Below are 121,304 nucleotides of genomic sequence, written 5' to 3'. Positions count from 1 at the left end.
CTGAGGTCTAACTTGGTAAATATCCAGGCTGCTCCTACCTGATCCAGGAACTCTGGGATCGGGGTAGAGAGTATGAGTTCCACACGGTGATCTTGTTTAGAACACAATAGTCCACACAGAGTCTTAGGGAGCCATCTTTCTTTTTTACAGGGGATGTAGTCTCATGGATGTAGTCCTTAAGGGTGGCTCATTTGGGTTCTGATATGGAATATATTCCGCCAAACAGAATTGTTGCCCAGACTGTAAGTTGATCAGGCAGTCATATTCCCAGTGAGGGGACAGTGTGTCCATGTTTCACCTTTTGAATACATCTGAAAACTCTTGGTATTTTGTTGGGGGTGTGATAGCTGACCCTAGTAGCAAGGAGGCCTGCTCTTTTGCCCAGGCATTTCTCCCTATTTCCAAAGCCCGGGCAAGGCTACTGTAACTATATTTCCAAATTATACGCATAAAGCATATAAAATAGAAGAAAAGGGTAAAAGAGGAAGTGACTTCTAGAGTTGGAATTCCCGTTCTGTGGGAAATTCTAACATTTCAAAAATGATTTTGTTCCACTTCAAACTGATCTCCTCAAAACTGTGGTCTTTTTCCACTCCTGCCTCCGATGCTCGGGACCTCTCACCCTCAACACAGTGTGTACTAGCGTGTTTGTGCCACCACCTGTGGCACCATTTCCTTGGTCACGGAAAGTAAACAGCAGTCTGTTAGCCTTTTGGGGTCCTCAGATAGCAAGCATGAATTCTGAATAGCTTAAGAAAGATCTGCTCTTGAGTTTGTGGGAGCAGCGAGATTTCTCTGCTGCTGATCAGAGGTTGCACAAGTTTACCACTCAGTGAACTTGTAGGCCATGATACTGTAGTGTCACAATATATAATTAAAATTCCAATATTATTAATAAGATACCTATGTAAGATTCAGCTTTTCTGAAGCTTCAGATAGCTCTGACCTTATAACTGGGAAATTGTTTCCCATTCCAAAATGAAATGAAAGCAAACATTTCAAATTTCTAGTGGAAAAAAATTTAAAAAAAAAATCATTTCAGGTTGATTGAAACATTTTGCTTTGATAAAATCAAAATGTTTCATTCCAATTTCAACTTTTTCATTTTATATTACATACTATATTTTTTTTTTATAAATTGACACAAAAAGTTATTTTGAAATGGAAAATCAGAAAACATTCCATTACAAAAAGGTTGAAATGGAAAATTTGAAATGCTTTATTTCAGTTTTTCTTTCTAAATGAACTTTTGGCAAAATCAACATGTTTCCATTGAAACATTTTGCTTTCAACTAACTGGCATGTTCTGATGGAAAATTTCCTCTATCTCTTGCCATTATAACAATAAAACAAATAGCACTATCTGCTGTCCATAATTTCATGAACTACATGCTAGTAGCTCACCAACATAACAGCTGAATCCTCAATGTTTAAGTGGCTCACAGAATTTATAATTAACTTATAATTAATTATGGAATTGATTCTCTAATTATGAGCGAACAAATGGCAAAGAATAATCTCAGGGGCCTCATTACAACAGCCCTGAAACTCTTTGAATCTCACGGAGGCAACATGTCCTAGAGCAGGGGTTCTCAAAATGATGGTCGTGATCCTTTTTCGGTCATCAGCCTCCACCCCCAATCCCCACTTTGCCTCCAGCTTTTATAATAGTGTTAAAAATTTTAAAATGTGTTTTTAATTTATAAGGAGGGTTTACACTTAGAGGTTTGCTGTCTGAAAGAGGTCACCAATGCAAAAGTTTGACAACCACTGTCCTAGAGGAAAGCGGACAGGCTGGGAGTGAGGAATCCAAATCTGTATCCAGATCCACATTTGAGGTTGGAACCCAGCCAAAACCCTTGACCTTTGTAGTGTTCAAAATCCAGACCCAAGCATAGGTCTCCATTTTGTAGGTCAGACCCATCTCTAGTACAGACCTCACCTTAAATATAATTTAATCTGAAGCAATTTTTAATTTCCTTCATCTTCCAGAATCCTCACTGCCGGATGAGCCTGATGGCCTGTTTCAGTCAGTGGCAGTGCAACCTGGCATGCCGGTGGCACGCATGATATTTGAGCACTTGGGGTTTGCAATACTGCAGCTCTGGCATGCACCCATCTATCAAGAGGCAAGTTGGATGGAGAGTCCTGGAGGCCCTCCGTGTCACCAAGAGACAACCAAAGACCTCACAGAGCAGCCCGAGGCCACTGTGATGCCCTGAAGCAGACCCCAGAGCTCCACAGCAACCCCCACTCTCCCATCTGCCAGCACAGCCCGGATGCCCAAGGCGGTGCAGGGGCTGGGGGGACCCAGAGCGTGAGCTTGAGCCCAGTGGCCTGCAGGATGGAGCCGCTGCCTGGCACGCTGGGACCTGCCAGCGCTGGGGCCAGAGTGCAGCTGGAGACGGGCTATTACGGGATGGCACCTGTAACTGCCATGCGCTCCAGTATTTAAGGAGGACTAGTCCTTTGAAGGGGACAGGGCGCTGGTTAAGGTGGCCTGGTCCCCCTTAAGGGGGAGGGGCGGGGCTGAGCGCTGGTTAAGGTGGCCCAGGCTCCCCTTGAGGGGCCCAGGCTCTGTTGAGGCGGGCGGATCCGGCTCTCGTTAAGCGGGCCGGGCGCGGGCGGAGGTTTGTTTTTTAAGGTGGCCTGGTGGGGAAGCCGCGTGAGCTCGAGGCCCCGCCCGCCGGCGGGTCTCTGGGCTTGGCGCAGGCGCGCTCGCTGTAAGATGGCCGGGCGGGGCGCCGCCATCCCTGCGCAGCTAGCGGGGAGCGCCCGCCCCACGGGCTCCCCCATGGCGGCGGCCCCCGTGGGGGGGGAGGCGGGGGGTAGGGACGGGGCCCCGCGCCCCGTGCCCAGTGTCCAGAGAGAAGGTGAGTGAGTGAGTGAGGGGCCGGGCGGGCGCCCCTCCCCCGCTCCCCACAGGGCGGGGCCGGAGCCTGGCGGGGAGCAGCCGGGCTGGGCAGAGCGGGGACGGGGAGCCGGGCCCGGGGCTGAGGCGTGGTGGGGCCCGGACGTGAGAAAGGGAGAGGGGGCGGGGTGTGGGGTTCACGGGGGGGCTGCACTGGGGGGGGGAAGAGGAGACGGGGAGGGGGCTCACTGGGGAGAGGGTGAGGAGGAAAGAGGGGGTGGGGGGGCTGCAGGAGACCTGGGGGGGCTGCACTGGAGGGAGGAAGAGGAGACGGGGAGGGGGTTCACTGGGGAGGGGGTGGGGGGGCCGCAGGGGAGCTGGGGGGGCTGCACTGGGGGGAGGAAGAGGAGACGGGGAGGGGGCTCACTGGGGAGGGGGTGAGGAGGAAAAAGGGGGTGGGGGGGCTGCAGGAGACCTGGGGAGGCTGCACTGGGGGGAGGAAGAGGAGACGGGGAGGGGGCTCACTGGGGAGGGGGTGAGGAGGAAAAAGGGGGTGGGGGGGCTGCAGGAGACCTGGGGAGGCTGCACTGGGGGGAGGAAGAGGAGACGGGGAGGGGGCTCACTGGGGAGGGGGTGGGGGGGCCGCAGGGGAGCTGGGGGGGGCTACACTTGGGGCAGTCTATGGGGCTGACGCTCCTGGATCCTGCAGTAATACCAGGAATAAGAGGAGTAATAAGGAAGTGGTGGGGGTGCTGGGCTAGGGAAGGAGCCGGCAGAGGGCAGGGAAAGGAGGAGGGATTAACACCCCTGCCCCAGCCTCCCCTTGAACATAAGAACAGCCGGACAGGGTCCCACCAATGGTCTCTCTGGCCCTCTCCTATCTTCTGACAGCGGCTGGTTCCAGAGGCTTCAGAGGGAGTGAACCGAACAGGGCAGTGTACAGTGATCTGTCGTCCCATATTGTCCACCCAGAGGCTAGGGACACCCAGCGTATGGGGTTGTGTCCCTCGGACCATCTTAGCTAAAACCCACTCATGGACCCATCTTCCATCAACTTATCTCAATCTTTTTTTTTTTTTAATCCAGTTATAGTTCTGGCCTTCACAACATGCTGTGGTGATGAGTTCCACAGGTTCGCTGTGTGTTTTCTGAAGAAGTACTTCCTTATATTTGTTTTAAACGGGCTGCCTGTTAACTTCATTGGATGACCCGTGGTTCTTGTGTTATGTGAAGGGGTAAATGACACTTCCCTATTCACTTTCTCCACACCGGTCATGATTTTATAGAACGCTATCATGTCCTCCCTTTAGTAGTCTCTTTTCTAAGCTGAACAGTCCCAGTCTTTTTAACCTCTCATATGAATGCTGTTCCATACCCCTCATCATTTTTGTTGCCCTCCTCTGTACTTCTTCCAATTCTAATACATCTTTTTTGAGATGGGATGACCAGAACGGCATGCAGTATTCAAGGTGTGGGCATAGCATGCATTTTTGTAGTGGCATTATAATACATTGAACAGATGATTTCAGATGACTATCTACAGTGACTCCAAAATCTCTTTTGTGAGTGGTAACAGCTGATTTACACCCCGTCATTTTGTAAGGATAGTTGGGATTATGTTTTCTAACATGCATTACTTTGCATTCATCAACATTGATTTTCATCTGCCGTTTTGTTGTCCAGTCACCCAGTTTAGTGAGATCCTTTTGTAACTCTTCAGTCTGTTTTGGACTCACCATCTTGAATAATTTTGTATCATGTGCAGAGTTTGCGACATCACTGTTTACCCCTTTTGCTAGATCATTTATGGATACGTTCAAGAGCACTGGTCCCAATACAGATCCTTGGAGGACCCCACTATTTACTCTCTCCACTGTGAAAACTGACTATTCTTATCCTTTGTTTCCTATCTTTTAACCAGTTACTGATCCATGAGAGGAGCTTCCCTCTTATCCCATAACTATTTATTTTGCTTAAGAATCTTGTGAGCAGCCCTGTCAAAAGTTTTCTTAATGTCCAAGTATACTATATCCACTAGCTAACCCTTGTCCACTTGTTTGTTGACACCCTCAGAGAACTCTATAGATTAGAGAGGCATAATTTCCCTTTATAAAAGTTGTATTGACTCTTTCCCAACATACTGTGTTCATCTGTGTCTGATAATTCTGTTCTTTACTGTAGTTTCAACCAGTTTGCCTGGTATTGAAATTAGGCTTACTGGCCTGTAATTGCCAGGATCACCTCTGCAGTCTTTTTTTTAAATCAACATCACATTTGTATCCATTAAGTCATCTAATACAGAGGCTGATTTAAGCAATGTTACGTGCTGCAGTTAGTGGTTCTGCAGTTTCATATTTGAGTTCCTTCAGAACTCTTGAGTGAATCCCATCTGACTCTGGTGGCTTATTACTGTTTAATTTACCAGTTTGTTCCAACACCTACTCTGTTGACCTCTCAATCTGGGACAATTAATCAGATTTGTCACCTAAAATGAATGGCTCAGGTGTGGGAATCTCCCTCACATCCTCTGCAGTGAAGACCCATGCAAAGAATTAATTTGGCTTCTCCACAACAGCCTTGTCTTCCTGGAGGGCTCCTTCAGCTCCTTGATTGTCCAGTGACCCCACTGATTGGCAGGCTTCCTGCTTCTGATGTACTTTTAAAAAAAAAAGTTGCTGTTAGTTTTTGGGGTGGGAGAGGTGTGGGGTGGAAAGGGAGAGGGGAGGTAGGGAGTGTTGTGGGAAGGAAGAGGTGGCTGGGGGTGGGAGGTGTTGGGAGAGGCTGGTGGGCAGTGTTAAAGGGAAGGTGTAGGGAGGAAGAGGCTGGTTGGGGATGGGTGTTTGAGGGGACATAGGGGATAGCCATGGGAGTAGTAGCTGGAACTACTAAGCAGAGGCTGAAGGGCTGGGGGCTCTCAGACTCTCCTGTGGGGAGACAGTAACTACACCTAACAATGGTTTACCAGGCCTCTTGGGCTGCGAGAATTTAAATGAGGGAGATTTCAGAAAATAATGCGTGAGATTTTAAATCTCAGTGAAACATGCAGAGCAAAACCCTGTGTCACAGGAGAGAGAAATTTCAAACACCGCCTTGAAATCCATTCCTTTAACCTGGGTGTCTCCCTCCCTCCCACGTGCGCAAGTCTTGGCAACAGGTGTGCTTTTTGGCTCTGGAGCACAGCGAACCTGTAGTGCAGCTAGTGTGTATGTAAATATATACCCTGTCAGGCCTGCCAAGTCTCATTCATTGGGGTAAGGGTGACTCTCTTCTCTGTGATGCATTTTAAGCCAGAGTTTGAAGTCTCCCCTTTGAGGCTGGATTTTGCTGTATGTTTCAGTGAGACATTTAAAATCTCACTCATTCAAATTCTCACAGTTCGAGACTCATATCTATATTTTATATACTTTTTGGTGATGCCTAATCTGTCTTGCAGTGAGATCTACATACTGATCCTGATGCACCCTGTGCATTTGCCTCCCTGTAGACAATTTTCCCATACATGCTATGATATCCATTGCCACACATGGGGGTGAAAAATCTTACTAAGATTAAGAAAATGGCAGGAATGTGGCAGTGCAGTTCCCCCTGTGAAATAAAATGTTTCCCACCCTGACAGTGTCTAAAAGCAAGTAGCCTTAAAAACCTAAGGGAGAAACTAATAACAAACAAGATGTGAACAAGAGGCTGACTTGCATATGTTTTGCTGTAAGTGGAAAGATGCTGTCCTTTCTTGAAGCAGCACTGAAGAACAGGTATGCTATGGAAAGAGATCCAAATTACTTGACCTTGAGTTCTTAAAAATTACAGAAGGGAGACTACCTGCCAGGTGTAGAGAGTTCGTCAAGCAGTGCATGTCACTGTCCTAAAACGTCTGGAATTTTCTTTAAATCTCAACAACAAATATGAACCAAATTTTATACATCAGACCTGTGAAATAGAGTCCTGAACTTAATCTTGAGGTGGTGGCTCAGGGTGAAAACAGTAAAAAATCTTCACCACCTCTTATCATGTGATCGTGGAGAGAGTCTCCTGTAGAGAGCATCATGTGTGGTAAAATGTAGCTAATCACACAACTTACTACCTCATCTTGCCAGAAGTTCAGTAGCAGAAATAGTAAATAAGCCTGCCATCTTAGAATTCATTTATGTATTTATCTACAAAATACTTGGTAGGACACTGAGTACTACAAATTAAAATGGAATTAAGTTAGTGGTCTATAATTGTTTTATTGTTATTTCTGAAACTTGTATTCGTGATTAAATTAACAATGGATCACCCCATTGCTAGTGCAAATTAGTACAGGTCTGCTGCAATGATGAACAGAAATAATAGTGACAAAATGATTCCTTATGAGTAACAGAACTGCTTAAAGTGTGGGTGGTAAACTGACACTAAGCCTTTTTTAACAATCAAATTCTTGAAGATGAAGTAAGTTTGGGAAAAGTGGTACAAAGTCTTGTTTTCTCATGTTTTTAGATTTTTTTTTTTTTTTTTTTTTTTTTTTTTTTTTTTTTTTGGTAACCACACAACTTCAATTGAAACTTGGCATTTTATAAACTCATTAACACCAAAGCTCTCAGGGTGAAACTGTGTATTGAAGGTAGTCCTCATTTGCAGTAGCCTTCTGCACCAGCTATTATAAGAAGTATTTTTAAATTGCTAGCGGTTACTTCTCTGGTGAAAGAGGACTCATTCATATGAACTAGGGAGTAGAGTGTTTAAGGGCCCTCAATTCACTAATGTCCCTTTAAGATGTTAATTTTGCAAACAATACATTCTCACACCATTAAAATATCTGTTAGCTGGTAACAATAAGAACTAGATTCATGACGTACATAACTATCTGTTCTTGTCAGCATATATAGTAGGGGCTGCTAGTTATGTGTTTGGACATGAACTAGCCTGAAGGGAGAATGTTAATAGTAGAGCTGTGAAGCGATGAAAAAAATCATACAGCTAAACAATAATAGAATACCATTTATTTAAGTATTTTTGGATGTTTTCTACATGTTCAAATATATTTTAATTAACACAAAATACTTTGTATTTTGTATTACAGTGCTCACTTTATAGTTTTGATTACAAATATTTGCACTGTAAAAAAACAAAAGAAATAGTGTATTTCAGTTCACCTAATGCAAGTACTGTAGTGCAATCTCTTTATCATGGAAGTTGAACTTACAAATATAGAATTATATACAAAAAAACTGCATTCAAAAATAAAACAGTGTAAAATTTTAGAGCCTGCAAGTCCACTCTGTCCTACTTCTTCAGCCAATCACTCAGACAAACAAGTTTGTCTACTTTTGCAGGAGATAATGCTGCTTGCTTCTTGTTTACAATGTCCCCTGAAAATGAGAACAGGCGTTCGCATGGCGCTGTTGTAGCCGGCATCGCAAGAGATTTACATGCCACATGCACTAAAAGAGTCATATGTCCCTTCATGCTTCAACCACCATTCCAGGGGACATGTGTCCATGCTGATGACGGGATCTGCTCAATAACAATCGAAAGCAAGGTGGACCAGCACATGTTCATTTTAATTATCTGAGTCAGATGCCACCAGCAGAAGGTTGATTTTCTTTTTTGGTGGTTTGGGTTCTGTAGTTTCCGCATCAGAGTGTTGCTCTTTTAAGACTTCTGAAAGCATGCTCCACACCTTGTCCCTCTCAGATTTTGGAAGACACTTAGGATTCTTAAATCTTGGGTCGAAAGCTGTAGCTATCTTTAGAAATCTCACATTGGTACCTTCTTTGTGTTTTGTCAAATCTGCAGTGAAATTGTTCTTAAAATGAACAACATGTGCCAAGACTGCTATAACATAAAATATATGGCAGAATGCAAGTAGAGCAGAGCACATACAATTCTCCCCCAAGGAGTTCAATCACAAATTTAATAAACGCATTATTTTTTTAACAAGCATCATCAATATGGAAGCATGTCCTCTGGAATGGTGGCTGAAGCATGAAGGGGCATACAAATGTTTAGCATATCTGGTACATAAATACCTAAATACCTTGCAATGCCGGCTACAAAAGTGCCATGCAAATGCCTGTTCTCACTTTCTAGTGACATTGTAAATAAGAAGAGGGCAGCATTATCGCCTGTAAATGTAAACAAACTTGTTTCTTAGCAATTGGCTGAACAAGAAGTAGGACTGAGTGGACTTGTAGGCTCTGAAGTTTTACACTGTATTGGTTTTTTTGAGTGCAGTTTATGTAACAAAAATCTACATTTCTAAATTGCACTTTCACGGCAAAGAGATTGCACTACAGTACTTGTATGAGGTGAATTGAAAAATACTAATTTGTTTTCACAGTGCAAATATTTAGAATAAAAAATACTATACACTTTGATTTCAATTACAACACAATACATTATATATGAAAATGTAGAAAAATCCAAAATATTTAATAAATTTCAATTGGTATTCTATTGCTTATCCGTGCAGTTAAAACTGAGATTAATCGTGATTAATTTTTTTAATCACAATTAATTTTTTTGAGTTAATTGCATGAGTTAACTGTGATTAATCGACAGCCCTAATTAATAGCTACGTCAAAGTAAATGTATATAACTGTATGTATGAATGTCACTTGTGATGACACAATTTATTTGTATAGGAAAAGGGTTCTTCATATGTATTTTATTTTATTTATTTTTAAATTAACAGCAGTTGTTAGCTTTGGGGACCTATTCTGGCATCTGTCTTTGCACAGCCTAAGCCTGAGGTCTTTCATGGCATTTTAAGGTTCCAGACCATACTGTTAGTTGCTAATTAAACAAAACATAATGAACTCTAAACAGCTTACCTTTTCTGGGATCACAACCATGACCCCTGTACAGAGAGAGAATGTGTGACTTACGTCAGTATATTAATGTCTTTGCTCTGAACAATACATCTCCCCTCCTTCCACCAAAACATGTAATGGGCATAAAATGAGAGCTATTACACAGTGTTTTACAAGCCAGTCTTCAAGGAGCACTGAGTATAATGCTAGTGAATACAGTATCAATCATCTTACAGGAATTCTTACATGCCAGAAGAGCAGAAAACTATCTAACAACATGCACATTAACTTTCATCTTTGTTAAATGTTTGATATGAACAGGAGATACTCCATGTTTGTTTTTTCTAGTATTGTCATACCTTCTTAGGATATGAGAACCACAAAGCAAAATGGTTCTGCCATCCAAAGAAAATAAAGTGACACTTTCAGCAAGAGAAGTGACATGGTCTATTATCCTGCAATTTTTTAAACACTGATTTGTGCTGTTGATTCTTTAAACCTGTTTTGGACAGCCTCATGTGCAATGCTAGGATATAACATTTAGAGTTTATTGTTCCTTTAAGAAGCTAATTTTTGCTGGGACGAACCATGCTATATGTCCCATTTACTAGAAACTGCATAACTACTTGCTAGGCAGATGTCCAAGAGACTGTGTGATTCCTGAGCAGTGTGTTACAGTGGAAGTGGCTTGATGCTGACAAGACCTACAAATTTCATTGCTGTGCCAACTTTAAAAAAAAAAAAAAAAAAAAAAAAACTTGTTCATTTCAATTTGCTTCAGCTGTAATGCACTGATCAAGATGTCATTGGTTTGATAGAATATAATGAGCAGAGTTCACTGTGACTTGGAACAGTGTGCACAAGAGCCAGAGAAATGGAAACAAAAGAACATGGATTGAAATGATGAGACTAAGGAAAATAGAGGAAGAGAAATGGAAACTGCAGAGTCAATCAGAATAACTTCGTGGGTAAGAGTAGACTATTTCATTTGGTGGGCTTTCATCTTAATTTTCTTTAAAATCCAATATTGAACTTTTTGTGTCTAAGTTTTGCATCACTTACAAACATTTCAAACGGGGGTATGGAGGAGAAGAGGCTTATTGATGCACACCCTGTCTAGGACAAGTCTTGCCAAAAGCCTGTCCTTTATATGTTAAGTCAAGTATAATACCTTTTCACTGCTCTGTATATTAAGTGAACAGGTCTTAGGCCCACCTTCAGCCACGAGTTATAACAGGGTTTGTGCAGTCAAGACCAAACAATGTTATGATCTAGCTTGTCCAGCACCAATTCTAACAATCCCCACTGAACTCTTGTTTTATCAGTATATAGCAGATTTTAGGCCCTTAACCTGCAAATGCTTATACTTAACTTGTACATGTAGTCCCACTAAAGTCAACGAAACTATGCCTGGGAGTCAAGTTAAGCACATGCAAAAGTGTTTGCAGGATTGGGCCTAATTTTGTGCAGCATCCTATCGACACAACAGCCACAAAAGATTTCTCTGTGGTTCACTTTGAAAATATAGAATGGGATTTTTCAGAAGCACTCTGCATTGGCCTAAGTCTGCTCCTATTGAAGTCAACTGAATCTTTACCATTGACTTCAGTGGAAGCAGACAGGCCAGTGCTGAGGTCTGTTGAAACTCTCACCCAAATTATCTCATAGCTTCGAAAATGAAGGCAACTTACTGAAATTTCAAGTATAGCCACTTCAGTTTTATACTATGCTTTTCCAAGCAACAAAGTACAGTTGTAACATTCCACTTTTTTATAATCTCTTGGGTTTTGACAAACTTCCACTGACTACATTGTTTAAGAAAATTGAAATATATTAACAGTTTCAGATTTTTCCTCATGGGGGCACATCCTTTCAGCAGCTGGCTGATGAAGCCCACATCTGTCTAGTTCTGATTTGTCTTGTCTGTGAGGTACACAGTTTTCTCTTTGACTCCACACTTGAGCTTGCAGCCATCTTTCAAATTGGTCACCAGAATGAGACCTTAAAAATTGAGGTCCTCTCTGCTCTCCATGGTTTACAAATAAATAAAATAAACCTTTGGCATTTTTCACATGAATAGGGCATTTGTCCTGATGTGCCTTTAAGAGTTCCCTTTTAACCAGCTGTGCTGTGGCTTGTGTGTATGTTTGGCTGCTCCATTGCATCCCGGTGGTGGCGGTATTTCTGTAGTGTTGTATGCCTGTAGTTTGGAATGAAAGGTGTTAAGAAAACATCATTTGATTTTTCTAGCACTTCTAGTGAATGTGTTTTTATGTATGGCTGTGATTGCTTTCCCTTCTGCCTCCCCAAAAACAATTAGCAAGAAAGAGACTGCTTGCCAAAGAGTTTGTTTTCCAGTATTTTCTACAATAGCACCTCTGCCTTTCATTCTTGCAGTTACTATGAGGCTGCAAACAGAAAATCCTTTAAAAATGCTTGTGAAATAAGAAAATCACTTTTGGGGTCAACATCTGCTCTATATATTTGTTGAAGTCAATATGTATATATGTTAATGTTGTGTTCGTGACTTTTAATGCTGTACCTGTCTCTGTGGTATTTGAGGGCAGAATTTGATGGTATCATGTTTTATTGGTGCCTTCAAACTGAAACCCCATTGCCCCCTCCTGCCCAAGGGCTGTATTTGGCCCAGGATTTTTCTTTGCACTCTTCTAGATTTCTGTACTCTTGCAAGTTATCCTTGAGAATCAGGGAAGAAGAGCTGTTAGAAATAGTGAGGTTGAGCACACTTCCTTTTCCTTAAAAAGAAAAGGAGTACTTGTGGCACCTTAGAGACTAACAAATTTATTTGAGCATAAGCTTTCGTGAGCTACAGCTCACTTCATCGGATGCATGCAGTAGAAAATACAGTAGGGGGATTTTATATACACAGAGAACATGAAACAATGGGTGTTACCATACACACTGTAACGAGAGGGATCAGGTAAGGTGAGCTATTGTCAACAGGACAGAAAAAAAACCTTTTGTAGTGATAATCAAGGTGGGCCTTTTCCTTGACCCTCTTATCAAAAAGCATCTGCACAAAACTATAGCATGTCTACAATATTACTTTTCTAATGTTTTAACAACATACTCTCCTACCACCTTTAATCTTACACTTCTTAGAGGTTGAAGACTGAGGGCAGGTCTACACTACCGCGGGGATCAATGCTCAGATCGATCCACTGGCGGTTGATTTAGCGGGTCTAGTAAAGACCGCCAAATTGACCCCTGTATTCTACCCTTGACGAGAAGAGTAAGGTAAGTCGATGGGAGATTTTTCTCCCTTCGACCCCCCCCATGGTGTAGACCCCGTGGTAACTCGACCTAAGGTAAGACGACTCCCGCTACGTTATTCACATAGCTGGAGTTGTGTAGCGTAGGTCAGCTTACTGCAGTAGTGTAGACATAGCCTGAAGGGAGTGGAAATAGACTGCGTGCAAAGAGAAATTTTAAAATCATCTTGAAGATGCTTATTAAATGACACAATCAGAACTTTCATGGGGATCACCAAAAGTTTTCTTTAAATTTTAACCTCCAGTATCTGTCCCTACACTTTTGTAAGGACAAAGTTAAGAGAAAATGTCTGAGAACTTTTAGCATGTAGCAAAAATAAATTAGTACAGTAATATTTCATAAAGTGCTTTAATTGCTGTATCAAAGCACTGTGCCAAAGGAGGAACAGACAAATAGTTACAAGGCTAAAACAAATGCAGCAAAGCATGCTCCTACAGTGGGGTAGCTAAGAACAGAGTGTCAGGAATTGAATCCTTGTCTCTTAATTCTGCTGCAGACTCAGTGTGCAGCAATAGACTACTCAACTGGCCCAAGCTTTCAAAACTGTCCATTTGATTTTGGGGGGGGGGGGAAGTGGTGGAGATGCCCAATTTAAGCTTCCCTGGTCCTGATTTTAGGAGATGGTGAGGACCTCCAGCTTCCATTGTTTTGTAAAATGTCTAAATTTGGACAATGGAAAATGGAGGCACCTAAATTATTCTGCTCATGAAAATGTGGGCCTTAACATCTCCTCACCTCTTACCCTCCCTGTATGATAGGGGTGGTGATAAAGCGAAATCAAAAAGCATTGGGAGTTCTGTAGATGAAAAGCAGTATATAAATGCTGAGTCTATGAGTACATTAGTGTGAATTCCTCTTCTTTTGGATGTTGCATTCCCACCCTCATTGAGTGTCTCCATTCTGGTACTAATTGATGTTCTCCATTATGATTCCACGACGTCTCATCACTAATAGTCGTCAGATTAGTTTTTAATCCATTTCATATTAACCTTTAGAGTCTTCTGCACTGTTTCTAAATGCTCTCAAAGGGCTACAGTCAAGTGGCTTAAGCTGCCTTTAAATTGTTATAATTCACTAGGTTCTACACCAAAGCTGCTTTGTATTGCCAGTTTTGGCTGTTGAGCAGTTAACATACAGGACTCCTGCACTGCTCATGTTGAATCTACTGGGTGCAGTTTAAGAACATGAATAAAAATAGAACAAGGAAGTAAATTAAATGGTTATTTCAAGCAGTCATAACAGGATATTTGCTTAGTTGGACAAAGACGTTTATTTTAAAACTTAAGAATGCTATTTTCAGACAGTGGAAAAGTAAAAACAAATTTAAATGATAAAAATGTGGCGGTTATGGCCTTATAAAGAGGTACTGGTGATATTTGTACTTGGTATTACAATCAGAAAATTTCTTCTTTTTTTAACTGATCATTTTGAAAAATTAAGACACTTCTTATGGAGGTTCCCCCAAAAAGTGTTGTTTGCTCTGCTGGCTGACCGTCTGCCATTAACTAGTGTACCTCATTGATCGCTTTGGGCACAGTGCTGCTGGTGTACGTACAAGAGCTACTGCTCCCAAGAATGATTGGTTTATATGAGTATGTATCTGTTCAGGTACAATTGGGTCTCTCTTTTTCATCTGAATTTGTTTCTCACATGATGATTTGTTTGTGATACCACACTTAGCTGTGGTTAATAATTATACTACCGCAAACTAAGGATAATAGATTCAAGTGGTGAATAATAGATCGTTGCTTGCTGTGGAATGGGCTTTCTATAAAGATAAAATAAAGATTAGGAGATGAATGGTTATTTAAAGACTTTCATTGTGAATGTCTTTTAATAAAGAACAATGCTTAGAATTTTGGCATATAAATTAATTACATTTATGCTGGGTCTTTAATATGGTAAAGCATAAGGATAAGATAGCAATAAATATAGTAGAGCTTTCATATAGTCATATTTTTTAAATCCATGCTCATCTGGGATATGGTTGTGCAGTCACCTTTATAAGGATCAGAGAACAATCACTGATGTAAGCATAGGTAAAGTGTTTAGGAAGCCTGTTTTCGCTGTAAAAGGAATCTTCAAAAAGCTTCCAAAATGCTTTAGTAATTAAGTTAATAAATTTTCAGCAGCTCTGTAATGATTATCAAAGCATAAGATTTGGCTCAGAGTAAGTTTAGAATGTGAATACTTTGTGTCCCAGTCCTGGGTTCAGATTATTAGACTTCTCTCTCTGAGTTGGGCTCAGAAGGTAAGACCATAAATGCAAATAAAGGGAAACAGTAGAATCGAAGGTAATACAGACAGGTTCTGCACCAGAGAGCAGAAGAGCACTGAATTAGGTGGTGGTGTTTTGTTCAATAGATACAAAGAGAATGTATCTTGATATTCTTTTAAGATTACAGTTCTTGGGAAGTGGTATTAAGAAGAAGAGTGTGTGTTTTTATTTTTTCCACATTGCTCACTTCTTTTCTTTGCAAACTCCAGCCTTGTAAATTTGCTTAATGTTACCTCAGCTGCCATTCTTTATCAATTATCCCTAACTGTGCATCAAGTAAAAACTATATTGACTTTGTACCTTCTGTCCTGGGAATATCTCTTTGCTAGCGAAAACTCAGACTATTTTAATTGATTCTAAGGGATGTACTAAATAAGCAAATGTCCTTGCTAAGCATATGACCAGTGCTGGACATATTTCCCTGTTTTAGAGATGTGGCCCACTGAGTTTAAAAGTTCCAGCATAGGATACTGATGAGGTTCAACAAGGACAAGTGCAGAGTCCTGCACTTAGAACAGAAGAATCCCATGCACTGCTACACACTAGGGATCAAATGGCTAGGCAGCAGTCCTGCAGAAAAGTACCGAGAGGTTACAGTGGACAAGAAGCTGGATATGAGTCAACAGTGTGCCCTTGTTGCCAAGAAGGCTAACGGCATTTTGGGCTGTATCAGTAGGGGCATTGACAGTAGATCGAGGGACGTGTTTGTTCCCCCTCTGCTCAACATTGGTGAGGCCTCATCTGGACTACTGTGTCCAATTTTGGGCCCCACACTACAAGAAGGATGTGGAAAAATTGGAAAGTGTCCAGCAGAGGGCAACAAAAATGATTGGGGGACTGGAACACATGGCTTATGAGGAGAGGCTGAGGGAACTGGGATTGTTTAGTCTGCAGAAGAGAAGAATGAGGGGGGATTTGATAGTTGCTTTCAACTACTTGAAAGGGGGTTCCAAAGAGGATGGATCTAGACTGTTCTCAGTGGTAGCAGGTGACAGAACAAGGAGTAATGGTCTCAAGTTGCAGTGGGGGAGGTTTAGGTTGGATATTAGGAAAAACTTTTTCACTAGGAGGGTGGTGAAACACTAGAATGCGTTACCTAGGGAGGTGGTGGAATCTCCTTCCTTAGAAGTTTTTAAGATCGGGCTTGACAAAGCCCTGGCTGGGATGATTTAGTTGGGGATTGGTCCTGCTTTGAGCAGGGGGTTGGACTAGATGACCTCCTGAGATCCCTTCCAGCCCTGATATTCTGTGATACTCCTTGTTGATCCAAGTGGCCTTTGCTTGTGTCAAACTAGTGCATTGCATGATGGAACTTGTAGTCTCCACAGGCCACAGCCCATATTAAAGATGAGGATGGCTACAATCTGCTGTATTTCATGCCAATAAATCTGCCAGCGTGGTCATCATTTGTTCATGAGACACTTCATTGCCAATAGCACATCCAGCACATTTTTTAAAAATCCATCTGTAATTTAAAAAAAGCTGTTTTTTAAAAGTATAAAATATCTAAGGGCTCATGTGGATGCTCTCTGATCTTTCTGAAAAGTTTGGTTTTAGTCCATTTCCTAGCAGAGAAGTGTCCATCTTCTCACAACCATCAGGGAAGTCAAATAGGCATCTTTATGTGTAGGTCTCTAAACCAGCTGAGTTTCATCTCATGAGTTCTTAAGCTGGAAGAAATGGAGCTTTCAGTTCTTTCACTTATGTATTGACATTCTTGAGTAGTCGAGCAGTGCTAGTGTGCAACAACTGGTATGTATATTTGAATTTGGAAGAGATTACAGAACGCTTCTGATCTTCAAAACACTTACTCATTGGTTTTTAAGACAATAAAGGCATTTAATCAGTGAGAATGTTAAGATTTGGACTGAGAAGAATAATGCGAGGAATTTGAGTTACATTCACTCCGAAAACTAGGATAATTATTTTCTCTTAGCATTCATCTGGTTGAAGATCTCAAAGAAATCTTTCAAATTAATATGAATTAGTCTGATCTCACCCTCATGAGGTAGGTAACTATTTTCCTCATAGTACAGATGAGGAAACACATTTTTAAGCTTAAAGTGAGGCACCTAAATATAGTATGAATTTAGATAAAATTAGTTGCATTTGAAAAGCTTTGCCCAGATAAAGGTGACTCACCCAAGGTAACAAGTTTCAGAGTAGCAGCTGTGTTAGTCTGTATCCGCAAAAAGAAAAGGAGTACTTGTGGCACCTTAGAGACTAACAAATTTATTTGAGCATAAGCTTTTGTGAGCTACAGCTCACTTCATCGGATGCTCAAATAAATTTGTTAGTCTCTAAGGTGCCACAAGTCCTCCTTTTCTTTTTCCAAGGTAACAAGCGTATTGTGGAGCTTAGACTAGAACCAAGTTGTCCTGATGAAAGTCCTGTGGTTTAAGCACAAGACAATTGTTTCTCCTTTTTAAATACAACTTACTTAATTTACCCTGTTGTGTCCTCCTTTGCATATGTATTGTATAGTATATCACACTCAGGTGTGAAATGTCTTGCTTTTATCCTGTTGTCACTAATGTGCAGAACAGCATTAACACACTAAAATTTCTATTTAAACACTATCCACTAACATATACTGATGTTTATACACACGTTCAGTAATCCATTATTAATACAGTTAGTAGTCACTGTAGTAATTTGGATGGTGTGATTGGTAATGAAATCTGGAGCATTTCACCTCCAGATCATAGTTCAAAACATGGTCAGAATGGACAAAAATCTCTTCATTTGAGGACTGTTCAGAGGCCTGTGTGAAATGAGTTGTTTATGGTCCACAATTACTCTGGTCTCAGAATCAGGAGTTTACATTGTAACAGGCACTGTTTGTTAGCATTCTCAGCAGAGAGAAGTCACGCACTAAAGAGACCTAGTAGTGACTCACAGCCCACATGCCTAATGGTGGACCCTCTAACGTAGAATGGCAGGACTGTATAGCGAAATTATAGTGTCTGTGTATCTTCTGCTGATCAATAGAGGACTCTGCTTTCCTGAGTTGCCTCTTTGGTATCTATCACAAGTGCTTAAAAGTTTTCAAAATGTAAACTGCCCATAGAATATATGCTTCAAAGCAGCATACTTTACAGCTGGCCCCAGTAAGGTCCAGTTAAACTCGCTTCACTGCAAGCTTTGTCTTAGGAAGCACAGCAGGGTTTGGCCCAATGGGTTCTCCTTATTAATACAGAGTTGCATTTTTCAGAGTAATAAATAACTGTCTTGCATGCCAAAATTCTGAGCCTGGGACTATATATTAATTGAGCCATGGCAGCACTGTGTTTCTCTGGAATCATCACAGCACCACTGTGGCATGTCAGCCTTTTAAGAGCACTTTCTTGTGCTTAGCGTTAAGATGTTCATATCTACCATTATTACACTGTCAGTGCAAGTCTTTTCCCATAACTGGCCATAAGAGGGAAAGGTGGTGTGGCCAAATACAATGACCTGAATTGAGACCTGATTCACACGGATGCCTGGTAATCTTCAATAATAAGGGTGTAAAAAGGCAGTAAATATTTCTGGTGAATAGGCAATGTCTATAGTTATATGTACATTAGAAGCACAGCAATGTGTGTACTCAGGAACGTTGCTGTACATAAATGGCATGCAGGGCATGATGCCAAAGGCAGTGATCAATCAAGTAGTGCTGAGGTTCAGGATGTGATTAAATTGTCCTCATTCAGGAGTTCTAATACTTTTTCATAGCGTGGAGCACAGTCACATCTTAATAGGCTTTAGGAACACGAACGCTCCCATTCCCTGTCACCTAAACCACATCCTCTCCCATTTGCAATTGCACATCATCACTGTGGCAAGTACAGCAATTAATTATATGCATAAGTAGTGTTACAAAAATATTATATGTAACTTAGTTGCCTTTAATGTGATGTAGCACCTGGAAACTATGGAGGAAGGTTAGCAATGTGCAGTTAGCCAGTTCTCTGGGGCCCATTGCCAAGTGGTCACTGTTGGAGGACAGCTGTTCTGTTCCTTCCCTTCTCCTATGGTTCTGTTTCTCTGCTGGGCCCATTTTTAAAGGGCTTTATTAATGTATTTGGTCTGTGGATTATTCAGCAATAACAGGGAAATACAGAGCAGACTTCTAGTAATAATGAATTGTAACAAGCTGGCTCGATCCTGTGCTCCTGGATTGCTTGACTTCGCTGTCCCTACAGTTGGGGGGTGGGTGGGTTGGGTGCTTTTCCCCTGCTATTTCCACCTTCTGGAACAGCTTTCTCACTGCTCTGCCTCTTCTGAATCCATCTCTAGATTCATCTCTTCTCTCTGCTTTAGGGCCCCAGCCCTCTGTAATAACTTATTTGGAGGACTTGGGGTTTGAATTTATAACATTTGATTAGTTTCAGCTGTTCTACTGAAATGCACAAATATCCAACAATTAGTCTTTGCATAATTGAACCAATACTTGGATATTTTTTCTTCCTGCATGTGAATTTCAATTCTGTTGACACAGCTATATTCATTTTGATATATAAAATAATACCAGTAAGCACCCATCTAGTGCTTTAGATCTCCTGATGATAAATTCAAATGCATAACAGCAAAAGCAGTCACTAGGTAGGTTTGGGCAATCTATTTAAATCTATTTGCGTAAAGCAAGAGAATCAAAACTCTCAATTATTCCCTCATTTCTCCCACCAGCCACCACTTCCAGCAAAACGGGTGGATTCTGTAATTACTGCCCAATTGAAGTGTTCTATATCAACAGAACGGGTATGGCATGGCTAAGAGCAGGGAAGGCTTCTTTCCCCCTATTGCTCTGGGCTCTGAAACCCAGCAAAGTGGGTGGTCACAGAGCCTGGGCTCCAGTACAAGCCCAAATGTCTACAATGCTATTTTTAGCCCTGTAGCACAAGCCCAAGTCCGTTGACCCAGACTCTGAATCTCGCTGCCGATGGGAACGTAGACCCACAGTTACCTTATGCAATCTTGTGTTCTGTAACAGTCACCTTTGTCTTCATGCCCCTTCCATTGTGTTGTACACCCGTGAGGTGTGTTTTAAACAGGAGAAAGGACTATTTCTTATGTTTGTACAGTACCCTGCACAAAGAGGCTGTAATCCTGGTTGGTGTCACTAGGATTGCTGTAATACAAATCACACACTGGATTGTTAATTCTGCCTTCGTGTGGGAACATACATTGAGGCAGTCAAAACTTTTTCTCAGGCATTAGCCAAAGAGGCTCATCTAAACATCTTTTCTGAAGCCCCTAAATACTGTCATTCTAACGTGACGCTCCAGATCCTGTGACTTCTAGTGGCAATGGTGACTGATCTTACCAGCTGTAACTGCAGTGTCAGGAAATATTTGTTCAGCTACATATTCAGGAGTTACAGTGAAGTTATACAGATATACTTCTGATTCATTTGTGAAGGGACATTATTGGAGATAGGCTGAGTTCTGTAGTGATCAAATATAGTAAGCCCTGAAATCACAGGCAAGAATTATTGCTTTGTCTCCTCAGACTACTGCACAATATCACTAAGATCAGAACAAAATCAATGGTCTGTATTTCCCAAGGATACTGAGGATAAATTGGTTAATGACCATGAGAATCTCCAAATCTACTCATTAAATATCACATATAAACACAGGGAGTGAAATTCTAGCTCCATTGAAGTCAATGGCAAAACTCCCACTGATTTCAGCAGGGTCAGGATATCACCCTGGGTTAGGAAGATGGTGATTGGGAGAAACTTACCCTTCTTTATTTTGTTCCTTACTCCCAATATTTCTGATCATTAATATTTCCACTTCTATAGCACTTCCTTTGTGAGCATCTCAGTGGACTTTACAAAACACTGAGTCTCACAACCCCTGTTTGAGGGATAGATGAGTAAACATTACAATCTCCATTTTACAGATGGTGAAACCGAGGCAAAAACTTAAATGACCTATCCAAGGTCACATGACAAGTCAGTAACGGAGCAGATAGGAAGTGCTTTGCCAGATCAGGCCAACTGTCCAGCTAGCCCAGTGTCCTTCTTCTAACAATGGCGAGTGCTTCAGAGAAATGAGTAAGAAACTTTATAGTGGACCATTATGGAATAACCTATCCAGAGGGAAGTTTCTTTGTAACCCCAGTCACATACTGATTGACTTGTGTGCGAAAGCAGGAGGATTTATATCACTCCTTCACTTTATTTTCATCCTATCTAATGTAAGTCTGGATGTTCTCATTATCAATATAAATGTCCAATAAATGAGGACCAATCGCTTTGTAGGAAAAAATCATTTGTCTATTTTGTGAGGGTGAATCTTCTTTAAATGACAGAATGTTAGTTCAGAGTGATCTGAGCCCATGCCCTGGAATGCTTCACAAAGTTTTTTTGGTCATGGACAAAATACTGAGTTCAAAATGGCAATCATGCAAGGCTGCCACTTTGAATTCAGTATCTCTGTAATGTTTCTCCTTAACGGTGCTGTTGGATTCAAAGGTGGGCAGTTTGGGTTTTTTAAAGTATATTTAGTTGTCATAAAAGGTGCTGTCTTTGAGACAGAAGTCCTCTGTGTACTCTCAGGTTCATCATAGGCAGTGGCAAGGCATGGTTCCCCACTCTGCTGCCACAGTGCATCAGTAGCCTTCTTGAGGGATTGCTGAAAGGAGATGAGGGTAAATTCATTCTCCAGTTCTTGTCATTTGTGCTGGGAATGCCAAAACGAATGACAGTGCATTGGCTTTGTGATGTGCACACTTGCCCACTAAGAACTGGACTCAGATTGCATAGGCCACCCTGAAGAGCCTTCGTGATGTACTGGCTGGATTAGATTTCAATAGGAGCTGCATCCATGCCTGAATTTTGGTCTGTATGTTTCTACTGCGTGATCATGTTACACACTGGATAATGGGGTGTATTACTGGGTAAGTATTTTGCTTTAAAATCTGTGTTGACACAAAGGTAAGATATATTTCACATGCCTAAAGCCAAAACTTTCAGATTTAAGTTCCTAAAGTCAAGCACCAGGAAACGGCTCAATGTTTTTCCAGACGTGATGAGCATCTACAGCTCTGACTGGCTTCAGTAGGAGCTGCAGGTGCTCAGTACCTTTGAAAATCAGGCCACTTAAGGCCTTGCCTGGGTTAGGAAAAGTGGGTACGGTTATGTTGGGCTTAGCTATCACATTTCCTAATGCAGACACATGTTAATGCCTTCAGCTCAATTTCAGCAGGTCAGGTTACTAAGCTAAAAGTGTTTCTGTGTATGTACAGTGTGTATAAAAAGGGGGGGGGGCGGGCAGGCAGTTGAGTTTGTCAGACTTAGCAAGCTCATACCAGCTAAGTTGGACCTAAACTTAACCTTTCCTCTACAGACAAAGCTTATTTAGGAGCCAAACTTTAGGCAGCTAGGTTAAAAAAAAAAAAAATTGTTGGCCTAATTCTACTAAACAATCAAACTATTCAGCTCTCTGGCAACATGAGCATGACAATTTGCTAGCCTGATTTGCAAACCTACTCACCCAGATTTACCATATAGATAATATTTTTAATGGGATTTTTTTTAATATTACTTGCAACTTTGCATGCTATATAGTCCCCCTTTCCTCTTGTTTTTAAATTCCTGCCTTTTTGCCATGCTTCACATATCAGAAGCTTGTAGAGGGATGATGACTAGTGCTATTCAGTTTCTTTTTGTAACAGAATGCAAAATGCTGATCATGGGAATTTGACAAATGCAAGGTCATGCGCATGGGAAAGCATCATTTGAACTACCTATGTACATGGCTGGGTTCTAAATTAACTATGACTAGTCAAAAACAAGACCTGTTTGTCACTGTGGCAACTCAGTATAAATCTCTGCTCACTGTGCAGCAGCAGTCAAAAGAGTAAAGAGTAAACAAATGTTGCCAGTTCTTATGATTGTATCAGAAGACTCATAATATTAAGTGTCTCTCCAAAAGCCTTGGTTCCTTGTCATGTTATTAGTTGAAAATCTCAACTTCCACTGGGGGGGGAGTTTCTAGCCGTCATGGTGTGAAGAATGTGAACCCTAAAGGCTCCAAAAAACAACAATCCTGAATTTATTATTTTTTTAAAAACAATTTAATGATATTTACATCAGTCTCTTTGAGCTCAACTCTTTTTTTGGACTCTTGGGGTTGGCAATACTACAAATGTTAAGATGTGCAAATAACAGAATAGAAAATAATGCAGAGAACATTATGCCACTTCCTCAATGTATTCTCACCTGGATTCTGATTACCCTATTAGAGAAAAGATAGAGCTAAAATAGGAGAGGGAGGAGATGTCTGGAGAGCAAAGACAAAATTGATCAAAAGTATGGAAGCTTCTACGGAGAGATTGGAAAGATAGGAACTACTAAGAAAGGAGGGATCTAAGATGTGACATGATAGAGGTATAGAAAATAAAAAATGGTATTGTCTAGGTGTATCATGTCCTACTATTATCCTTTTGCATAATAAAAGAACAGGGGGACACTCATTGAAAATGAAAGGCAACATTTAAAACTAGTAAGATTTTTTCTTTTTTAATGCAAGGCAGTTAACCAGAGGAAGTCATTACCACGAGATGTCATTGAGGACAAGAGCATAGCAGGATTCAGAAAAGGATTATAAATGGTCTAAGAGAAAACATAGGAATTACAATACCAGATCAGACCAGTGGTTTCTCTAATCCAATATTTATTTCTGACAATGGCCGGTACTAGCTGCGTTAGAGGAAGATACAAGAAACTCTGCAATGAGCAGTTGTGGTATAACCTACCCGTATAGAAAGCTTCCTAATCTTCATTAGTTTATGGGATTTTTTTTGTCCTGAAACACACAAACCCTCAGGCTTCAGGGATAAACAAGTGACTGAGAGCTAGAAAAAAATCTTCTATTGTAGATTATTTTGTAATTGGCTATTACAGTGTTTCTTGCACCTTCCTCTGAGGTATCTGGTTTGGCCACTGTCAGAAACAGGGTACCAGAATAGATCGACCACTATTCTGATCTGGTATGGCAATTCCTGTGTCCTAGTCATTTTTTTCTTGAAACAATATCCGAGTTTAATGAAGAGGGGAAGCTGACTAGTCCTAGCCTGTGTCCTTTTGGAAGTTTGACACAGTTTGACATTGCTACAAAGAAAAACTGAGTAGGATTAGTCAGTTTCTCTTTGCAGCATTTTAATAGCAAAGTGAAATTAACAACACATTGCTTGTTGTGTGCATACAGCTGAGTGGTAGGGTGACTAGCAAGAAGCATCAGTAAATTGTATTGACCCCTCCCAACCCGCTCTTAAAGGGGAATGAACTAGATCAATTAATAGCCCTCCTCCACCTTTAATTTTTGTTATCTGTGAGATAAGGGCTGCAAATGGACCTGACTAAATGCTGACTTTGATTTGCAGCACTCCATTCATTCTCTGATAAATAAAAAGTACATGTGTTTAAGAATGCCATTTATAGTGCAACAGTTCTTGGCAATCACCAGAGGGAAATGTTCATCTTCTGTTCCCCAGAGTGCTTATAATGTAAAATTAAAGTTGCTTGACCCAGAGTAGCCAGCCAGCAGGTGTTAGCTGTTTGACAGCACAAGAAGTGGAAAGCATACAGTGTACCTGATATGCAGTTACTTTTCTCAGGTGACCCTTAGGTTATGTCTATGCTACAGCAACACAGCTATAGTCTTTCCATCGCTGTAGATAATCCACCCTTGTGAGAGAAAGTAGCTAAGCTGATGGAAGAATTTTTCTGTCAGCCTAGCTGTGTCTACACCATGGCTTAGGCTGACTTAACTATATTACGCGGGTATGAATTTTTCACACCCCTGAATGACGTAGCTAGGTCAACCTAAAGTTTAGGTGTAAACCTGGCTTCCGTGTGATTATTTTTAGGACTGAGAAGCTTAAAAATCATATGCTCACTTCTGTGTTTAGCTCGAAAGGGCAATCTAGGAATAAGCAGAGCCATAGAAATTATAAACGGAAAAATACCAATAGTTCAAACTCTAGTTTCTTGAAACATGACTACGATAGTCTTTTGCACATAAAAAAATCATACCTCACTGATCTCCAATCTTTATGATAAGGGTGGCTGTCATCTTACGCTCCCAGAGGAATGGAGAGAAAAAATCCATGTTAGTGTCATGTAATAATGTCCATTAATTTTGTGCAGCACTTAGATACCATGACTGTAGGCATACCATAAAAATCTAACAGATACATTGAGTTTGATGTACTGATACAGACTTTTACAAGACCATTGAATTGCTCATAAACTCTGGATTGAAGTTTAGAACTCAAGCAGAAGTCCTACATTTATATTTTGACTTTTTTATCCCACTGAAGTCAATTGAAGCTGCTGGGCACTCAGCGCTCTTGGAAAAAGAGGCCATTTATTCTTGAATGTGGATGTGGGAACTTCAGCATCCATTTTTTGAAAATTTTGGCTAGTCTTTTTTAGGTGTTCTTACTATACTAATGATGGCTCACAGTCAGACCTTATTATGTAGTCGGTATGCTTTGAAATGATAGGAAAAAATGAGACTCTAGAATAAGAAAAGCTATGGTAACAAAATTCTACTTTTACACAGACCCCACCCCGAATTGCATTGACAAGAAATAAAAAATGCCCACTGTAAACCAGCATCCGTTCGGTTCAGGTGATGCATAGTTTGAGTACTATGGTTAAGATTTTCAAAGCAGCCTGAGGGATTTAGACAAATTTTCCACTAAAAATTGTGGACGATTTGTGTCCCAATCCCTTGCACTGACTTGAGAATCTAAACACATATCTTTAAGAAGTGACTGCCTATTAATAGTGCAACTTCTTGTTGGACTGGAAGTTCAGGAGACCTGCTATTCCTTATAAAACCAAATATCAAATGGGTGTCTGTTTTCTGTAGGCATACAATGGTAAAACATAACTTTATGGCATCCAGTTAGTTGTTTCAACTCAGTTCCTTGAAACCACCAGATCCAATTCCCTGCTGCTAACGCTATAACTTCTTTTCGCTTTTGCATTCCATGTCAGGATTCTTAGGTGTGCTATAGAAATGTCTGACCGCACATACTTTTTCCTCTGCTAAGAAAGCTGTGCATTGTGGATCTACGGTCAGGAGACCATATTTACAATTAGTGTTCTTGAGTGGTACAGGAAGGATTGTCCGAGTTTCCCTGTTCAAAACAAGAAATATTGCAAACATTTTCCAATGGTAAATAAGGCAGCCATTTCCCATGGTAATATTATCACATGTATTCACTTACATTCCAATTCAGTTTTTTTAAAAAAAGAGATCTCCTTCATATATATTTCCCCAGTTTAGACATCCCCTTACTGTTCAGTGCTCTTGCTAATTATGCAGGATAAGGGGCCTTCCTTTAAGCAAACTGATCCAGTTTTGTAGAAAGTTCGTAACTTTTGGAGACTTAGGTAGGCTTGTACTAAAGCACAGAGCTGAGAATCATGAAATCTTGGCTCTCTTCCCAGCTCTGAGTTGGACTTCTTGTGTGGCTCGGAGCAAGTCATTTTACTCTCTCCATTTGACAGGGATGAGACTAAATACATCATGAATCTCCGATTGTTTTACAGTTATTGGATGGATAGTGCTAGAGAAATGAAAAGCATGATTAGAATTAAGCATCTGGCCAATGTAACTCATGAAAAGTGTTTGAAAATAAAGTTTGCATTTGGAAATAATATTTTTGAGCCAGTGACTGGCGGTGGACATCTTGCTGAAAAACAACATTTGTCACACAATCAATGTGGGAACCCAACACAGAAGACTGTAAGGACCACATTTTTAAATGTCTCTGCTTATGAATTGCAGTTATAGATTAACCAGTAGTTGTGTGCAAGTCAGGGCTGTACATATGCATAGATACAATAATAAAGATTTGTGCGTCTGCAAATCCCCACGTTGTGCAAATGCATCAAGACTTTGTGGTAGAAGCTTTTCTTTGGATTGTTAAACTGATATGAAAGCAACATACAAAGTGGTTTTATAGTCCCATGCGCTCAGGCTTCCATTCTGTAGGAGCCACAAATGGTGTCCCTTTTCAGTGAGATGATTGCAACTGTGTCAGTTCATTCCTAGGTTGTACTGCTTGTATTAAATGCATGCTTGATTGGTAGAAGTGTTTGAGTATGTCTAAAAACACTCCTTTATAACAGGGGTATTTTGACTTCACAGATAAGCTGATGACTGTGTTCTCCCTAGTGTTAGCAGAGGGAATATCATTCAGAGCAGGGGTGGGCAAACTTTTTGGCCTGAGGGCCACATTGGGGTTGCGAAACGATATGGAGGGCTGGGTAGGGAAGTCTGTGCCTCCCCAAACAGCCTGGCCCCCTCCCACTTCCCGCCCCCTGACTGCCCCCCTCAGAACTCCTGACCCATCCAACCCCTCCTGCTCCTTGTCCCCTGACCACCCCCTCCTGGGACCCCCATCCCTAACTGCACCCCCCCCCGGACCCCACCCCCTATCCAACCCACCCAGCTCCCTGTCTCCTGACTGCCCCCCAGGACCTCCTTCCCCTTATCCAACCCCCACCCCCTGCGCTTACCTTGCCACTCAGAGCGGCAGGATAGGCTTATTGGAAAGCCTGGGAGGTGGGTGGGTGCAAGCTGCACTGCCCATGCGGCAGCGTGGCTGCAGGGGAAGGGGAACAGCGGGAGAGGGGCTGGGGGCAAGCCTCCCCTGCCGGGAGCTCGGGCTGAGCAGGATGGTCCCGCGGGACAGATGTGGCCCATTGGCCGTAATTTGCCCACCTCTGATTCAGAGCAATAAAACATTGGTAGCCAGGGGGGTCCCAAACTTTTTCATAGTGTGGACCACCGCTTAACAGAGAGCATCTCATAGACCTGACACCTCCCCTATAATTTGTAGTCATACAGGCCATCTGGCTACCCACATGGTCCTTTTCATCCCCTGCGTTCCTGGACATATTACCTGGCGCATTCCTTTCTCATGCTCCCCTGGATGTTCCTTTCCTGTTCCTGAATGGGAGCTGCAGTTCCACTGGTGACTCCAATCGCCAAGGGCCGTTTCCTCCTCCAACCTTTATAAGAGCCCCCCTTAGTGGAGACATTAAAACTTGCTCTTCCTCTTTGCTTCAGTCTCCTCACCAGGATCTTCAAGGCCTTGCCAGTTCAGTGCCTGGCTGTGTTTCCTCTCGTTTCCTCCTCTCCTCTTCCCAAACATCTCTCCTAACTACACTTGTTATATCCACTTCCATGCTGCGCTTTAAGGGCTTGTTGACACAAGAAAGTTGCCTGGGTTTAAACTGAGGTGTGAATGTAAGCCCATTTAGTTAAACCAATGCATACCCCTATGTGGACGCTCTTCCTTTATTTTAAGAGTGGCCTTTTTGGGGTTAGTTTAAGAATTTATCTACACTTGAAAATTAATTCGGATTAAGCAAAAGTGTGAATTTAAAGCACAGTCAACCTTGGATTAAGCTAAATGGGAATAAAATGCTCTTATTCTGGGACAAGAGTGTCCACACATGGACCAGCTACTGTGCTTTAAATTCATACCATACCTTGATCCAAGTTTACTTTCAAGTGTAGGCCATCCTAAATCAACCAGGAGCAGAGTTAAACTAAACCAGAGCAAACCACTCTTAAACTGAAAAAAGCCTTCACGTAGGGGTTTGCCCCAGTTTAACTAAATCCGTTAAAAAACCAATTTAAGGTAAATGAGTGCAACTTTTTTTGACAAGACCGCAGTGCCTTCCTCTTAGTTGTATCTAGCAACTTTCTCATCTTCCTTCAAATCTGTCCTTTAAAACGCACTTCTTTTGCCAAGCTTTCCCACGCTCACGGTGAAATTCACTCCTGTGCAGAGGGCTAGCACAGGACCTGTGTACTACTTCAGTCCTATTTAAGGGCCTGTTCCCATCCCATTCCTTTCAAACAGTTTCCAATCCATCTGAACTGGACTCTAAGTCCTTGGGGCAGAATCTTTGCTGTCTCTTTATTTTTATAAGGGCCAGGTACACTTATGGTTTTCTATAACTAATACCTTGATGATCCACTAGAGCAGCAGTTTTGTGGGTGAGATGGTTTAGGTAGCTTTGCAATAGTCCTTTGAAAACATAACCAGGCTCTATGTGATTTCTTGCTTTAATATATCACAATTCAGTGAATGGACCTTTGTTTCATCATATTGCATTGGATGTAAATATGTGAACATCAACGGCGGCTGGTATGTCTCTTAAGTAAAGAAATGAAAATCTTTCTTGTCCTAGCTACTGACTGTTCCTCTCTTTAACCTTTGATTTTAGGTGGTACGTTGGACGAGGCGACGAGAAAAGATCTTTTCACGGACACCTTCTGTAAAGTGTGTGGGGCTGTGCTGCAGTTTGAGTCGCAAAGAATTTCACATTACGAGGTAAGCCATAAGGGTACGTCAGTATCCTCCTACATAATGCTACCTGTTTTTTTCCAGTGACAATTGCATTGCATATGGGTCACTTATGGCTTTTTGTAGTGACTTATCCAAGACTCCTCATCATGGTTGGATGGTGACCAGAGTTGCATACTATGACTACCAGGATCAGTTACAGTTACCGCAGCTGAAGGGTTGTACACATGTTCTAAGTCAGTGGTTCTCAAACTTTTGTACTGGTGACTCCTTTCACACAGCAAGGCTCTGAGTGTGACCCCCCCCCCTTATAAATTAAAAACACTTTTTCATATATTTAACACCATTATAAATGCTGGAGGCAAAGCGGGGTTTGGGGTGGAGGCTAACAGCTCACAACCCCCCATGTAATAACGTCACGACCCCCGAAGGGTCCCAACCCCCAGTTTGAGAACCCCTGTTCTAAGTAGATCACATAGGACACAGTGAACTATAAATCATGCTGAAGGCTTTTAGTCTTGGAACTAATAAATATCTTGGGTGAATACTTTTTTGTTATAAAGTGTACTTTGCCTTTACATGGGATCCTTTGTCTGTACAGAGGTTCCCAGGCACTAGTATTTCTTCCAGTTTCAGCCAAAGCAATATAATCTCTTCACTCTCAATCTTCACAAGTTAAAGAAGTTCAGAATGTCTACTACCTTGGGAGTTCATTATTGTTATCTACAGTAGAAACTGAGGACTTGCTCCAACAAGGTGCTGAGTGCCCTTAACTCTTGTTCACTTCAGCTGGAGTCAAAGACACTCAGCATCTCATAGGGATCAGGCTTCAGCATTAGTTTCTCTCTTTTGGGATATGTCTTCACTGGAAAAAAAAAAAAGGTGCGTTCTTAACTCAGGTTAGCTAACTTGGGTTAAAATAGCAATGAAGACATGGCAAGTCAGCTTTTCACCTGAGTTAGCAACTCAACTTAAAGCCTTTAGGGGAGCTTGAGGTTGAACTTGAGCTACTAACCTGAGTTAAAAACAGACTTGCTCTGTCTTCACTGTTGTTTTAACCCAGATAGTTAACCTGAGCTAAGAACACACCATTTTGTTTTTTGCGGTGCAGACATACCCTTTGTTGAATCTGACCTCAACTGAGGATGCAGATAATATCCTAATGACTTCACCATTACAGGGGGAAAGGCTATTTTCCATACTGATAGTGTTTTCTGAGTCAATGTTTTAGCCAGCATCAAACTCGTGTGTAGCAGGATCTCATTCTCTTTGGTGGCTTTGTATGGGCAGCCTGGGATTGCTCCTCTGAAGCCATGGCATCTGTTTGGATAGTATCCGCTCAGAGCAGGCAAATGACATGTTGGCCAACAGGTGACTACCATATCCTGGAACATATGTGCAGCTGTGTTTTACCAGGATATGGTGTGGTATGAGATGGCACTTCCAGAATTAAAAAGGAACTGAAAAATGTAGGATCCTTCCTACTGGGAGGCAGAATGGCCTTGTGGTCAAGGCACAAGAATGGGAAGCAGGAGAGCTGGGTTCTCGTCTTCATTCTGCAATAGACTTTCTCTGAGATCTTGTGTATGTTTCTTAGCCTGTCCAGGCTTCAGTGTCTCCATCTGTTAGAGAGAGATGGAAGGGATGCTTGTTTCACTAAGGTGAGGATTAATTCGTGACTGTAAAGACTGCTTTTAGATACCTTGAACAGAAACCCCTATAAAAGCACTACATATTAGCATTATCAATTAACTTACCTTCTGTACCCAGAAAGATAATGGAGCAAATAATTAAGCAATCCACTTGCAAGCATCTAGAAGAAAATAAGGTGATAAGTAACAGTTGGCATGGATTTGTAAAGAATAAATAGTGTCAAACCACCCTGATAGCTCTCTTTGACAGGGTAACAAGCCTTGTGGATGGGGGGGAGCGGTAGATGTGGTATATCTTGAGTTTAGTAAAGCTTTTGATACCGTCTCACATGACGTTCTCATAAACAAACTAGAGAAATGCAACCTAGATGGAGCTACTATAAGGTGGGTGCAAAACTGGTTGGAAAACTGCTCCCAGAGAGTAGTTATCAGTGGTTCACAGTCAAGCTGGAAGTGCATAACAAGTGGGGTCCTGCAGGGATCAGTTGTGGGTTTGGTTCTGTTCAATATCTTTATCAATTATTTAGATAATGGCATAGAGAGTACACTTATAAAGTTTGCGGATGATACCAAGCTGGGAGGGGTTGCAAGTGATTTGGAGGATAGGATTAAAATTCAGAATGATCTGGACAAACTGGAGACATGTTCTGAAATAAATAGGATGAAATTCAATAAGGACAAATGCAAAGTACTCCATTTAGGAAGAAACAATCAGTTGCACACATAGAAAATGGGAAGTGACTGCCTAGGAAAGAGTACTGCGGAAAGGGATCTGGGGATCATAGTGGACCATAAGCCAAATATGAGTCAACAGTGTTACTCTGTGGCAAAAAAAGAAAACATCATTAGGATGTATTAGCAAGAGTGTTGTAAGCAAGACACGAGAAGTAATTCTTCCACTCTACTCCGTGCTGATTAGGCCTCTGCTGGAGTTTTGTGTCCAGTTCTGGGCACCACATTTCAGGAAAGATGTGGACAAATTGGAGAAAGTCCAGAGAAGATCAACAGAAATTATTAAAGGTCTAGAAAACATGACCTATGAGGGAGGATTGAAAAAATTGGGTTTGTTTAGTCTGGAAAAGAGAAGACTGAGAAGGGACGTGATAACAGTTTTCAAGTACATAAAAGGTTGTTACAAGGAGGAGGGAGAAAAAATGTTCTTCTTAACCTCTGAGGATAAGACAAGAAGCAATGGGCTTTAAATTGCAACAAGGGAGGTTTAGGTTGGACATTAGGAAAAACTTCCTAACTGTCAGGGTGGTTAAGCACTGGAATAAATTGCCTAGGGAGGTTATGGAATCTCCATCACTGGAGATTTTTAAGAGCAGGTGTCATAAATATAAAGGGAACGGTAAGCACCTTTAAAATCCCTCCTGGCCAGAGGAAAAACCCTTTCACCTGTAAAGGGTTAAGAAGCTAGGATAACCTCGCTGGCACCTGACCAAAATGACCAATGAGGAGACAAGATATTTTCAAAAGCTGGGGGGAGGGAGAAACAAAGCCCCTCTCTCTCTGTCTGTGTGATGCTTTTGCCGAGGACAGAACAGGAATGGAGTCTTAGAACTTAGTAAATAATCTAGCTAGATATGCGTTAGATTCTGATTCCTTTAAATGGCTGAGAAAATAAGCTGTGCTGAATGGAATGTAGATTCCTGTTTTTGTGTTTTTTTGTAACTTAAGGTTTTGCCTAAAGGGATTCTCTGTGTTTTGAATCTGATTACCCTGTAAGGTATTTACCATCCTCATTTTACAGAGGTGATTCTTTTTACTTTTTATTCTGTTAAAATTCTTCTTTTAAGAATCTGAATGCTTTTTCATTGTTCTTAAGGTCCAAGGGTTTGGGTCTGTGTTCACCTATGCAAATTGGTGAGGATTTTTATCAAGCCTTCCCCAGGAAAGGGGGTGTAAAGGTAAGGGAGGATTTTGGGAGGAAAGACGTCTCCAAACGGGCTCTTTCCCAGTAATATACCGGTTGGACTTTATCGCTGCCACCACCAAACGTCTAAGGGCAAAAGGTAAAATAGTTTGTACCTTGGGGAAGTTTTAAGCTAAGCTGGTAAAAGTAAGCTTAGGAGGTTTTCATGCAGGTCCCCACATCTGTACCCTAGAGTTCAGAGTGGGGAAGGAACCTTGACAGCAGGTTAGACAAACACCTGTCAGGGATGGTCTAGATCAGTAATTCTAAAAGCCAGTCCACCGCTTGTTCAGGGAAGGCCCCTGGCAGGCCGGGCAGGTTTGTTTACCGGCCGCGTCAGCAGGTTCAGCCGATCGTGGCTCCCACTGGCTGTGGTTCGCCGCTCTAGGCCAATGGGGGCTGTGGGAAGCGACGCGGGCCGAGGGATGTGCTGGCTGCCCTTCCCGCAGCCCCCGTTGGCCTGGAGTGGCGAACCGCGGCCAGTGGGAGCTGCAGTCGGCCGAACCTGCTGATGTGGCAGGTAAACAAACTGGCCCGGCCCGCGAGGGGCTTTCCCTGAGCAAGCGGCGGACCGACTTTGAGAACCTTTGGTCTAGATAATGCTTGTTCCCTGCACTCATGGCAGGACTAGGACTAGATGACCTCGAGGTCCCTTCCAGTCCTATGATTCTATGATTAATAAATATTATTATACAGTCTTTATCCAGTTGTGGCTCTCTTGCTATATCAATACAATCTGTAAGTATGAAAGCATCTTTTCATAGTTTCATAGAGTTTAAGGCCAGAAAGGACCATTAGATCATCTAGTTTGACCTCCTGTGTATCACAGGTCGTTAAATTTCACCTAGTTACACCTATATTGAGCCCAATAACTTGGTTTAGACCAAAGCATTTCAGTCCTCAGGAGACTAAACAGTTATGTGCCCTAAGCAGAGAACAGGAGAGACTGAGGTGACATGACCAGTGCAATAACGGAATTGATTAGTTGAGATATGCCCAGAAGATCCTACCAGGAGAACCAGGCCCCATGCTGCAGAAGAAGGTGAAAACCCACAAAGGTCCCTGCCAGTCTACCTGGGGAAAAAATCCTTCCCAACCACAGACAGATTAATAGATTACAAAGCCTGGAGGGACCACTGTGATCATCTAATCTGACTTCCTGTATAACACACCCCATAAACTTCCTTAAAATAATTCCTAGAGCAGATCTTTTTGAAAAACATCCAATCTTGGTTTAAAAACTGCCAGTGGTGGATAATCCACCACAACTCTTGATAAATTGTTCCAATGGTTAATTACCCTCACTGTTAAAAATTTATTTCCAGTCTTAATTTGTCTAGCTTCAACTTCCAGCCAATGGATCATGTTATACTTTTCTCTGCTAGACTGAAAAGCAAATTGTCAAATATTTGTTCCCCATGTAGATACTTCTAGACAGTGATCAAGTCACCCCTTAAACTTCTCTGCGTTAGACACAAGGAGCTCATGATATTTAGCTTATCACTGTAAGGCATGTTATCTAATCCTTTAATCATTCTCATGGCTCTTCTCTGAACTCTACAATTTATCAATATTCTTCTGAATTGTGAACCCAGCAGCAGATACAGTATTTCAGCTGTGATTGCACCAGTGCCAGTACAGAGGTAAAACAACATCTCTGCTCCTACTTTAGGGTCCACTGTTTATGCATCCAAGGATCATGTCAGCCTTTTTGGCCACAGCATCACACCGGGAACTCACATTCATCTGATTATCCATCATGCTCCCCAAGTCTTTTTCAGAGTCACTGCTTCCCAGGATAGTCCCCCATCCTATAAGTATGGCCTACATTCTTTGTTCCTAAATGTATACATTTACATTTGTCAGATTAAAATGCATGTTGTTTTCTTGCATCCACTTTACCAAGCAATCCAGATTGCTGTATTTCAGTGACCCGTTCTCTTCTTCATTCACCGCTCCCCAAATCGTTGTGTCATCTGCAAATTTTATCAGCAGTTATTTTATGTTCTCTTCCAGATCATTGATAAAAATATTACATAGCATGAATCAGAGAACCAATCCCTGAAAGATCCCACTAGAACACACCCCAGTATGTTGATGCCTCCCTTACAATTACATGTTGAGACCTATCAGTTAGCTAGCTTTTATCCTATTTAATAAGTGCCATGTTAATTTTATATTCTAGTTTTTAATCAAAATGTTGTAGAAGTCTATCAACATTATTATCTTTATCAGCCAAATTTGTAATCTCATCTAAAAAAGTTAGTTTTACAGTATGTACTTTCCATAACACTGTGTTGGTTGGCATTAATTATTACCCTCTGGTAATTCTTTATTAACAGAAAAGGAGTACTTGTGGCACCTTAGAGACTAACCAATTTATTTGAGCATAAGCTTTCGTGAGCTACAGCTCAATACAGCTGTAGCTCATGAAAGCTTATGCTCAAATAAATTGGTTAGTCTCTAAGGTGCCACAAGTACTCCTTTTCTTTTTGCGAATACAGACTAACACGGCTGTTACTCTGAAACCTGTTTATTAATAGAGTCCCATATGAGTAGCTCCATTATCTTGCCAGGGATCAGTGTCAGATTGACCGGCCTGTAATTACCCAGGTTATCGCATTTTCCCTTTTTAAATATTGACCCAGTATTTGCTTTCTTCTGGAACTTCTTCCTCAGTGTTCCGAGAATTATTAAAAATCAACACTAACAGTTCAGTGAGCTCCTCAGCGAGCTCTTTTAAAACTCTTAGATGCAAGGTATCTGAACTTGCTGATTTAAAAATGTCTGGCTTTAGAAGCTGCTGTTCAACATCCTCCTGAGATACTAGTGGAATGGAACAAGTGTTATTGTATGATATGACTACATCTGTTTTTTCCCAAATATGGAACCGATATTTATGGGATGTTTCAGTCTTTTCTGCATCATTATTGATAATTCTACCATTTCCATCTAGTAATGGACCAGTATGTTTATTACAATTATCTGACAAATCTGGCAACCAGTTTGATCCTGAGCGTGTGAACAAGACCTACCCGCCAAACATCTAAGGGGATTATCTGAACCACCTCAGAGTATCGGTGTCTTGTCTCCAGCTGTGGCCCATCCCTCGTGCTTCAGAGGAACACAAAACAAACAAAAAAAGCCCCCAACTCAGAATACATCTGGCCAATTGTGATACCAGGGATGAGGGGGAGGAGGATTCCTTCCTGACCCCTTCAGGTAACCAGCTGAAGCATGAGATTTAGATTATAGTCATTGTCTTAATGCAGAGCTGCAAGTTTATGAGTATGCTGAGGGCAGTGCAGAGCTTCCTGTTCTCTCTGTGTACCATGAAGGAAGGGAATGAACAGGGGGATTCTCAGATTTTGACAAAGCAAATCTTAATTTCTTGGTAAATCAGCACATGGGTCCTTGTTAATGGAGTAGGAATAATTTTTCTCTTTCCAGGGCAAAAAGCATGCTCAGAAAGTTCGCCTTTATTTCCAAATGCGCAGTGAACAAGATGACGGACAAGAGCCTGGCAAACAGAAGAGACCAGATCATGTGAACTTTCAGGTAACATTTCCTCTTCAGATCTCTGGCTAAGATGTTAAATGAGCTCTTCGTTGTTGAACCCTTGTAACTGAGCTTGTCTTTGGTTTCAGGTGGATGGGAGTGGAGTAGTGGACAAAAACAAATATTGCAATCTTTGCAACATGATTTTTACTTCTCCAGTTGTTGCTCAGTCTCATTACCTGGGAAAAATACATGCCAAAAAGCTGAAGCAATTATCAGGAGACCAACCTCAAGTGCCTGCACAGAACACTCAACCACAAACAGGTGAGAACTAAATGGGCTTTGTGTCCTACATGGTGCATGTATTTTATTGTCACTTCTCTGAAACAGATAAAGTGAAGCATTGACCATCTTCCCAGCACTACTACTTCACTGTGCTTTTATTGAAGTGTGGCAGAAGGTATGACAACTCAAGATGCAACCATCAAGTGAAAGAATGAAGACACTGTTGCTTAATCAGAGTCAGCAAGTCCATAGCAAAGGACTGGGAGTCAGGGACCCTTGCATTATAATCCCTCCTCTTCCACTGACTGTGGCTGTAAGCAAATGTCTCCATTTTTCCATCTGAAATGCAAATAACAACACTTCTACCCTTGGGGTATTGTGAGGGTTGATTGCAGCCCTTAGCAGGCATGATGCTAAATTAGTATTACTAATTATTAAGAAAATCAATCCAGGAACACATAACTGAGACTAGCATCTTGTGCAAGTCCTAGGGTTGAAACCTAAAGTATCTTTTGTGTTCTCGTGCCACGCATTCAGTATACCTGAAGGAGCTGGAAGAAGGTGACTTGGTGGTGACAGAAGCTCACGTGCCTGGTGAGCCCATTCTCCTCTGTGAGATGAGAGAGACTGAGGATTATTTTCTCTCTTGAACAGTGTTGTCTGAAGGCCCCAGGGCTGCCATTCTGCTGCTCTCCCGTTTCAACTCCAGTAGTTCAATACTTGGTTCTAAAGAACTATTCCAGACTTTCCTTTGTTGTGCTATTAACAGGTTCCCCCGCTGGTCCTTCTACATCTCTGGCACTACAGCAGCCCTCAGCTGAGAAGCTCTCCCAGGAGCTGAATGTTGAAGAGTCCACGTCATCCTCTAGCATTGCTTTGGATTTAAATGATCCAGACAAGTATTGCAAGCTCTGCTCAGCTCCCTTCAATAATCCATTGATGGCCCATCAACATTATGTTGGCAAGAAGCACAAAAGGAACGAAGCACGGAAGAAGATGATGGCGGAGATGGGAGAGGAAGCTGTTCCTGCGGAATCCAGTGCAAATGGTAAGTGAGCTATGGGGAATTATTCCAGGGTCTTCACTGATTAGAGCTGGGTGTTTGATGGTGCCTGATTTGTGCAAGGAAGTGAGGGCTCATTCCTCTGTTTTGGACTCAGTTTGTTTTCACCTTTCCCTTTGTGCTGTCACTGTTAGATTTTATGGTCTCTGAACACCTTTGCTTTGGAAAATATTTCCTGTTGGCCCTGAGGTCCAAATCCAGTTCTCATTGAACTTTGGCAGCAAAACTCTCATTGACTTTAATGGGAACCGGATCTGGCCCTCAGTGAACTGCCAACCCTTCCTATACTAGAACTCAAGATCTGGATCTGACTCCTTATTCAAATGTTGCTATTTATATATTTCAGATCTCATTAGATGAATCAGGCTGTTGATCATAAATAAACTCGAGGAATACACTTTGATGCCAAACAATAGCCTGTTGGGATTGGGTGTATTTGCTGAATTTGTCCGATAGATAAGGTTGTTGGCTTTTGAGGTGGGGCATTTATTTACTGATTTTGCTGTGTTTGGAAATATTGATGCTTCAGCTTCTAAAGGGCGGTGAGGGGGAGGGGGAATGACATGACTTAGTAAAGCACAAGCCTTTCCTCCTCAGACCTTACCATGTATTCACTTGAGGCTACATGTGTTACATCCATTATGTACCATGTTGAAAGTTCTCTAGGCATCATCCAGCATTCTCTACTCAGGAGATGCCCTTGTCTAAGCCAATACTACTGTATTTAGACTGGATGGTCCGGTTTATATTGTGAATGCTTTATACTTTATCCACACTGTGTATTTACAGTAATACTTCAATTTCCAGCACAGTTATCCTTCTTGTCAGCACTTGGGTACCAAGATAATAGATGCTCTAGAAATATCATAGACGGAGAGCTCATCATCAATGTCCATAAATAATAATCTCATTATTTAGATCATGCCCATAATATACTATATGTTTTAAGGTTTACTATCACAGACCCAAATTCTCATGTAACTAGAACAAAACAAAATCTGTTTACTGCAGAAACTTTGCATCTGTCTGTAGAAGATTTTAGGAGGACGCTGTCTCTATAAAATGGCAGTTGCTTAAGGGAGTAGACAAAATGTGCTTTGTGTTTTGCTGTTTGTTTGCAATCTCTTTAACCTGCAGCTCTCTGTTCTTTCAGCAGTTGGAGTTGGTAACTACATATGTCCTATATGTAACATCACTCTTACGTCTATAGAAATGTACCAGTCCCATATGCAAGGAAATAAACATCAGATTAAGTAAGTCTTTTGTCACTGGGGCAACTTGCATTGGCCACTGTCGGAAGACAGGAGACTGGGGTAGCTGGACCTTTGGTCTGACCCAGTATGGCCGTTTTTATGTTTTTACTGTACATCTCTGGCTGCACCACTGCACTGCTGGTTCAGTTTCTGTTAAAGAGTAGAAGGATTGGAGGGGGTGCCCATCTTGTGCCGCAGCCTCTGGTGGCTGCTCTGTTAATTGGCTTTGACGTTGCACGTTTATTCTGCTGACTTAAATAGACACCAACAATTTAAAAATCACACTGAGATCAAAAATGTGTCTACCACTGGGTGATAACATCATCTCCCTCCCTTCCCCACTCCCCAGATCAGCTCACGGAGCTTTCTCTCTCACACACACACTCAATTCTGGATGTTCCTTGCCTGTGGAAAAGGCCTGCGCAGTTTTTCCTTCCTAATTTCGCCAGATGGAGGCAGCACCACATACTTCGGTATGGAGCCTTCTGTGCTCAATCACCGTTGGAGGGAATGGCCTGTAATGTAAGGTTACCATTGCCGTGGCGATTTAGGACCTGATCCCAAACACTGTGGAGAGCCCACAACTCTCATTGGCCTCCACGAAAGTTGCTGCACACCCAACACCTGTTGGGAACAGACCCTGTTAATATTAAACAACCTATATAAATAATATAGTAAAACTAGTTTATTTACAATCTAGATAGAGGAAAGTCTTTAAATCTCTGTGTCCAGCTAGTTTAACAGTTTGTGGCTTTAATCTCTCTCTACATTCACAAATGGTATAATACTTTACTATCTGGATTCTGTACCACAGAAAGCTGGGAAGACAGGATATTTTTTTTTCCCCTTCTCCCCCCCCCCCCCCCAACCTTTTTTTCCTTTCCTTTCCCCTAGTCGCATCTTTTTAAAAAACAAGACAAAACTGCTGGTCATAATAATACTTAACACTTATGTGTGCTTTTCAAGGCATCTTCTCCGCTTAGGTGTAAATGTACTATGTAACATGCCACATCTAAACCAGGAAGACATAAAAGTCTTTACCTGACATTCTACCATAGTTCAAAAAGGAAACAGGCCAAAAAGTAGATTCGTTTTAGTAACTAAGATTTTATATCTGATTCTTGCAGAGAAACCATGGTTGTCAACCTCATAAAGAATTCAAAGAAAACATATGACTCCTTTCAAGATGAATTAGAAGATTACATTAAAGTGCAAAAAGCTAGAGGACTGGAACCAAAAACATATTTCAGAAAAGCAGAGGAGGAAGAGTTTGTAAACTATGAGTTAGAAGTTGTAAATGATTCTGATAATATTGTATCTTCCAATGTTACATTTGAACAAGGACAGCATTCCATCCTCTTCTCAGAAACATATATGTCATCACATGCTGTTGAAAACAGATCTCTGTGCTGGTCACCAGCTCATGAGAATAGGCTAAGACTAGAAAACATGGCTAAATGTCATGACAGCAAGGAATATTATTCAGAAATGCAAACATCTCAGGTGACCTCTTTCAAAGATGACAGCTATGGCGTATCATCTGCAGAATCCAGTGACTGCTACAAACACATCTCTTCTGATAATAGCACCCGCTCCTATAGGAAAGGCCGAAAGCTTCGAAGGAAGCATGAAGAGGGGGAAAGACACACTGGGGAAGGAGAAGAGACACACAACAAAGAAGCCACAAAGCAGAAGAGAAAGGAAAACAGTGAAGACACAGATTCTGGAAAGGACAGAGAAATGCAAAAGCGAAGAAAGATTGATCTAGATTCAACTCACGAGAAAAAATCAAAGCATAGTAAAGACAAAAGAATTAAAGAAATACCCACTGAGAAAGAGAGTAGAAAGCACAAAAAGGATAAAAGGAAACTACAGCCTGATGGCAAAACGGAAGAAGAGATACTTTGGGATGAATCTATCCTGGGATTCTAATAGAGGTTTTGATTAACTTTATGAAGTCGGTATTTTTTGTAGTCTCTCTTAACCATGGTGTACTATGTTATGACTCAATAGTTTTTGTCCCACTCTGTGGAAGCAAGAAAAAGCCTGACTTCTGAAAGTATTGGGTAGTAGGTATGAATCAGCTTTTAATAATCTCATACACACAACAGTCCTACAACAACATGAATTGAAAGCCTATAATCTGTTCTGGAATGTACTTCAAATATGGGTCAGTAGCTATACCATTCCTTTTGGAGTTTTATCACAACGAATTGTCTCTTCCAAATCATATTACTGGCATTAATGTGGAGAATTTGATTATTCTTCCATTAGTATACAGAATCTTGTAAAATAAATAAGTACACAGTATTCCCAACCCTCCCTGTTCCAGTTTCACTAAAGGCTTTTAAGGGGAATGTGAAAAATATTTAGGTTTTTTGGTTCCAATTATTTACAACTGTTATTTTTCCCTCAGTTCTGAGTGAAAAGAGAGTCTATTAAACATGTAACTGATTGTCAGACATATGTTGTCCAGTATATTTTTCTCATAGCTGTGATCCAAATTTTTAGTTTAGAAAATACTGATAAAATACCATATGCAAAATCAATTTCAGTTGGTAATTCCAAGCTAAGTAGTGTTTGCCACTCTGATTCAAGATAATTTACTTAAAATCTGCAACTATCAGTGGTGGAATAGAGCTTGATTTGAAAAACAAACAAACAATGCTTGAAAAATAAAAGAACAACTTTGTTGGGGGGAGGGTTAGAAATAAAATTTTACTAGCTCTTCATTCACAATATGAAACTAGATCTTTTTGATAGAGAACTAATGTAATATTTGGTGTCCTATAGTACATGAAATGAGTTGGTGTTCTCAGGCTGCCTTTGTGCTACTCTCAGGTCCTGGGCTCAATGGGCCATTGAGACTGGAACTACCTTTGCACCCTTACAGATGGTCCTTTTATGGCAGGGTTGAGTCACATTAGCAAAGGAGTTGGGGGGATAATGCACAGTGTCTGCATATGGCAGTGGTTTTCAATCTGTGGTCCACGGACCCCTGGGGGTCTGCAGGCTATGTCTAAGATTTCCAAAGGGGTCCGCACCTTCAGTTGACATTTTTAGGGATCCACACAACAACAAAGAGAGTTTGAAAACCACTGGCCTGTGATGTCTAAGGTCTTTGGCTAAAGGAGGATAGGAGTTTCCCTTGCTGTCATTCTTTCACCTTAGGAGTGTTAAATTGACTCTAAAATGCTGTTCAACTCACCAAAAGAGTGATTGGTCTGTCATGTAAATGCTGCACATGCTACTTGTCAAACGTTCTCATCCAGCATATGTGATATGGATCTCTATTTTATTTGAGAGGTTATAATTTTCTAGCCATTCATATTATATAAATAATGTGGTTCATATTTTTTCCAAATATTTATTTGCCTGTATTTGCAAATTTGTGTCAATAGGTATTTCTATGACAGTCCATTTTTAAAACAATTACCAAGCCCATTTAAAAAAAATACTTACCATGTATTGCAAGTACATGTTTACCATATATACTGTTTTTAACTGTCAACTATCATACACTTTTTTCCTCCCTAGTTGCAAAAGCATCTAGATACTGTTGATAACCTAAAATTGGCACACTTTCCTTTAGTTATTAATCTAATTGAAACCACAGAAGCATGGGAATTTTGAGATGAAGCACAGACGAAGGCCCCGATTCTACAATCGGATCTGCATGGATGGACAATGACATCTGCATGGAGACCTATTCAAGTCTGTGGTGCTCCATGCAGGCTCAAGGCTCTATCTGCACAGATGCGATTGCAGAATTGGGGACTTAATCTGTGACACGTTCTTTTCTAAACTTGTATATTGCGAGGGTCTTTAAACAGACAACTGCTGTATATCAGCACAGTAAGAATGAGCTATGGGCAGATTTTCAGTCTTAACTGTGAACTTCATTGTTGCATTAAGACTGCTTGAATGTAGGCTCAATGTGAGACAGGATAATCTAACGGTTAAAATGAGGGACTGGGAATCTGGACTCCATTCCCAGCTCTTCCACTGGCTTGCCCCATGACCTTGCCGAAGTCACTTCACCTTGTGCTTCAGTTTCTCCATCTGTAAATTAGGTATAATAATAATTACCTCTAAGAGAGGGATTGTAAGCTATACTGTTTGTAAAGAGTGTGGTGATCTTCAGCTAAAATGTGCTGTGTGAGTGCAACGAGTGTGTATCTTAAGGGAGGATTTTAGAATTTCCTTTGCCCACCTGTCTGTTCTCCCTGGTATGTGGTACATTAAAATATCCATTGTGATATCCATTACAGATGTGTTTGAAAAAGGTTATGACTAAATAGGACCTCTCTCCTGCACTTTCAAAAGCAGGAGAAAAGTCTGGTTGACTGTGAAATAAATATGTAGCCGAGTGATGTCATCTGAAAGCTGTACAGGGTACAGTTTTTAAAGATAAATGTGAACTTCTGAATATACCCTGTATGCCCCCAGCTCAGCAAGGTACATTGTGACTATTCACATCTTAAACTTAGTCATGCACTTAACCTACCTTGCTGAGTCAGGATTTAGGCCTTTAAAATCTCTCCTAGCAGCATCTCTATAAAGTGAAGATTAAGAGGTATTCTATTTGAAATGTAGTATGTGGTCTGAATACAAGGCCCTTCAACTAGCTCCTATAACTGTCGTTCAAATTTATTATAAAAGTACAATATATTATTTTTATTTCTGGGTTAGTGTAATTGCATAGGGAAATTACCATAGATATAAAAATATATCAGGTGAACAAATGTTCAGAGTGTTTTAAATATTGGAATAAGACATTAATTTGATAATTAAGCATTCCTAAAATTCTTGTAAGTAGCATTTGTGCTATTACTCATGTTACTGTGGTAAAATGCTTAGCAGTATTTTTAAAAATGGGACCAAATTGCAGTGAAGTAGCTAAATGATCGTTGTCAATTAGTTTAGGGTTTTCTCTATATCTCATTTATTTTATGCTCTGTTGCTTTTCGTAATACCTCTTTAGAATGGGGAGCGTATCATTCTAAATGTCCTGAACCTCTGAGTCATGAAATGGAGCCCACCATCTGTATTCGGATCCCTCTAAAAGTTAGTGACTGTTGGTTTAAAAAATGTGTTTATCCATCAGATACTGAGGTGAAAGCATCCGGCTGTGATTCAGGAGATCTCTGTTCTCTTCCCAGCTGTTCCACAGACTTCCTGTATGACCTTGGGCAACTCTCTTAATTTCTCTATGCCTTAGTTTCCCCATTTGTAAAAACGGGCTGATAATAGTTTCATGGTGTTGTGAGGATTAATCCATTAATTTTTGTGAGGCGTGCAGATACTATAGTGTTAGGCTTATAAAAATGCCTATAAATAAAGATATAAATGTACAGTGATGACCAAAAATGAGCATAAATGCCACAATTTTTTCACTTTCTACAGAAAGTCTTAAAAACAAACAGAACTATTCCTTCTAAAGAAGGTTCAACCTTCAAAAGAAAAATGAACTCATTTTAGCAATCACTCTTGTCAGATCAAAAGTTGGGCCTAAACACCATATGATATATTTTCAATAAATGCAGAGTGTCTTAATTTCAGAAGGCTACAGGAAAAGCACATAAGGCTGCTGTTTCATGCATGATGAGCTGCATGTGAGAAATTGGAGCAGCAATTTAGGCCTAAATTCTCGACTTGTGATTTTGGGGTGTCAAACTTAGAGATCTCTTAAAAGGCCCCCGGATTTTCAGAAAATGCTGAGGACTTGCTCTCTCAAAATTAAGCTCTGTTAAGGTGTCTCAAGTTGGCCACCCAGAATCACTACTCGCTTTTGGAAAACGTAGGGCTTCGTGCGCCAACTCTTTCACCTCTGGAGATGTGGGCTCCCCTACTTGTGTCCCAAGTCAAACTGAACTTGCTGATCTCATCTTAGAATGTGAAATTCTCTGCTGCACAAACAGGCTGCCGCCTCTAAAGAGGGAAAAGAGGGAGTATTGCGTGTCTGGACTGAAGTAATTGCCAGACCCATGGCGTGAAACTTGTACCATGCCTTTCTGCGAATGCATAGTGCTTTCCTGTGCTTGCTTAGCCCACTTTCAACTTCAACACCATTTTTAACCAGTATGCTTAACAAGTCACCTGATACACGATCCCCTCCACATACAGCCAAACTGGTTGTGGCTTCATTCACATTATCTCATTAAGGCCCCACTCCCACAAGGTGCTGAGTGACTACAATTCTGCCTGAAGTCTTCACCCAAATACAGGACTATTCCAACGAGAGGTAAGGTTGCTCAGCACCTTGAAAGATTAGGCCCTTATACCCAACCCTGCTCCCTTTGAAGTCAATAGAAGTTTTGCTGAGTTCACTTGGATCAGGATCAGGCCCTAAATATTTAAGGGATAGGGATGCATAATCTTCGCATGTCTCTCTCTTGGTGTAATATGCCATACAAGGCCAAATCAGGAATAAAGATCCATGCATTAGTCTGTGAAATCCATATCCATTATTCACTGTCATGCAGTTTTATGAACTAGAGCGTTCAGTACAGTTCTGAATTATTAGATGAAAACTCTTGGGCATGATTCTCATTTACGCTAAGGCCTCTTTATGTACTCTGGCACAGTATGTAGGTAATATGCCTTAAAGCGGGCATAGTTTACATGTATATCATTTTAAGGTTCTTTGACTCCCAGAGTGATGTAAAAGTGCTCTGTTGTAAATGAGATTCAGGCCCTCAAATCTGAGGGAGAATGTCACCCTAGATCTTTAACTGGCTGCTCTGTTTTTTGTCTCTCTCTCTCTCTCTCTCTCAGATTAGCAGATGAAAGAAAACAATCTCTCATCCTGAGGAAAGAGGAGAGCTATGGGCAGACCACACACATCAACCACACTCCTCTCTCTCTGCTGTCTCAGCCGTTCTTGTGGCGAAAGTGTTATGTAGGCTAACACGTGCAAAGCTGTGCACACAGTGTGCAGCTTGGCTGTAAGCAGTGGGTGCTGGCACAGTATCAGGTACGTACAGTATTGGGTGCAGAAGTAGTCACGGTGCCATAACCCCTCCTGCTCTTCCCTTTCACGTTGTCCCCCTTCTCTTCATATGTGACAAAACAGGAAAGCTAATGTCAGTGGGGAATAAGAAATCCAGGTATACTTTTGTGCTGATGTCCAGTCTCTGTCTTCTTTATGATGACTGTTTGGTCTGCTGTACCTTTTATCCTAAGCTATTATTTTACTCTAATATCTGTGATGATTTAGTAGCAGGGACTGCTTCTAGCCTTGCCCGTATCCCGCTGGCAAGTGGATTGAAACCACTAGTTCTGTTTTATGGAAGGGCACAAAAGATGGCAGGATGGAGGCATATATATGTAACAATATAATATGTTCTGTCAGACTTATCTATCAGTGGTAGCATAACTGTAACAAACATCTTTTTATAAAGCTATATACAGTAACCCTGTTGCGTACAAAGAGCAACTGTTACACAGGTAAATGACTTACATGTCTTTGCTCACATTGAGGGGCTCTGGTGTTACCGCAGTTCCCACAAGTGCAGAGCTAGGGTAGTTTAATGTGATCACAACAGCAAGATGTATGCATCTCAAGTATGATCCAGAATGTGCCTGTGTTACATTTGATGGATCACAGGAGAAATGTAACCTGAGCCCCAAATGGTCTAACCCTTGTGTTTAAATAATAATAATAAGTAAAAATTTAAGCACCTAAATCAGTGTCTTGGTTTTCAGAAGTGCTGATCATGTGCAGCTCCAGTTGACTTCACTGGAAATTGTGGATGCTCAGCACCTCTGAAAATCAAAGGCCACCTGTTTAGGTGCCTAAAAATGAACTTGAAAAAATTTGAACATTCTGATCTTAATAAGATCAAGGATAGTTGTGAAATGCTGCAAACGTGACTTCTTAAACTCACTCATTCTTCCCTATGTGTGTTTATTTGTCTAGTGGGCCAACGAAAATGAGCTTCCCACCACTTGCTGTGCTATGCTAGCTGGCTTGTCTTGTAGCATTCACCATTGAATAATGCTGGTGCCTGCCTACAGAGGTAAGGTAAGTCTGTTGATTTTCCCCCTCTCCTCCCACCCCATATTGTGTGGTGGTTGCAGGTCTCTGATAATGTTTGTTTTAATCTGATACACACAGAGAAGTGTATTTGTATTAGTTTTGGTGACTAGCTATATAAAGTACATAACTCTTCCTGTTCTGATACACAGTACAAATGATGGCTCATACAGTCATATACAATCAGACTGATTCTATTGCCATTCTAATCTGTATGTGTGTTCTTTGAATGCATTTACAAGGGGCTAATGCTCTGCACGAGCATTTAAAAAAAAAAAAGCAAAAAAAACCTGTTAAATTAACATTACAGTTCTGAGTGAATATAGCCAAAGTCAAGGATATTCAGAATGAAGGCTTCCTCCCTATCTCTCCACATCCTGCTGATATCAGCCACAACCTTCATCGTGGTTGCAGAAGCAGTGCTGGAGAGGCCTTCATCCATGCTTTGATCTTAGAATGCCTGGTATATTTACAGTAGATAGATGACTCCATCCTCGATTCACACTCCTGTGAATATTGGTGACCACAGATTGGCCCCGATCCTGAAGTCTGATTCACATGGACTGATGTCCATAGGATACTGCACAAGTGTGAGATCTGCCAGCATGGATAAGATTGGCAGATCAGGGCCACTCTATGTAAGATTAGTGCCTGATCTCAAATCTCTGTGTAGGCTGGACTCAAGAGAGTAAGGTGCAAACATCACTTACCTCCCCCCAGCCCTGTTGATTTATGTTTAATCCTGTCATTATTGCAAGGCATGCTGCAAATATAAGGTAATTTAAAAAAATATTTTAAAATCTCTGTACTACCAGCCAGGTAAACTCAGTTTTCATATTGAAATCTAATTACCTTGCTACCAGTTGTACTCTCTTTATGCTTCGTTCAGCTTGGACAGGGAGAGTGGCTTTGTTGATTTCACTTTCTGCTTCTAGTCCATTGTGGCTTTTGCGCACCAGTAAGTTCCTGTTGGAGTTGAGTGCCCATCACTGTAGGGGGAATACCTAATATTTTTATTCAGTTTTTTAACTGAAAATAACTTTGTTCATGTTAGGGTCTGCAAGACCCTTGACTATGGGTCTAAACAACTTGGCAGTGTCCTTTTAAACACATTTTAAGGTGGTTCTAATTTTTATTTTTTCAGGATTTAGAATAGGAAATATATGAACCCATAAGAGGTCACTGGGTCCCCATCTTAAAATATAATTCCAGTCATTCAGCTCCCCAGTAAAAACAGATGCAATGTGTTTAAATACTTTACAGAGGGAAGGGTTCTCGTTTTCTCAGTATCAACCCTGAACCCATCTACCCTTCCTCATTCTTCCCTATGGAGTAGCTCATATGTCAACCTTCATGTTGATTCAAAAAGATTTCAGACACTTCGATGGATTTCAGAAGCCTCTCTTGTGTTTTACAGGTATACAGAGCAGAGAAACAACACAGGCAAGAGGCTATCTCAGCATCCCAGATGAGTTGCCCAACTTTCTGCCTAATTCTTCTGAGAACGTTAATCCAGATGATCAATTTGGTTCACAAAGCAACAACCCTTTTTCCAGGCCCTAGCTGAGACTCACTTTTTCAGTTGTGCCCTCAAGAAATGAACAAACAATTATATCTACATTACTCCTGGGGGAATTCTGTGCCAAAAAATCAAAAATTCTGCAACAAAAAATTAAAAATTCTGTGCACAATATTTTAAAATTCTTCAAAATTCTGCATATTTTATTTGTCAAACTAGCACAATATAATCACACCAGTTTCAATTATTTTTGGTCATTTATTTCAAAATACCAGTCAGCAGGCATGTCTGTGACAATACAGACAACAAAAAAGATTCAGGAAATGTTTTTTGACAAATGGATTCCTAACTAGGCATATTAATACAGAACTCTGAGTAATAATTCATTTAAACTACAATACAGAACTGTATTTCCCGTACCTCCCAGAAGCAGTGCAAAGGCTTTGGGGAGTCAGGGGTAACAGAGGAGCTGAGGGAGAGTGAAGTAAATTGCTGGGAAGGAGCCTGGGTGTGAACTTGGAGGGTATGGTTGGATATGGGTGGGAAATGTATGGAACCATTTTTTGGTGGCGCATGAAGGGATTTTTAGGGAGCTTCCCCCATGCAGACCCTGGCTGACCCCTCGCCTCTGCCATTCAGTCAGGCACTTCTGCCCCTGTCCCCATGTGTTCCTGCACCCCAATGTGTCCTTGCACCGCTCCGCCCTGTCCACGTGTCTCTCTCCACCCCCACTCAGATGCCCACTCCTCCATCCCCATGTGGCCCTGCACCCCTCCCCCATCCCTTTGTGGCTCTGTACCTCAACCCCATGTGTCTCTGTGCCCCCACCCGGCCACTCCCCTGTCCCTGTGTCCCTGTACTCCCTCCCCTGTCCCCATGTGTCTGTGTCCCCACTCAGCCACCCCTTGTCCCTATGTAGCTCAGCAGCCCCTCCCCCATCACCATGTGGCCTTGCACCTCTCTCCCCCCTGTGGCCCTGTGCCTCCACTCCCATTCAGCCCCTGCCCCAGTCTGTCCTCCCCCACTAGCCTTATGAGCCCCTGTCTGACGCTCCGCAGCACTGCACGCTGTCTGTCTCCCCATAGCTCCTGTATCTTGATATGGCTTGACAGGCGCTGCGAAGAAGGCAGGCTCTTTCTCTTCCCTAGCTGGCTGGGAGCTGCTGCTGTTCTTGTGCCACATCGCTCTCTGGTGGACAAAAGGTGGAACTGCAGCAACATTTAGGCAGAAGCTTTTATCATCATTATTATTTATTTTATAGAATGCCTTAAATGTGCACTGCTTTACAAAATGTGTAAGGACAAAAGGTTCCTGGCTCAAGTTATAATCTAACCCAGACAAATATAAAATGCTGGGCAGTTCAGGCCTAGAAAGGCAAAGAGACCTTGTCCTTGTGGGGGTGGAAGCATAGGAAGGTCCTCACCAAAGCAATTACTTTTGGGCAGTGGAAGATTTGAAGGAGGAGATTAATTTGTTTTGGCATGTGGGATGCAGAAGGCTGGTTCAGGCATAGGGGCCTGTTTAAAAAAAGGCATAAAGTTAAGAATGGGAGAAGTAGATAAAAGGATCCATGAGGAGAGAGGAAAGAGAAGAGCCTAAGGATCTAGAGAGGATGAAAAATGTGAGAGCTCTTGCAAAGCCTTGAAGTTTGAGGATGAGAGATTCAAACAGGAAGTGAAATCAGTCTAAAGGTTTCAAGGGGAACTGGAAGGCTGAGCTCAAAGTGATGGCAGAGAAGAAACCAAGCGGCCACATCAGCAAAAGAATCCCCTATTCAAATGTTTTCTTGATACTAAAAATTATCTTCAACGATGTAGAAAATTCATTGAAATTACTTGTTTAAAATCAGTGGTGGTAGTGTTTCTGTTACTCACCTGCTGACTGACCTTGACCTAGGTTAGTTTATCCTAGTGGAGGTTAAGACTAGAGATGGCTGGAGGGTGGTAATTCCATTTTGTGGCAACTTTTAAGCATTTAGAATTTATCTTTGTTCCCCATTAGAACAAAACCAAAACTTTTCGGAATGATTTTGTGAAAACAGAATTGTTTCAAAATGTCCATTTTCAATTAAAATCCTGAGCTTTTTGATCCTAGAAGGTGTGTGACACATTCTATAGCCTGGTGGGTAGGACCTGGGATGAGGGAGACTACCATTCAAGTCTCTGCTCTGATTGACAGAAGAGATTTTCATCCCAGATCTCTCTGAGTCAGGCAGGGAAAAGACTTGAACCCGGATCTCCTACATCCCTGTGACCTCACCACCGGGCTATAGAGGTGCGATAGATAGATAGAAAGAAAGAATGAATCTCTCAAAATGTCATTTAAATTTCATTTAGTCCAAAATGTTCCAATCAGCTCTAGTTAAGTGACTTGATCATGGTCTACAAGTACATATGTGGGGAAGAGATTTGTGACTGTAAACACCTCTTTAATCTAGCAGAAGAAGTCATGACAAGATCTAGTAGTTGGAAGCTGAAGTAGACAAATTTAGACTTAAAAAATTGCGTCTTATTTTTAGAGTGAGGGTAGGTCACTATTGGAACAACTTATTTAGAGGTGTGATGGATCCTCCATCACTTGAAGTCTTTAAATCAAACCTGGTTTTCTTTCGAAAAGATATGCTATAGCTCAGACATGCTATGGGCTTGATGCACAAACTACTGGGTGAGTTTGCTGGCCTGTTATGCAGGCGGTCAGACTAGATGATCATAACTGGTCATTTCTGTCCCCTTGAATTTTTCCAATCTGTAAAACTGAGATATGGATACGTACCTGCCTTTCTAATGCACTTTTGAGATCTACAGATGACAAGTGCTATATAAGAGCCAAATATAATTACTAACATTCATTGTACATTAAAGTGTTAAAAAGTTGCTTAACAAACATTTGTCTGGTATTCTGAATATTTTTATTATAAAGTAATGCACACTGGAAAAATTAATCCCAATTATACATACAAAATGATGGATTCTAAATTAGCTGTTACCACTCGAGAAAGATCTTGGCGGCATCATGGATAATTCTCTGAAAACATCTGCTCAGTGTGCAGCAGCCATCAAAAAAACTAACAGAATATTAGGAACCATTAGGAAAGGGATAGGTAATCACACAGAAAATATCATAATGCCACCATATAAATACATAGTAGACTCAAATCTTGAGTACTGCGTGCAGTTCTGGTCACCCCATCTCAAAAAAGATACATTAGACTTGGCAAAGGTACAGAGAAGGGCGACAAAAATGAGTAAGGGTATGGAACAGCTTCCCTATGAAGAGAGATTAAAAATACTGGCACCACTGATCTTGGAAAAGAGATGACCAAGGGGTGGGATATGAAGGAGGTCTATTAAATCATGCCTGGTGTGGAGAAAGTGAATGGGGAAGTGTTATCTACCCCTTCACATAACAAAAGAACCAGAGGTCACCCATTGAAATTAATAGGCACCAGGTTTAAAACAAACATAAGGAAGTACTTCTTCACACAACGCAGTCAACCTGTGGAACTCGTTGCCAGGGGATGTTGTGAAGGCCAAAAGTACAACTGGATGCAGAAAAGAATTAGATAAGTTCCTGGAGGATAGGTCCATCAATGGCTATTAGCCAAGATGGTCAGGAATGCAACCCAATGCTCTGGTTATCCCTAAACCTCCAACTGCCAGAAGCTGGGGCTGGTGGACAGGGGATGGATCACTCAATTAAATTGCCCTGTTCTGTTCATTCCCTCTGAAGCACCTGGCACTGGTCACTTTCAGAAGACAGGATACTGGGGTAGATGGACCATTGCTCTGACCCAGTATGGCTTATGTTCTTATGATTGTATCTCCTTTGAGTCTCTGTCTCTTAATTAACAATTAGTTAATTGGGCCCAGTCTTTCAAACACTTGAGAAAATTTAGTTGTGTGCAGAAGTGTTTGCAGGATTGGGCACCCTTTTTTCCTCGGCTAGACCACCATTGTAAATGAGGACTTGTTCTCCAGTGGATTTTTCTGGGTTCAGTAAAGTTTTTATTCCTGTTTTTAAACAATAATTGCAATGCTGTGGTTTTCAATATGATTGATTTTTGCCTTGTTTATTAAATTAAATCAGATTTCATGAACTTTAATAAATGTTATGATTATATTTATAGATGTTCTTAATCTACAAATAAACATTTTATTTTCTTTGGACTGTTTGGGTGCTAAGTGACTGTTTTATTGTTCCTGAAATTGGTATACAAGTCCACTTTGCATTCTGTGAAGGGGTGTACCAGGCCCTTTGAGGCCCCTCCTGGAGACCTTGCAGTCCTACCACACCCTGCCCCAGGAGAGGAGCAGTAAAGGTGGGTCCTCCAGCACTGCCTAGAAAGGCTGCAAGGAAGCAGCCAATCAGAGCATAACGGGCTCAGATAAAAGGAGCTACAGGGTCTGAGCAGGTCTGTTCCTGGCTGGAACCAGAAGGGTGATGTAGGGCTGGAAGACTGAAACTCTTCTGGCAAGGAATACTGGGTGAGACCATGCTCAAGCAGGGATAGGACAGAGAAACTCTCCAGGCGTGGAAGCTTGGGAGAGACTCTGCTCAAACGGAACAAACAGCAAGAACGCAAGGACTGTAACCCTAAGGTAACGAGTGAAGGTGATGGGACCCCTGAAAGGGGGTTCCAAAGAGGATGGATCTAGACTGTACTCAGTGGTAGCAGATGACAGAATGCGGAGTAATGGTCTCAAGTTGCAGTGGGGGAGGTTTAGGTTGGATATTAGGAAAAACTTTTTCACTGGGAGGGTGGTGAAGCACTGGAATGCGTTACCTAGGGAGGTGGTAGAATCTCCTTCCTTTAAAGTTTTTAAGGTCAGGCTTGACAAAGCCCTGGCTGGGATGATTTAGTTGGGGATTGGTCCTGCTTTGAGCAGGGGGTTGGACTAGATGACCTCCTGAGGTCCCTTCCAATCCTGATATTCTATGACCAAGAGGGAAGCAGCCCTGGGAATGCAGCAACAAATATTAAGGGAAGTAGTCCAGGGCTGCTGTTTACAAGGTCCCTAGAGTAGGGGGACCTGGAGTAGTGGAGTGGGCCGGGGTCTGCTCCGACCTGGCCAGTGAGGAGATGCCCTAAATCCCAAAGAGGTGACAAGACTCTTTACTAAAAACCCAAGAAAAGGGGCTAGATTTAAAGGAGCCCAAGAGGAGCTGAAGAGAGAAGGCACCTTCAGGCAGAAGGGGCTGAGTCCAGTTTGAGCCAGGGAATTGGAAGATCTTTGTGTTTTGTTTTGGACTTAAGTACCCCCAGAAGGGGTTCATTCGTGTCTACTGTCTGTGTGTGACTTGGACGGAGGGCTGAGCCACTGAAGACCCGCCGAGTGAGGTCGGCAGTCTATAGGTGGTGCCAGGAGAAAAAGAAGATCACAGCACCACACCCAGCTGACAGGAGGTGCTCATGAGATGAGTGCACTGTGTCACACATTCATACACTGGCAAACACCTGTGGTATTTATCATTTGTGGTGATGATGATCATCAATAATTCAGGGCCCTTAGATGCTCTAGGACCTGGATTTGAATATCCGAAGTGGAGATCTCCCCATTAAGAAGCCGGCCTAGGTTTTCATACCCTTTAAGAGTTAGCCAGTGCCAAATACCATTAATTATTTATACAGTGCTATTAATGCTGCCTGGCATTAGACAAAGTGTGAATGTGCTGGATAAAGAAGAGGCCCTACACCTTATAGCGTATAGTCTGGCTCCATAAGCGGGCATGATACAGAGCAATACGCAACTCTCTGAGTGCAGAAGGGGTTCTATAGCCTGAGTGCCTCATAGAACAAGTGAGTCTTTAGGAATCCCTTGGAAGCAGGGAGAGAAGGGGAAGCAAAGCTAGATCTATTCAATATAGCTGCTAGTTGCTCACCCGAACATTGGCAAGGAGTCATTTCCATGAAGCTTAGACCAGTATGTTAGTATCAGGCTTCTGGTGATCTAGAGGGTAGCAGAACACAGAAGATACCTCGCAGGTCCCATCCAGCTATATGAAGAATATGCAGGAACAGCCAATAAACAGCTAAGTAGTAGAGGTCTTTTTGTCTCTTTTTATGGTGATAAGGTCTTCTACACTAACTATATAAGTAAATAGCTGAATGCTGTTGTAACTAGCCAAACTAGGATCTCTTCTCCACATGGGCTGTGCATTAAGCTCCTATTAAGTCTGATTTAGGCAGGTACACTTTATATAGCATAGGCTCCCTAAGCAAAATTACTGATTTTGTAACCATTAAAAAATAAGTTTTCTGTCCCTGGCTATTTAATTCATTCAGTAGGTTATAGGAACATGGCACATGGTCCCTCTCCAAAGAGGTGCCATGGAAGCCTATTCATACATTATTCTGCCCCATTCAAACCAATGGCTCTTCACTGAAGCAGCTTAACTCCTGAATGCAAGCTACAGTTAGAGGACTTGTCTACATGCATCCAGAAAGTTAATCTGAATTAACTAAAGGTGTGAATTTGAAGCGGATTAGTGAAACCACATTAAACCTTGGTGTGAACATCCTCATTCAGAATTAAAATGGCCTTAGTTTGGTTTATCTTAATTAACTTCCAAAGTGAATTATACTAAACTGAATTATGTCCTCTTTAATTGTGAATAACAGCATCCTCACAGAGATTTAGTGCAGGTTAAATAATCCACTTCAAATTCACTCCTTTAGTTAATTTGGATTAATTTTCCTGGATGTCCCAGTGTAGACAAGACCTTTAGAATTCAAAGGGTTAAAACAGAACTGTTGTTTCTAAACTAATTTCTTCAATTCTTTTCCACCTACTGTAGTTTTTAGTTACTGTGGCCAGAACTAGAACAATGCATACTGCTGGGCTATGAATATTAGTGCCAAAGGGAACTAAACTTGGCCAGTTGGACCTAACTGCTTAACTACCCTGAGTATTTTCTGTGGGTATTTTACATGGTTAAATGGGGAGGGGAACTGGTGCATTGCAGACTGCTTAGGGTGTTGGTAATGAGGCCTTTTACATGCAGCCTGTTGACTTCTCTGGTCTGGCCTGGTCAGTGGTCACAGAAAGTTTTTGCCATCTGTTGGGTCTTCAGTGGCCTAAAGAAAATGGGTTGACGGGCTCACTCCAGTTCCTAGTGGGCAGATGTTCACATCACAAACCCCAACAACTGGCAGTCTTGTTTGGCTACCTTATCAAAAAGAGCAAGGAATGAGTGTGTCAGAGGAACTGAATTATCCTCTCATCCCTACAAATAGTCCCTCTAGGTCAGGTTTGAAGCTGGAGTGAAACAATATGAGGAAAGCTTATACTTCCACTGCCTTTTTTCCAGATCAATAGAGGATTCCAACCTCCAGAGCTGTTAGCCTTCCACCTTTTGCCAGCACTAAATTCACTTAAAATACAAGCTAGTAAACTGCATAGAGTCCCTTACTACGTATGATATAGCCTCATTGCTTCTATGGGATTTCCAAATCTATGTGCACTACTGGTTTTGACCCATAGATGGCAGCAGCCATTTGCAGTTGCAGAGCGGTGCTTTCATTGTATGCTATCTGCTAGTTAGTTTCAATAGGTTTAGCTACACTAAGAAATTATACTGATACTGTAAGTGTGATCCAAACCTTGGGATTTAGGAACTCGAGATAGCCTTCCTCTGTCTCTGCTTAGCCTAATACAAGCATAACTTTGTCACTGACTACCTGCAAGAGCTTGAGGCTGCCCATCTGTAAAATGGGAATAATAGGAGGTTCTGAGGCTTAGTTTAAAGATGTAAATGCACTGTATAAAGGGATAAATATTCATAGGGTAAAAAGTTTGTAATTATATTTATGCAACAGGTTTCAGCACCATTCAGTTTGTTTGATTTATAGTTCACTTGAGAAAATAATAAATCTACTTCAAATTACATTAAAAACCCATCAATTAGGCCTTTTTTTCCCTGTGCATTTTATTTTCTACAGATACTATGCAATTTTTTATTATTATTTCCTTGGTTAATTTTATGTGTAATTTTTATTGCCTTAATTATTACTTCTCATGAAGTGTCATATTTCTGCTCCTTAAAGAGTAATGTATTTACTAAAAACACTATATTAAAGATTTCCATTTTTTAAAGCCTTCTGCTTGTGTACATCCTGTAAAGGTTGCACTTTGTTTGTACTTCCTAGATGCACATTAGTAAAACAAGTTATTTGAGATCATTTGAAGAAAAATAAATTTTAAAATGGAGCAAGCCTGACAGGGGCGAACCCTTGCTTTTCAGCCACTACAGTTTATTACTCCTGTGCATTCCATCCCCCTGTCTTCTGGAGCTGTCTGGTTCAGTTGCAGTGAGGGTGTTTATACCAAAGCCAACCCCCAGCAACAATCTGGTCAGCTGTCCATCCGTGTAGCTGAAATGGCCAAGAGTTTCTTTGTCACCAAGGTGAAAATGACCAATGAAACCTTGCAAAAGAGTCATTCTGGAATCCTGTGCGTTGGTGGCAACAGTGATGGCTCGTGATGGTACCAGTGATGGATATAAAGTGAATATGCAAGCAAACAACTTTACGCACCTTGCCAGAGATTGATCCATTTGGAATTTTCTAGGATGACGCCATCGCTGTCTCCTACCCAGATGAGTAACGTATTTAGAGCAGGGACCTCTTTTTCTCCACAATGTCCATAAAGCAGCACATGAATTGCAGGCACTTTCCCAGTAGTAACCAGCATCATCATTATGCTTTATTTACTACTGAGATACTGCTCTAGACGTGCATGGCAGCACAAATACAGACTGATTCCCTGCCTGCGGAGTTGATGCTCTAAGGCACCGGTCTTGCAGCTGGCTGTGCGGACAGAACCTGGTACCCACATGCACAGAAGTCATTGGGGCTTTGACCGGATGTAGGGGACTAACATAGTCTCAGCTGGGTGAACTGACATAGCTCTATTAAAGTTGGTGGAAATATGCCGATTTGTACCAGGTGAGGATTTGGACCACAGAGTCAATGTCTGGATCAGGGCCTAAGTTGAAACAAGAACAGCAGGTGGAGGTGATAAGATTAGAAAAACAAGAAGTAAGGCAGAGCGAATGCAGCCACATGGGAAGCAAAAGCACTGGGATAGAGGATCACACAAACAACTTTTGTTATATTTATGGGGTTTTATTTATGGTAAATTTAATTTTAATGTGGCTGGGAGCAGTGTAGGCTTAGATGTATAGGAGTCCCTAATTAACAAGGTGCCTCAAAGTACCAATTGAAATCTGTGCCCAAAATAGCCAAGTTACTTTAAAACATGAAGGTAGAAAACAATTTTAAAACCCTTATCTTTGATCCACATGGCAGATCTCAATTCCACTGTTCCGCTCTCTCGGATCATAGAGCTCCTCAAAGTTCCACCAACTACATAACATGTCAACCTGTGGGAGTCCTGTGCAAGTAGTCAGACCCAGAACACCAGCTCTGAGATCTACTCTGTGGAATAAAATGGCGAATTTTCAGTCTTGTTGAATGCTTTGCAAAAATGCAATTAGATGACACTGACTCTTCTGAAAGCCACATCTGCCCTTGCTGGGATTTTTTTTCTCTCTCTCTGAAGTAATTTTAAAATGGTAATTGCTTTCCCCCTGCAAGTATCAATTGCACCCTAAATAACACTAGTTGCATTATCATTTTTAAGCATACTCATTTTAACAGCTGTTCTTCAAACTAAGGTCACAGGCAGTGCATCGGATTTCATTGTGCAGCTTTCTATCTCCGCAGTCCTTGCACCTGTCACCTGTAATAAACACTGAGACTCTGAAGTGCTATTGTGTAAATCCCCAGTGTGTATCTCGCATGTTTGATCCTATTGGTAAAGAAATCTGCTTGCCAGTTTTCTAGTAGATCTCAGTAAATTTCACATCATTTTCACTTGTGATGCTTGTCAATTTTTGACTTGTTACATATCTTTGACACATACCAGCTTTTCTGATGCTAGCCTGCATCTTTTAGGGTGCAGTTTTGACCTACGATTATCTTTGCCTGAAATTTAGCATTACTTAGCTGTGTAAGTCCTTCATGTACAATGACCTAAATTTTCAGTGCAAAACTGCACCTGCATAAACAAAAACAAAAATTTGTCTCTCAAACCACATTTCAGCTCAGAGCAGCATAAAAGAAAAAGTTATTTGCTTTTTTTCCCCCTGTAAAAAGAATCACAAATGTCATTCATTAAAATAGCAGCCAACAAATTTTTGATTCCTGTCCTCTTTGATAAAAAACCCTAAAGTTTTAGACACTACCTTTTATGGCAATACTTAACTTTAAAAGTAAAATGTGAAGCTTTTAAACAGAGGAATTTGTCACTGAAATATTTTTCAACAGACAATGCAGTTTCTGCAAAACGATTATTTTTTATTGTTCCTTTGGAAAAATTGAAACATTTTAGTTTGTTAAATCAAATAGAAATATTGTTTTCCAGTTCAGTTTGACATTTGCTTGAGCTGTTGTGATGCCCCATGTGAGTTGTAGTTTGGATGCCTTGTGCCCCTATTGTTCTCAATGGGCTGGGCTGCCTGCCTTGACTACATCTCCCATAACGCACTTTAGTATCTCCACTGGTTGAAATGACAGTGTGCATCATGGGAGTCACGTGTCTGTTTCAGGCAATTTGGGACAAAACCAAATGTCAAAATATCAGAATGGAAATTATGGAAATTCCAGTGTTCAGCTACCTCTACTTATAAATTGTTTTTAGTTATAAATACTCTAATGAAAGGGATCAGCTACTTAGACTGCAGGCTGATTGGTTTCTTTCAGATAATGTTCATTAAAATGTAGCTTCATTTGTGGTTAAAGAATTATGCTGAACTAATCCTGATGGTTGTGAATGTGTTCATGACTCCTAAGGATTTGCTGAAGCAGTCTATAAATAACTTCCAATCTCATTGGTTCTTTTCTTTGAATGTTCTTTGAATGTTGAATGGTCACGGAGGTCACCTGGCATTTGGGATACCGTGGGGTTGCTCTTTAATAATTATTAATATTGTATCTGGGTCTGTCACTAGTATGGTGTGTTTGTACCATATAATGAAATGATATTTCACCCAAGGGGGGTCTATTTATCCTAAGGGAAGAGCACCCAACAGCATATAGGTAAGGATCGTTAAGAGACAATGCCAGAGCAAGTAGCCTTAATGGCGTTAGCCCACTCTCATAGACTCGTAGACTTCGGGCATGTCTACACTGCAATTAAAAACCTGGGGCTAGTCCAAGTCAGTTGACGTGGTCTCCTGGGGCTCAGGCTAAGGGGCTGTTTAATCGCAATGTAGACGTTTGGGCTAGAGCTGGAGCCCAAGCCCTTGGACTCCACAAACGGGGGAAGGGCCCCAGAGCAGAGCCCAAACGTCTATACCACAATTAAACAGCCCGATAAGCCCAAGTCAGCTGACCCAGGCCAACCACAGGAGTCTAATTGTAGTGTAGACATACCCATAAAGGCCAGAAGGGACCATCATGATCATCTAGTCTGATCTGCTGCATATTCGGGCCAGCCACTCTCATAATAACACCATAACCTCTGGCTGAATTATTGAAGTCCTCAGCTCTTTATTTATAGACTTCAAGTTACAGAGAATCCACCATGGACTCTAGTTCAATCCAGCAAGTGACCCATGCTGCACACTGCAGAAGAAGGTGAAAAAACCCTTAGGGGTCTCTGCCAATCTGACTTGGGAAAAAATTCCTTCCCAACCCCAATCATGGTGATCAGTTAGACCCTGAGCATGTGGGCAAGACCTGCCAGGCAGACACCTGGCAAACCATTCACTGTACTAACTCCAAGCCCTCCCCCTCTAGTGTCTCATCTCTGGCCATGGAGCTATTTGCTAATAGCAGATGTGGATGGGTCATGTGCCATTGTAGGCAACATCATTATAACATCCCCTCCATAAACTTATCAAGCTCATAATTCAGGTTTTTTGCCCCCACTGCTTCCCTGTTCCAGAACATCAGTCCTTTGATGGTTAGAAATCTTCATCTAATTTCAAGCCTAAATTTAGTGATGGCCAGTTTATACCCATTTGTTCTTGTGCCAACACTGGCCCTTAACTTAAATAACTCCTCTCCCTCCATGGTGTTTAATCCCTCTGATGTCTTCCCCCTTGGCCTTCATTTTGTTAGGCTAAACAAGCCAAGTTCTTTAAGTATCCTCTTGTAATGTAGGTTTTCCATTCCTCCGATCATCCTAATAGTCATTCTCTGCACCTGTTCCAGTTTGAATTCATCTTCCTTAAACATGGAAGACCAGAACTGCACACAGTATTCCAGATGAGGTCTCACCAGTTCCTTGTATAATGGTAATAACACTTCTCCATCTCTACTGGAAATACCTCACCTGATGCATCCAAAGTTTGCATTAGCCTTTTTCAGGGCTGCATCACATTGGCAGCTCATAGTCATCCTGTGATCAACGAACATACTTGGTCTTTTTCCTCTACCACTTCCAACTGATACATCCCAAGCTCATAGCAAAAATTCTTGTTGTTAGTGCCTGACCTTACACTTTATGCTATTAAATTTTATCCCATTTTTATTACTCCAGATTTCAAGGTCATCCAAATCTCCTTGTATGATATTCCGGTCTGCCTCCATATTGGTAAAATACCTCCCAAGTGTTTGTCATCCACAAATTTTATTAGCACACTCTCACTTTTTGAGCCAAAGACATTAATGAAAATATTAAATGAGACAGGTCCCAAGACCAGTCCTTGAGGAACTCCACTAGTTGCCTCCTGGATTGGGAGCTCTCCTTAGTGAGCATTGTCATTTTAAAATGTCTTTTCCTCTGATGCTTTGTTCTAATCACTAAACGTAAATACTTTGTTTTAAGAAAGTTATTGGTCACTGTCACTGGTCATCTCTAGGAGGTAACACAGGGGCTTGAAACCCAGTTGGGCCTTCAAGGTGATAAATGATTGGTATACATGGGATACAGTGGGTCCTGGTCATAGTGCTCAATGATTGTGAGACAGCTATGGGCAAAAGGGAGGGGGCACTCAAAGAGACCAGAAGGTCAGCCGAGGTGCAGCTAGCCCTGGAACCACGAGAGTACCGTTTCTGGAGAACAATAAACTCCCACTATGAATTTTCAGACCAGTAACCATTTATGCTAAAACTCTTGAAAATGTCATAGTTCACAAACATTTTCACCTGTGCGCCGTGATCATCCAAATACTCATGAACAACCAATCATATAACCCTGCAAAACGTGGCAAGCCAAGCTTGGCACTTTTAGTCATGAAAATAGTAATGTATCAGGGTCTTGCCTGTTTAACTATTTGACCTGCTCCACTTAAAATGCTTCTTCCCCCCTCCCATATTTTCTCTTGCAGAAAACCCCAACAGTAATAGCCCCAAACAGTGTTGTGACACCATTATAAGCACCAGGTTGCCAATCCTGTAGAATACTGTAGTACTTCTTTGTAATGAGTTGTATAATGGGTTAACAAGTTGCCCACTTCCTAAATGTTTTCTAGTAGTAACGCCATTCAGGCCTAGGCATTGTTCACTCATCAGTAAATTGCTGAACTATGTAAACATTGTGGTTTTGAAAACTGATTGAACGTAATATTCTAGTACATGGTTATTGTGTTAAACCCTTACATTGCAAACTCCCCATACAACTGCATTCTATAGGAGTCATGACCAGATGCATGGAGGGAGGGAAAAGAGCCTAGTTAAAGTTGCCACCAATGGGATTGAGCCCATGTGTTACGGTGAGATTTGTTTTCCTTTCTCCTGCTTGTGTGAGATCTTCAATCTGCTGTAGCTTGCACCAAAACCAAACCAAACCAAACCCTGTAGCTAAGCTATTCTGCATGAGGGGGAGAAGAGCCAGCTCTTTGAGGCAAGGATTCTGCTGGCACTAAGGGCTCCTGATCGGAGTAGGGGCCTCTAGGGGTTACTGCAACACTAACAATAAATAATAGTAACACCTTCCTGCATTCAAATATGGCCTATCTGAAAAAATTGTGGGGGTGGGGGGGAGCTTAACCCTTTCACTGCTGCTTTTACATGGATATCCCAGTGGACATACCTCAGTTCAGTTTGTAGGAGAATTAATTCAGAATGTCTTCTTTGTTTAAGAGATTTAACTCAGTTTTCCCTTTTATTGTACCATGGCTTAGCTGTATCTAATTCCCTTCATTGTTGCAACAGTTGCATAAGCCCCCGTGACATTATTCTGTGATTTGCATAGAAACGGCTTTCACTTCATTGAAATTCATTCATTTTAGGGCCAGAAGGGACAAGAATGGTCATCTAACCTGATCTCCTGCATAACACAGACGAGAGAATTTCACCCAATGATTCCTGCTTCTAGGCCAATAACTAGATTGTGTTCTTGCCTTTTAATACCATGTCTGCAATTTGCTAATGCAACTAGCCTGAACTAAGTTTAGTTTCCAAACCACCTTGGTGAACTGATCACAAGGACACTTGGAGGGGAAAAAGGGCTTCAGGATTACAAATCTCCCCAACAGTCGATGGTGGGGAAGAAGAGACCTTGGGCTTCCTCACCCGGCTCATTTCAGTACTAAAGAGCTCATTTCCATAAGTGAGGCTGACCACAGGTCTGCCCTGAGTTCTTGGAGGTGCCCACGCTGGCATGGCAACTGCATGTGTAAATATAGCACTCCCTCCCTTTCCGGGCTGTGGTGAGGTTTTGAGGTGTTCAGATACAATGGAAACGGGGGGGGGCAAAATTCCCTCAGCTAGCTGTAGCTGTTCGCAAGCACTGCAGCCTTTACCTCTTGTATGGGTTCCATTTGCCATGCCACCAAAAGCAAAACCTCACCGGCAGATATTTAGTCTCAGATTCTTGTAGCCACCCTGACTGAACTGCTCAGGGGGCGGGGGCGAAGCTGCAAGAGCATGACAGGAAGTTCTGAGAGAGCTGACAGGGTTATTGTCGCTAAAGAAACCATTTCCTTCAATAGCCACGTGTTCATTGTACCTCTCTGTTCATCGCAGGCCCTGAGAGTCATGTCACTGGTAGAATGAAAAATGGATATTGCAAATGGCAGTCATGAGACAGTGCATGCAGTTTCAGATCTCATGTCATGTCCTTCTCCCCTAACCCCCAAAATCCAGGCTGTCACTTAGTTCTGGGGCTTTTTCCTCCATAATATCATTAGACTCCATCCTTTCCTCTACTTCCCTATTATATACGTACCTTAGTCATCTTTTGCTTTAAGCATGGGAACCTCTCCGTCTCTGGCTTTCTTGTATTTCTTCTCTATTAAACCACTGTTAAGATCATCCTCTTCTTCCTTCATCCTCTAAATCGCTGGGCTTTGCATCTTCTCACTTGAATCCTGTCTCCTACCAAGAAGAAAATTCTCTTGTGACAATGCACTGAACTGGGGTCCCAGGAGATTTGGGGTCAGTCAGTCCCACTATCACAGACTTGCTGTGTGACTCTGGGCACGTCACTTGGTCTCTCTGGGCCTCAGTTCTCCATCTGTAAAATGGAGATCACATTCCTTCCCCACGCACTCTCTTTGGCTGGCTGTAGACTGTAAGCTCTTTGGGGCAGGATCCATCACTTACCATATGTTTGTACGGTGCCTAGCACAATGGGGCCCAGATCTTGGTTGGGGCTTCCAGGCACTATTGTAATACAAATAATATGTAATAATCTTACTACATCAAATTCAAGGTCAATTGTGCACAATTTCACATCAACGATCATATCTACCTCTTCTCATCAGTAGATCTCATAACCCCCTTTTACAGATGGGGAAAGCAACTTACCCAAGGTCATCCAACAGCAGATCAGGGACTAGAACCCAGCTCCCATAAGTCCCAGTCCAGTGCACTAGCCTTCCCTATAGTGCCTCTCGCTACACACCTATTTCCTTCCCTTCCTTCATCCTAACTCTAAATTCTCCTTTCACCTGCTACTCCCACTCCCAGCTATAGATCTTGTTTGCCTGGAAGAGCAATCCACTTGGTAAGCACCAAGAATGTTTGATTGCTAGGTTTTAAAACTACTTTTATATAACCTTTCCATGCTGATCTTACTGCCACAGCTTTCCCCTTGCCAATTAGGGCATGAACTATCTTATATATCATATTTTCTTATCTGAATTAAAGCATAAAGTCCTTGGACAAGGGATCTTGTCTTAGGTATGTTTAAAGTGCCATGTGTGATAGAGGTTAAATAATAAATCATCCCCAGTGTATCACTTGGAAAGGGAAAAGAGACACTCTCTCATTTACAGCAGGTTTACAATCATGTCCCTGCACTGATGACAGTGGAAACGCTCTCGATTTCACAGTGTGGTAGGAGATTCAAAAATTGGTGTCTTTGCTGCTGCTGCCATATCCCACATAATGTCATGCCCCTCTTTAAATAAAATCTCAGATCTGCAATTGTATTAGATATTGTTACAAATATCTCTTGATAAATTCATCCCGGGATCAATCCTGTAATGGTAATATGTTATTCGAAGCAGAGCTTAATTTGTGCCAGGACTTGCCAGCACTGAGCCCCTGCACCTCTAGGCTGGGCAGTTCACAGCCCCGGCCCCACTGGGCTTGCTGTGCCAGTTATGAAAGTAAAAAAATTGCTTGAGCCCTGGCACCTAATTGCTTGAGCACCAGCATCTCTGTCATTACAAATTAAGCACTGATTCTAAGACATCCAGAGGGTGGTTGTGTGGGTAGTTGTGTGGGGGGGCGGCGTGGGGGGGCATGTAAATACACTGGATAAAATTTTCAAAAATGCCTCCGTGACTTAAGACTCTAAGTCCCATTGAAAGCACTTAGACACTTTTGAACATTTCACCCCTTCACACAATGAAGTTCTGAATGCTTGAGTTGAGCCTGGCTAGAAAAATGCTTGATTTCAGCTTCACAAACAAATTAAAAAATTTGGAAGGCCACCAGTCCTCTACAAGTTCTGAGAAATGCACTTATAACCAGGTGGAATCCTTCATTATAGGAATGTTATTAATGTCACCCAAATTCTGCAGAAGTGCCCAGGAGATATCATTCTTTTCAAATAAGCCTCAGTGCAGAGTGTATTCGTAGGGGGAGTGTCCCAACAGAAGAAATACCATCCTACCATTAACAGAGAAGGGAAACAAACAAATAGAATTTTTAAAGGACATGCTCCCCCATACAGCTGAAATTCAGACAAAGAAACAACTTAACTCAAAAGATATTGAACTGTGTGAAAATAGCCAGACAAAGTGGGTGAGGTAATATATTTTATTGGACCAACTTCTGTTGGTGAGAGAGACAAGCTTTTGAGCTTACATAGAGCTCTTCTTCAGGTCTGGCAAATGTACTCAGAGTATCGCAGCTAAATACTGTTCCACCTTAGTGTTGTAGCAACCAGGCAAGGTACTAACAAACTTCAACAGGATTTTATTTTTAAAGTGGAAACCTCTTTACCAAGCAGCTGCTGCACCCTTGGTAGCTCTCACTCCACCTCCTCAACTTCTCCCCCCCACACACACACGCTTCCTGTTTCCTGTCCTTTCAGACTCCGAAAAGCCAGTGCTCCCAGTTCCAAAAATTACAAGCAGCATCTAAACACCACATTCCCTCCTCTCTTAAGAAACTCTCCCAATTAAAATAAACATTGTTGTTCTAACCACAGGAACAAATATGAAACAAGACACTATATTGCTGGCAGAAATATTACACTGAAAACACTGTAGATACTACATAACATAGTCTCTAGTCCAGACAGGTGGTCGTCCTGGTCTGACAGGCCGTCTCTCAAGCCCCGGTTCCAGTGCAATGTCTTGTTGTGTTGATACTATGGTGAAGTCATCCAATGCAGACTGGGTGTTGGCATAATCTCCTCTTGGTGCATAGTCAGGTGCAAGATAAGAAGCATTCCATACCCGCCCATCAGAAAGTCGATAAGTGTAAGGTCCCTTCTTCTCTATGATTTTAAGAGGAGCTGTGAATTTATGGTCCCCTTTGCGTAAAATTCCAGGTTTTCGTATTCTAACGAAGGAACCACACTCAAACTTTGGTTCCTTAGCACCCCGCCGCTTGTCTGTGAAAACCTTATACTTTGCTTGGTTCTGTTCAACTGTTTTTCTCACATCATCCTCGACTGGGGCATCAGGTCATGGCTTTAACAATCCAGCAATGTTCAGTTTAGTATTCATCTGTTTCCCATGCAGTAACTCTGTGGGTGATCTTTGTGTTGTGGCATGTCATGTAGCCTGGTATGCTTGCAAGAAATCAGTAGCGAAAGTTATCCACAATCGCCCTTCCAGTTTAGCCGTTTGCAAACTCGTTTTCAAACTTCTGTTAAACCGTTCGATTTCCCCATTGGCTTGAGGGTAATATAGGGATGACCTTCTGTGTAAAATGTTCCTCTCTGCTAGAAAAGTTTCAAACTCCAGAGAAGTAAATTGACTACCATTATCTGAAACCAGTTCTTTGCGGTTACCTTCCCTGCTAAAAACTGAAGAGAGGAACTTAAGTACTGTAGCAGAAGAGATTTGCGATGTAAATGCTACCTCAGGCCATTTACTGAAATAGTCTATTAAAGTGATGGCATAACGGCAGTCACTTGGAGTAGTATCAAAGGGTCCTACAATGTCAATCGCCACTTTTTCCCATGCAGATTCAGGAAGAGGAACAGGCTGTAATGGAGGGGTACATGTCACTGCTGTCTTATCATGCATTTGGCAAGTGACACAGGATTTTATGAGTGCTTCAGTTTGAGAGTCCAACTCTGGCCACCAATACAGATCCAGTAGTCGTTGTTTGGTTCTGACAGTTCCTTGATGAGTATCGTGTGCCAGGTGTATGAGTTTTGATTGTAATTCTTCTGGCACTAGTAGCTGGTGTGTATCTCATAGCACACAGCCATCAAGCAAAGAAGGTTCATCCCAAACTCTAAAATAAGGCAGCAAAACTGGGTCAAGATTTTTAGTGTTACTGGGCCATCTCTTTGTCAGAAATTCCCATAGTTTTTGTTGAATTGGACACGCTGAACAAGCAGCTTGAAATTGTTCTCTTGTAACTGCAGTGAGAGCGCTTGTAATAAGCGCAACTACTACATCCTCATCCTTCGGTGGACCATCTGGTGAAAGCAAAGGCAGGCGAGAAAGGCAATCAGTGACCACATTTTGGTTTCCAGGCTTATATTTCAGTTCATAATTGAAAGAGAATAGTCTTGCAGACCATCTAGCAATATGATATCCTACTCTTCCCAGTCCTTTTGTGGTGAGCAATGTTGTCAAAGGGCTGTGGTCTGTGTGCAACTTGAACGTGCGACCCCACAGGTAAGTTCTCCAGTTTTCAGTAGCCCAGACACAAGCAAGTGCTTCTTTTTCGACGGTAGAATATTTCCTCTCAGCATTACTTAGTGTCCTTGAAGCAAATGCAACAGTCCTCTCTATGTTTTCCTCATGTAGTTGTGTGAGGACAGCCCCAAGTCCATAATCAGAAGCATCAGTAGTTACAATTGTGGGCAATGCAGGACTGAATAGTGCAAGTACTGGACTATGTACAGTCAAGTCTTTCACTGTTTCAAAACTAGCTTGTGCATCCATTGTCCACACTAAGGTTGAACTTCTCCATAGTAATTCTTGTAACAGTTCAATGACAGAAGCATAATTGGGAAAGAATTTTGCATACCAGGAGGTAAGACCCAAGAAGGAACGTATGGTTTGCAAATCTGTTGGAGGAGGAGCATTTGAAATTGCCAGGATATGATCTGGATCAGGTTTTAGTCCAGCCTGTGAAATTGTATGCCCCAGAAAGGAGAGTTCAGTTTGTCTAAATTTGTATTTGGACCTATTGAGCTTGAGGCCTGCTTTGCTGATGCAGTTTAATACAGACTGCAGGTTATTGTCATGCTCCTCAGAAGTATTTCCAAACACGATAATATCATCCAGATAACACTGAACTCCATGTTGATTCTTCAGAATCAATGACACCATTTTTTGGAAGGCACTTGGGGCAGATGCAAGACCATATGGAACACGTTTAAAACGAAATAGTCCCTCATGTGTAATAAATGCTGTGAGGTCTCTGCTATCTTCATGCAACATAACCTGGTAGTATGCGGTCTGCAAATCAAGAGTAGAAAACATCTTTGCTCCATGGAGTTCTGCAAATACTTCTTCTGTGTGAGGAAGAGGATGGCTGTCAATCACAATAGCTTTATTTGGCTCCCATAAGTCCACACAAAGGCGAATGCCTCCACCCTTCTTCTGCGTCACTGCTTTGGTGAAACCCATTCTGAGGAGTCAATCTCTTCAATAATGTCCTTTTGAACAAGTTTTCTAAGTTCCTCTGAAACAGCTTCTCTGACTGAAAATGGTAAGCGCTGTAACTTCTGTCGTACAGGCATCACATTATTCCGCATTTTAACTTTATGCAGAAACCCATAAGCACAGCCGAGTTTCTCCTCAACCTGGTGTTGGGTCCCAGCTGAAACTGGTGTGTGTACCGCAAGAGTGCTTTGCTGAGGAAGATCAATTCATCCATTAACTACCCTGAGATTTAAAGTAGCCAATAAATTTCTGCCAAGGATAGGAGTGCCTTTCTGGACAATGTAGAACTCTGCAGTTACACAGCAATCACCAAAAGTCACTAATTACTGGCAGGCAGCCATGTACTGGAATATGGTTTTTCAAATAGCACACCAAGTGAAGTTTGGGTTCAATAAGAGGCACGTCTTTAAAGTAATGCAAATAGATGGAATCAGGTAGTATAGATACTGCTGAGCTAGTGTCCAACATTAGCGGAATAGAGTGTGATTTGCCTGAGGGTATGGCGGAAACGTTTACAGTGCACTTTATCTGTTCTGGAATATGTGCAGTAGTGATTTTGTCCACACTCAGCACAGTAGCATCTGGTATTGTAATTGCGTGCACCTGTTGATTGAACTGGCTGCTGCGACATACTTTAGCAAACTACCCAATCTTTTTGCAATGATTGCACTGAGCTACTTTTGCCGGACATCCTGTGTAGCTTGCAAGGTGTTGTGGGGATCCACAGTGAAAGCATGCTTTTACTGTATTTTGAAGTTGCTGATTCAGTGGTTTTTCATTAGTTTTCCTCTTGTAATCGTTTGTCTGCAGCGATAGTGAACTTTTCTGCAAAGGAGTCACAGCCTGGACTATGCCTCCTATATCCATGCTCATTATTTTGGCTTCAGCTGTAGCTGACTCAATCTGCATAGTAATGGTTATTGCTTTTTCTAGTGTAAGTTGTGGTTCTAGAAGTAAACATTCTCTTACACGAAGCATGGTTGTTTTCTCAATGAGCTGGTCTCTAATCATCTCATCTGCCATATTCCCAAAGTCACAAGTTACAATCAGACTCCTCAGGGAAGCAATATAGTCTCCCCTGTTTTCTGCTCATGCTGGCGAAATCTGTAACGATTAGCTACTACATTCACTTTTGGCACAAAAAAGTTCTTTAATGCAGTGAGTGCAGTCTCATATTTATCATCTGCAAGGAGAAAAGTGTAAAATATACGCTGCTCTTCTGCTCCAAGGTAGTGGATTAGTAGAGCAAGCTTTCTTACTTCAGAAATCTCTGTAGCAGTGATTGCAAGCAGATAAGTCTCAAATATATGGATCCAGGCAGTAAAAGCAATTGGAGGCTCACCTGGGCTTTGCAGAAAGGGTGCAGGTGGGTTCAGAGGCAGAAGATCCATCCTCATTGCCAAAATGTTGTAGCAACCAGGCAAGATACTAACAAACTTCAACAGGACTTTATTTTTAAAGTGGAAACCTCTTTACCAAGCAGCTGCTGCACCCTCAGTAGCTCTCACTCTGCCTCCTCAACTTCCCCCCTGCCTTCCTGTTTCCTGTCCTTTCAGACTCCCAACAGCCAGTGCTCCCAGTTCTAATAATTACAAGCAGCATCTAAACACCACACTTATATTTAACTGTAACACTCTCAGTACGCTTCCCAGAGCAAAAGAAGAGCTCCATGTAAGCTCCAAAGCTTGTCTCTTACCAACAGAAGTTGGTCCAGTAAAATATATTACCTCACCCACCTTGTCTCTCTACTATCCTGGGTCTGACACGGCTACAACAACACTGCATATAACAATGAAAATAGCCATAAGATAAAGGGCCAGGTCCTCAGCTGATACAATTTAGCATAGGTACATGAAGTCAATGGAACTACACTGATTTACAGCAACTGAGAATCTGGCATTTGGTGTATTGGGAAGCAAGGCTGTTGATGTTACTCAATGCTTTTCCTACATGTTGGCTCAGATCTCCAAGTTGGTTCTGAAAGCATATTTAGTTCTGCAGCTAGTATTTTTGCCACAAATTCGAAAAGTAACTACTTCTAAGAAAACCAAATCAGCACAAGTAGGAAAGAACTAGCATAAAAAACAGCCTTAGACTAGCTTTTTGTGATCACTGTAGGGGAACTCAAATGTTCTGTTAAGAGCACAATATACTAAAAGGATTCGTTTGATAGAACTAGATCTCTCTAGCATTGCAACTGATTCAATAAAGAGTTCAGCAAAATGAGGCTGCAAGCCAAGGAAATTAATCTTTAAGAATCCTTAAATCCCCTCTATTGACTCTCCACATACAGGCTGCAGAATTGGTAACTGTATAACATTCACTCATAGATTAAACAACGTCATTGAAAACAGGTCTTGTTAATGTTTAGAGTGCTGAAATATTTCATTCAATTTTGTTTTCATCATAGCAAAAAACTGAGGAACTTTGTAATTCTGACACTAAATTTCTTGGGATAGCACATGTCAAGAAATCATGGCAAAGATTCCTTCTTCTTGTGTTTCCAGGTGGTTCAGGATTTCTCAAGGTGCAAAAGTAGTGTCACAGAAACCCAACTGTGATGCTGGCAGACCAGGTACCAGCTCATGCTCAGATCCCCATGTCTCCACCGAACACTGACAAATATGCGGCTGGAACCAGTCTGGCTCAGCTGTGTGTTAGTATTGTTAAAATAGGTATTAGAATTATAATTTCTGCCTTAATTTCAGTCATAAACTCTGTATCCCACACTATAAGATCATGTTTGAGCATTTGCATTGTAAGCCTTTGTAACTGTGTAAATCACCAGACAGGAGAGAGACATTAGTTAGAGCGAAATGCTAGTGTCCAACAGAAGGTGGTATGTCCTGCCCAAAAAGGAAGACCCATTGACACCAGACAGACTAGAGTGGAAGACTGAAAGGGACCAAGGACTTTGTTGTTTACTCTTCCCACCCATGAAGATGAGACTTGCAAGTGAAGACTTTGTTGTTTACTAGAGTGAAACATTCACAAGCACAAAAGACATTGTTGTTTATGCTCTCCCCCACCACCACCATGAAGATGACACTTGCACGTAAATTCCTCCCATCAGCTGAGTTTGCAACTCAAAGCAGAAGGTGGGAAGGGAATAAAAACCCTTTACAAGAAGGAACAGGATCTGGATGCTGCTTGGATTCTGGAGGGCAAGGATTACTGGACATAAGCAAAAGATCCCCAGGGCTTAGCCTGGGTTAGCCCTAAAGGATGGATAGCATTTGCTTCTCATAAAAGGATCTATTACTTTTGAAACTTAAGATAGGAACTTAATTGTGTGTATCTATGTTTACCTACTTTACCCTTGTAAATAACTATCATTTCCATTTCCTATATAATAAATCTTTAGATAGTTTATCATAGGGTTGGCTACAAGCGTTATCTTTGGTTTGAGAGCTAAAGTGCAATTGAGCTGGGGTAAGTGATTAGTCTTTTGGAACTGAGAGTAACCTGAATATTACTGTGATACTTGGTGTAAAGACCCATCATTCACAAATGCAGGCTTACCAGGTTGGTAAAACAGATTGGAATATCCAAGGGGATTGTCTGTGACTCCATGTTTAGGCTATTATAGTGCCTGAGGAGTTTACACTTGATAATTGGTTGATGAAATCTAAGTATAGAACTCACAGCCAATGTGGGGTTTGTGCCCTGATTCCTAAGGCTGGTACTTACACTCTTGACACACTGCAGGACAGGAGAATAATACCATTTTCATCCATCACTTCATGTTGCAGATTAGCGTGGAGGACTGTAAGACTCATTGCAGTATAGCTGGTTGAATTTTTCATACTACGTTTCTTCCTCAAAAAAAATGGCATGTTTTCAATAAGCAAAACTTTTTCTGAAAAAGTGTCCACATTATAGAAACTTTCCATTATTCTTTTTATCAAAATTTTCCAATTTCCATTCATATCAAAAATTTTAAGAAAATATTTAACACAATTGTTTCAATACTTGTTAGTTACCAAAAATCCAGTTTTATTTTCAAAAATATTTCAACAAATTTTTTTTTAAATTTCATGGAAAAGGAAGTATTGGATGAATCTATGAAAGTGAAGTATGTTTTGAACCCAGAAAATAGAAACAGCTTTGAATTTTTTTGTAAAAGCATTTCCCCATTTTGCTGCCAGCTCTAAGAAGGAGCTTTCTCAGCCCCCAGTAGAAGGGATAGAAATGGGAGTTGTACAAATAAAATTATTATGACTAGTTTTACTTTTTTGTAAACATGTGAACAGAAATTTGATGGTTACTGCTGAACTCCCCCGCCAACTCCCATGTAAAACAGTGAATTCATCTGGAGACATTTCATTATTAAAAGCATAAATATTGAATGATACAAACCTAGCAAAGCCAACATTTCAGAGCATCTCTTACGCTTTAATATTACAGCGCATAAGCCATGTAGTGGCATGCACAGCAACACCCAGACACAGTGAGGTGAGCGTTAGCAGAATTTCCTTACTTTTGTGGGTTTGTCAGCCACTAAATGTGTTTGAGGTTTCTTGCTCTTGTTCTCAAAACTTCCTGTAATTCTTTTAATGCCTCTGGTATCTGGATAATGGAGAGTAAGCTTCACTTTCAGCATTATCCAGGTCCAGAAAAAATACCCATTGTAGAAAATTAACAGGCTATTGTTACCTCATACCAAAGCTTGAGTAGGTAGATTCTCCTTGTGAATCATACAGCTCGTCAAATTTTTTATTCTTTTTTAAAATGAAAAATGGCAATAAATGTTTCGTTTATTTAAAAATTAAACCCTGAAAATCCAACATCTTTTGACACTGAAAACCCCAAGCTGGTTTTTCATTTATTGTTTTCTTTTCAGTGGCAAAACAGAAAAGGGGGGGGGGAAAAGAGAGAGAAAAGGGGCGGGAGAGAACCATAATTGAAAAAACAAAAACATCTCAGTTTTTGGATTTTTACTTCAAAAACTTGGATATTTTCTTAATGGAAAAAATTTGAGAAAATGGGAAATTTTTCACAAAACATTTTTGACCAGTCCTATGGCGAGCACGAGGTTAAAAGAATGAACAGTCTATTCAGACAAAGCCCAATCCAAAGCCTGCTGAAGTTGACAAGTCTCCCCCTGACTTCAATGGGCTTTGAACTGGGCCCACAGTGCTTAAGAAAAACAAGCTGTTACGGGGAAAAGATCTGTGACCAGTGCTTAATTTGTAATGAAAGAGATGCCGGGGCTCAAGGAATTTTTCTACTATCATAACTGACACGGCAAGCCCAGAGGTGCCAGGGCTATGAACTACCAAACCTAGAGGTGCCGGAGCTCAGCCCTGACAAGCCCCAGCACAAATTAAGCACTGTCTGTGACCAACAGCTCAGTAGGATTCTGTGGGATTTTCTGGAGGCATGGTTTGGTCCTTTATTGTCAGGCAAGCTCTGTGCAAGGCCTGGAGAGAGGCTCACCATCTTTCCATCTGGACCCCTCCTTTGTTCTAACTCTTCTGCCAGCCATCTGGAAGTTGCTTCTGGGGACTCACCAAGGGAGGTACCACCAGATGATTAGTCATCCGCCCCCTTCTGATTAAAACCTCTGACCAATTCTTGTCTCACAGGTATCAGAAGGTTTGCGGTGTGAAAGAGGGAGTGGGCAAGCCCAGCACTGGAGATGGAGCAGGGGCCAGAGTGCAAGAAGGATATCTCTAGCTCCCTGATGCTATAATACAGAGTTTAATTCTGATCTCATTTATAGCCGTGGAATGCCACTGATGTCAGTGAGTTGCTACAGAATTCCCTGGTACGGCAAGAGACCCTGCTGCCAATAGGTTATAGTGGTAAGAGCTGGAGCACGTAAGTGTGGGGAGAGGGGGCTGATGGGCGAGACACTTTGCATGCCAAAGAAAGTGCCATATATGCAAATCTATGTGGAAATAGCATTAGACTTCATGTTCCCATACTGAAGAGACATCCACTGTCCAGGTCATTGTCCAAACACAGGATGGGTGAGATGTGTTTGCTTCCCACTCCCAGGCGGGTAATATACAACATACATGTCTTAATGGAGCGAACAAATAACTCAGTTAACCATGTGTCCCTCATCATCCCCTCCCTGCTGCCTTGCTAATGAGAAGCAGCTCATATACAGGCTGTGGGTTCTGTCACACAGCCTGCCCCCACCACTCCCCCTACTTCAGCAGACTCAGAAGTCCTCTTGTTCCAGGCTGAAACTCACAAGCTCTCAGGTGCCCTCGGGTACGAGATGGAGTGGCCTTGGCTCTTTCTCTACCTCTCTCTACACATCACAGGTAACAGAGGAACACGGCGAAGCCTTTGTATGGTGTTAACTAGAGCTGAACCCGAAGTGCAGGAGACTGGGAGGATGCAAAGTGCTGTAGTAACTTTGTAACCTCCTCCCCTCCATCGTGTTATATCACAGCTACAGATTGGGATGTTAATAATGCAGATAAAGTACAGTAGGTTATAGATTTAATATATTTTATGTTACATATGTATATATGATATTACATATCTACTGTACAATATTCTAGACATCATTTGGGTTTATTTTATTTCAGAGCTATTTGGGTTGCTATATTATAGGATGTTATCGGTTTAGAATATAGTATATTCAAGAATCATCCGGTTAAATGCTGTAGTCAGCTAAATCAGCATATAGCTTCAGGCGTTGAGATACTGTGGTCATGGAAGGCTACATAAGATTAGATTTACACCAGTGTAACTGTTGGATTGTCCCCCTAGAATCACAGAAACTATTGATGTACGATGTCATGTTTTATTATAGATATAGCATAGGGTGTGTTGATTAAATATTCGCTATATTATAGTCATAGGCTATTACAGCTACAGGATAGCAGACATTTTATCAGCATTTAGATCTGAGAGTGTTGGGAGCTATAGAAATGCCAATGATATATATGTAGTAGGATGGTATATTATATATACATATATATACACCTTTATATGAGAGTATTATTTATAGGTACTTTGTGTACTGCATAAAATGCTTTATTGTTGGTTTATCATAAGGATACAGATGTTGAGTACAGCATAAACTTGCAGATTATGTCACCAGTTTTTTTCAGATCAGGCATCACAAACCATTTTATTTATTCTTTCCAGGAACAGAGACAGGGCAAAATTCTCCCCTGACTTTATTCTACAGCCTCTGCGATCCCATTGATTACAGTGAGGTCGCAACGGATGTAAATCAGGACAGCATGTGGGGAGTCAATGAAAGGAATAATTAATACATTATGAGATGATAGAAAGAAGTTACGAATGGAATCTGGTCACATGCGCATCTTGAGAAATTCCAAACAATCGGTGTACACATTAGAAACTGCTAAATACTTCTAACATGGGGGAGGAAAATGGACTGGTTTTTATTATGGACTTTGACTGCAAATGAATATTTATAAAGAGAAGTGCGCCATTATAATCTACTCCAGAGGGGATTTTCAAATGCACTCAGCATTGTTCTAACTCCGCTCTCATTCAAGTCAATGTGAGTTTTACCATTGACTTCAATGGGAGCAGAGATAGGTTAATGCTAAGCGGTTTTGAAAAATCCCATCCTCAATATGAAATGGGCCTTTTCTTTTTATGAATGTTGGGGTGACCACATAACTCAGAAGGACAGAACAACCAGGAGCAGAGAAGTCTATAAGTATCTACATGGTGAAAAAATATTTAATAATGGGCTCTTCAATCTAACAGAGAAAGGTATAATATGATCCAAGGGCTGAAAGTTGAAGCTAGACAAATTCAGACTGGAAATAAGGTGTAGATTTTTAATAGGGTAATTAACCACTGGAACAATGTACCAAGGGTTGTGGTGGATTCTCCATCACTGAAATTTCTGAAATTGAGATTTGAAGTTTTTCTAAAAGCTCTGCTCTAGGAATTATTTTGGGGAAGCTCCATGGGTTGTGTTAAACAGGAGGTCAGACTAGATCAGAGGTTCTCAAACTTCACTGCACTGTGTCCCCCTTCTGAGAGGGGACCAAATCTTGAGCCCCGCTGCCCCGGGGGGGCAAAGCCAAAGCCTGAACCACACCGTGCAGGGCAGGGAAGCCGAAACCCCAGGGGTTCAGCCCCAGGCAGGGGGCCTGTAACCTGAACCCTGCCACCCAGGGTGGAAGCCCTAGGGCTTTGGCCCTGGGTAGTGGGGCTTGGGCTTTGGCTTCGGCCCGGGGCCCCAGCAAGTCTAACGCCAGCTCTGGCAAGCCCATTAAAGTAGGGTCACGACCCACTTTGGGGTCCCGACCCACAGTTTGAGAACCGCCGGACTAGATGATCACAATGGTCCTTTATGGCCTTGGAATCTATGAATGAGACGGTTACCCAGCAAGCAGTCTGTGGGACAGATCCTGAAAACCTTTATGCAAGTAGTCCCATAGATTTTGCGGCACAAGGAAGTGTCTGCCAGAATAAGGGTTTGCAAGGTTGGGCTTCAATACATGAAAATATAATAGACTGTTCACCATCATGTTCTATTTACAGCACAGCTTCCCTTCCCTTCAGTTTTATTTCATCAATGTCAGAGATTTTTGAGAGAGAGAGAGAACGGGAACCATACTACAAAGTCACAGACCACATCTTTATTATAGGCTAAATCCTGCTTGCCTTGCTCAGTGTATTGACATCAATGGGACTATTAACACGAGGAAGGCAAGAAAGATTTCCTATGCTAGTAAATATTGCCCTTACTCAGCAAGCCTTTCTCAGGTGAAATGTCCAGTGACACAATGGAAATTTTTGTTTGAATAAGAACAACCAGCTTTGGCTTTTTGTTTGTCATAAGAATAGTTTTAGTGCTCCTCTGAGATGCATTCATAGATCAAGCAAGCATATCACTAAGCCAATGCTGGCTTAAGACACCCAGACGATAGAGAATCGAAAATTAAAATGTTAACTACCAGCAGTCTTTACTGAGGTCAAATTCCTTAATACAGTGTATCAAATACAGAGCTGGTTTAATGTCAATGGACTTGCAGCCACTTATACCAGTTTTAAAACTGGCTGGCTCCCAATATTTGTAAACCATTAGGAAGGTCAAAAGTCCTGTATCAAAGTCAAGACACAGATCCTGCAAGCTGACCCAAGCAGGCAGCCTGCTTCATCCGCATGGAGCCCCACGTTAATGAGGTTCCACTTGGAGACCCACTGAGATCCGTCGGGCGCCATTTAGGTGCACGTCTGTGCATTAGTGTTCGGGATAGGGGCCTAAGTATTATTATTACCCAAAGTGACTGTAAATAAGCCCAGGATTTTAAAGGAACATGAGCACTTTAAAGTAAAGAGGCAAGAAATATGAGACAAGACTACAAGGGGCAGGCCCTTAAAACATGCACAGGAAATAAGTGGCTCTTGGTTGTTCAGTGTTGTTTTTACTCTGTTGCATCATCTCCAGAGTTTGTTGTTTTGTTTGCTGAAAACCTAAGTCCCCTCTATTATTCTTGCCTAAGCCTGTACACGCACACATCAGCGCACCAAGGCAGAAAATTGTAACGGAGGTAATATTTTCCAAAGGCTGAGTTCAGTATTGCCAGCCCTAAGCATTCAAAAACCATGAGTCAAGCCCTGAAAATCACAAAGTTGATATAAACCTCACTAATGAGATAGTGAAAATGGCTTCCTTTTTATTTTCCTGCTTGTTTTTGAGTCTGTGGAGTGACATTTTCCAGCTTTCATGAAAGCTAAAAACATTACTTTTGTAATGAAAGCTGAGAGTCTCACATAATCTCCTGGCTCCAGGCACTGCAGCTTTAAGAAAAACACTAAATATCGTGAGACTCACAATAAAATCATGAGAGTGGGCAATGGTATGTTAACATTATTATTCAGTATACTATCCCACTGTGGCTCATGTTTCCAGCTATGAAGATTCACGACATGGAATCATTTGTTTGTCTCAAAAATAAATTCTAAGAACAGTAAGTAAAAAGGCCAGAGTAGGATACTTTTACTCAAGGAAAGTTGCACCTTTCTCCACAAATATTCCTATTGAAGTCACTGGGCAAGCCTGCAAACCAATAATCCCACTAAGTAGCACCTTACTCCTCCAATAGTTCCACTGAGCTCAGTGGGAGTCATTGAGCCGTAAGGTACAACTCCATGTACATGAGAGTATTACTGAATCTGTCTCTAAGAGATGATTCACAGTGTACGATGCTACTCAATGTGAGTGAGGAAATCAACATCTGGCCCTTGTTTATTGTCTCTTTTTATTTTAATTCTGTGACTATCCAAGCTCCAGGTACTTGCAAAACTCCAAATCCACACAGTCTATCGAATGCAAGAGGTGAGGGAATAAGCAAAATAACTGCCCCTCTCGACCACCAAGTCTCTGGTTGTATTCATCCATGATTAAATAACAGAAGCAGTCTGGAGGAATCATCAACTGGTATAAATTGGCAGAGCTCCACTCATGTCAATAGAGCTACGCTGTTTTGACACCAGCTGAGGATCTGGCCCGTTGTAGGATTGTCAGTATGAGTAAATGTATATTAATGCATAAAAACCCATACGGGGTTGGATCCTCTGGGGAGCCAAGTGCCTTCAGCTCCCATTGACTTCAATATATCATCTATTTTTATGTGTGTTGCTTGCTGCATTTATCGCCTGAGTGAGCTGTAATTCTTCTTTTGACATGTTTCGATACCTTATCTGGAGTCATCTTCAGCCTCTTTGCTGCCTTTCCAGGCAGAGAAAACCCAGCGAACAAGCTAGAAAAGAACTGTCAAAAGAAACTGAAACATGCCCAAAGAATGGCAAAGCACCGAAGACAAGGAAAGGCAAAAAAAAATACTTTCCCTTACTAAGATGTGAAAGACCCATTGGTTGGGACTTTTAAAAGTGGGCTGGACAACATACTAGAAATAGAGCTAGCTAGCTATGATCTTTTATAGATACCCATAGAGCCAGGTAGAGAGCACCAGCCACTGTAGTATCTAGGCACTGGTTACAAAATGTTGGGATGGCAAGAAGATGAATAGGGAACAATCTACCACTGGCATGAAATAGGAGCTAGATTTCCTAATAGGTCTGTTATAGCCCTAATTTATGTGACCCCCATAATTCCATGAACAGAGAAACTACGAAGCTCATGAAGAAATCCTTTATTTAATATGTGTAGGAAAAAAATCTTGACCACAAACATGTTATTTACTTCCTTGTAGGTTGCCAGAAAACCCCAGCTTTATTTCAGACTCCACCACGTATTGTAGCCCTGAACAACAGTACGAAGGAAATGGTCTGTGCAATGAAAAGTGAACAGTTTTCCCATTTAGGGATCTACTGGTACCGATGGAGCAAGGAGAGCCAAGAATTCCAGTATGTACTATTTTCAAACGTTTTGCACAAACACACTCTCGGTGATGACATCGACAAAGAAAGGTTTAATGTGAGTAAAGGAAGCTTTCGGCAGTCATACACGCTGAAGATCAGCAAGCTTCAGCCTTTGGACGCCGGCACATATTACTGCGCTGTCTCCCAATACTCGGAGCTGCTCTTTGGCAATGGAACGGAGCTTAGCGTGGGTAAGTGCTGTTTCAGACTAGCACATGCACTCCAAAATCTCACAAGGCTTGGCCGAGATGCTGCTGCAATAGAAAGGTTAGAATAATAAAAATAACCCTGATAGAAAAGGTAACTGGGCACAAATCAGTGCCTAAATCCTGCCCGCCTTTCTCATTGCTTTCATTGAGACTATCCGCATGAGCAAGGCATGAAAGGTTTGGACTCTGGAATGTGCTTGAAGAGATCTTAGAGACTATATTAGCCAGAAAACCTGGCAGGAAAAGGTATAGCAATAACCGCTGGCTTGAATACGAGGCTAGACAAATTCAGACTGGAAGTAAGGCATGAAATTTCAAAAGGGAGGGAAATTAACCACTTGGAACAATTTACCCAGGGTTGTGGTGGATTCTCCATCACTGGCGATTGTTAAATCAAGACTGGATGTTTTTCTAAAAGATCTGCTCGAGTTCACACAGGTATTATTTCAGGGAGGTTCCATGGCCTGTGTTACGCAGGAGGTCAGACTAGATAATCACAGGTCCCTTCTGGCCTTAGAATCTATGAATCTGTGAAATGTAGGGAAATTGCTTCCAGAGTTATAAGGCTGCTAATAAGTTGTAATTTTTCACCACTGTCTGTTTCTCAGTCCTGATCACAGCATGAGCACTGCTGTGCTCTGATAATTGTTGTGTAAAGGAGCCTTTCAAAGGAACACTACTAGACCTGGAAGATTCACGTTTATTATCCTTCTCTAATTCCAGTGCTGTTTTTGCTCTTAACTTGGATTATTTCCCCGCTTGAGTTCAAAGCTCATTCTCACGCACTGATTCTGTTTCTCACCTGGCATTTACCGATATCCTAACACCCCCATTAAATCATGGGGGGCTGATCACCTAGCTCAGAGGGTTGGTGACAGGATACTGAGCCTTTCATACCATGCCAGTTCTCCCCTGGCAAGTCCTGACAGGCTGATAACGGCTGACAGCTCTCACCATCCAGGGACTGGTTAGGACCCTGTGTGAAATGGGTCTCAGTCCAGTTCCTACTCCATCACAACTGGCACACCCTGGCAACGTGGTTGGCAATCTCAGCAGGGACAGCAGCTCAGGACTGATGGGGCCATGGAGACTGAACTACCTTCTGATTCCTAGAGCTGGTCCCGCTAGGTCAGAGCTGAGGCACATTGGTGTACCTGTGTGGGGAAGCTGGCACTGCTGATTCCTGCAATCTGATCCAGCAGGACCCTGGTGCCGGGCTGATGGAATCTGGGGCACTCCTTAGAAGCACAGGGTCCACCCGCATGGCTCCGACTGCTGGTTTGGCAATGCTGCCCGTGCCTGTTCTGTGCGTAAACAGAGAATTTCAGTCCCAGGGCTGTCGGACCAAAACCTTTTGTGAGCTCTACATTGAAACCAGTGGGACTTTATGTGGGCTTAAGGATCTGAGCTATAGGATCCTATTGTAGGGCCTTAGCGAACCTCTTTGAAATTCTCAGGCATTCAGCAATACTCTCCAGTCCACAGCTTCTCCACTATGTAGCAAAGGGTAGAAAAAGCACTGCACTTTGATCACAGTACATGATCATGTGCTTAAAACCCTTCCTCATGGCTTCACTTTGGAGCTATGTACATCCTAAGGTGATAAAAACCTTCAATCTAAAGTGTATGTTTAACACAGATATAATTATGGTCATTGGCTTTAAAATGTTCACAGTCTCCCACCTTGAAGAATCCCCAGTCCTTTGCTTGTTGCAAATAAATACGCTGGCATTTACTGCCATTGTGTTGGCTAAGTGTGTCCCTTTTCTATCCTTGCTTACTTGAAAGAAAAGCTCTTTGAAGACAGAGAAGAATTATCTGAGCAGCTATACGAAAACAGTGGTTTCGAAAACATGCTGCTGTCATCCAGTCAGAATGAAAACGTTGAGATTTAGCTGACCCCAATATATTGAGTTAAAGAAACAGAGGTTCCCCACTCATATGTAAGCAAAATCACACTTCACTGGTAGTTTTTTTCTTTTTTCCTTTGGCATCCGTGACAAAATACTCTTTGATTTCATTTTTTAATGTCTATTGTTAAGTCATTTAACAAAAATAGGAAAGAAGTTACACAGGTAAATCCCAATGATACAGATGTCTCATGGGACATCTGACACTTTTGGCGTGTCCGGGTCATTACAATAAATTGTGGTTTCTATATGAATTTCAGTTCCGAGGGAAAGAGATGAATTTTGGATAGCCCAGACCTTTGGTTACCTGGTGTTTGAATGATCTGATTTTATCTGTAATTGTATAATAGAGGGGGGGTTTGTTTGGCTGATTGGTTGTTTTTTGTCATTAGAGGTTTTTCTGGCCTGACTTCTTAGAGAGCTAAATATGTTAAATTATAACTCATATAGTCAATAATAAGCCACAGGCCTTATTTAATCACTGTTATAGTCAGCAAAAAAACTACTCCAAGCAAAGCTTTCTATATTCTGACAGGGGACCAGAGTCAGAGATGTTTTGATATCCCCTTGGGATGTTGCTGTTGCTATCAGTTTGATGTGATATGCACGCAGATCCTACCATGATGGATTTCAGGCCAAAACCTTATGATAGACATGTGGAAAATATTCAGTCTATATTAGACTGAAGACAATGTGAGCTGAAGGTAGATTAGAGAATTTTGCAGGATCAAGCCCCAGTATAGAGTTTTGTGCAGAAATATCTTTCTGGTAGCCCCCCCACACACTTTCTCAACTATCGTGGACAATAATAACCTGTGATACTGTAAAATACAAGATATGGTTTGGAAATATAGCAGAAAATATGTTAACCCAATCTTAGGGACAGATCCTGTAAACGCTTAGTCCACATCTTGTAATATGTCCAGTGGTAAGTACTGTTCCTGGTAGGAAGTGTTACAGCACAGGAGATAGCTACCAGTATGCTTTTTCCACCAGTATAGCATGATATCACTGCCCTTGTTCATTCAATATACTGTAATACTGGGCATTTCTTTAAATGCTATTGGCTAGATCAGGGGTCTCAAACTCAAATGACCATGAGGGCCACATATGGATTAGTACATTGACCCGAGGGCCGCACCACTGACCACCGCCCCCCACCACTGCCCCGGCCCTGCCCCCACTCCACCCTTTCCGTGAGGCCCCTTCCCTAAAAGCCGGGAAGCTCCCATTGGCCGGGAATGGGGAACCGCGGCCAATGGGAGCTTCGGGGGAGGTACCTGGAGGAGTGGCCAGAGCAACACACAGACCCCTGTGCCCCCCTCATCCCCCAGGTCCCGGTCGCTTCCCGGAGCAGCGCAGGGGCAGGGCAGGCAGGCAGGGAGCCTGCCCTGCCGCTGGTGTGTGCCAGGCCTGAGCCACTCTAGGTAAATGCTGGGAGCGGGGGGCTGCGGGGAGCTGGCAGGTCGCAGAAAATAACCCTGCAGGCCACGTGTTTGAGACCCCTGGGCTAGATTTTGCTTTCTTTACTAACACTGAGTAGTACCTTACTCATTGAAATCTGAGGTCCTGTATAATTACAAATTCACCTACCAGATATGGGATAATTGCTTGTATTTTGGGCAGAATTTGAGGTCATTGAAATTCTTCGGAAGCTTAATGACTAGTAATTACGGTGTTTAGAAAAATAACTGGCATGAAAGGGCCCAATTCTGCACCCACACAGCAAAACTCCCATTCGGGACCCTTCACACTAGTTATTTTCCTAAATATGTAGAGGCTGTTTTAAAAAACCAACACCCCCCCCCCACACACACACATACATTCTAAGGCCAGGATCTTCAAAAGCACCTAGTGATTTAGGGTGCCCTACATCAAGACTCACCCCACCTTATCCCCACCCTACCTATCATCTCTCATTCAGTATTGAAAAGTCAGCTCCTGTCGCTGATCAGCCCGCATTGCCCAGCCTCTATCACCCACTTGTTAAATTTTCAAACAAATACTTTCACGTTTTCACCAGTGTTTCCTGGCAGGCTTGGGATTTGCTCCCTGTAAACATCCACAAAACCACTTCATTAGCCTCCTTCAAAACCCTCCTTAAAACTCTCTTTTGTCATGAGGCCTCCAAGAAACTTGACAAAGCTTAGACTGCTGGGGTTCTGTGACCAGAGCCTGCCAACCAGGATTGTCTCTGCTGCCTTGTACGCCTCAGTCAACCTGTCTGTATCCATGTGACGATGCTTGTTTTGGACTTACATTATAAGCTCTGTGGGTCAGGAGCCGTCTTTTTGTTCTGTGTTTGTACAACCCCTAACACAACATGATCCTGGTCCGCGACTGGGGCTCCAAGGTACAAATGCTAATAATTATCCATGAGACACATTAAAGGGCCTGGCTGTTCAGAGAGTAAATTCTTAGTATTATTTTGAAAATCAGGATCCTTTAAGGTGTCTCAATCTGGACACCCAAAATCAGAGGTCACTTTTGAAAATCTTGGCCTAAATGTCAAAACTCCTTGTCCCATATTATGACCTAACCACTTGCCAAGCATCAACCTTTTCTATACAAAGTTATTTAGAGATACAAGAGTGCAACACGTCCATTCATTTGGGATTTTACAATAATTCCGTTGATTGGGGGGGGGGGGTTCCTTTTAGCCCTAAAGATTGTCAAAGATTTTTCCTCATTACTCTTAACGTGTCGTTTAAATGTCTTCCGTGCTATGTCACATTAATCCTATTTTCATCATTTCAGTCAACTCTTTGCCTACCACTGAAAAACCTACAGAGAAAACGCTGCCCCCAAAGAAACCTTTGAGGTGCAAACCCTCCAGCATAACTCCTGCTAAAATGAAAGGTAGGGCACTGCCTTTTGCTGGGCATCTTTGCAAAGTGTAGCGTGGGCCAAACTGATCCTGAGTGCAGTTCGGTTTAAACCAACGGAGTCACACTAGGAATGAAGCTGCCTCAATATATTCCATTTTCTTAGCTGCCCCGATGTAACTCTGGGGTGACTCCACTGAAGTGGAGGACACTCTCTGGGCCCTGGCATAGAGTCATGAAACACTTCACTGAAACATGCAAGGTACATAAAAACACAGGGCTCTGGTCTCTCCCCTTGATACATGCACATGACTCCCACTGATGTTAATAGCAGTTATGGTCATGTCTGTATCTGACAGAGCCTCAGTACCTGGCACTGCCCCCGGCCCTAGGGACCTGCTTCAAAGGGGGATCCTCCACCCCAGAGGGGATTCTAAGGAAAAGAGAATACAGCTCAGGGCTACCCCTACCCTGGCCTGTCCACTTCTCCGCACACCCCACCCAGTCCCTGCCCAACCCACCACCCCTGGATCCATGGAGAAGTGGAGGGGCCCCGTGGGGGTGGAGGGGAAGGGCAGGACTGTATCCCTGAGGAAGCTGAGCCCCCTTCTGCGTGAAAGAGGACAGATCTGTGTGTAGATCTGGAGACACAATGTCCCCTCCCATGCCCCAGGAGCATTTCTGTCAAAGGTATTGTGTGTAGCCGGCACAGTCTGCCAGCTGCTGTTGTTTTCTGTAATACTCACTGTATGTTTCTTTTGGTTTCTAGGTTCTTCCTGCAGCAGCTTCATCTGGGCCCCATTAGCGACATGTGCTGTTATTTTACTGCTGTCTCTGGTTATTGCCATCCGTCGCTTTCAGCGTAAGTGCTGGGCACAGCAAATGGGTCGCACTGCTCCCGGAGCTTTTCACTCTTCTGAGGGGGGTTTCTCCATGTGTGGAATTCACCTCTCCTGCTCAGAAGGGGGCACTCTCCCCTGCCCCAGCACCCTGCAGAGAGCCTCTGGTGGGTCCAAAGATCCATTTGGGAAGGAAGCAGAGGATGGGGGAGACAGGTCTCACAGGAAACCCGTCATCCACCCCAAATCCCACAGGGACCCCCCAAAAAATGCCTGCAGCCTAGGGCTGTGTGCACACAAATCCCAGTGTTACAGGTGTTACAGGTACCCTCTCTCCGCTGATCACCGGAGGATATGCATCTGTTACAACCCCCAGCTACGGCGCTTCAACTGCTCACGTTTTTAGCTCTTGAGGTCCCCAGTTCAATCCCAGGTGCATCAGCCAAGATGGTGGCCCTCACACATTTCTGCTCCTCATCCCAGCATAGAGGAGCATCCGCACCCTTCAGACAGGGCCTCAAGGAGCAGCTGCAGGATGGGAAACCCTGGCAGGACAGCTCCAGTGGGGGAAAGGGGAGGGGGTCTTGAGGAGGCAGAGATGTCTGGGAGTGGGAGCAGGGAATATCAGGAGTTCAGGAGAGAGCTTTGTGGGGTGGGAGTGCTAGAAGCCAAGGAACTGTTCTCCTGAGCTATTGCCTGTCTCCTTTCAGGCCTGCGCAGGAGGCTGCGGCTTCACTTCAGAAAACAGTAAGTGCTCTTGGTTGCGTTCTGCAGCCCTGTACACTGCAAAAAATGCAGCTTTGCTTTTCTCATGCGTGAGCTAGTGCTAACGAAAATGAATGTGGGGGAACAATCCCACGAGGTGCTGAGCACCTCCTGTATGCTGCTGCGTGTCCTCAAGTGCCCTCAGCTCCTGGTAAAGTAAGTGGGAATTGAGGACTCTCAGCACCTCGCAGGAAGCACTCAGCACCGTACAGAATCGAGTGTGTCTGTGCAACTCCTTCGACTCTGATAATGAAGGCATCCCATAGGAAAGGGAAGCAGTCTGTCTGTTTTCCCCTCCTGCAGGGTGGGGTAGTTTTCACCCCATTATTGCTAGGTCCAGAAAAGGCGTTTTCTCCCCAAGTGTTGGCTGTTTCATGTGCCAAAAGCTTAAGCATGGGCCTGTTATCACACGAGATGGGCTGAAAGCAAACTCTCAGGCCAGAGCTCCCTTCCCCACATCCTCGCCACAGCTTCGGGCATCTGGACAGAATATTACAGCTAGATCCTCAAATACTCCCAAACTCGGAGGGGCTCAGATCTGAATCAGAACTTTCAACTCAGGCCCATCTGCAGATAGCACTAAATGGTCCATAGAGACGTAGGACATGTCACATGGCAACAGACCAGTTCCCAAGTTGTGCCACTGGCAAACAAGATCCAGCCTGCACAAACTTCCTTGGGTTCTCTCTGTGCCTTGGCCACATTTTAAATCCTCCCCGAGCAGCTGGATATTCTGAGAGCTGTTTTGGATGTGGTTTCTTCCCCTGTATGTGACAGGAAGTGAGGAGTGGCATGCGGGCAAAACTCAGCACGGTTTATCCACCCAAAAATTATGTTAATCTACAGCTGGTCCCCTTCTCAACTAGCAAGGGATTACTGACTGCAAAGGAGGCATGTCTGGCAGCCACTGAATGAAAGTCAAAAAGGAAGAGCTGGCCTGTGTGTTCAAAGATGCCTCCTGCCTGGGAGATCAGTTAAGCTGAGGAATGGTTTCCGAAGGGGGAAAAGAAGCCCCAGAAATCTGGCCATTTAATGCTACCCTTGATAGGCCTGGAATAACAGAGTGGCGGGGGGGCCTAGAATGATGAACTACAGTGACAGTCTTTCCATGACAGCAGAGCTATGTGAAGATGTTCCCATGGGCCCTTGGTGAACCTTGATAGAGGTTGTTCACAGGGCAGAAAAAAATCCATGAACTTCCTCCTGAGAGTAGGACTCTCATTCTAGCTCCAAGAGCCACATCTAGCCCCACTGAGCTCCAGAGACCTGTGCACCTTCTCTGCCCTGCCCTGCTAGCCTGTCCCCTTGCCTGCTTTGCTCAAATGGCCCCCTGCCCCAGTCATCAGGACTGCATTCCAGTGGCTGCCTTCCTTCTTTCAATTCTTCCTGCCCCCCCAGTCCATAGGAGTCTGCTGGGTGGACAGGGTACGCATGCCATTCCAGTAGGGCAGCGACAGAAGGAACACCATCTCCCACTCCTATGACTGCTAGACTTAGCTCAGGAGCTGGTAGTGCCCCAGAACGTGCTCCCCAGACCTTGCTGCTTGGGAGAGTGTCCCCCATACACACACACACACCCCCTCCGTTATTGGGTGGGGAGGGCTGAGTGCATTCTGCTCCACGCCCACGCTGCCACTTATGGATTGGGATGCTTGTCCATCCCTTGTTGATGTGGATCAGCACATACCATTGTTAACTGTTGTTCTGGGTCACAAATTACTTGCTAGCTTAGCACCATCATGTCTGATTTTTCATTCTTCTCAGTTTCCCCTTTGCCAGGCTGTTTTTTGTTCATTATTACTAGGACTCTAGTAATGCATAGTCTGAAAAGGGCAGTATTTTCTATTTTGTTCCTGGACTTTGGCCCAGACCCTCAAAGTATTTAGGCATGTAAATCCCACTAGAGATTGAGACCCAATGAGATTGACCCAATGAGAGTCAGGCACCCAAATACCTGGAGGATCTGGACCTTTGCTCTTTGCAAAGTACTTTGCTCTTTGCAATGTACTCTTTGCCAAAAGGATTAACATCTTTGTATCTCCCAATACTTTAGGGTTCTTAAGTAAGACGAATGCCTGGAGGATTCTTCTATGTTGCACATCAGATGGCTACTGTAAATGCCACATGAGATCAACACCTGGAACACATGAACCAGGAGGAATGTTATGGAAAACAATCTGAGACTTGAAATGCAGAGTAGATATTTGTTCTCTGGGATTTACCTGTCATGTACCACAGCTGTGTTAGTATTCTCTCACTTACTACAGCAAACAAATTGTAGGGTCAGGTCCTGCAAAGTACCAACTCCCTCCTGCTGCATGCCTTCAATTCCTTCTAAAGTCATCGGGCTTTGAGGCTGCTCAGCACCTTACAGGAATAACCGCTGGTTTGCTGTATGTATTGTCATGTCAATATTGTGTAAATCGTGTTTTGTACAATGTACTGAAAAATTCTTCTGAAGAGCTTCGTGGCACTCTATACATTCAATTCCACCTAATAAAATAATTTTTGAGCGGATTTTAGATTTTTTTTTCTCTTAAAGCCAATTGATTAGAATTTTATTGAATGTACAGGTCACTTTCAGAACAGCCTTTTGACAGGATCGGTAATTCACTTATCTAGGAGGTTGAGTGGCTCTCAATATATTTATAGAGCTCGGCAAAATTTTATGGATGAATAGTTTTATTCACTGAAAAATGCAGCTTCAGGTCAACCAAAACTATTCACGAATGTGGATCAAATTTGGCAAACAGTTTCAAGAGGGAAAAAAATGTTTTTTACAGTGCAAAGGTTTCATTTTGATATTTTCAAAATGAAATGTTTTGAGTTTCTGTTTGGAACGATTTCATTTAGAACGTTAGGTAGATTTATTTGAAAAAGAAAAAAACAAGAGGGTTTAAAAAAACTGAAATATGAAACAAAATGAAAAAAAATTTCAGGTCAAACAAAAAGTTCAACCCAAAATGAAATGTAATTTTTTTTCAAGGTTTTCATTTCAGCTGCCGAACTTAAAAAAAAAAAATTATTTGCTGAGTTCTATGTACTTCATGACCAAGAGTGTTGTTATAAAAAGTCTTTACCAATCTAGGACTAGGACCATCTTTCACCTGATGTTGCTCAGAGAATAAATTCCTATTGGTATTACTGTAGCACCAAGTGCCCCAAGCTGAGATTGGGGTCCCAGGCTATTTGACACTATAAAAATATAGCAAGAGCTTGTCTAAACACAGTTTTCTACCATTTTAATTAGATAAGGTCCAAACTGGTCTAGTTAAAGTGGTCCAACCCCTTAGTGTGGACGCAATGATGCTGGCAGGAAGGTACTTATACTGGTACAAAGTACTCCTGTAAATGCAGGGTATTGTACTCTCTCTGTCACAAATCACATCCCTAAATGAGAAATTTAAAGTGGAATAAAAACGGTGTAGACCAGGCTTAAGACAGAGTCCCTGCCCTGAAGAGCTTACAGTCTAATAGACAAGACAGACACAGAGGGCAGGTCGCACTGCAGGTTAATAGCAGAGCCCAAAATAGACCCCATGTTTCCTGCCTGCTAGTTTAGTGCCCCCCTGTTTACTAAGCTACACTGCCTCCCTCCGGAAATGGTCTCTAGTTTCACATGTGCCCATGGATTCTACTCTCCAAACCTGTTAGCAATACTCTTCTGGCCTATTAGAACTTGGTGGTTCTCTCCTCCACACACCATCACCACCAACCGCCTCCTCAATGAAGTAAGCACAATAACTTCCATACTTACTTCTTACACATAGCGGGTGGGTTGTTTTTTTCAGGAAGTAATCCCCAGAGCTGTGCCTAGGGTAATTCTTCTCCAATGCAGGCAGTAGCCACCGATGTTTTAACGTGCATTTAGTCAAACAGAAAGTGAGCCAGTAAACCTCATTTCCACATTGTGGGTGGAAAGGAAAGACTCATACTTGTATTGGTGGTAGGGAAAAACCTGCGTAAGATATTTCACTTTTTTCTGAGTGTATTGGATAGACCTAGCCATCATTTCACTAGCTCAGGGATTCCCATAGTGCTGATCACCATAGTATGTGAGCACCAGTTCTGTGTTAAATAAATGCCAATTTGCCAAAGAGCATATTTACTGAAGCTGAATATCTCATCACAGTATCGCTAAAAGCCCAATAAATGTTTGACATAATTAACTGGCATTGTATTTATTCTTCTTTTAAAGCACCACAATAGGTTACTTTACAGCCAAGGCTTAAAAGAAAAGTCCCTGGGACTTTACAATCTAAGGGACTGATCCTGAAAACCACTGACTGCCACCTTTCCTGCTTCCTACCATGAGTTAGCCCATTGGAAATACATGCACTAGTAAACTCTGCATCCACGCTGTGTTTGGGATCAGGCCCTAATACTTTGCAATACTTTTTTATTGACTCAGAAGGGTTGCAGCTAGTTGCAGTTGTTATGGAAGATATTGAAATAGGAGCCACTGCTGAGGGATTGCAGTGTCAAAGCTCTGCAATGGGTATCTTTTAGCAGGGTGACGAGCAGTATTTAAATACATTAGTATTTAGTTAACATAAACAGTCCTGCTTTTACATCCAAATTAAGGTGGAGATTTTCTAAAGAGCCCAGTGATTTTGGGTGCCCAACCTGAGACACCTTAAAGGGCCCTGATTATTAGAAAGTGCAGAGAATCCACCCTCTGCAAATTAGGCTCTTTTAAGGCATTGCAAGTCAGACATCCAAAAAATTCCTAGTCACTTTGAAAAGCTTGGCCTAAATCTTTATTGACACACTTCATGGGAAGCACAGCAGGACGGCCGAGAAACCCTCTGAGGCACCGGTCTCGCTAACCGACACTGCTAAAGGGTCTGTTAACGGATGGGTCTGTCCCTGGGAAGCACTGAAGTTGAAGGAAGGCAATGTAATGCAGGTGGTGCACAGCACGTCACAGGCCCTCAACACCTGAGGCTGAGCTGGAGGGCGGTTCACAGGCAAACTGCAGCGCAGTCCCACTGCATTGTTACAGCGGGGTCTGAGAAGAGAACTGGCTCCGACAAGCCAGCTCCCAGGCCACATCTACACGGAGACAACTGCAGAGGAGCAGCTATACCAGTGCCGCTGTGCCACTGCAGCACGTCTACACAAACGCTTGTGTCAGTGTAACGCGTGTCGCTCCGGGGGAGTGGTTTATTCACACCCCTGAGCGACATAAGTTATGCCAACATAGGCTGCAGTGCCGGCATAGCCTGAGTCAAACTAGAACCTCCTGATGGTGTTTAAAATCCGACACAGTTTTTCAGCGTTTTCTCCAAGGAGACTCACTGACTATTCAGATGAATCACCACTAACCAGGCAGGGTATTTTCCCACCCTTGCTACCTGGGCTGCCTGCATTCCTCAAGCACAGCTGGTAGTTTCAGGGTGAGGTCAGCAGCGCCGGCTCAGTGGCTTCTTGTTCATGCCATAAGCAAGCAGATGCTGCACAGAGTGCAGCAGCTCCTGGATCACAGCCAGGTGCATGGAGACCTCCTGTCAGGACTGCTTTTTTTTTAACATAAACATTAGGCTAAATCCTGATGGTGCGGAGCACCTGTAGTTCCCATTGACTCGGATGCACGTTGTGACTGAGCACGTCCCAGGATCTGGCCATTTTTGCTGAATGCCAGCTTGACTTGTAGTGGCATCTACAAAATGCCTTGAAAAGTATCGTTTTCAGGTATCACTCAGAAATCGAAACACTTGGGGCCTGATCCTGCCAGGGGCTGGGCAGCTCCTGGAGTTTTTCTGCAGCTCACAGGACTGAGCCCTTGAATAATAAAACGAAAAGAGGAACAGCATCCATCAGTGGCATGGGAAATCAATGGGAGTTTTGCCATTGATTTCAAAGGCAGCAGAACTGCCCTGCTCCTTTTTTAAGGGAGTAAATACAAAACTTTTTATGTGAGCAGAGATTGTAGGTTCCCAAATCTGATCTGACACCATTTAGAACAGGCCCAATTCAGTCTAGTTTCTCCTCTCTGCAACACTTCTCCTCACAAAGTGTTATCTAAAGAAGAAAGCTCAGAATCAATCTCCCTTATGCAGGAGTCTCACTATTTGTCTTCCATTTGAAGCACTCCATCTTCTTGCAGCCTTTATGTTGAGGAATTGGAAGCCACAGGAGGTGATGGAGTACAGGCATGATAGGTTCCATCTGTGATTTCACACACTCCCCCTTTACCTGGCCCTTGTAATTGTTTTAGCAATAACATCCAGTAGAACGTCACTGTCCCATTTCACGCCACTGCACGCGTCCTATTCCCCAGGTGAACCCCTTCTACCTCCCAGCCATGCTTCAACAGCAGATGCTGATGTGAGGTTTCATACTACTAGGCTTTCATTATATTTATGCTACCATATGTTCAGCTAGTGCATTATGAAGAGTTGTTATATTAAACTATCGTTGGGTTTGATCCAAGCCACATTGAAGCCAATGGGAGCCAGCGGATTTTAGATCAGGCCCTGAATGAACAAAGCATTTTGTGATACATTGTCCTTCCTTTTGTATTGCACATGTACACTTTAACAATAGTTTGCAACATTAAGTCATTCGCAGTTGGTCTCCCCACTAACCGTGTGAATTAATGAGTTTCTAACAAGCTCGCTCTCCCCTGCTCTCTCAACATTTGCTGCATAGGAATGCACACCCACAAAAACCCACCGAGCTAAAGTGCGGGGCACAAGAAGATGCTATTACACACAGCATGTAGTTCTGACAACCGTCACTTGAAACCCAAAGAAACTGCAAAAAATATTTTGAGGAACAAAGTTCTCTGACACAGTGCAACAAAGATCTGGGTCCTTGAACACTAGATGCTCCCCACATTAAAGACCATTTATTGCTTCATTCAAAATATTCTCTTCCATTTCATCTCGATGGAGAAATTCACACCTAACTATTCACAGTTGCCGCTCCATAGGCCAAATGGAGTTGTTGAGGACCCCAGGGCATGGCCACTAGTTAAGTCAAGGGGATGGAAGGCCATAAGGGTCGAGGAAGTCTCCCTGCTCTAGGCCTAAGGGCTTCTTTTCAACCCCCCTTATCGGAACTCAGGCCTGGCTGGTTTGAGTAAGCTCTTTTGCTCTTAAAACAATGTTGCAGCCGCAGATAATGCCTTACAGTGTAAGGTTTGCTGACGCCAAGTTAAAGATAACAGGAGGGGACATCTTCAAGGCCAGACAGAATGTGCTGGTTGTTTAAGTTGCTAGGAATGCTTGTTAGAGGTTGCAGGAAATAAACATTGTTGTAACCTACATAAAGAAGGCAGAGTATTTGTGCAAAGCTTTGATTGGCTGATGTGTAGTGCAGTAGCATTAAGGAATATAAAAGTGTGTGTAATGACCTGCTCTGATGTGCAGGATTTGAGATTTCTCTCCCTGTACCTTTCTTTGGAATTCCAAATAAACTTTTCTACTTCTCCACCCCGTTGTGATTATGGGTGACGCATACCGGGCAACGAACCCCTGCTGTTGCTTGCCTCAGGCACACTGTGCCGGCAACAGAGTGGTTCATGGGACCTTAAAATATAGGGCTTAACCCTGCCTTCAAATACACGGCCCAAGTCCTTATTTAAGCAAAACTCTCATTCGTTTCAATTGGAATTTTGCCTAAGGACTTCAGGGTCAGGTCCATACACTCTGTGTTTGCCATCCAAAGCACCACGCAATAACTGACTGAACTAGCTATGTTCTCCAGCTAAGAAAGTTACATAACTGATCCATTTGTTTTCTCCAAGTGGGGTTACAGTGTACGAAGAGCCATTCTCCTTTCCTTCAATAACACTGGGTTTTGTTGATACTGTTGTGCCCAGTGTCTCCTGGGTTTAGAATTCACTTGACTTTCTCAAATCCTCCATTTTGCTCTGCTGCGATCAGAAAGGAACCACAATCTAACCACAGACATCTACCACGCGTGCCTGGGGCTTTTGTGACAGTTAATGGCTGCATCGGTGCAACAGGTGAGTCGTTTATACAGACAGGGACCAAATCTATACAATAACAAATACAATTTTTTTTTCAGCTACAGTACAGCAATACTTACCTTTGAATGACTTGCACCGGGAAGGGCTTCTTGGGGTAAGCTGGTAACCAGTTATGCCTTGCCAGCTATTACCTACAATATCAGTGTGTGCTGCACACCTGCCTTTATATTTTAATGTGGTCAACACTATGTAGGACACACCGCACAGCAGCTGCTGCTACATCTGAATCTGCCACTTCTTGCGTTCTTAGAAACTGTCTCTTCTGTTATGTTGGTTCGGTGCAAGGGAGCTGCCTCCAAAATGTGTTTAAAGGCAGCTGATGAAAGGATTTTGGTTTGCTAAGCTCTGTAGAAAAACAAGAATAATCATGTCACTTTATCCACTGCATGTCCCTGCCCCTGTGACTGCCCAGCCAGAGCCGTTTTATTTTTGAAATTACATTAGCAAAACTACATTAAAATAACATTATTGAGGTTTCAAAGTCAAGCTCTAAAATGCCTAAATTAGGAAATGCCCAAATTAAGATTGGCTGCACAACCATAATTCTCTCCCCTTGGACATGTGCATGATGATACAGACATTAATTACATGATCAAAATGGTTTTTCATAAGACCCCTGCCACTTTCAGTGAATGGGTCATTTTTATTATTTCTTTTTCTCTCCTCATTCAATGTGTGGTCCAGGGCTAATTGACTGCATACCATCTGAAGGCTGCTCTGAATGCAAAATTATTAATTTGCTCCAAGGCATTTTGTTGGTGCTCTTGTCGTAGTACCTTAGTGCTTCACGAAGACTGTGAATTTTTCCGCACCACACCCCTGTGAGCAGAGATAGTGTTATTAATTCCATTTTACAGTGGGGAAACTGGACAGGGAGCGAGTAAGGTTAAAATTGTCAAAGCCTCCACTAATTTTGGGTGCCCAATTTGAGATGACCTAAGACCTGATTTTCCAGAGTATGTAGCAATTTAATAGTACGGTACATGTTCAAAGCACAGCTCCAGTTGACTTCACTTGCAGACACGAGCACTCAGCGCGTCTGCAAATCAGATCTCCGGTGTCTCAAAGCAGGCAGCCAGAAGAACACACAATTAGTTGCCAGCTGTGAACATTTTGTTTTAAGTGACTTGCCCAGCATCACATGTGCACTCTATGGCAGAGGCAGGGATAGAATCCAGTTCTCCAGGGCAGCATCCAACTTCCTTAATTATGAGACTATCCTTTCACTTCCTGCAGTGTCGTGCCTCATTCACTTCACACCTTCCCCCTTCTGCAATACTCACAAATGAGGCAGGGGTCCTACAGACAACAGCCACCTTCACTACATAACTCTGATTCATCCCCAGGTGAGGTCCATCCTGTGCATTGAATGAACCAGAGGTACTGTGGAAAAGCTAGTATGTGATCATAGAATCATAGAAGATAAGGGTTGGAAGAGACCTCAGGAGGTCATCTCGTCCAATCCCCTGCTCAAAGCAGGACCAACACCAACTAAATCATCCCAGCCAGGGCTTTGATCATATACTTAAAGTCTAAAAGTATGTGACTATAAACATAAATACACAAGGGGGCTGAATTAAGGTTGCAAAGCAACTCTACATCTGGTATTTCTTAACTTTTGAGTATTTGACTCAGCAACTTCAATACATTTATTTAACATAATTTTTGGTATGTAAAATCCTTGATTTTATTTTCAAAAGAAACAAGATCTATGGTCTGTAACTATCAGTCTCCTCATCATCAAGAGGGTTTGATCTATGGACCTTCTGCATTTCCGTTCAGACTTCTAGCACTAGAGCTACAAGACTAATTAAACAAAACAAGATGCACACTATTAATATCCTTTCATGTCTAATGGAATTAGCCCAACTGCTATAGACATTTTCAGTTTCTTTTCTTGTAATCAGCTCTCCAAAGCAGCAGCCACAATAACAACTGCATGCTACCTCAAAGGTCAAAGATGCTCTTTTCCCAGCATGAACTGGAAAATGGGTGTCTGATCATAACGTCAAACGGAAAAAATGCCTCTCATGTAACTATGGCCTGAGATCTGTCAACGTTCAAGGAAATGGAAACCAATAACAGCCAAGAAAATGAACTATGTTGAAAATCAGTGTCCTTTAGGTCTTGAGGACTGTTGCTGAGCAACACAAGACATCCCAGAATTTCATCCTCTCCCTCTGAGTAATAAGCCAGGTGCAGAAAGCCAAAGACTTGTACATAACAGTAGGTTCTCTGCTCCTATTTTGGAGGATGGAAACCAGTTATTAAGAGAAGAAAAACCACAAGATTTACAAAACTATCAGTAGGGTCATGGGACTTTCTTGGTGGATTTCATAACACAGGTCATCAGTCCTGGATAATACAGCTTTTGCAAAGAGCTTGCCAGCATAGGATCATATCGCGGGATGCACAGATGAAACCAATACCGGTAACATCTTGGGTCAACTCAGCAAGATTGCCGTTGTTCATCCACACTGCCTTTGAGGACATGCAATGCCGAGAGAAGCTGACCAGACTCATTTCCTTTGTGTTTTTTCAGTATGTTTTCTCGTGACTATTAAACCATGGCACTGTTTCCTTTTAGAACACTAACTAGTATTGGAAATTTAGGATGCCTAGCATGGACATCTATCCAAATGGAGGAACCAAAAATCAGAACAAATACAGCAGATTCTGCACCAGTATAATCATTTGAGCTACTCTGGATACACACCAGTGTAATTGTAATCAGAATCTGGCCCAATGCACTTTGCTTTTCAAAGCTGGTGCCAATACTGCATCATTTTTAGTTCATAAGTGTGGGCATAACCTGAGCTTTCACCCAGGTGGCTTCTCTGGTTGAGATGATCCACTGAGCTTGGGCAGCAGGGCGATCACTGAGCACACTGTAGACCTGAATCCTAGCAGTCGCTGAAATGCATTACCCGAGTCTGCCTGAGAGCATGTTGATCCCTTAGCCCTGTGCGTGTTCTTGGTTCACTGCTCTGGGTGTCTGCATGGCACTAATCAGCGAGGATGGAGCTCTGAGTGAGGTCTGAGACCCCAGTAAGGAGAATACGGCTTGGGATGGTGCTGAGGACACTCTCTGTGGATGCGTGTGACTGTGCGGATAACTGTGCTGGCTGGATTTCTCTCCCTCAGGCTGCTGCAGGTCCCAGCGCCTGAGGAGCAAAATGAATGAGGATCCGCAGCAGCAACCCCCTAACCCCGGGAGCCAGGGTAGAGCTGGAGGGTGTGATCTCAAACCACAGCCTGTCCAACAGCGGCATGTCCTGGATGCGCCAGCACGGGGACTCTGCCCCCCAGTTCACCTTGTTCATTTCCTCCCTGTCCTGGACAGCAGCAATGGGGAGTGGAAAATCATCTGCACACTTTGAGGTGAGGAAAGAATCCAGCAACTACAGACTGACCGTGACGTCCCTCCAGGAGCAGGAGCAGGGCAATTATTACTGCAACGTCAACCACAACCAGAGACTGCACTTCAGCTCCAGCCTCCCGCTCCACCTGCCAGGTCAGCACCAAGCTCACCCCATCTCAGCCCCCTCTGCCTGGGCTGGAGCCCCAACATCCCATGCCAACTCTGCACCATGTCCATCACCCTGCAGACCCAGTCCCCAATGCCTGTGTGCCCAAGAAGAGGGGTGTGCAGATGGATGGTAAGGGTCCTTGTCTCTCACTGGCTTTCTTCCCCTGAATGACTCAGCCAGGCCAACTCCTGGCACCTGCCTCAACTTCCATCTCAGAATCCCCGCCAATTCCAGTCACTGTCTGTTTTGCTAGGCGCTTGGCGTTCCTGCAGAGTGAGGTTCTCAGGTTCCTGGTGCTCCTTTTTAAATTTTCCCCTTCAAAGACTGAAGAGGTGAGTGATGCCTGGTCACCTTTCCTCTCCTCCCTCCCCATTCCCAGTAGGAGTTCAGGGACTTTGCTGCTCTTTGGATCCTTGCGGGGGTCCCAGCTGGGAGAAGCCATGGAGAAGTGAGGGGGGAGAGCTGTCCATGTGGGCTCTCTGTATCTCATCCCTATTTCATGGATGTGGAGCTAACAACACTTCCCCAGGGCTGAGGATAAATTTACTAATGTTTGTAAGGCTCAGGTACTATGGTGATGAGCAACATAGAAAATTTCATTATCCCTTATTCTGTCCAGAGTTTGATGGCATGCAGTAAATAAGGTCTGGGACCACACACTGAATGAGGAGGTTAAAAAGAAATATTGGACATTTCCTCGTCCCCTGAACATTGTCCATCCCTTGCACTGAATGAGGCGGGGGTCCCGTGGAAAAAATAATAAATGATCATGTAATTAAAGACCATTGTAACACACACACACAAGGGGGCCAGATTAAGATTCCACAGTCAACTGTATCTGTTAGATGTAAATTAAACTTGTTGAAATTTTTTGCATTAAACACCTTTTTGTCAAAAAAAAGCAGATGTTTAAAACAATATGTTTCACGGAAAACTGTCGCCATTATCTACATTTTCCATTTTATGCAAAAAAATTCATTTGATTTTTAGACCAAATTTTTTATTGAAATCATTAGCCACTTTTTTTGTTTACTGACAACATGGTTTTCAACAAGACAACACAGTGTTTGGTAAATGAAATATTTTGCAGGCAAAGGATTCATACATGATTCAATTGATAAAGAGCTAAAGGATAGGAATATAATTAATGCCGGTCACCTGGTTTTATTGAAAATGGGTCTTGTCAGACAAACCCAATTTCATTCTTTGATGAGAATACAAGTTTGGTTGATAAAGGTAACTCCACAGCTGTAATATACTTAGACTTTTGTAAGGCACTTAGTACCTCTCGACATTCAGATTAAAATGTTAGCACTATACAATATTAAATGAACACGTTAAATAAGAACTGACTAAATGACAGATCTCAAAAAGTAGTCATCAGTGGGGAATCGTCACTGAAGCAGGCCTTTCACTAGGGATTGGTCCTAGGCCCAACACTATTCAACATTTCCATAAATGACATTAAAGTAAATATAAAATCACTGCTGATAAAATTTGCAGATAACACAAAGATTAGTGGAGTGGTAAATAATGATGAAGACAGGGCAACCATACAGAGGTGATCTGGACCACTTGGTAAACTGGGCACATTCAAATGAAATGCAATTTAATATATCTAGAAAGAAGAAATGCCAGGGGACCGTATCCTGGAAAGGATTCAGGGGCCAAAGTGGACACACAACTCAACATGAGCTCCCAGTACGATGCTGTAGTGAACAGGGTCACTGTGAGCACAGAATGAAGTAGTTTCCTTACACTGCTGAATAAATATAACATTATACAAAATAAGTGTTTGATCCTGAAAATATTACTCACATAAGTAATTGTTCTTCTCATTGGCTTCATTGGAACTGCTCACGTGAGTGAGGACTATTTGCATGCACAAGATTTGCTGCAAAATCTGGGCCCAAAGCAAAAGTAACTGGCTGATCCAAACCTAAACCAAGTCAGAGCTCAAGTCAAAGACTATGAGTGTCTGAGCTAATACCAGCAGGGTGCTGTTGCAGTTTCTTATTTCCTGAACAATGAATCTCTGTAATATGTTTAACTGGGTTTTTTTTTCTTTTTAATTCAGGAATCCAGGAGAAGATTCAAATCTAAGAAGCTGAGAACTTTGTTTTTCAACCAACTTGTTGAACAGTAAATCATACTGCATACCATAAAAGTACTTTAATTAATGCATAGGCAATAGCAACACTAAACCTGTAGTAGACATATAATACAGCTAAATATGTAATAGATAGTTTTACTGCATGTGCATTAAAACTGATGTCTTCATTACATGTATTTTTTTTAAACCCAAATTTTGGAAGGCGTTATTTGTAGGGAAAGAAAAACCATGGAAGAACGGGAGAACACACACCCATCTAGATTCAAAACCAGCTGAATGGATTTCATTCAAACTTTCCCATAATTCATTTTTGGGCTCAGACCAAAAACTGGGAAGTTCCCAGCCAGAAAGAATATTTCTGAGAAAATTCTAAGCATTTGCAAAGCGAGTGAAAGTACCTTTTTATGTATTTTTTGCAAGCTTAGGGGCCGAGGCCTGTAAAGCCTTACTCACATGACTACTCCCATTGACTTCAATGAGAAAACGGATACCAATAAGTAGTGTCAGGCTCAGACCCTGGACAAAACAGCTGGAGCAGTGAAAAGCTGCTCTAAAAGCTCTAGATCCAGCCAGAGGAGAATTCCCCTTGCGCAGGAAGTGAGGAGCTCTTTGCAGGCCCCGCACAGGGGGCATGGTGGGGTGGGGCTGGGAGCCGAGGAAGTGATATTTCCAAGGTTTTGAAAGCAGGGAGTACCCTCCACTCCCACTGAGGCCAGAGGCCCCTTTATCTTGGTTAGCAATAAGAATAGTGTTAGCGGTCAGACGGCTCACCCAGCTAGCTGAGTACCCGACATGTGTGTGCAAACAGGTACTTCAATGTCTGCATGGCCCAAGCTGCCCCCAGGGAGACTAAGCTTTGTAAAATTGGGTCTGCAAGCAAACAGATCAGGCAAGTGTTATTACAAAGAGCAAGCCAGCAGGTGTTTGTTCTGTTTTAAATGGGTGATCTTCGTGATCTTATCCGGGTAACAAACATAAACGAAGAGCTCCCTTTCATGTCATTCTCTTTATGTCATGGGGTTCATTCACTGCTAGGCAGCGCCTCCTCCTGGCTGCTCTAGGGATTAGCTCCATTCAGGTCTGATGCCCCCTTCTGTGGTTTCTCACCCTATGGTCTCGCATTGTCTCTGGAGTCAGGTTACTCCCGCTTCATTATTTAGGTAACTCCCTCCTTATGATTCAGCCCTCTGGCTAGGTCACTACCTAGCCCGCCCCTGCTGGGGTACCAAAGTCCCACTGGACAATCTGTCTCAGGCAGACTCCCATTCCACTGCCCAGTCTGTGCCACTTCCCCAGTGACTGGAAAGGGAAGCCGGGCCCACCCACTACTCTGAGTTCCAGCCCAGGGACCCTACAACCAGCCACCAAGGTCTGCACTGTCTGAAACCTTGCTGCTGTTTCCCTAGGCTACTTCCCACTTTGGCTCCATCTTCTCCACCCTCCTCTGGGTACACCCTTCCTTCAAGGCCAGGCTACCAAGGCTTCTATTTTCTGGTTTCCACCTGTCCCCCACTCAGCCCAGCGAGTGACTGCAGACCTTCACATACTGCCATCTCCTGCACATCACTTCCTGGTTATCTATCGGCCCAGCCTGCACCTGCCCAGCTGGGCATCATCGTCAGTTGGAGCTTATCAGGCCTGACTCTCCTCCAGGGGCAGCCTGCCCCGGGGTTCGTTACCTGGCCATTTTGACTTCCTCAGGCCTTGTGTGAAGTAAACCCCCCCATCACACTTTGACTAAACACAGGGTTTGTACCACTTGATTTCTTAAAGAAGTGACCAGAGATGACACGGCAAGACATAAAGTATTTCAGAAAATAAGGATAAAAACACAAAAGGCATCTGCAGAGCTCTCTGTGCTGACAGGCAGGGCGTGCAGCATTCAGAAAGAACCATTTAAAGGGTACGCTGCTCCTAGGCCGTATCTTCTGAGGACTTTGTACAGCAACAAGCACAATGGGCCCCCAGTCTTGACTGCAGCCTTTGCGCACGACTGTAACATAATAATATCTATTCTCAAGTATTTGCACTGAGAGAGAGAAAGCATCTGTGATCAAACACCTACTAGGGCAGATCTCTGAACTACTATCTGCTCTACTGCTGGCCCGAGAAAAGAATATTGAGCCTTTATTTCACTAGCAAATGTTCAGAGCACTTTGCAAATGTCAATGACTTCTCAGAGCACCCTGGGTGAGGGGTAAATCAATATCATTAGCGCCATTTTATAGATGGGGAAAATAACGCCGAGTTTAAAAAATGTGTCCAAGGCCACAGAGAACATTTGTCAACACACGGTTTCGGACGCAGATGCCTAGCTCCCAGCACTCTTGCTGTTAAGAAGTTCCATATGTTCGTGGCATACAGATCTGTATCCATCTGAGCTTGATCCTGTAAATATTTACTACTGGGGTAGTGGATGCTACCGTGGTTCCTCTGACTTCAGCTCCTGAAAGGAGCTGAGCATCCTCAGTTCCCATTGACTTTGATGCCAGTAGTATGGCCTGTAGTCAGAGTTTACAGGATTGGGCCCTATTACCGTTATTCCATTCCCTAACAACGATAAAGGGGCTTGATCCTGCGAGGTGCTGAGTGCCCCTGGTTTCAATGAGAGTTGAGGGTGCTCATCGCCTTCCAGGAGGTGGTCAGCACAGGATCACGCCCTATGTACCAACCAGGGCATTGTCATTGTGCCAAATCTTGACAGGGGCTGAGCACCGGCAGGTTCCATTGGGCCAAGTCTAGAGTTCCTGTCTTAAGCCAAGGAAATTTACCTCTGTGTTGACTGAAGGAAAGCTGAGTTGGTACCTCCGGGTTTGACTTATTGACCTTTGTGAGAGTTTCAGGTGCTCAGCACCTCTGTTGGCCCAATACTGTGAAGTCATGATTCTCCTCATCTCTCAGTGACTTCCACAGGAGCTAAGTGCACTCAACAGTTCCCTTCAGGATCAGGCCACATTACAGGTATATTACTTCTGAAAAGTTGCTACACTTGTCAATCACTCCCATAAAAACACGTCCTCCCTCATTCCTCTGGGTGGGGAGAGTCTGTAGGGTAGGGATATTAAATGATATTTCATTGAAATCTTCATCGAGCAACTGCCTTGATGTCAGAAGATTACTGGTTGGTTTTAAAATGAAGTCGATTTGTTAAATGAAAAGGGCAAACACCAGCAGGGACACTTGGTATTTTCCTTTTAGGGAACACTATAGTTCTTGTTGCTTCATCCTTTAGTCTATTCAGGTTCTTATGCTGTGCCCATCACCATGGTATCTGAATATTGAAGCAACCATTTGACTTGGCACGGCCTCACATTTCGAGCTCTCAATCACTGGAACATCGACTAGTCCAGAATGCAGTTATTTAAGGGCTGAATTGCCATGCATTTACTTCTCTGCCATCTTCCAAACTGATGCCCATCTAGTGTAGTAACAAGGGGCACTATGTTAACAAACTTGCCTGAATAATATAATGTTGCTTCGTTGTGATTTTTAGAAAAAGGGTTTTCATCTCCGTTCGGTACAAGGGCCGTAGTGCTGGCTGAGCTGGACAACAAAACTCCAGAACCCTACATCTAGTCTGGAGACACGCGTGTATGTATTTTAGTAGCAATTACGAATGTTTGAGTGCTGATAACACGCATAACCGTTACTTTTTATCAGTGCAGCGCATTGTCTTTAAATATTGCAAACATCTGGACTTTGGCAGCAAGTTTCACCTTCTTTCTCATAGACTCTTCCTGGGAAACACACAAATAAGGAAACCACCCACACAGGACGTTTGATGAAACTAGCCTTGTGCCCAGATATTTTCCGTTTCTTTTCTCAGACCCAGCTCAAAGTAGCAACCTCAAGAACCATCCCACTGAAAGTCCGAGGTGTCATGTTTCCAGTACGAACAGGAAAAGGGTACTTTGCTCACATGGTCTAACAGAACAACACCTGTCATGGGACTCTGCTAGGAGTACTATGCACATAGTAAATATCAAAATAAGATTGATGGCTAAGAGTGACGACGTCACTAGACCTCATGCCATGCTGCACATGACATTGTGTTGGATGTGATGTTGTATCCTAAACCCTTTGCCTTCTTCAGCATGACATACCCCCTTCCACCAGCTGATCGTTAATAGCAAGATTCCCCTTATCTAGGGAGGGAAGCTAATGGGTTTGGGTGTATAGCCCAGAACTCTTAAACCAACGACTAATAAGTAGCAGCACCCTTAGAAGTGATAAAAAAACACGGCTAAAAGTATGAAAAAAAATCAAATAGAATATTGAGAGAGCAGTGTTTAAAAAATGTGCAGAGAGAATTGTTGAGGAAAAACGGACATTCATAAATTTATATATGAACTAAAATACCCCACTGCATTTTCGCATGTGAATATCTGGAGAGAAAAGTCGCAGGTATTTATAGTGATATGGCATAATAATCTGAGTTATATATTTGTTATGAGGTGTATATTTTTATTAAACATTTTTGTTAGAAAATTTAATTTTAATTTAAAAACAAACTGAATTGCTGATAGCACATGTAATTTCCTTAAAAGGTATTAAAAGAGAGGAAAAAGAAAAGGAGTCCTTGTGGCACCTTAGAGACTAACAAATTTATTTGAGCATAAGCTTTCATGAATGCATCTGATGAAGTGAGCTGTAGCTCACGAAAGCTTATGCTCAAATAAATTGGTTAGTCTCTAAGGTGCCACAGGTACTCCTTTTCTTTTTGCGAATACAGACTAATACGGCGGCTACTCTGAAAAGAGAGGAAGTAAGTGTAAAAGGCAAGGAAATACAGCAGAGCAGAGACATTATAAGTTATATTTGCGGCAGGTATTTATATTGTTTTTGTAAAGTGCTTAAAAAAATCAGTTCATCCCTTTTGGCCCATATTCCCCCCCAAATAGCTCAACTGTTAATCTAATACAGGCAGTAAATCGCTCCATTTTTCTTAATTCTTTTATTCATATTCATTATTCAATCCCATTTCCATGGATGATTTTTTTATTTTTGCAACCAAAGAGACAAGATGCAAACTGGGTGCAGTCACAAACATTCCAAACTGGCATCTCTCCTTACTTACCATCCACACAGCAGGATGTGTGCCTAGCACCATGGCCGCAGGTACTGCGGGATGTGGCCCTTCAAATAACTCTTACGTGTATTTTCTATTGTCCTCACAGAAGCCATATCTGATTTTAAAGCCACGCAGAAAATATGTGCAAGCTCATAAACGTATGCCTTTTTGGTAGATTTGTAAAAGTGAATGGGAAAAGCACTTGTAATGTTCCTAGAACTTACATTATTAAAACTGATAGTCATGCAAGTGGGACAAAAATTGAGAAAAAAAATCTATCTATTCTCAAGGTAGATGGAATTGGGTAAAATGTCCACGTTTTCACATAGTGCAGTCTAACTTACTTATAAACCCATGAACACACACAGAGAGGCAAACACTCTGACATATATTCAAGTTTCTTTTAAAATTCTTTCAGCAGCAAAGCATATAATACAAACAACCCTGCAACACCTCATCCGTAGCACACACCCAACGGAACCAGTTTATAGATGCTATTTTATAGATAAACTTCTTTAAGCCTACTTACGAACTAACTTGTATATTTACAGCTGTGTCACCCACAGACACATACATTGAAAAATTAGAAAAACATCATCTTGGTTGTGCTGCCTAACAAATTAACAATAGAACTGCAAGCAGCAGATGTTAAGCCGTCCCAAACTCCTAAGAAAAGTTCCTTGAGGAAAAAGTTGGTTTCTGTCTGACCTTCAGGGCAGCGGTGTTGGTTCACAAGGCTCCAGCCCTCTTCATAACACAGGAACCTAGTTTGTATAAAACACAAAGGAAAGGTGCTAATTACACTCTGCAGCCAGACCTGCAAGGACTCGCTACTCCATCATGGTCACCTTCCTTCTCCCCGTCTCTGACAGGCTTAATGCTTCGCAGTAATGGGGAACAGTGCAGGGCAGTCGCTGTGCAAAAGTTAATGTGTATACAGATTTTACGTAACAGACAGGCTTTACCAATTTTAGCTCCCCTCCAACACAGTAATATTTCAGTATTTTAGAAAAATATATGCACACAGGGGCTACATCTGAACGCCAAGTGCAATCAGTACAGATACACATAAACAGAAACAACATACACACGTAGAGGAACCCTGTCAGACACCCAGGGCACTGCCTATACCCAGGGATTGATAACAATTTCAGAGAAAACCAGGCTCTCTCACATACAAAGGCTATATAGATTATCCTGTGTGAATCCGGTACCTGCATAGCTCAGCCCCAAAGTACACAAACTCAGTCATCCTTTTTTAGCAATATTTTATAGAAAACACACAGCCTAGCTTAAAAGAAATGTGTGTTAGAAATATACAAAACCACATTTGTATTATCTGCTAAATTGCTATCAAAGCTACAAATGATCTAACCTTTGAGTAAAGTTAACTACTACATTAGTTGTTCTCTCTTGGTCAGACTATTCTATGTAAAGGAGTTGAGCACATTTTTGATTTTCTTGCCACAGATTATGCCCTTTTGGTAAATTAAACCTGTAACTCTTTCAGAATTTAAGGTACACAGGAGTATAGGCAGGTACTCTATTTTACTGTGCTTTTAAATAATGGAATGTCAATGTATGAAAATGGTCACCTTTTTATTTAATAAATAAAATGTAAATCGCCTTGAAACATTAGGCAAAGCTACAGCTGTGCTTTACAGTAATCAAAACCAAATTGTTTTCCTTAAGATTCACCATATCTTAAGTGCTTTAGCAGTAAACATTTAGCAAAATACAGATCTGTATACATATCTATATCATGCAACCCACACACAGACACACACAAAGCAAATACAGTGGCTGATGGTTAACCTAAAAAGAAGACCTGCAAATACCAGATGGTAAAATGCTCCCAAGCTGTCACTTCAGAAAGAGCTGGTTGTCCATCTCTCTTCCTCTGTGTTGTCACACGACCTGAGAGTAAAAACTGCCTCTAGTCTTTGTGATACTTTTTGCCTACTGACAATGAGTCAGAGAGACAGTTTTGGCGCCCAAGCTGTCAGCAAGGTACACAGGTTTTGCAGAGCAACCTTCCTTCCCTCCCCCGCTTCTCTTTACACAAACTCTGACAGGATTAACGCTTCACAAACCAAAGGGGAAACAAGAGGGCAGGCTTACTGTCAAAGTTATTGCATATACAGTGTTGTGTATTGAGGCCTGTGGGAACTGGAAGCTACCACTGCTTGCAGGTGTTGGGGCTCTGTACCAACGTGTGGGAGTCCATCTGGAAAGAGCCAGCTAAAAGCAAGGTGGGGTGAGTTGTGCCTCACTGCCTTAGGGAGCAGTCTGCTTTTCCTCTCTCTGTTTTGGGGCTCTTGTGTGTTACTGTTCAGAATTGTAAGAAATGAAGTTGTGTCACACTGCAGCCTTCCAGCAAGAGTACTTGATGTTTCTATCTAACTTCTTGGTGTGTATGCCATGAATGTAATATATAGATTATAGGTAAAATACAGATTTTACCAGACAAAGACTTTTGCAACCTCCAACAAAATAAAGTTTCAGTATATAGAAAACAACACGCACAGGGTATATATGGACACCCAAATGTTAACAAGGGCTCCCCAAACCTATAGTAGCAGGATCCTTCAAGCTGGACCCAATTAAAGTAGCAGGCCCTAACCGATGGGGTGGTCTTCTCTTAGCATAAGCAGGTGGTGAAAATGTTCCTTGGGGAGACTGAGCCCACCCCACACTCACCCTGCAGCAGCAGCTCCTATCCCACGGGGCTAGGCCTGACTCCCTGCTCTGGCCCGTTGGTTCTCACTGCTGGCAGATTGGGAGGAGCCCACCACAGAATCACTTGATGCACAGGTCCATGCATAGGTGACCCCCCCCCCTTCCTGGCCCTGGATCTCCCCCTCTCCACCTGGGACTCCTGCCCCCCCCCAACGCTTCAAGATCACCCTTCTCTCCCCAGGGCTCTGCTTCCCCCCCCCAATCCCCTCAACATCTCCTCTCCTCCCCGCAATCTCTTCAAGATCCTTCCCCCCAGGACTCCTCCCCTTCCCAGTCCTCTCTGGATCTTCCCCTTCCCCTAGGACCCTCATCCAGTCCCAGAGATCCTCCCCTGGTAGCACCACTCATGAGCCAGCACCTCCCTGTATGGACTGAAGAATCTAGTTCTATCTACAGGAAATCCAGTGCGCAGGCAGGGCCTTCCCCCAGTGACACCCTTACCCCATTCCAGCTCCAGCACCACCAAACATGGGGCTCTGCTTGCCGACCTGGCCATGTGCACAGTGTGGTGAGGGGCTCCCAAAATAGATTGGGGTGGTCTGTGCCCACTCTCGCCCTAGCCACCCACCGTCCATGTCTCTTAGTGAAACCTCCAGTAAATGAATCACTCATGTCTCCTTTAAAAAACACCTGCCATAAACCAATAATATCCAGCACACTTCACATGGTCCCAGATGGGGAACTGTCCATATATCTACAAGAGCCAACCCTACAGACACACACACAGACGGACAGACCCTGTACTTTTGTTTTGCTCAAATGTCCCTCCACCCAACCCCCACCAAGTCTATCATGGAACATAAATACAAAACTAGCTGTGCAAATGTCTTGTCGGAAAGAATCCTACTCCTTAAACATGCTGGCTCCACGGGTGCCCACATCAGGCAAGAAGGGGAAAAAAACCAAGCAATGGCCTGAGAGCCAACAAACTAGGAGGTGCAATGTACACAGCCTGCGAATCCTGTGCAGACAAATGGAGAATTATTATTATTATAAATGGAGAATTATTAGACCTCGCTTTGCTTGACCAATTAGTTGTATCTAATGAACAATTAAAGACCTGAACACAAAAAGGAAAACATCTTGGTTTGGTACGGTATCGCCACCCTTACTTCTGTGCTGCTGATGGCGGGATGCTGCCTTTGGAGCTGGGCGTCTGACCAACAGCCGCCACTCTCCAGCCACCCCGCTCTGAAGTCAGCACAGATGTAAGGGTGGCAATACTGCAACCCCCCTAAAATAACCTTGTGATGCCCCTGCAACTCCCTTTTGGGTCAGGACCCCCAATTTAAGAAATGCTGGTCTCCCCCATGAAATCTGCATAGTATAGGGTAAAAGCACAAAAAAGACCAAATTTCACGGTTTGTGATGCATTTTTCATGGCCGTGAATTTGGTAGGGTCCTAAAGTATAATGTATTGGTAGCATCACCAGATTTCAGTCGCATTACACAGTTCAGTTTAACAGGAGCTTTAAATCTTTCTTTTGTAAAGATCTCAATGAAACAGCAAGAACCAAACCACAGTATATAAACTGAGCCCAGTGTGAATTTCTCAGGGTGATTATTGAAAAATGAATTGACACAGAGAGAATAAGAGTTCAGAAAATCAGCCCTTTTGGTCATTTCTCACTGGATTGTCTCACGTTTCTTTGTACCACTTTTGCAAGAAATCTACAACACTCTGGGATCAGCCCTTTGGCCAAACTGTTGCTGCTCATAAACTGATTCCTAAGATATTAGTGATACATCAGGAATGTTTGTCGATAGAGCGTTTCCTACTATTTTAGCCATAAAAGAAAACATGTGCACCAAGGTAAACCCACCAAATAATCAGCTATGGCACAACCGCCATCACCCACTTCTGGGACAGGGAAACAACTCATCAAATACCTGTTCCTCTTGGTTTTGGGAAAAAGGAGACCTTAACAGTGACCTCAGAAGGGGTAAGGCAGAATAATTTCCCAGAGACACGGAATGTGTGACAGTAGGCTGTGCTGATCTGTAGATATAATTGATATAAAAGCATACGAGCTCACTGTTAACGTCTGCAGTAGAGTGCAACTTCTAAGCAGCTTCCTATCCAAATACACTTCACCCAGTAATGCTGAATCTGAACAGCGATGGCCTCCAGCCAAGAAAGTTACATAACTGATCCGTTTGTTTTCTCCAAGTGGGGTTACAGTGTACGAAGAGCCGTTCTCCTTTCCGTCAGTAACACTGGGTTTTGTTGATACTGTTGTGCCGAGTGTCTCCTGGGTTTAGAATTCACTTGACTTTCTCAAATCCTCCATTTTGCTCTGCTGCGATCACAAAGGAACCACAATCTAACCACAAACATCTACCACGCGTGCCTGGGGCTTTTGTGACAGTTAATGGCTGCATCGGTGCAACAGATGAGACTATTATATAGGCAAGGACCAAAACTAAACAATAATGAATTAAAAAAGGAAATTTCAGCTGCATTACAGAAGTTCTTAGCTTTGAAGGACTTGCACCAGAAAGGGCTCCTGGGGGTTACTTATAACTTGACCAGTTATGCCTTGCCTGCTATTACCTACAATATCAGTGTGCACTGCACACCTGACTGCATGCTTTAATGTGGTCAGCACTATGTAGGACACACCGCACAGCAGCTGCTGCTACATCTGAATCTGCCACTTCTTGGGTTCTTAGAAACTGACTCTTCTATTATGTTGGTTCGGTGCAAGCGAGCTGTCTCCAAAATGTGTTTAAAGGCAGCTGATGAAAGGATTTTGGTTTGCTAAGCTCTGTAGAAAAACAACAATAATCATATCACTTTATCCACTGCATATCCCTGCCCCTGTGACTGCCCAGCCAGAGCCGTTTTATTTTAATAAGAGACAAAATAAATGCATTTTTCATCACAGATTGTCATTCACCCCAGTGAGTGAAAATATCCCATACAGCCCACAGCATTGCACTCAGCTATTCAAATTCCACTGTATAGTAACTGTGTTTGTCATAGAAAACATCCCTGTTAGCGCTAAGTGGTATCATTAATCTGGCAAGTACCACAACAATTTAAGAATAACAAAAGGGAAGGATTATTAGGTTATTTTATATTAGTAGTAGCACCATAGCACCTAGGAGTCCTAAGCATAGCCCGGAACCCCAAAGTGCTAGACGCTGTACAAACACAAAACAGTCCCTACCCCAAGGTGCCTACAATCTGTGCATAAAACAAGAGACAACAGACAGAGCTAGACAGACGGGGAGTACAAAGGAGACAACACTGGTCAGCATGACAGGCAGTGATTTCAGCACACCAACTGCCTAACTGTATTCCCTGGACTACAAAGGATGGGAACATTGTTCATGGCAAACAGAAGCAGAGGAATTGTTCCCAGTAGCCGGTGTCCACCACACAATAGCTACCACTGCCACGACAATAGCTATCGCCACAGCTGGTCAGATAATGCCGAACAAATTTTTGCAGAAATGTTTCAACATGTTCCATGAACGTTTCTCTTCCCGATTTTGAATTTTTGAAGAACGTTGGCCACATCGTACACCGGTCAGGACACGGCGAAACTTATCTGCAGGGGGAAAAATCTAAACTGTGAGAAGCATTCAGAGCCAGCTCTGATACTAACTAATAATTGGGACCAGATTTTCCCTCACCCTTACACTGTTGCATAGCTTGGACAGTGAATAAGGAGCCTTCCTTTTCTCCTATGACTGCTCCGAATCACAGCCCCAGCAGACCAGGGACTGCTATTGAGATGCTCCCATCAGAAAGGGAGAAGGAACTAGGGGAGGCTGCTTGGCAAGTGAAGCCCTGGGTTTATTCCGGGAGTAAATTACAAGTCAGCAGGAGTAAGGGTGGCAGAATCTAGCGCTAGCTAATCAATTTCCTGCCCTGTGCATTAGGAAAGTAAATATCAGTATCCCCATTGTGCAAACAGATTCCAAGAGGTGAAGTGCCTTCCCCAAGGCCACAACAGAAGTTAGCACCAGAGCCAGAATTAGAACAGAGAAGTTCCTGGTTCCCAAGCTTGTGCAATAGACAGGCATTTCCACACACATTGGTGGGATGAGCACAGAAGACAAGGACTGTGTGGGACACGGACACTGCACTCCCCTGTTATCGTAGGGCTGGTGCATCCAGGTCAGAGTCAGTCGTGGATTAGCCACTCGGCCAACAGGGCCCATGCCCAGGCAACTGGGGGGGCCCTGGAAAAAATCTGCCACTGGACAGCAGAAGCCCAGAGCCCCCGGCAGGGGGAGCCCCCGTGGCCCGACCCCACTCCCCGGCAGCAGGTGTGGGGCAGTGGGGGAAGCCCCTGCACCCCGTGACCCCATTCCCGGCAGAAGTCACGGAGCAGTGGGGGAAGCCCCCAGCACCCCGACCCTGTCAGAAGCGCCAGGAGGGGGGGCGGGAGAAGCCCTAGTGACCCGTCCCTGGTCCCCCACAGAAGCAAAGGCGGTGGGAGGGGAAGCCCCAGCACCCAGACCCCTGCTGCAGCCCCAGGACTAAAGGAGCTCTCACTACCTGCCACGGCCTCAGGGCTGGGGGAGTTCTCACTCCCTGCTGTGGTCCCGGGGCAGGGGCTGTGGTCCCGGGGTAGGGGTGAGAGCTTCTCTGGTCCTGGGGCACCAGTGGGGTGGGGGAAGAAAGCAAGCAGGTTGTGGGGCCGCAGTGTGGAAGCGGAATGGGGGAGACCCTGGGGGGAACAGGGGCGGGCCCCAGGAAAGGGGCAGAAAGGGGTGGGGCTAAGGGCGGGGCCACAGGCAAAAGGGGCAGGGAGGGGCCCAGGGCCCCAGGAAACCTTAATCCGCCTCTGATCAGACTTGAAGCACACTGGCAGGGCTATGGGGGGCAGCTTGTACTGCCAGTTCCCATGCTGGACCCTTTCTGTAAATAGGCAAGACTTCAGTCTCCCTGGCTCTCTGTATAGCCCCTTGCCCAGGCACTAAAAATTCATACCTTTTTTAAAAAGTCAGACTAGAAGGTCCAAGGCACGACCTAGCACACGCTGACCACTCGCCCAATGGATGGATTAGCTTTCCCCAGCCACTCTTCTTTCCTAAGAACTAAATTCTGCGAGCCTCCTGGATGCTACGGAAAAATGCAAACCAGAAGTGCTATAGGTCTGCTCCGCTACAAGGAAACAAGTAGGACCCGAAGGCTACCCCTCTGGGTGTGATCCCCAGCGAAGGAGCCATAGGACATACAAAATTAAATCTGTTTAATGTTTAAATAAAAGAGGTTTGGAGGAAGGAATCAAGCTGGATAAAATATGTCACCAACCACCAGCCAAGTAGGCTGGTGCTGATGATGTGCTGTGTCCAGTAGGAGTCTTGAGTCTTATCATGGCTCTTTGGGCCAGTAAGGACTGGCAGCTCTGCAGTCAGCTCACTCTGCTCTGAGGAAGGACAGCTAGCAGAAAAGCGTCGCTTCCAGTTAGGGAAGGGGCAGCACTCATAGACTTTGAGGGGAGTCTTGCCCAATATCCCTCCTTCTGCTGAAAGGATGGTGGCTGTGACATAGGACCTTAAGGGTATGTCTACACTGCACTCTAAGCCCAGGCTCTGACTGAGGTTTGAGCCCAAGCCCCCCTTCCGTCCACACACAAATCAGTTGGATTCAGGTCAGCAAGCAGAGGCCCCATCCCATGACTCTCTTTTCATTTCACTGAAATGAAACAAAACCCAAATTTTTTTCAACATTTCAATTTGCCAAAAACTTTGAAAATTTGTTTTCGGTCCAACCCAATGTGAATCTTTTTCAACATTTCAAAGTAGCCAGCAAACTGAGCAGTCCATTTTTCACCTAGCTCCAGCCTATACCACCAGATGGGCCAGGTCCTGAAGCAGCTTCCAACAGACAATCTTGAAAAACATTCAGGTTACACATACAGACAGTCCAGAGAATCCAAACACCCTTGTGCTTTGCTGAGAGTTCAAAATCCAGACCCAAACCTAGACCCAAATTTTGCATCTCAGTTATATCTTGAGTAACATGGACCCACCAGCTGGTGCCAGCCTGGTGGGTCCATTTTGTAATGGTTATTGCTGCTCATTCCTGAATCTAGCAGGTTCCAGAATGAACTTCTACAACTGTTGTTAAAATGCCATGTCCCACAAGACAGCACTGTGCAGCACAATCACATTGCTGAATGGTTTTCAAAACCCTCCCTTTACCCTGTTTTTGCCCTATCAGGAACTGGCTAGAATGTTGTTGGGGACTCAGCATAGTCCCTGCTTTTGGCCAACACCTTCACCAGTGTTATACGCTGGAAGGGAACTAGAAAGGTTGGGGTTATAGCCTGCAAAAAATGCGGGACAGAGAGTGTAAAACATGCTCCAGCCACAATGCAGCCCTGGCAGACTCCCTTGGCACTCCCAAAGTTGACCTGTAACCCCAGAACTTGACCAAACTCCAGTCAGCCATTTTGTGTGTCCAGCTACAGCTAGCTGAAAGCCAAATACCACAGAGCTAGAAATAATCATTAGGGCTTTGAGAGGCAAGGCCAAACAGCTGCATGATTGAAGTTTTGCTAATCAGAATGGGAGGATGGGACAGAGAGTGAATGTACCATGAGAATGGAAGGAATGTTTGGACCACCAGATGGGTTTAAGTGCCCCTGACGTATAAGTTTTATTGTTGTTATGACTAGAAATACTAGAAATGCTTTGATGATAAGAGATCATAAGCAATTTGTTGAAACTAGAAGAATTGTAGCCCAAGCAGGAGTTGTAGACCAAGCTGGATGAGCAAGCATCTCAGAGAGGTGATTAAGAAAAAGCAGAAAGCATACAGGGAGTGGAAGATGGGAGGGATCAGCAAGGAAAGCTACCTTATTGAGGTCAGAACATATAGGGGTAAAGTGAGACAGGCTAAAAGTCAAGTAGAGTTGGACCTTGCAAAGGGAATTAAAACCAATAGTAAAATGTTCTATAGCCATATAAATAAGAAGAAAACAAAGAAAGAAGAAGTGGGACCGCTAAACACTGAGGATGGAGTGGAGGTTAAGGATAATCTAGGCATGGCCCAATATCTAAACAAATACTTTGCCTCAGTCTTTAATAAGGCTAAAGAGGATCTTAGGGATAATGGTAGCATGACAAATGGGAATGAGGATATGGAGATAGATATTACCACATCTGAGGTAGAAGCGAAACTCAAACAGCTTAATGGGACTAAATTGGGGGGCCCAGATAATCTTCATCCAAGAATATTAAATGAATTGGCATCCGAAATTGCAAGCCCATTAGCAAGAATTTTTAATGAATCTGTAAACTCAGGAGTTGTACCGTATGACTGGAGAATTGCTAACATAGTTCCTATTTTTAAGAAAGGGGAAAAAAATGATCCGGGTAACTACAGGCCTGTTAGTTTGACATCTGTAGTATGCAAGGTCTTGGAAAAAATTTTGAAGGAGAAAGTAGTTAAGGACATTGAAGTCAATGGTAAATGGGACAAAATACAACATGGTTTTACAAAAGGTAGATCGTGCCAAACCAACCTGATCTTCTTTGAGAAAGTAACAGATTTTTTAGACAAAGGAAACACAGTGGATCTAATTTACCTAGATTTCAGTAAGGCGTTTGATACCATGCCACATGGGGAATTATTAGCTAAATTGGAAAAAATGGGGATCAATATGAACACTGAAAGGTGGATAAGGAATTGGTTAAAGGGGAGACTACAACAGGTCTAACTGAAAGGTGAACTGTCAGGCTGGAGGGAGGTTACCAGTGGAGTTCCTCAAGGATCAGTTTTGGGACCAATCTTATTTAATCTTTTTATTACTGACCTTGGCACAAAAAGTGGGAGTGTGCTAATAAAGTTTGCAGATGATACAAAGCTGGGAGGTATTGCCAATTTAGAGAAGGACTGGGATATCATACAAGAGGATCTGGATGACCTTGTATACTGGAGTAATAGTAATAGGATGAAATTTAATAGTGAGAAGTGTAAGGTTATGCATTTAGGGATTAATAACAAGAATTTTAGTTATAAGCTGGGGATGCATCAATTAGAAGTAACGGATGAGGAGAAGGACCTTGGAGTATTGGTTGATTATAGGATGACTATGAGCCGCCAATGTGATATGGCTGTGAAAAAAGCTAATGTGGTCTTGGGCTGCATCAGGAGAGGTATTTCCAGTAGGGATAAGGAGGTTTTAGTACCGTTATACAAGGCACTGGTGAGACCTCACCTGGAATACTGGGTGCAGTTCTGGTCTCCCATGTTTAAGAAGGATGAATTCAAACTGGAACAAGTACAGAGAAGGGCTACTAGGATGATCCGAGGAATGGAAAACTTGTCTTATGAAAGGAGAGTCAAGGAGCTTGGCTTGTTTAGCCTAACTAAAAGAAGGTTGAGGGGAGATATGATTGCTCTCTGTAAATATATCAGAGGGATAAATACTGGAGAGGGAGAGGAATTATTTAAGCTCAGTACCAATGTGGACACAAGAACAAATGGATATAAACTGGCCACCGGGAAGTTTAGACTTGAAATTAGACGAAGGTTTCTAACCATCAGAGTGAAGTTTTGGAATAGCCTTCCAAGGGAAGCAGTGGGGGCAAAAGATCTATCTGGCTTTAAGATTAAACTCGATAAGTTTAGAGGAGATGGTACGATGGGATAACATGATTTTGGTAATTAATTGATCTTTAAATATTCATGGTAAATAGGCCTAATGGCCTGCTATGGGATGTTTGATGGGGTGGGATCTGAGTTACCCAGGAAAGAATTTTCTGTAGTATCTGGCTGGTGAATCTTGCCCATATGCTCAGGGTTTAGCTGATGGCCATATTTGGGGTCGGGAAGGAATTTTCCTCCAGGGCAGATTGGAAGAGGCCCTGGAGGTTTTTCGCCTTCCTCTGTAGCATGGGGCATGGGTCACTTGCAGGAGGATTCTCTGCTCCTTGAAGTCTTTAAACCTTGATTTGAGGACTTCAATACCTCAGGCATACGTGAGAGGTTTTTCGCAGGAGTGGGTGGGTGAGCTTCTGTGGCCTGAGTTGTGCAGGAGGTCAGACTAGATGATCATAATGGTCCCTTCTGACCTTAGTGTCTATGAAGCTATGGTGACCCACTAGGGGTTACTATGGTGACCCACTAGGCGTCACTATGAGTTATGTGCTTTGTTTAAGTTAGCTATAAAGATAAAGCAAAAGAATACATTTTGGAGCCGTCAGCAGGAGCTTTTCTTTGGGCAAGGAGCTGACACCTAATCTCACCTTGAAGCCCAGCTGGTGATCACTCGAAACCATCTCAGACTTTGGGTAACTATAATGTTTGGGGTGCTCTGACCCCATTGCTACAGCGTGTGTGTGTGTGTGCGCTTGAGACCTAATAAAAGAGTAGTTTTAGGTACAGGCACTCTGGTTTGTATCAATCATTTATCAGACGGAGGAGCTGGGTCCCCACTGGTTTCTTCCTGACACCACCTGGAGAAAACCAGTTGTTACTGCTGCTTAGCGTTCTGAAAACCCCAGGTAACAGCCCAAGGCAGACTCTTTCCCTAAGTTTTCATATAATACAGCTGCATCTTCTACTGGCAGGTTTTCAGGGCAGGAAAGAGTAGATAGTGTCCACTTCTCAATCAGGTACTTCATGATCCTTACCTGCTGCTGCCAACTGGCTTTGATAATTCACTTTTACATGTCAGCATCACTTACCCTGTTTTAGAGACCACCAGACTCAGTGTTTTGGCATCCTCTGTGTTTCAGAAGTGATCTGGAGGATTCCATTGCGGGAGACCATAAAAGCAGTTGCAATGAACAATGGGTCAGACTCATGGCTGATGTGATGCTATGGACTGTAATGGAGTAAGCAAAACCAGGAATTACTTTGGCCTTGAATCTCCCACCATAAGAAACAAATCAAAATTGCAAGAGATTCCTTGCTAAAATAGAACATTTCCTCACCCAGTTCCCAAAAGTATCCTGGGATGCTGAAAATTCTATATTCCACCAGCAATAACAGGAGACAGAAAGAAACTGAGGAAAAATCCAGTGAAATAGAGAGAGAAGTTGCAAAGCTATTGAGAACATATATCCTTCATCAGATAAAGCATTTCTTAAATATCTGACCAGTACCTCTTGTCTGGCCTGTGGTCAGGAGAAAATAGTTTTGTGCCTTCAAAAATAATTTCCCTGGACACTGATCCATCTTCTCCCCACATTTTGTTTTCTGATTCCATGACCAACAATTCAGGTTTGAAAACCGCATACCATCCAAGTGATGCTAAGCAGGTACTGCATACAGAACATGTAAAGACCCAGGAAGTGGTTTCTTTCTCTAAGCAACAGAAACCACATTAAAGAATTAGGAACATTTCTTTTCTCTGTCATTTTTTGTTCAGCTTTTGTGGTTCAGAAGATGGAGAATCAGATGGTGGAGTAACCTGGCAAGATTTCAAGATTAATTCTGTGAAAGGGAAATTTCTTTGTGTCCAATCAACAACCAGAGTTTCATTGCAGTGCATTATAGCGAGATGTAATCTGAACATGTAAACTCAAAAATAAATAGTCTTTCAAAATATTCTCACTTACTATAGAGAATGGAAGTGGAGTTTTTCAATGAACTGTTTGTTCAAGATTATCATTGTAATAAAAATCTTACGTTATGTAGCATCTTTTAAACTAGGTGATCTCAAAGCAATTCTGAATGTCTGAGGGTCTGCATGTATTTATATATATTAGACAATGTTTGTAAGAATCTTTTAAAATATAAGCACTATACAAGTACTTGATGTGTGATGATATTGATGACGATATCAAAAATAGTAGTAATCAAACTTTTCTCTAAAACATCGCCATTTGGGGGCACACAGAATATATGATGGGGTGGTATAAAGGTTTTATTGTGTGTGTGTGTGTGAGAGAGAGAGAGAGAGAGAGAGAGAGAGAGAGAGGAAATGGAGGGGGAGGGGGAGAAGTATGCAGGTCATCACAAACTAATATTAATAAATTTCATCCTAATGCCATGTATTTTGGGGGGACAATATTTTAGAAATATCTCAGAGAGTTTTCAATGTTCAATTTGTACTAGTCCCCAGCTCCCACCACCTGCCCTGATACCATGAGTTCAACGGTACAGGTCTCAGAGAAAGAAAAAATTAACTAAAATATTTTATAAACCTCTAAAACTTATGTATAATAATTTTTCCATGCATAATATTCTTGTTATTGAAAGGTTTGGTAACCTTTGGACACCCCAGATTTAGAAGTACCTGCTGGGTATCCCATTGGAAAACTAGGAACCTCTCCTTTTCAATGATATAAACCTCACATTTGTAGCCGAGCGGCATTGTACAACTTGTCACTAGTAGTGATCATCCTCGGCCTTGGGCCAATGTAATTTCAAGGGAGATATTCCGCATTTGAGGCAAAGAAGGAAATGTTTCACTGGCTGGTTGGGGGTTTGCCTGATTTTTTTCTTGTTTTTGAATAGCAGCTTTCTGTGTGCACATCTTCACTGGAGACTTAACTCCGGTTCAACTAGATGTTTTTCTCCTTAACACGCTCTGTGTCCATACCTCCGCATGCCTCAGCCATGTCCTGGTGGCGCCATACAGTGATGCAGCCACCATGCTTTCTGAATGAGCTTATCCTGCACGTTGCTAACTGCAATGAAAACACATGACCACAGCCAAATCACAGCAACAGATAGAGGTTGGTCCACCAATCCCTTCCCACAAGCGTCCTGGTTATGCCTTCCTGTGTGCTATCTTGCCATTTACGTGTGCTCTGATCTCTGACCAGACATGGCCTACCTTTATAGGCCTCCGCTCGGCATCCTCAATCCCATATTGCTTATAGTTTCTCTAATTTTGGTCATCTCCAATCTTCAATACAGCAGCAAGAAGAATACCCAGGAAGAAGCCCCAGACCTCATGGAGACCTGAGGACAGGAGAGACCATGCCCCTAGAACTCACCATCCAAGGACACCAAGAGACGCTGCAGTTTGGTATGATCCAGTCCCTGCATTTCCCCCTGATTCTCAGTGTCACCTGACTGGTTCTCCACAACCCCCACATCGTCTGGCAGGAACAAAAAAATCAGTTTCCCTCTGAATTCTGCCAGCAGAGCTACCTGCAGCCACCAGCACCAGGTCTTCAGACCCAGCAGACCCTTCCAGTATAAGGTAACACCAACCTTAAAGGTGTCCTGATGGAAGCAGAGTCAGGATGAGCTCCACCCTGACATCTGGTGGTGAGTTGTGGCAAGTTGTGGAAAAGAACTTCAGGGGCTGATCTCATTTGCATAGGCACACCCACCCCGCCTAGCATGAGCCCATAGCTGCCCAAATGGTCACTTCAGCTGCTGTGGGGTCCCCAGTTTCTCTGTTATTGGGGCAGGAAGACAACAACAACAGAAAAGTCTCCTGCTGATTTATTCCTACTGTATTCAGGCAAACAGGACTTTATGTGCATCCTCTGTAAATATACAAGATTACATTAAATACCTAACTCTGTCATCAATTTCTCCTTCTAGGGGAAACAACCCTCGAGGTCCCAAACTTTGACTAGTCACTCAGGTCAAAAGGGGAAGCAATAGATGTGTGTTTGTGGGTGTAGAGATTACTCCCACAGTATTCTTGCCAGCAAGTTAAAGAAGTATGGGCTGGATGAATGGACGATAAGGTGGATAGAAAGCTGGCTAGATTGTCGGGCTCAACGGGTAGTGATCAATGGCTCCATGTCTAGTTGGCAGCCGGTATCAAGTGGAGTGCCCCAAGGGTCGGTCCTCGGGCCGGTTTTGTTCAATATCTTCATAAATGATCTGGAGGATGGCGTAGATTGCACCCTCAGCAAGTTTGCAGATGACACTAAACTGGGAGGAGAGGTAGATACGCTGGAGGGTAGGGATAGGATACAGAGGGACCTAGACAAATTAGAGGATTGGGACAAAAGAAATCTGATGAGGTTCAACAAGGACAAGTGCAGA

The 121,304-nt window shown here is 42.7% G+C and overlaps 2 protein-coding genes across 6 annotated transcripts; both read left to right on the top strand.

Annotated features, from left to right (window-relative positions):
- The first annotated feature begins 2,728 nt into the window (after nt 1–2,728).
- KRCC1 (lysine rich coiled-coil 1) lies at nt 2,729–52,738 on the top strand. Of its 5 annotated transcripts, none has more exons than XR_012639380.1 (10): nt 2,729–2,873; nt 29,469–29,575; nt 36,566–36,673; nt 36,763–36,937; nt 37,668–37,946; nt 39,115–39,214; nt 40,342–41,287; nt 45,992–46,190; nt 47,136–47,235; nt 48,670–52,738. XR_012639380.1 is itself a non-coding variant. In XM_074951892.1 (7 exons), the coding sequence occupies exons 1-7, from the start codon at nt 2,729–2,731 to the stop codon at nt 41,144–41,146; spliced, it is 1,719 nt and encodes a 572-aa protein (XP_074807993.1). In that variant the 3' UTR covers nt 41,147–41,506. The 5 variants fall into 5 exon arrangements, 1 of the variants encoding a protein (XP_074807993.1); XR_012639379.1 differs by having other exon boundaries at nt 47,136–47,240; XR_012639381.1 differs by lacking the exon at nt 2,729–2,873 and adding an exon at nt 33,029–33,110 and having other exon boundaries at nt 29,475–29,575; nt 47,136–47,240.
- A 22,524-nt stretch (nt 52,739–75,262) lies between these two features.
- Nucleotides 75,263–86,907, top strand: CD8B (CD8 subunit beta). The gene is made up of 5 exons (XM_074952073.1): nt 75,263–75,308; nt 80,205–80,564; nt 85,250–85,351; nt 86,087–86,179; nt 86,867–86,907. Exons 1-5 carry the CDS (start codon nt 75,263–75,265, stop codon nt 86,905–86,907), a joined length of 642 nt encoding a protein of 213 aa, XP_074808174.1.
- Nucleotides 86,908–121,304: the final 34,397 nt, after the last annotated feature.

This window comes from Natator depressus, chromosome 4 (assembly GCF_965152275.1).
Source record: "Natator depressus isolate rNatDep1 chromosome 4, rNatDep2.hap1, whole genome shotgun sequence".
In the NCBI taxonomy this organism is placed as follows: Eukaryota; Metazoa; Chordata; order Testudines; family Cheloniidae; genus Natator; species Natator depressus.
Note: the sequence above shows the minus strand (reverse complement) of the source record. Positions and strands in the feature narration are given on the sequence as shown.

Coding starts and splice junctions, on each gene's coding strand:
- KRCC1 (XM_074951892.1), top strand. CDS start 2,729: ATGGCCGGGCGGGGCGCCGCCATCCCTGCGCAGCTAGCGGGGAGCGCC. Junction 2,874..29,468: donor GCCCAGTGTCCAGAGAGAAG/GTGAGTGAGTGA, acceptor CTTTGATTTTAG/GTGGTACGTTGGACGAGGCG. Junction 36,674..36,762: donor CAGATCATGTGAACTTTCAG/GTAACATTTCCT, acceptor CTTTGGTTTCAG/GTGGATGGGAGTGGAGTAGT.
- CD8B (XM_074952073.1), top strand. CDS start 75,263: ATGGAGTGGCCTTGGCTCTTTCTCTACCTCTCTCTACACATCACAG. Junction 75,309..80,204: donor CCTCTCTCTACACATCACAG/GTAACAGAGGAA, acceptor ACTTCCTTGTAG/GTTGCCAGAAAACCCCAGCT. Junction 86,180..86,866: donor TGCCATCCGTCGCTTTCAGC/GTAAGTGCTGGG, acceptor GTCTCCTTTCAG/GCCTGCGCAGGAGGCTGCGG.